Source organism: Myxocyprinus asiaticus, chromosome 32, assembly GCF_019703515.2.
Source record: "Myxocyprinus asiaticus isolate MX2 ecotype Aquarium Trade chromosome 32, UBuf_Myxa_2, whole genome shotgun sequence".
Classification (NCBI taxonomy): Eukaryota; Metazoa; Chordata; class Actinopteri; order Cypriniformes; family Catostomidae; genus Myxocyprinus; species Myxocyprinus asiaticus.
Genome location: NC_059375.1, coordinates 16043773 through 16187951, shown reverse-complemented (window position 1 = coordinate 16187951; position 144179 = coordinate 16043773). Strand labels below are relative to the sequence as shown.

Genomic DNA, 144179 nt, shown 5'->3' with positions numbered 1-144179 from the left:
CTGAGAGTAAAAATACTGAATTTTAAATATTGTAATATGAGCGCTACACTCATCACAGCATATTATGTTCCTGTCCTCAACCACTCTCAAACTTACTGACCCTGAGGTGAGGCTGGGGAATGGGAGAAAGTGTAAACTGAGGATCACTGACCAGGTGGTGCTGAGGGGAAACGCACAGACCACTGCCTAACATAATCACCTGTTGCTATGTGTTTACTGTGTGTGCGGTAGGGAGACTTGAAAAGGGAGGAGACTGTTTGGTGATTCCAGGAACATCTAAGCCAGCTCATCTCCATTAGGAGGCACTGAGAGAACATTTGAGCTAGAAACAGCAGTCTAGATAAACAAAGGAAAAAGTACCAGTGATGGGCAGTTTCGTTCATGACACCCAAATCACACAGCTGACAACTTTACACTGTGTTAAAGACAGACTGTTGTGCAGAGGTAGTGATTAAGCTAACCACTGGTTCACAATGTTCCTGACAATGAAAAGCTGTTATTACCTTTGCATAAAGCTCCAGTGGCACAGTGGTCAGTACATGTGAAACCATGTCGCAGTTCTAAAACTCTCACATAATGTCTACAAATAGCTTTAAAAACAATCAGTTTGCTAACTGATTCCCCAAATCAACATCCCAGTGAATTTTGGTGTCAGTAAGTCCTAAGTTCTTCAGCTAAACTCAGCCTGTGCATCCTGAAATTTGAACTTCTGCCCCCAGTGGCCGAAGCAGGAAGTGTTTTTGATTGTATGGGCGCATGTGATCTCCAATTTCCAGGTGAAATGTCTATGGGGGGGTGCCAAAAGAGAGTAGCTTTTAGTTTTAAATTATGTAATATAGTGAAGTGGAATACATATTTTATTAAAGCTAATTCCAAACCCCAACCCTACCATTAGTGGAGAAAAAAATGCCATCTTAGAGGTAAAATTAAACCTCTGAATCGCACTCATTATTGATTATGTAAACAGGGTTACTTCCTGGTTTCAACATAGGACATGAGCACAGGTCTGTCACTGATGAAACAGTGTGCATCAGTTGTACCACTGGAGAAAGTAAACATGATTGATTGAACTGATTAAAAAATGCTGTCCTGATTGTTCAGCAGTTATTTTGCTGATTAATATTAGAAGAAGAATAATGCTTTTGTTTTTTTAATGAATTTCCCCTATGCCTATCATAATGCATTTTTGGGTGGGGAGGTCTAATTGTGAAGATCTAGCCCAAAAAGTGTTGCAGGTAATAGTGAACAACAGCAGTCCGTCTTTCTTTTTCACCACTGCACAAACAGCAAGTGTGTGCGCAATTAAGATGCAATAGGCAGTACTATTGTTGCAATTGTCTCACAACAAATACCTCTGAATAAATAGAATAATCTGTAAACTGTTTCAATTACAGTTGAGATAATTTTTCCATTAGCAGTTTAGGCTTACAAAATAGTTGTGTTTGTTACATAATATGCAAAATTATAAAAAATATTAATAATAATAATAATTAAAAAACAAAAGATGTTACTGGGTTTCAACATGCTATTGTGTATTGGATGCTGGGTGAATGCCCATGTTGCATAATCATCTTCATTAACAGTAATCAAAACCTCTCAATATCAATATGTCCTCAATGTTGACATTGTAATGAGTAAGTTCTAATACAGATTATGTTTTGGTTCAAAAGTTCAGAGACTTAAGAATAAGGGGATGATACTGTATGTGTCACAGACTTTTGGCCAACCTGCTTGTTTACAAATCACAATGTTGTGGCTATTGTATTATAATATACAGTATAACTAATAAATTGCAATATATGCGGGTTTGTCTGTCTTAGTTCCTCTTTATTATAAAACAAAACCACATGAAGGTGTAGTTCATTAGTAACCCGGGACCACCTCTTCTTTTTTTTTCTGATTAACAATTTTTTATTGATTCACATATTAAACACAGAAAAACAAAACATATATACACAGAATCAACAATTAACCCCCACTATTACCCCTCCCAATCCCCAACCTCATCCTGGCCCCCAATAACATCCCAGTGGTCCTACATGATTATAGACACACACACACACACACACACACACACACACACACACACACACACACACACACAATATATATATATATAATCACACATATTGACAATTACACCTCTCTCTTCACTGCTCCTCCCCGAGAGCCCTCCAGAAACGGCAGATATCTGCCCCAACTCCCCACAAACAAGTCCAATTTTCCCAGTCTTCTAAATGACTCTTCTTCAAAGGCCGCCACCCTCCCCATCTCCGAGCACCACTCCTGAAATGAGGGCGCTCCAGCTGACCTCCATCCCTTTGTCACGGATCCTTCTGACCCACCTGTCACTTTCACTCAACCCTTTCACTCCCCTGAGTACTGATCACCCACACCTGCCTCCAATCATCACGTACCTGCTGTCTCTGTTTGTGTTTTTGTCTTGTGTGTCAATAACCACCAATAAACACATCATCATTGAGTCTGAGTATATGTTACACCCCTTAAGACTATCTGTCTGGCGATCATGACACTGGTTAGGACCCAACTTTTTATGTGTCTATTCTCTACATTGATGACTGCCCCATCGCCCCAAAATACAGGGTCTGGGGCAAAATGAAACCCCAGTGCCCAATATGTCACACAGAAAACTCTGAACCTTCAACCAAAATTCTTGGATCTCAACACACCACCAAAAGACATGGGTTGTGTCTCCAGCCTCTGATTGCCATTGCCAGCAGGTGGGTGTGTCTTTAAGACCAAGCCTATACAATCTAGAGGGGGTCCAATAGAATAAAATCTTGAATTGCATAAGGCGCAGCCTTGCGTCTCTAGATGCAGATTTGATGTTTTTTTTTTTTTAATCCTAGCCCACACTCCCTCCTCCAATACCAAGTTAAAATCTTTCTCCCATAGTCTCTTGATAGAAGTTAAAGCTCCATCCCCCAGACTCTGAATTAGCAGGGAGTAATACACTGATGCCTCACGACCTTTTCCAAAAGCAGTAATCACCGCCATCACCCCTGGAAAATCCTCCTCCTTTCTTATAATGGCTGCTAACGGTTCCAGGGCAAGACAGAACAATAATGGGGAAAGAGGGCAACCTTGCCGGGTGCCCCATCCAAAGTAATTACCCATCCAAGTAATCTGAAATTATTCCATTTGTTTGTACCACCGCTACCGAGTGTCTATAAAGTAACTTAATCCATCCAATAAACGTATTCCCAAACCCGTACATTTCCAAAGTCTTAAAAAGATAATCCCATTCTACCATATCAAATGCTTTTTTGATGTCAAGTGAGATGGCAGCGACCAGAGTCTGATTATTTGCCACTGACCACATGATATTAATGAAATGCCTAATGTTATCAGAACAGCTATGGCCCCGAATAAACCCTACCTGATCTATATGTATAAAAGATTTCATCATTTTACTTAATCGGTTAGCCAAGATTTTTGACAATATTTTAACATCCAGCTGGATCAGGGAATTTGGACGGTAACACTTACACTCACTTGGATCTTTGTCCTTTTTAAGAATCAGATTGATCTGGGCTTGCGTCATGGTTTGTGGAAGCTTTCCATTCTTTAATGATTCTGTATAAACTTCTAGCAAAAGTGGAGCCAATTCTGTAGCATAAGATCTAAAAAACAAAGCCATCTGGCTTCGGAGCATTGCCGGTATGCAAGGCCTTAATTACCTCGCCAAGCTCCTCCAAGGTTATCTCAGAATCATGAGAATTTTTTTGCTCATATGTCATTTTAGGGAGTTCTAATGGTTCCACAAAGTTTCTAATATCTTCATTAGTAGACAAAGACGTAGAACTATAGAGATCAAGATAGAATTCTTTAAAAGCATTATTAATATCAATGGCCGAGGTAAAAATTTCACCACCAGCAGATTTCACTGAGGTAATGGTCCTGTTCTCTTTCCTAACCTCTGCTCTCACCGTGTCTTTTCCATTTCTATCCCCCTTACAGTTGATGCTGTCATCCTCAGAGACCCTGTGCTGACCATCTTCAGTCTACAGAGCTGCTAGTGTTGTGCCGTGATTGACAAAGTCTCATTGGCAGGCACACATGAGTGCAGCGCATCACTGTGTTATCAATAAAGCTGGTCATACATAGACCATATATGTAGACACAGTGGAGCCAGATGGGACCTGATGATGGGTAATTCAGTCCATGGATCAAGGTGAGAAGTGTGGAAACCTATAACAGAGCTTCAATGAGTGCTGCACACCCACAGCCAACTAAGCAGACAAGGCTTTGTCATAATTATATTATTGTGTGATATTATTTGGAAAAGAGAATAAGTTTAGCTAAATAAATAATAATAATAATAACTTTTATTTATACAGCACCTTTCATTACCCAAGGACGCTTTACAGAGCATAAAGGATCAAAAGACAATAAGACAAGGGGGCCTGTGTAGCTCAGCAAGTATTGACATTGACTACCACCCCTGGAGTCGCGTGTTCGAATCTAGGGCGTGCTGAGTGATCCCAGCCAGGTCTCCTAAGCAACCAAATTGGCCCGGTTGCTAGGGAGGGTAGAGTCACATGGGGTAACCTCCTCAATGAGGTGTGTGGTAAGTTGTGTGTGGATTGCAGAGAATAGCATGAGCCTCCAAATGTGGAGTCTCCGCAATGTCATGCACAACGAGCCACGTTGTAAGATGCGTGGATTGACGTCTCAGAAGCGGAGGCAACTGAGACTTGTCCTCCGCCACCCGGATTGAGGTGAGTAACCACGCCACCATGAGGACCTACTAATTAGTGGGAACTGGGCATTCCAAATTGGGGGAAAAAAAGACAATAAGACTGAAAAGCAACAAAATAAATAAATACATAAATAAAAACAGAGAAAAACAGTACAACAGGGAAAAATGTACAGGACAACGGTCATGAATCAGAAAGGGGAGAAAGTAGTTACACACACACACACACACACACACACACACAAAAGGAACTTAAAAGAACTTATGAACAACAGAGTGTAATATGTTTTTATTCAGTTTTAAACTGTTGGGGGAGGGAGTTCCAGAGTTTAGGGGCAGTGACACTGAAAGACCTGCCACCCATTGAGGACAATCTGAATTTTGGTACAGCTAGTAAGTAAGCATTGGAGGACATAAGAGAGCACACAGGAGTGTAAGGGTGAATCAGTTCTGACAAATAGATTGATGTCAAGCCGTAGAGAGTTTTGAAAACAGTAACAATGATTTCAAACTGTATACGATAGAAAACAGGTAGCCAGTGCAGTTGGTGTAAAATAGGAGTGATGTGGGCTGACTGGTGTGTGTGGATTCGAGCTGCATAGTTTTGGAAAAGTTTTGGATGTCGGAGTGTTTTAGAGAGAAGACCAGCAAGAATGGAATTACAGTAGTCTAAGCGGGAGGTGATGAAGTTTCTTTAAAGCTGAGTTTTTAAAGCTGAGTGACGGAAGAAGTCGGGCAATATTGCCCAAAATAGTTCACCCAAAAATTCTTCTCTGAACACAAACAAAGATTTTTAGAAGAATACCTCAACTCTGGTGGTCCTTACAATGCAAGAAAATGGTGACCAGACATTTGAAGCTCAGAAAAAAAAATCACATAAAGGCCACATAAACGTTATCCATACAGCTCCAGTGGTTTAATATATGTCTACTGTAGCGATATGATAGGTGTGCGTGAGAAACAGATAAGTCCTTTTTACCATAAATCTCCACTTTCACTTTCAAAATGTGAAAAATGTGAAAGTGGAGATTTATGGTAAAAAAAGACTTAAATATTGATCTGTTTCTCACCCACACCTATCATGTATCTTGTAAAGACATGGATTTAACTACTGGAGTCTTATGGATTACTTTAATGTGGCCTTTAAGTGATTATTAGAGCTTCAAATGGCTGGTCACAATTCACTTGCATTGTATGGACCTACAGAGCTGAGATATTCTTCTAAAAACCTTTGTTTGTGTTCATTAGAAGAAAGAAAGTCATACACATCTGGGATGGCGTGAGGGTGAGTAAATGATGAAAGAATTTTTATTTTTGGGTGAACTATCCCTTTAAGGAGGGTGTTTATATGTGGCAAAACATAGAAAGAAGTCAAATAACACACAGAGGTTTCGTACAGTATGTGATGGCCTAACCAGAACACCAATGATGTCAAGACAAAAATCAGAGTGTGATGACACAAGAGCTTTGGGGCCAATTAGCAGGATTTCAGTTTTATCAGTGTTTAATTTTAGGAAGTTTGAAGCAATCCACACTTTTAGGTCATGGATGCATGAAGGTGGAAAACCTACCCTGGGACTAAGAACAAATGTATATTTGCATATCGTCAACATAACAATGATAATTAAGACCATATCGTCATATTATGTGGCCAAGGGGGAGCATATAGATAAGGAAAAGTAAAGGACTAAGAACTGAGCCCTGCGGTACACCTCGAGAGATTGGGCAGTCTGTGACTTGTGATTATTGATACAAACAAATTGGTGCCTATCACTGAGGTAAGATGTCAGAGTAAATGATAAGAGAATAAATGATGAAATTAATAAGAGCGTGAGTGAATAATAAAAAAAGTTAATTAATATATACATTGATTTTATAATTATATAATAAAATATTTATTATATTATTAATTTAATACATAGCTAAATATATCGAAATAAATCTAAATAAATTAAATAATGAATATGTCATGATCACTCTTGACATGTCCTGTCATGATCTTCCTCTTTGCAGCTACAGTATATATATATATATATATATATATATATATATATATATATATATATATATATATATACTGCTTTATACAATACTAGACTGAATGTTTGGATTTACGTTTGTGTGTGTGTCTGTGTGTGTGTTTATTTGTTCATAGTCATTGTCAACATCACAGTCTCTCTGCATTGTGAAGGTCACACTGGCTTTGCACTGTGATTTAAGTCATGAACAAGCTTGATAACACGTTCATCAAATGACAACTGTCAGGCTGGTCGGGATCCTCAAACAAACAGAGCAATGTTTTGATAGTGTGACAGAGCCACAGTCTTGACATCAACCTATGAATGGGGTACATATTGTTGTCTCTGTATATTAAACTGGGATCAGAGAAAGTATTTAAACATTGCAGAAATGACTGGGGCATATCTGGGGCATTAGTGTCACTTTTTGTTCCATTTTTGCCAGAGACCTGTTTAATTTCTGATTTTGATTTATATAGGTTAAGTTATAACTACATGATCTTTAAACTCTGTCGCAGTTTCTTCTGTTGAGTCTTTATAACAAAATTTCATGGATGAGGAGTCAGATGTAGAACTGACAGTCGAAATGGTGTGCAAGATCCAGTCGGCCAGCTTTCATCTGATTCAACAAACTCCATGCCCTCAACTTATCCCTTCTGCCAGAGGGAACTTCAGAACTCCTGTGGTATTGTAAGATCCTGGTACGTGTTGTTAAAGATGTTATAGGTGTTCAGGATGGAGGAATTTGAATTATCTTCATGTCTGAAACACAAAAGAGCAGTTGTGTTGCTTAAAAGTGCGTCAACTTGTGCACGAGGACAAACAGTATAACAAACTGTAAAATGTCAATGTTCTGACACAGATTGGCAGAAAAATATGACTAGTTTACAAGTCTGCTTTTATCCTAGCAGAGAGAGAAAATTGGTGTTTATAAAATTCCCTTACACAATGAACTACAAAATACAGAAAGTGAACAAAATGACAAAAACACCTGATGAAAACACCTCAAAGTTCAGTCATGAAACTCTACATAGAGCAAGCTGATATGTCCTTTGACATTTAAGCAGTTAGCCAGTTGTAATGAAGATCCTAAGGTTCAGGGAATGAGGAAGCAGGAGACAGCGATTCCAACACAAGAATGTCTTTTTATTTGACACAAAAAACATGTTCGCTTCAAGCACAATGGTATAGCTTCCATATAAATATAAACAGCAGCGGCCAACACATGTAGCTTCTCAGCTGGTCTCTCTCTCTCGACTGCCACTGTCTCCTCTCCTTAAAACCCCCAATCACTCCTCACTGAAACACAAGACAGGTGTTAAGCACAGGTGGAAATCATTCACCACTCATCTCCCCTGCTTCACTCTCCACAGCACAGCAATTGGCCACGCCCCTGCGACTCAGGCTGGGACTGTCCGGCCTGCCACATCGGGAATCATCAGAAATCAGCCACAGCCATCTGTGCCTCTGGCCTGTGGACCACCTCGAATTTAAAGGGCTGAAGTGCCAGAGACCAACGAGTGATCCGTGCATTAGTATCCTTTATGCGATGGAGCCATTGGAGTGGGCTTGGTCCGAACAGAGGGTGAAGACCCTCCCAAGCAGGTAGTACTGGAGAATGAGGACCGCCACTCCTTTTCTATTGTGCTGTACCTAGTCTCTCTTACCGAGAGCTTTTGGCTAATGTTCAGCATGGGGCACTCCTCCTCCACTACCTGGGACAACACAGCCCCCAACCCCCTGTCCGATGCATCCATCTGTAAGACAAAAGGGAATGCAACAGTGGACCATCACAGAGTGAAACTTTTACTTGTAAGAAAGCCTGTTGGCACGGCTCCGTCCACTGGACCGGGTCTGGCGCTCCCTTTTTAGTGAGAACAGTCAGCGGGCTGGTGACGTCCGAATAATTGGGCACAAATCTCCGATAATAGCCAGCCAACCCCAGGAACTGTCTCACCTCCTTTTTGGACTTGGGCATCAGACAAGCCCCAATGGCAAGTGTCTTTTCAATTTGGGGATGCACTTGTCCGTGACCCAAGTGGAAGCCCAGATACCATACTTCCACCCACCTAGTTGCACGCTTCTTGGGATTTGCGGGACCTCTTGCACTGCGAATAACAGGGGTTCAAGCTACTTACCCCAATTCCGAGCATCTTCGTGCATTATCTTACGAATCTTGTTTTTCAGGGTTTGATTAAACCGTTCGACCAAGCCCTCTGTTTGCGGGTGGAACATGCTTGTCTGAATCAATTTAATACCCAGTCATTCGTACAGTTTGTGTAGTGTATGTGACATGAAAGTAGTACCTTGATCAGTGAGGATTTCCTTCAGAATCCCCACTCGGGAGATGATTCTGAAGAGTGCCTCCGCAACACTACGTGCTGTAATGTTGTGTAGAGGCACTCCTTCCAGATATTGCGTTGCGTAGTCCACCGGAACCAACACAAAGCGATGTCCGCATGCTGTCCTTTCTAATGGCCCGACGAGGTCCATACCAATTCTTTCGAAGGGGACCTCAATCAACAGAAGGGGGTGCACTGGCGCTCTTGGGGTGGCCGGCAGATTCACCTGCTGATATTCACGGTATGCCGCACACCACCTGCAATCATCTCCACGAATGCCCGGCCAATAGAAACGGGCCATTAGATGGATCATTGTTTTTTCCTGCCCTAAGTGACCCGCCATTGGATTATAATGAGCCATCTGGAATAACATTTCCCGATGGCTCTTTGGTATTAACAGTTGGGTTGTATCCTCCTTTGTCTGAGTGTCCTGCGTCACTCGATACAACCGATCCTTGATAATCAAAAAATATGAGTATGAGAGTGCAATGTCTGGCCGGAGGCATTGACCACCAATCACTTTCACTTGGTCAAAGGCGTGCCTAAGGATTTCGTCTCGCATCTGCTCCAGAAGGAAATCCCCTACAGGGAATCCTCTAAGGGCTGGGGAAGCCGAGACTTCCCCCTCCCTTGCGTCCTCCTCATGCGGAGCTGACATAGACAGCCCTGGCACCAACTCCCCAGCCAGCAAATCGCAAACCACACACCGATTCGCTTGGTTGCAGGACACATCCACACATTTTGCCCTCAATAAAGTTGTAAATGCCGGCCAATTCATACCCAAAATTAGTGGATGGGAATGGCAAACCGCAGCCTTGACACTATGCTTTTGTCCCCGAAATTGAATGATGACACGGGGTAATTTTGAATATCCCCGTGCACACACCTTACATTTACCCACCGGCCTGTATCCAGAGCCTCGGACTGAACCAAGCCTTGGTGAATGGAGGTTTGGTTACAACCTGAATCCACCAAGTCTTGGTATGTACCCCCCTTAATACTCACAGGTATCCAGTATGCTCCTGCTCGATCAGGCCAGCCTGTGGGTTGTCGGGGATCCAGACCAATGTCTCCACCTCCATGGGCTCTCTCTCACTATATGGCGGATATGCCGCCATATAGTCCTCAGCCAGCTGGACCGCCTCATCCAGCGATGATACCTTGGTCTATTTGCCTGCTTGCTAAGTTATAATAGTTTCAACCGTTTTTATCTCATGTGATTAGCAATCGTTATGTCTAATGTCATTGTTGCCTAACTTTTGTAATGCTATTTAGTTTAAAACAACTGTTTTCAATTAGTCAAAAGAACAGCAGAAGATATGCTACTTGCCTGCATATTTTCGGATATCCATCTTTTTCTTTCCTTCTTCTTTCGTTATGTATTTAATTATTTTTTGAGGGAGGGGTGAGTTATGTTGTCATTAGTGACATTCGCTCTGATAAAATGATTACTTGTAACCATGGTTACACCGGTACACTTCAAACCATCAGATTCATCTGCGCAGAAGTGCTGAGTTGAAGTCCAGCTCACGTAATTACCAAAACAATGTTCCTCTGCAAGTAACCTGCAGTTTATGCTTCAACCGCTAGAGGGCCAAAAGTTACATAGTGCAGCTTTAATCCCCAAGGGGGCAATTCATGTCCGACATGTCTATGGTAAACCTGTGGCAACAATAATATGTTTACCTTAAAGCTCATTTGCATGTACAATAAGGAGTGGAATATCTGTGGCAGGTTTGCCAAAACTCTCGATACTTATAAGGGTGGCGGGACTTCCTCTTCTACATCCGCCTTATTGAGTGTTCCAATTTCTCCCATTAATCTTAATACAAGTGCTCCATCTTGGTCTAAATAGTCTCTGGTAAGCTGTGCTTTATCATGAATAAAGCAATGCTATTGACCAATTAGCATCCAGGACCAGAACGTTCCTTTTTTTTAATCACCTTTTTGTCATCACCAGTTCATTTAAAATGGTCCTGTGGTGTGACAAATACATTTTAAAAGTACAAATATTCCATATTTAAAGGTGCACTCAGTAACTTTTGTCTGGCATCTTGGACTTACACTGACACCTAGCGGCTTGGATGCAGCATAATTTAAAATCAATAGTTTACATTTTCAGATGCCATTGTAGAAATGTAGTATTCACAGTCAGCCATGATTACGTAATCAATGGATGAAAGTGTCAAATAACAGGACAGTTACTGAGATTAAGCAAGTAGTATTCGGCTGGTCATGTAGTTCTAACATGGCAGCCCCCATGTGCGGACCCCCTACATTTAGAATAAAACAGCTTGTAAAAGGTTACAATGATATGACTAAAGTCTTCATTTTAATGTGAGTGGTCATGATTTCCTACATATATTGCAAAATTATAATTCATGTCTTTAGGAGTTAAACTTTTTTAATGAGGAAAAAATTACTGAGTGCACCTTTAATAAGAGGTCATATATACTGCATGCATACTAATTATTAAAGAATTGCTTTAATGTTTAAAGTTGTGAAAAATGGAGTAAAGCACGTCACACCGCAGAACGTCAATTTCTCAAAAGTATTACATACACTACCCATATACAGTTAGTGCATTATAGAATAAAATAAACATTTGTATAAATCGGTGTATCAGATCAGATCCTAAATATTATATTATAAAGTATAACAGCAAGGCATTACAATACCGTTTAAATGATATTGAAAAATATAGTGATCAGAACACCCTGTACAGTTGTTTGTCTTTATTCTTGGCTCAATCAGTGCCCTATGAGGTTTACTGGTTAATTAAACAGAGACATGGCACTACAGTTGGGTAATATGATTTATAGCATTAGCCCCTCTTTTTTTCTACACTTTTCAATCTGGCACATGCTTTCGAGATATTTGTTGTCTATGCCTACCACACTCTCTCCCTTACAATAAGATTTGATCACGCTCATCAGGGGCTTTTGTTGTGATGAAAAAGGCCAATCAAAATCAATCATTAATTCACCCCTGTCCCTTTGCTCCCTCAAAAATGTCTGTTTTATAGCAGGGTGCCTCTGCATTCCCACAAGCATACTGTACAATAACTGTGACAAGTTGGACTTGTAAAGAGAAGTGTTCATTTATAAGAGAGTCATAATTAATCTATTTTGGTTGGCAATTACCAGATTCATCACTGTAATTCTTGGTGACATTTGCTCTTTGCTTACAAGAACACATATTGTTATGACGTACATAGAAACCAGCCATTGCTTTGAAAAAAAAATGACATGCTTAGTACTTAGCAAGAGTGATTAAGTCGAGGAACAAGAATGTCAAAGCTTACAATGCGCAGAAGGAGATATTATGCAATGAAATCTGCAAGTAAGCCCATCTGCTCTATGCTTTTCAGCATCTGTCTGTGAAATTTTTTTTCTTCCAAAATAGTCTACATCTCTTTATGAAAAAGAACTTAACATAAGAAGCAGTGGTAACACTTTACAAGAAGGTTCCATTTGTTAACAGTAAATGCATTAGGAATCATGAACAAACAATTTACAATATATTTTTTTACAGCATTTAGTAATCTTTGTTAATGTTAGTTAATAAAAATACAATTGTTAGTTCATGTTAGTTCATAGTGCATTAACTACAGTACTGTTAACAAATGGAACCTTATTGTAAAGTGTTAGTGAAGCAGTTACTGTATATTGAGTTCAGGCTTGAGCAGACTATCAGTTTGTCTGAATCTTCTGAATTTATATTATTTCATTACCTCTCATTTGTATTGGTCAGGAATTTGTATTCACTCCTGAGCAAGTAATTACAATTATATTTTGATTTAATGACAGATTGAATATCTATTAAATATCAAGCTAATGCCAGTAAAGATATTACATTGATCAGAATGCTTATTTTGCACGTCACCTCTTTCAAACCTCATGTTTAAATTAGCAGTGCCGTCCTTGTTGATCTTTTTTCTTTATGCCAAAAAAGAAAAGAAAAAAGAAAGCATGACAACACGTGATGTCAGACTCAGACCTGCAAGATACAGTAGCTGTCAAGTTTAAACAATGCTTTTTATAGTTCCTAAGAATTTGTGATTTTTTTATTTATTCCTTTAACCCTTAAAAGCATACTTTGAGTCTTTAGAGACCCATGACCTCATTCCACACCCTGTACCTCATCCATTTTTTGGAGTTGTACACACACCTCTTTAGTATTCCTCAATCTTTCTTTTACAAATAGTGTAACACACACACACACACACACACACACACACAAATAAAAAAATTGCTATTTTTTTTTAAATAATGGTAATAAAAGTACAAAACGTGTGTATGTGTATGTGTATGTAAGAGTGTCTGCTTTTTTTTCCACACTTCCATAAATTATATTTTTTATGATTATTTCATATCTAAGTTTATTCTCACAGGATTTATTTTTCTTTGTTTATTACAAGAGAAGTTAGTACTATATTCATACAAATAAACGCTATATAATGTTGATTTTCTGTGCAACAATGAACTATCTACAGTGGTGAATTATCAGTATTTTGTATGCGTGTACACACACACACAGGGTTGGGAGGGTTACTAACGTATTTCATTAGATTACTCAAGGTCAGTAACGTATTCTAAATACTTTGGATTACTTCTTCAGCACTGGTAGATTTTTCGCTTGTTTTGACTATAAACAATCTGCCAGTACAGTAAGACAAAATACACATGTTAAAAATACATTCTCTGAAAAACCTAAATATCTTATGCAGTGTTGTTTCTAAAACAAGATCAATCAAATTGATCTTGTTTTAAGGATTTTTAGATATTTTTACAGGAAAACAATACAAAAATTATTATCAAGAATGTGATTTTTGTCCTAATTTCAAAGGTCTTACTAGAAAAAAAGAAATTAATATCCAACGTGAATTTCCTTGATAAATGTGCATGTAAAATGGCAGAAATAGCATTTTAGCTTAGCGTAAAGCTGACAATTTACACAAGGTTTATTTCTATTTCTTCTGCTCCAAACTTACTTCAAACGTACTTCTCTGTCTGCTTGTATGAAAGTAACACATCATAAGAAAGTGTTTCACCGCTGTTCAAATGCACTTTGGATCGCATCATTTATATGTATAAATGTTTTCCATCTGAAAGGACTAAATATTAAATGAAACAAATGACAATAAAATGCAAAGTAATCTCTTCAGTAATCAAAATACTTTTTGAATGTAACTGTCTAATTACCAATGATTTAAATTGTAACTGTAGTGGAATACAGCTACTTATATTTTGTATTTTAAATACGTAATCCCGTCACATGTATTCCGTTACTCCCCAACCCTGCACATACATATTATACTTATTATTTCTTACTCAAGGTGGCACTGTTGTTTCAGTGATTGACAAGATTTACATTTGACATTGCTATTTGACAAAGAAGCAACGTGGAAGTAAACTATAGCAAGTGTAATACATGAACAGTATGATATCACTACTGTCATTCAGTGTACTACTGAAATAAAGTTGTTTATCTATATAGACTCAATAACTGCTTGAGAAAATACATATGTGTAATGCATATGTAACTTAGGTGTAGCTGATGTGTATTTTGTAGATCCATTTTTGATAGATATATGTGCCAGGACTTTAAAGACCCGAATATGTGAGAATGTTTGGGGAAATTACCATGCATTTAAGGGTTAATTATGACATGACACAAAATTCCTTCCATAGACTGAATTATCCTGTGTTTCTAGACAAGAATATATATATATATATATATAGAGAGAGAGAGAGAGAGAGAGAGAGAGAGAGAGAGAGAGAGAGAGAGAGAAAGAAAGAGGCAAATACATACAAATCAAAGAAAAAATTACGATTACTGTATAATGCCTAAACATGAACTCTGCACTATATGAACTGGACAAAGGCTTAAGCAGACGGTACGGCACATACTGAACAAATACTTATGCACACACACAGCTTTATGAGCAAGAAGAGACTAAACCCTTTACTGGCTCCGTATTTTCATAAACCGTGTTTTACAAGATACAAATTCTAATACACCTTTTCTTCAAACGTGCTGTATATAAAAAGAATAGTCCACACAAAAATCCAAATTCTCTCATCATTTACTCACGCTCATGCCATACCAGATGTGTATGACTTTCTATATTCTGCTGAACACAAAATAAGATTTTTAAAAGAATATCTCAGCTCTGGTCCATACAATTCAAGTGAATGGTGGCTAGAACTTTGAAGCTCCAAAAAGCACATAAAGGCAGCATAAGAGTAATCCATTAGACTCAAGTGGTTAAATCCATATCTTCAGAAGTGATATGATAGGTGTGGGTGAGAAACAGATCAATATTTAAGTCAGTTTTTACTATCAGTCTCCACTTTCACTTTCATTCTTTCACATTTTGAAAATGAAAGTGGAAATGACTTAAATATTGATCTGTTTCTAACCCACACCTATCACTTGCCAAGTCAAATAGGCTGTTTGCACTTCTGAAGACATCACTGCGAAGCACCACACTGATCTCGGCCTGCATCACCTTGGTCTATTGATGTACTACACTCTTAAAATGGAATACATAGACTATTAATTGCCAACAAAAGCCTTTATCAGCCAACTAACAAAGGAAAATGCATCTATATGAACTTCTGCAGTTAATCCAGGATGAACTTCAAAGACATTAGTCATTAATCTTACAGTTCTTACAAAATCTTTGTTTAAACACTCACCCTTAACACTTACTTATTTTAATAATTTTAAACCATGACTTGCACTATAAATAAGTAATATTGGCATTATATTCGTGATGTTAGCCAGAGGGGAACTGGCCCCCACAGTGAGCCTGGTTTCATCCCAAGGTTATTTTTCTCTATTAACCAACATTAACGTTTTGTGTTCCTTGCCACAGTCACCTTCGTCTTGCTCACTGGGGTTATAAATACAATTATTATTTAAGTACTTATTTTGAAACACAATTCACAATCGTATTTCATCAAACTACACAATGATGACTCTAAGACATTATAGATAATACAGTTTTATCTTCTGTAAAGCTGCTTTGAAACAATGTGTGTTGTGAAAGGCGCTATACAAATAAAAATGACTTGACTTGAAAATGACATGGATTTTACCAGTTTTTTACGGATTACTTTTATGTGGCCTTTGTGTAATTTTGGAGCTTCAAAGGTCTGGTCACCATTCACTTACATTGTATGGACAAACAGAGCTGAGATATTCTTCTAAAAATCTTTGTTTGTGTTATGCAAAAGAAAAAAGGTCATATACATCTGGAATGGCATGAGGGTGAGTAAGTAATGAGAGATTTTTTATTTTTGGGTGATTAATCCCTTTAAGTAATTTGTCTTGTTAACAGAGAACAATAAACACCCTCGGCACAGAGTCATTCTCATGGTGTGGTTTTTCACAGTCAGGGAGCACAGGTATCACACTCAGTTCTTGAGTAACACCCCTAATCTCACTGCAGTCTAAATCCAGATGTCTACTTAATGCCCTGTTAAATAATACAGAACCGTACAGTACAATACCATATTAAATTCCCACCCAAAATATTGATTTAGCTCTGATGCAATTTGAGAAAATCAATGGTAATCATATTACTCTGAAATTACAGTCAGTCTTCTCTTTGGGCAATGACATTTTGTTATTGTTGAAGTTAAAATTGGGCCAAAATGAAGTCACCTCTGCCAAAAAAAGACAGAACAGAGACACGCCTGCAGATCCATACATTTTCCATATCCATACATATCACAGACATCACATAATGGCTTTCGAAATGAAAGTATGGGAGGAGCTTGACAATTTTGACCATTTTTTGGTGAACTAATAATTTAAGCCCTGATCATATGACAAATAATCAGTTGCAATCAGAGATGGATAAGATACAATTTAACTTCATTTTTAAATTTTCCTGTGCAGTGCTTCTTGTGCAGACACAGATGAATCTGAATACTTAACAGTTCAAACATTCTGTGATTATTAATGGAAAGCATTTTCCAAAGCCACGACAAGCCATCTTATTTTCGTCTTGCTTTTCTCCTTACACATTGGCCAGCCAGGTGGTGGCACTGCCAGTTCTTTGATACAGGAGGTGGAGCAACTGCTTCTGTTGCCTGATTGCTGACATTGGAAGCATGACTATACGCCTTCAGAACCGTGAGTCACAATGGGATGCATCTAACACAAAAGCACCATATGGATCCCCTTTTGTGTGACTTATTCAAGGGTTTTCAAGAGTTCCTTTGTGACTTCTAGGGGTCCTTTGACCAAGAATAATTTTGTTAAATTACATTTTGGTGTGCTGTTGTAGATTTATAGGCATGAATTATTATTATTATGTGTTATTTGTTTTCTTAATTATATCTATTTCAGTCCAATATTCTCATTGTCAGGAAATGGTTATTCAGACACTCATAATGGTTGAGGTGTGGCTGCTCTGTGCATCCTTGAACACTGTGTGAACTAATTTATAGTATTGTAAACTATCAGTAGATATGTTCGGAATATGATACTATGCAACTCATCATATTTCTGAAGAATGCAGTAAAGTGCACAGAATGCAAATTGTCTGTATGCATGGAACAACAATATTACATATGTCTGTTTGAAAGGTTTATCATTACATAATGTGTACAGTACTCTTTTGTATACTAGTTTTTATAAATATTAGGTAGTACACAGTGCATACAGTTTCCATCATACTAGTCATATTCTATTCAGAACATTGCTAGTGTTTATTTCTTTTGATTTAGGCCTATTATTTGAATTGATTAATGTTGATTTAATGATGTGTGTGAAGAGTCCCGTTTAGCCACTTTCTGAACCTGAAAAATGTGCATATATTTATAAAGAGCAGTTTAATTTGTGCTTTTTATATCTTGTAAAACTTTGCTTTGGCCCACTGTTCATTTATGGGAAGTGGTCATAAACCATTTTATGCCAAGTTATATGCCACAAAGAGGCAGCGATGCTACAACAATTCTGACGTTAGTGATGCCCAAAGAAAGCAGCTTGCGTTATTCCCTGTAACCATGGCAGAGCTGGTCATCATTTCCACAGCAACCTTGAATCAGAGACCTCAGATAAACAAGAGAAAACTTAGCACTTATCTCATCTATGAAAATACTAGGAAAGGAGTGGATGAAAAGAGTGCATCTTCATCATTTCATGTCTTCATTTACTGGCCTACATTATATCTTCCATTATTGGAGCAGTGGGTATGGTGAAGTTTTTAAAGTGCATAAGCAAGTACTTGAGCAAGGGCCTTATTTTACATTTGCAGGACCAAGGAATAATCCCTTTTCTGTCACTTCTCACATCATGTCTTTTATACTTGTCTCTTTAATTGCCGTCTGCAGAATTACAGCAATTGTCAGAAGCAACATAACCTAGATACAGACAGTGGTGTCGCTGAACATAAATGACATCTGTCGCTTAGCCCATTTGTGTCATGCCATATCACAGTGCAAAGCTGAATCACTAAATAATCCAAAGCTTTTTTCAGGGTTTTTAATTGGGCTATTAATGCTGTCATCAAGTTTGGCTAGATAAGATAATAAAATATAAATTATCAACTAAATATTAAGAATCAAATATACAGAGAAAATACTGTATTTTTAAATTACAGTGTAGGTTAAGTACAGTGTACAGTGACAGTGGTATTACAGATTTGTAATGTAATGGGTCATTGACAAACAAAGTGGCCAGAAGAGATACAAATTTCATAGAAATGTAATCTCTGTGTCCATGCTGATTTCATTTAAAAAAACATTTAAAGCATTTTATACAAAACAAACACACACAATAAATAAATAAATAAATAAATAATAAAAATAATTATGTTCAAGTAAAAGGTATTAAAATACTTTCCTTGCACCTTAAATATACATGAGTGTACACAACTTATTTTTTAAGGATTAAATATTTTTTATAAATAGCATGATTTTTTGAGTCACAAAGTTTTCTTTCTTTTGCAGTGCAAAACTGTTGCACTGCATATTTGTTTTTTAACCTGTATTTTGTGTGCGTTTGTGCTAACACCTTTTGTGTTCCCGGTCACAAATGACCGTCTCACTAAGATTGTTAATAATCTCTCATATTGCATATATTATCCCAAGATATTACATAAAATCTTTTCGTCAACTTCTTTTTTAGTAATTATGACAGGTATTGTACTTCTATTTTGAACATATTTAAAAAATATATATTTTTATTTATAGAAGGATTCAATGAACTGAGCTTATACCGGGCTAGTGGGGAAAAAAGAAAAATAATAATAATTATATAATAAATGAATAACCAATTGCTTGATCTGAACAAAATAGTTGACATTTTATAGCTTAGAATCTGTACTTTACAATAACTATACCTGATCCTACCAATTCTTAAATAATGCTTTTTAATTTGCTGACAAAGTGCATATTTGCAAATCTGGTATCACAACATTTATATTCAGAGTTGGTAAAAGCATAAAAAATATGAGATAGCCATGTGTTATATATCGTTGGAAAGGTCTCAATTGGTAAAATGCAATGAGCAAATTTGTTTCACTCAGAGAACAAACTGCAGTGAGTATTAGTGTATGAAGTTCCCACTGACACACATAAATATAATAAACAGGAGTGAATTTTGTCATGTTTTCCTTATTACTTCCTGAAACATACATATAACATAGACAATGACAAATTGTAACTTACAGCATGCTATCCCAATTCAAACCAGCCCAAACACAACATAATATGAAAAGTAGATCTTAATATATTCCTCAAAGAGTGTAAATGGAAAGACGATGCACAAAATGCCGCTCAACACATGTTGTGTGTGTGTGTGTGTGTGCATACTTGTTCGAGGATGTTGTGTGTGCAAACACATATGTGCTCATCTAAAGGATTTGGATGCTCCTGAACACTTAATATTTCTGTATTTTGTAGTCTAAGCCATTCATTTCCAATTGCCAGTCACTTTAGACACAGGTGTAACAAAGTGACAATAAAACCAATAAAAGTTTATGAAAATGATCTAAAAAATCTTTTGTGTGTCCAGATACCCTGTGTGAACAAAATCATGGAATGCTTTTCCAACTGGATGAAATAAACTACAGTTTTCAGAAAAAAAAAGTTAATTGTTCAGTTTTGACTGGAACAAAATATATGAGTTAAATAAGTAATAAAAGATTATTCCAAATTATGTATGCCAACATTTCTTTTTTCAAGAATTTCAGCTTTTCATGAGACTTTTATTTTCATTTATTTATATATTTTTTAATGTTACACCACTAAGATATTTTTTATTTAAAGCTCAAAATGACTTTGAACTCAGAAATTCAAAACATATTCATCATAGCAGAGGTGGACTTGTTTTGTGTGAATTGCATTTTTTATGTGTTTTTGAAATACAATACATCTGGACAAAAAATTAATAAATAAATGACTGTCGCATTGATCACCTATATACAAATATAGATTTGTATTGTAACTTGTCTATTAATGACCCAGAAAGTCAAATTTATGTTTCTGTACCCTGTGTTTAAAAAAAAAAAAAAAAAAAAAAAAATTCATGGCTATTCAGAAAAGATTCAGGGCTACAGCCCGCCAGCTCAGAATTCGCCAGAAAATAACTGTTTGGGATCAGCCCAAATTTGTATGTAAGCATTGCCACCCGTGGCTGATGATTCACACACAGGTTAGACACACTCTGATGGCTTGTGACACAGCTCATCTTCCTATGCATATTCAGCTGTTTTCTGCAGCTCATCAAATTGAGCGACACACACTGTGCCAATTGCATAACAATATTAACAGCAGCGTGCTACAGAGCCGGATCCCTATGACTGATCAGTAAGAAGTAATTGGATCCATACAGAGAAATATTCCAGTCAAGGTTTTTGAACTTAATGATCCTTCTCTGACATTCGTGGGTGTGACGCACACACACATATACACACACACACAAAAAAAAAAGGAAAGAAAGAAAAAAAAGTTTGTTTCCTGGAGAGTCCTGAACATACTGTATAATTTTTGGCAGTGTGCATTTTTGGTAACATACTGTCCTGGAGGTGTTGTCCAAGGCACACATTTATTTGGCCTGCTGAAAAGAGATGGTTTGCTGGTGTTAACTGGTTTAAGATGGCCTCCTAGCCTTTCATTTTGTGTCTAAATGATATTACAGGCAATTTTTCAGTTGTGTTTCAGTGTGTGATATTTTGTGCATTATAGTGTCCTTTCATTGGTTTACTGTTTACATAACACAAGAGCACAGTACTCCACTTATTGGTTGTTGGGTTTTTTCTTCTTCTTCTTCTTTTTTTTTTTTTTTTTACTAAAGGCAATGAGCAAAAAAAGTAGGCCAGCTAGTAAATGTTTGTGTAAAAGAAATTTTAAAAAAGTGACTCCACAAGCCAAAGGAGATATTATGCACGAAAACTTCATTTCTATAGGACAAAACAACAAACCTTTGTTACTGGAAACTAGTCAACCCACAGATGTAGCCATAGCAACCTCTATTTATATGCATCACATGAAGATACTAAGAACCTGAATCTCTCTTATAAATACACAGTTAATAATACGTTGGGTTATGGCCTGGAATTAATTAATTTGTTCCTGTTTGGTGAGATATAACACTCGCAGCCCGCCGGTCGGATGATATAACATATCTCATTGCAAAATGGAGTGCACAATTATATCTGTCTGTTCATTATTCATGGTCCATAACGTGGCATGTTCGATCTTACTCTCATGTTTCATCTTTTGTCACACTTTGTGGATCAATGCTCCAGAGGGATGCAAATGACAGGGGTCATTATCTGGTATTTAACTTTGATTTAAAAAATTGGAAAGTATTGTGATGAATGGCATGCTGGCTCATTGCATAAACCAAGAAGGTTATCTGTTATCCCCATTCACCTCAAAGGAAGTTGCTTGGCTTGTGCATGCAGTCCCTGAAGTGCACAACCTGCATGTTTGCTCATGAGTACTCAGTTCTGAAAAAGTTTTTTGAGCCAATCACCTGAGCCATAAATGCTATATGACTAATCACTCAGGAGCCACTGGAAATATAGTCCCAAGCCTCTCACTAGTTGCTATCCTGAGCTGTGATTAGCAGACTGGGGAAATATAAGGCCATTTCACACTTTTAAGTAGGGATGTCCCGATACCGATACTGCTATCGGAATAGGGTCCGATAACGAGCTCATATACTTGCGCTCATAAAAATACTCCGATACCAAAAAACTATACCATCTGAATGAATGTCATCACGTAAACATTCAGCACACAAATTAAAATCACTTCATGTTGTTGTGAGATTATTTAACAGCAAAAGCTGCAATTTAATGACATAAATATCTAGTTTGGATGTGCAGTGCTTTAAATGTGAGTGCTTGTGATTGTGTGGAGCTGGTGTTGTGTTGACATAAAGACACAATGTGCTCATACAGAGCTCTTTACTCATACACGGAAAACACCATCATCGCGTGAAGACATGGATTTAACCACTGGAGTCGTATGGATTACTTTTATGCTGCCTTTATGTGCTTTTTGAAGATTACAATTTTTGGTACCCATTCACTTGCATTGTATGGACCTACAGAGCCGAAATATTCTTCTAAAAATCTTAATTTGTGTTCAGCAGAAGTAAGAAAGTCATACACATCTGGGATGGCATGAGGGTGAGTAAATGATGAGAGAAGATGAACTATCCCTTTAATGGGCTTCAAACTCCCTTTTATTAGAAAAATAGCAAACTATGTGTTAAAACAATTAGTTCACATGATGAAAGACTCCTTAATAATAATAATAATCTGCCATAAAACAAATGACACCAAAAACACACAACATGATTTTGTTGCGCGCTATGACCTGTAGAAACTACATTTCCCATAGCTCCTTGCGACTCAAGTAGGTCAAAGGTAAACTGTCATGTCCGCAGTGTTATTAACTTTTGGATGCAGAAAATTCCCAAACTACACCGCAGTAAATGCGTTTGCCGTTTACAGATAATAACAGTCACATATTCTTGAAAGAGAAGAGACTCTTGCTTATACATTATCGTCTCATGAGCGGAGAATCCCTGTTCAACAGAAATTCCGTTCTGGATTGCTGTGGAGGCTTGAATAACGTGGATTACAGTCAGGTATCATGTGTGCAGATCCTACATCACATCCACACAGACACACTGCTTGACCTTACCTTTCTTCGTATATGACTGTATATATGTACAAGTCCTACAGAAATAAGGAACTGCAAGGCAGTACTTATTTTAATCGTGGTCATTATAAAGTAGTGGCTTTACATGTAAGTATCGCTAATACATAATAATAATAATCGTTAGTTAATTAAATAATCGCTTAGTAATAACCTATATATAAACTTTGATTAATTTTGCACGTGTTGTCATTTATCTGCCAAGTCAAGTAGGCTGTTATTATACAATCTGGTGATTTTCGGTGTAGACGTTTTGAGGAAATTAATTGATGCGAACTGGCCATTTGCACAGAATATATGTGCAATGCATTCTGATTAAATATTAATAGAGAATGCACGAGGATTCCAAAACAGGTGCATGAGATTAAAGGGGGATGACAGGCAAAGGTGACAACTGGATCAGTGACGTCACGCTCATTATTTTGTGTTCGGAGCTATTAGCTATAAAAACATACAAATGCAGTTCATACATACAAAGAATTCCATGCATCTAATCTGTGAATAACATGTTTTAAATTTCTAAATAAAAATTAATTTTTATGTTTTTGTGGGGCATAATGTAAAAAATATCTAGGTGGTGTAACAGTCCTGAGCGATAAAGGGGAAAAAAGTCCTATTGCTGAAATTCTTAAAAACAAACCATTTTAAGTAGTTTGACATAATTCTTTACTTGCTATTTTTTTAAACAAAATAGCAGTTGCAGTTTTTTTTTTTTTTTTTTTTTTTTTTAAATATCAGGAATATTAAAAGTATAGTTCACCCAAAATTGTAATTCTCTCAACATTTACTCACACACATGCCATCGCAGATGTGTATGACTTTCTTTCTTCTGCTGGACACAAATTAAGATTTTTAGAAGAATATTTCAGCTCTGTAGGTCCATACAATGCAAGTGAATGGGTAGCACAATTTTGAAGCTCCAAAAGGACATTAAGGCAGCATAAAATTAATCCTTACAACTCCAGTGGTTAAATCCATGTCTTCAGAAGCAATATGATAGGTGTGGGTGAGAAACAGATAAATATTTAAGTCCTTTTTTACTATCAATCTCCACTTTCACTTTCACATTCTTCTTCTTTTGTTTTGCCAATTCACATTATTCGTGATTATCGCCACCTACTGGGCAGGGAGTAGAATTTATAGTGAAAAATTACTTAAAGCTGCACTATGTAACTTTGTGCTCTCAAGCAACATCTGTGGTTGAAACTTAAAATTGCAAGCAATTTGTGGAAGAATACATTACATCAGTCATGTTCTGGCACTGCTCTTCTGGTGGATGAATCTCCCAGTTTGAGCTTACCTGGACATTGCCTGTGTGTGATCATGTCTGGAGCCGGAGTCATAATGTGCTATTTTCATGTTGACATCTTGATATTATGTTATACGATTAAACTTTTGAAACAGAAATATTACTTGTTTTGATGAAGATAAACAATACTCTTATTTACATATCTGAATGACTGAATTAATTTTACACTTAAATCGCTTTTCTGACACTACACTCAAAGCACTTTTAAAAAGAGAACGGGACTCTCCTCAGCCACCACCAGTACATCTTAATGTGATTATTTAAGTGTTTTATCTATCAATATTTTAATTGTACTTCAATTTTCAATTTAAGAGGTATGATATGATATGGCTGATACTAGTTCAATAGAAGACTTTATTATTTTTATACTATATTGTCCAGCCTCAGTTACTACAATAGCATGTCTATGCAATGCACACAAGTCCAACCACGTTGGGCTGTTTGTGCAATTCCTCCATCGCGGGTGAGACCGGCACACTGAGTTTATCCATTAAAGAACCAGCGACCACGGCGGAGGAATTACTAGTCGTTCATTGCGTCTCTGAGTGATAAAATACGGTTGCCTTCTCTCCCACGATCGGCTTCGGTGCTGTCACTCTGTTCTCTCTCTCTCGTACTAACTGCACACACACACACACGACCCCTCACAAACATACCCGCCCACACATTTGGCGAGCAGATAACTTGGCGTTAGAGCTCAGCTTTGTCTTTAAGTTACTGTACCAGCAGAGACACATGTTAAATGGGCAGACGCCATTAACCAGTCTCTCTGCCCATATTTGTGGCCACATTCTCTGGCCGGAAACCTCGCGTGATGTAATCTCCACGAGAACCACGTCCGCCATTTTGCGCCCTCCTTCTCTCCACACACACATACACCCATTCACACACACACACACACACACACACACACACACACACACACCTACACCTTCCTCTCATATAATATAGGCTTGTCTGTTACCATATCTAATCATGTTACTGTTTAGTTTGTAGTTGGAAGCCGGAAGTTTATCGACTGCATTGTATTGATTATTAATTGATATTACTGCATCAAAAAACTTTGTTATACTTTAAAGAGAAGTGTTTTGGTATTGTTCTACATGCACCTGTGTCAAGTGCTGGCAGAGGATGTCAGTGCTCATATTCAAGCCTTCATTGTTTTCCTTTTGAATGTCGATGTTCTCCGCACATCAACTTTCCTAAGAGGATAATCCTATATTGAGACTGCTGTACTAGGATGGTGCCCCAGCAATATTAATCCTAATTAATATTCTATTGATTTTAATAATAGATAGTTATCTTTGATAATTGTTGATTTGAAGGATTAAAAAGCTCATGTTGATTCTAATCAATGTTCTATTTATTTTAATAATTAATAATTATCTTTGAAAATGATTCATTATTGCTAATAACCAAACCCGCTCCTGAACGAAGTGCCCAACAGAGGAGACAGACTGGAAGGTAACCACAATCCCAGTGCGCACAGTGCAGACTGGCAACCTATACACAGAACACGATACAGGATATACTAGGGCAGAGGGAGAGAGTGGTAAGTAACAGGACTCAAACAACAATCGAGCGATGAACACAAAACAGAGCGAGGTATATATAGCCAGGGAACTAATGGTGATCAGGTGCCGCTCGCTCGCAGCAAGCTGGAATGATCAGCGTAACCATGGAAACAATCAAGGTTCCCATGGCAATGCTGATTATGCGAGCCAGCAACACCTGAATAAATAGAGAGAACATGTAACCAGCTTACGAGAGGGGAGTCGGAGAGGAATGTCTTTAGTAGACAACCAGACCTTCTGCCTGCAGACTTAAGCTGGAGGTTTAGACCGGTACCGATCTGCCAACTTCTTAATACGAGCACCAGTCCAGAGGAGGGCTTCTCTGGCTATCAGCCAGGTGCGACAGCACCATTGAATAAAGGCGTGTGCGGAAGGAACCTGAGCTTTGGGTTCTTGGGCAGGGAACAGAGGGGGCTGGTAACCTAGGCAATATTGGAAAGGCGATAGCCCCATAGATGTCGAAGAAGAGGAATTGTGGGCATACTCGACCCAGGCCAAATAAGAGCTCAGAGAAGATGGATTATGGGAAGAGAAGCTTTTCATGCTCTTGATTAACGGCGAATGTCCTGCATTAGCGACGGCCACCAGAATCGCTGTCTCATGAGCACCTGAGTAAGAGCAGTCCCTGGATGACAGGCGACGTTGGATGAGTGGCGCCACCAGAGAACGTGCGTCCGGACTGACCGAGGATCGAATAACAGACCCGTTGGGCATCCACCGGGCAAAGTGGTGTTACGCAGCATGGAACGGACTTTAGTCTCCACGTCCCAGGACACCATGCCCACCACCCGGGAGGCGGGGAGGATGGTATCCGGAGGGGTGGTGGAGGTCCCAACTTCAAAACATCAGGATAGGGCATTGGGCTTGGTGTTTTTGGAGCCCGGATGGTAAGATGAAGTAAAATCAAAACAGGTGAAATAAAGCGCCCAACGAGCCTGTCTGGAGTTAAGACGCTTAGCTCTGTGGATATACTCCAAATTCTTTTGGTCAGTCCAGACCACGAAAGGTACCCCCGAACTGTTTAACCGGTGATGCCAACCTGACAGCCAACAACTCCCTATTACCGACGTTGTAATTCTGTTCGGCTGGGGACAGGCGGTACAAAAAAAAAGACACACGGATGCATTGTGTCCTCATTGACCTATGACGCATCAACTTCCACCACGAACTGAATATATGAGAGGAAGGTGTGTTAGCTAACTCAGCTAACCACTCTGTAAAATTGTGGTGAGAAGAATAGCATCTCAGACAATATTAGGCAGGAGGTTTTAATGTTGTGGCTGATCGGTGTGTGTGTGTGTGTGTGTGTGTGTGTGTGTGTGTGTGTATATATATATATATATATATATATATATATATATATATATTTTTTTTTTTTTTTTTTTTTTTTTTTGCTTCTATAAACTAGTTTAGTCAGAGTAAGAAAAAAAATGTTCTGAACTGAAATATATTAATATAGCCTATATGAAATAGACATTCCATGTATGGTTTACAATGACTGAGGGCTGTGATGTTGGCCTATCTAATATGTGTTACTGAGGTTATGCAGAGCAGCATGCTCAGGGCAATATCAGTCCCTCTCCCATAAACAAGTCTTAAGAACAGTAAGTGCTTAAAAGGCAGCTTTGTTCTTTTCTAACGCCCTTTAATGTTTAGTTGCGTCAATAAATCACAGTTTGTTGCAATCCCCAGGGGATATATGCTTTTGGTATGGTTATTTATAATATGATATGGTTTCAGCAAAATTGTTGCTGAAAGTTTTGTCAGTGGGGTCCAAAAGTCTAGGTCCACTAGTAAAAATGCTTCTGTTTTGCATTCTTTTCTTATTTAATACAAAACATTTAATTGCAAATTATATTATAAGCTGTACAAATTTAAGTGAATAGTTTAATTGTAGATTTACATTAATTTCTTCGTATTTTGTACAGAATGTCCCCATTTTGGTTTATCACTGGCATGCACTCAAGTTTGTGCAAAACCTGAAGGTCCATGTAATCCCTGCATTATTTGAGAAAGATCCAAAGAGCATCACGTGTGCTTTGATGAAAGCAAGGAAATATGACCTTTTCTACAAATTTAATATGGTCTTTTTGGACCCTTTTTGTGATTATTTGTGCATTGACGTTTGTGCTCCTTTATTTTTGTTCGTCTTGGAGAATTGTGGTGGTGGTGGTGTATTAATAGTTCATGTATCTCACTCACTGAGCACTTTATTACACCTACTTAATCATGCAATTATCTAATCAGCTAATTGTGTGGCAGCAGTGCAATGCATAAAATCATGCAGATACATGTCAGGAGCTTCAGTTAATGTTCACATCAACCATCAGAATGGGGAAAAATGTGATCTCAGTGATTTTGACTGTTGCGTGATTGTTGGTGCCAGATGGGCTGGTTTGAGTATTTCTGTAACTGCTGGTCTCCTGGGATTTTCACGCACAACAGTCTCTAGAGTTTACTCAAAATGGGTAATTATATTAGGACCATAGTTTTCTTAATAAAGTGAGTGTATGTGTGTAAGGATCTATGTTTGTAACACAAAGATTGAGAGTTTAATCCTAGGTAAATGGACCCGCCCACTGGGGTGTTACTGAGACCAGTAATGAGTTACTGAGATCCCTGCTGTGTCCTTTTTCAAAGCTCTTAATCCCAGTTCCTCAGGGGAACTGCCCCTGCAATTAATGCATTTTTAATCTCTCTGGATAAAAGTCTGTAATTATATGATAAAATAACAGCTCAAATGACCACATCGATCAACAGTAATGACCAGAGAGAGAATGCCTGCAGAAAGGAACTGCCAAGCTTTCAGTGAGTTGTTCAGATCTGATTGTTAGTGTTGGCCAGTCAGCTTGTTATGAATTGACATTAAAAAAAGTAGAAGTGTATAATTTTTTTGATGAAAAAATACTTTCTCATACACCAGTTTAGAGAGAGAGATAAGTATGCTGTTCGTAGGTTGACTTACTGAGGTGCTTTTAAAACAAGCTGTTTGTTTGAACAGTCCGACATGTGAACTGCTGGTTCAACCAGTGGTGTGAATTTGGGGCGGGACTACCAGTTCTTAGGTGTCTAGCAGGAAATTGAGTAGTTTGACTAAACAATAGAAAACAGAGGGTGCGTTCCATTCAGAAGTGATCATCCCAATGCCTTATTCCCTTCAAAGACTTTACTGTCCCCTGTGAGAGCATTGTAGGGCTGAAAAGTGTAGGGCTCAATAACAATTAATTCGGAACTCACCTTTTAATAGAAATTCAGTTTGAAGCAATCTCACAGCATGACTTTCAAGATTTTTCTCTCTTCAAAGTGCCCTTCCCAAGCTGATTTGTCCAATTTGGCATGCAGCGTGAGGGTGGGGATGCAAAGAGTATTTGGAAGACCTGTTTGGAAACAATGATTATTTTTGCAATTCTGTTTAGTGCCACTAGTGGCGCAGCAATTTTATATATATATATATATATACATACACACACACACACACACACACACACACACACAGTATCCCCTTTTAAGGTGATGTGTATAATTTTAAAATACTTACTCCACCCAACATCCCAGTCTTATATGCAGAGACAGCTATAAGATCATCATGATGGCGCCACGGATGGCTGCCTTGTTGTGGAGCTCCTCAGTTCTTTTGTTGTTTTTGTTTGTTTGTCCTGTGTTTAGTAATCTTTTTCCAGTCAGTTTTAACAAAGACGAACTGCTGAACATTCCACAGCATATACCAGACAATCTGCTGTACAAGAGACGCAGGTGAGGGAGACTAGCCGGTGCGCTGGTCAAACTCCGTCGGCACGGATTTCGAACAGCACTGCCGAGTATTCACTTAACAAATCTCTGCTCTCTTTCTAACAAAACAGACGAACTATATCTCCTCACCTGCACAAACAAGGACTTTTCAACCTCTGCTGCCTTGTGCTTCACAGAAACCTGGCTGAGTGAAGCCATTCCGGACAGCGCGTTACATCTGCCGGGCTTCCAGCTGTTCAGAGCGGATTGCATCGTGGAGTTAACGGGGAAAACGAGAGGCAGTGGAACATGCTTTTATATCAATGAAAGTTGGTGTACAGATGTAACAACGTTAAAGAGGATGTGCTGTCCTAATTTGGAAGTGCTCTTTATTAACTGTAAGCCTTCTACTCACCGCGGGAGTTTTCCTCATTTGTTCTGGTGAGTGTGTATATCGCACCAAACGCGTGTTTGAACACATCGCTGTAATGTCTGGCTGATCAAATCAGACACAGACCAACAATACCCGGACTCAGTTTTTATTATTCTTGGGGACTTTAACAAAGCAAATCTCACACGTGAACTGCCCAAATACAAACAGCACATCACATGCCCCACCAGAGACAGGAACATACTGGATCATTGTTACACAACAATAAAGGATGCATATTGCTCTGTCCCTAAAGCAGCTTTGGGACTCTCAGATCACTGTCTGGTTCATCTTCTTCCAACCTACAGGCAGAAATTAAAATCAACCAAGCCAGTAGTAAGGACTATAAAGAGATGGACCAATGAAGCAGAGCAGGAACTACAAGCCTGCTTCGATTGCACGGATTGGAGTGTTTTTGAGGCTGCAGCCACAGACCTGGACGAGCTCACAGATACTGTTACATCATATATCAGTGTCTGTGAGGATATGTGCATTCCTACTAGGACTTATTTAAAGTTCAACAATGACAAACCGTGGTTTACAGCAGAGCTCAGACAGCTTTGTCAGGCCAAAGAGGATGCTTACAGGGGTGGGAATAAAGTCTTGTATAATCAGGCCAGGAACACACTGAACAAGGAAATCAGAGTGGCTAAAAGAAGACACTCTGAGAAGCTGAAAAACAAGCTTTCAGCTACTGACCCTGCATCAGTGTGGAGTGGCATGAAACAACTCACAAATTACTGGACTCCTACCCCCAACCCTGTAGGGAACCAACAACTGGCTGACGACCTGAATGTGTTCTACTGCAGATTTGAAAGGCCCAATCTCAGACCCCATACCCACTCTGACCTTCACTTCACACAAACACCAACAACTCCTGCAACCCCCCTCCTCCCCCCTCCTGCTACTCAACTTGCACTTAAGATCTGTGAAGATGATGTGAGCCGCGTCTTTCGGAAACAAAAGATGAGGAAAGCTCCAGGCCCAGATGGCGTCTTACCAGCGTGTCTTTGATCCTGTGCTAACCAGCTGGCCCCCATCTTCACACAGATCTTCAATAGATCATTGGAGCAATGTGAAGTCCCATGCTGTTTCAAACGCTCAATCATTATTCCTGTTCCAAAGAAACCAAAAATCACAGGACTTAATGACTACAGACCTGTCGCCCTGACGTCTGCGGTCATGAAATCATTTGAGAGACTGGTGTTGGCCCACCTGAAGAACATCACTGGACCCATTCTAGATCCCCTTCAATTTGCTTATCGAGCAAACAGGTCTGTGGATGATGCAGTCAACATAGGACTGCATCATATGTAGGGCTTTACTGGTTGTTTAAATCAGTGTTACTATCAGAAATAATTGGTAATTATTTCTTTATTTATTAATTAATACTTTAATTAATTGAATCTAACTCATTAAAACCTCATATGGGGCTCCAATAAATGTAGTGCGCTATGTTTAGGAGCAAGTTTGGTTATTAGCAATAATTAATAATTAATCAAAGATAATTATTAATTATTAAAATCAATAGAACATTGATGAGAATCAATGTTAGCTTTTCTAATCCTTTAAATCAACAATTATCAAAAGATAATCGTTAATTTTTAACATCGATGAAACATTAATTAAAATTAACACTAGCTTATTGAGCATTCAAATTCAACAATCATCAAAGATAATTATCAATTATCAAAAATCAACAGAATATTAATTAGGATTAACATTGGCAGGGCACCACCTTGGAATCAGGGACTAATAACCAGATAGTATAACAGTCTCAATATTAGATTGTCTTCTTAGGAAAATCGACATCCGAAGAATATCGATTTTCGGGAAAAAAACAATGAATGAAGGCTTGAATCTGAGCACTGACATCCCATCAGCATGACACAGGCGTATGCAAAACAAACCAAAACACTTCTCTTTGTAATATAAACAAAGTTTATTTATGCAGTAATATCAATTAATAATCAATACAATGCAGTCAATAAACTTCCGACTTACAACTACAAACTAAACAGTGATATGATTAGATATGGAAATCAAAATAATCCTATAACACATGAGGGTGTGTGTGTGTTTGTGAGGGGTCGCGTGTGGGTATGTGTGTGTGTGTGTGTGTGTGTGTGTGTGTGTGGTTAGTACGAGAGAGAGTGAGAATAAAGTGACAGCCCTAAAGCCGATTTCGCAATCGTGGGAGAGAAAGCAGCTGTTAGTTTATCGCTCAGAGACGTGGTGGACGGCTCGTAAACAGTCCCGCGCTCTTTGAGCCTTTAATGGATAAACTCAGTTGCCGGTCTCACCCGCGATGGTGAAAATGCACAACAGTCCAATTTGGTTGGACCGCAATACAGCAAATCTCTTTCATGATAATTAATACCCTGAGTATTAATAATGAGCGGACATGGCGGTCCGTAAACTGTACAAGCAAAAAAAACCTTGAAACACAAGAATAGCACACTATAATATTCTGTCTCTGCCCAGACGTAAACCTCTTACTTGAATTGCATGAGGATGCAGAATGTGTGTTCATCCGTCCATTAATTCCGACCCGGTTCCTTGAGGCTCGGGTGATGACGGGAGGCCGTTTCCTCGCTCTGTCGGCGGGTGTACGGCTGACTGTTCTCGGCGGGCTGGCGGAGAAATCAGAAATGTCGACTTGATTGAAGATGGAAGAGAAATCTTTAATCTCTTCACTTCTACAGGCAAATGGATGAAGATGCGGATTGCTCAGCGGTCTCCTTCGGATCCGTTAGAGTGTTCGGTTGAACACAGAGTAATCTCAACTTGTCCAGTGAGATGGAGATTGTATGGCCACAGTTTCAAGTCGGATGTTACTTCCTTGTGCCACGAGGTTGCACCTGAGAGCAGCGATGAGCTACATCTATACCCGGTGAACAAAGTTGCTGGAAGCAAATCCCGGAAGCATTTCAGAGGTATTTCTACTCCTGATGATGTCATGGTTTGAGGGGTGTTCTGTTGTGTGCCTCATCCAATAGGAGTTGAGAGTTCGATCCTTTAGTGAGCAAGGCTTCATGGGATTTGTAGTCTGTTGTGGACTCCCTTTGTTTGATTTTGGCGCTTTTTATCAGTATAATTTATAACCTGGTATGTGGGGGCCTGAGTTAGGATTTTACGACTGTGTTAGGCCTGCCTTTGTCTTCTATCTGAATACATGAGGCCCAACAATATCCTGCAACATCTGGAGATACCAGAGACATATGCAAGGATCCTTTTTGTGGACTTCAGTTCAGCTTTCAACACCATCATCCCAGCTATACTCCAGAATAAATTACACCAACACTCTGCTGAACTCAAGATGGCGCCGAGTATGGCTGCTGCGTTGCGAGCTCCGACACAACATAGCAATGTTTTGTTTGTTTTGTTTACAATTCTTATGTTTTTTGTCTTGGATGTTGTCTGCCTTATTGTCTATGACAGACAAACACTTTTGGACATTGGTTCAGCGATCTCACACCGAAAACCGGACTTCACATTCCTCAATGCCGACCCGCTGTTTACAAACACGCAAGCGGAGCCCTTTGTCTGGGCAGCACGGCCGCGGAAACGCAGGAGGAAAAGGGGAAACAGAGCCGGCGTTCTCATCAGAGTAAGACGCCGCGCAAATCGACCCCCGCTACCCACTATTCTACTGGCAAATGTTCAGTCTCTGGATAACAAGCTCTGCGAGCTGAAAGCGCGGATCTCTTTCCAACGAGAGACGAGGGACTGCTGCATTATCTGCCTTACGGAAACTTGGATGTCTGCGGAGATTCCAGACTCAGCCATTGAACCCGCGGGGTTCTCCATGCACCGAGCGGACAGAGCGAAAAACCTCTCAGGTAAAACTAGAGGAGGTGGTGTATGTTTTATGATCAACAAATCCTGGTGTGATCAGAGGAACGTACATTCCATCAAGTCTTTCTGTTCTCCTGATCTGGAATTTCTTATGCTTCTGTGTCGACCATTCTGGCTACCGAGGGAATTCACAGCGGTCATTATCACAGCTGTGTACATTCCCCCACAAGCCGACACAGACCGGGCACTCAAGGAACTGTATGGGAGTATAAGTGAGCAAGAAACCGCGCACCCTGAGGCCGCGTTCATTGTGACCGGGGACTTTAATAAAGCCAGTTTAAAATCAGTCGCACCAAAATATCACCAGCACATTAGTTTCAACACACGAGGGGACCGGGTTTTGGATCATTGCTACTCTCCGTTCCGGGATGGCTACAAATCCCTCCCCCGCCCACCATTTGGCAAATCGGACCACTCTTCCATTCTGCTTCTGCCCGCTTACAGGCAGAAATTGAAACAGGAAGCACCCGCCCTCAGAACGATCCAGTGCTGGTCGGACCAATCAGACTCTATGCTACAAGACTGTTTTGATCACACGGACTGGGAGATGTTCCGGTCCGCTTCTGATGACGACATCGAGCTTTACGCTGATAGCGTAATGTGTTTCATCAGAACGTGCGTAGAGGAAGTGATTCCGACCAGAACTGTACGAATCTATCCGAATCAGAAGCCGTGGATCAGTAGTGATGTTTGCGCGGCACTTAATGTGCGGACCTCCGCTTTTAATTCCGGGAACGCGGAGGAGCATAAACAAGCCAGTTATGCCCTCCGAAAAACTATCAAAACAGCAAAATGCCAGTACAGGGACAAGATTGAAGGACAGTTTAACACCACCAACTCTAGAAGCATGTGGCAGGGAATTAACATCATCACAGACTTTAAAGGGAATAAAAACTCCGCCATGAACACCGCTGCCTCTCTACCGGATGAGCTAAATACTTTTTATGCTCGTTTCGAGGGAAATAACACCACCCTCGCGGAGAGAGCTCTCACGGCCGAAGCTACAGAGGTTAGTTCACTCTCCGTCTCTGTAGCGAATGTAACCCGATCCTTCCGACGGGTGAATATCCGCAAAGCCGCGGGTCCAGACTGCATTCCGGGCCTCGTCATCAGAGCGTGCGCGATCCAGCTGGCTGGTGTTTTTACGGACATTTTCAACCTTTCCCTCTCTTTGTCTGTAGTCCCCACATGCTTTAAAACATCCACCATTGTGCCTGTTCCAAAACAATCAAAAATAACTTGTTTAAATGACTGGCGTCCTGTTGCTCTGACCCCCATCATCAGCAAATGCTTTGAGAGACTAATCAGAGATTACATCTGCTCTGTCTTGCCACTCAATCTTGACCCGCTGCAGTTTGCTTACCGCAACAACCGCTCCACTGATGATGCCATTGCATCTACAATACACACTGCTCTCTCCCACCTGGAAAAAAAGAACACTTATGTGAGAATGTTGTTTGTAGACTACAGCTCAGCATTCAACACCATAGTGCCCTCCAAGCTAGATGAGAAACTCCGGGCTCTGGGCTTAAACAGCTCGCTGTGCAGCTGGATCCTGGACTTCCTGTCAAGCAGACGCCAGGTGGTTAGAATAGGCAGCAACATCTCCTCATCACTAACCCTCAACACTGGAGCCCCGCAGGGCTGTGTTCTCAGCCCACTACTGTATTCCTTGTACACACATGACTGTGTGGCAACACATAGCTCCAATGCCATCATTAAGTTTGCTGATGACACGACGGTGGTTGGTCTGATCACTGACAATGATGAAACAGCCTACAGAGAGGAGGTGCACACTCTGACACACTGGTGTCAGGAGCACAACCTCTCCCTCAACGTCAGTAAGACAAAGGAGCTTGTGGTGGACTTCAGAAGAAAAGACAGAGAACACAGTCCCATCACCATCAATGGAGCACCAGTGGAGAGAGTCAGCAGCTTCAAGTTCCTGGGTGTCCACATCACTGAGGAACTCACATGGTCCGTCCACACTGAAGTCGTTGTGAAGAAGGCTCATCAGCGCCTCTTCTTCCTGAGACGGCTGAGGAAGTTTGGAATGAACCGCCACATCCTCACACGGTTCTACACCTGCACTGTGGAGAGCATCCTGACTGGCTGTATCTCCGCCTGGTACGGCAATAGCACCGCCCACAACCGCAAAGCACTGCAAAGGGTGGTGCGAACTGCCAGACACATCATCGGATGTGAGCTTCCCTCCCTCAAGGAAATATATACAAGGCGGTGTGTGAAAAAAGCACGGAGGATCATCAGAGACTCCAGCCACCCGAGCCATGGGCTGTTCTCACTGCTACCATCAGGTAGGCGGTATCGCAGCATCAGGACCCGCACCAGCCGACTCCATGATAGCTTCTTCCCCCAAGCAATCAGACTTCTGAACTCTTGATCTCCCACGATCAAATACATCAGCACTGCACTTTATTACTCTTACTCTTATATCTCACACCGGACTGTCATAAATTATATTATTATTATATTATATTCTCTCTTAACAACTGACTATCAACCGACAGCCTGAATGTCAATACAGTACAATACTGTACATTCTATATATATATATATATATATATATATATATATATATATATATATATATATACTTTTGTTTTTTTATATATATTTTAATTTTTAATTTTTATTGAATAATGTGTATCTATATAGTAAAAAAACAAAAACAGCATATTGTATACTGTACAGTGTATGTTATTATTTGTATATTGTTGAGTGTAATTATGTGTATAACAGATGCTTAAATTGTGTTGTGTTAATTTGATGTTTTAAGTTGAGTGTAATTATGTGTATAACAGATGTTTAAATTGTGTTGTGTTAATTTGATGTTTTAAGTTGAGTGTAATTATGTATAACAGATGTTTAAATTGTGTTATGTTAATTTGATGTTATTGTAAATTGGTATATGTCTCATCACTGTCACGACTGCTATGTTGATCGGAACTGCACCCAAGAATTTCACACACCATTGCACTTGTGTATATGGCTGTGTGACAATAAAGTGATTTGATTTGATTTGATTTTGATTTGTTCCCATGTCTATCTGTCAGTGGATTACCAGCTTTCTGACGGACAGGCAGCAGCTTGTGAGACGGGAAACTCACTTCTAGCACATGTACAATCAGCACTGGTGCCCCCAGGGATGTGTGCTCTCCCCACTACTCTTCTCCCTCTACACCAATGACTGCATCGCCAAGGACTGTCTGGCTGTCTGGTGCAGTCAAAACAACATTGAGCTGAACACGTTCAAAACGGTGGAGATCATTGTGGACTTTAGGAGGAACACCCCAACACTGACCCCCCTCACCATTCTAAACAGCACTGTGGCAGCAGTGGAGTCATTCGGGTTCCTGGGCACTACCATCTCACAGGACCTGAAGTGGGAGACCCACATTGACTCCATTGTGAAAAAGGCCCAGCAGAGGTTGTACTTCCTTCGCCAGCTGAGGAAATTCAACCTGCCACAGGCGCTGCTGATACAGTTCTACTCAGTCATTGAGTCTGTCCTTTGCACTTCAGTAACTGTCTGGTTTGGTTCAGCTACAAAATCAGACATCAGAATACTACAAAGGACAGTTCGGACTGCTGAGAGGATTATTGGTTGCCATCCCCCCCCCCCCCCCCTTCAAGAACTGTACACTTCCAGAGTGAGGAAAAAGGCTGGAAAAATCACTCTGGACCCCACTCACCCTGTCCACTACCTTTTTGAACTGTTACCTTCTGGCTGACGCTTCAGAGTTCTGAGCACCAGAACCGTCAGGCACAGGAACAGTTTTTTCCCTCAGGCTATCCATCTCATGAACAGTTAAATTGCCCCATTGAGCAATAACTATGTGCAATACACAGTTTAGTCTTTCTTATATTTATCCAACACATCCAACCTCTTCTGCCATTTCAATCCTCTAAAAAAAAAAAAAAATTTGCACTGTACATAACAGATTTGTATTTACACTGTACATAACAGATTGTATTAGATTCGCACTACCCATGTGTATGTGTGTATGTATGTATGTGTGTGTCTGTACGTATGTGTATAATTATTTTTTATTTTTTATTATTATGTCATGCTGCTGTTTTTGTATTGTTTTTGTATTGTTGTACACTGGAAGCTCCTGTCACCAAGACAAATTCCTTGTACTTGTAAGCATACTTGGCAATAAAGCTGATTCTGATTCTGATTCTGATAAGCAAGCCATTTGCAGGTTGACTTCTGCAAAGAGTGTTAAGCCCCATTCACATTGTCAGCAACTCACAGCCACAACACGACAGGAGACCATTAATTTTCGATGAGAGCTGGTGACTTCCGGCAACGCGAGCGACAGGATGTGTGTGTGTCAAGACATGCAACAATGTTGACAAAAGTTTTAACTATGCATATGCAGCGACATCGCACAGTGACAACCAATAGCAGTGAAGACGATGAAGCTCACATCATCCGTCTCGTGTGAGAGACTGTTGAGTGTATGCAAGATAGAGAAGTGAATGTTGTCATCGATTTCACTGTTATATATCATTTGTCTGTAACCACATTCATGGATATAATAAAAATATGATGTGTGTCAGAAATTGTCTGCATTCTGAGTAAGTTTGATTAATAAATTCATAGACTGTTCATCTTGTTATTGACGTGATGCATTGAGCACTGCTGCAGTTTATATAAAAACACTGTCCCCAGGGGGCATGGGTAGCTCAGCAGTATTGACGCTGACTACCACCCTTGGTGTCACGAGTTTGAATCCAGGGTGTGCTGAGTAACACCAGCCAGGTCTCCTAAGCAACTAAATTGGCCCAGTTGCTAGGGAGGGTAGAGTCACATGGGGTAACCTCCTCGTGGTCACTATAATGTGGTTCTCGCTCTTGGTGGGGCACGTGGTGAGTTGGGCGTGGATGCCGCGGAGAATAGCGTGGGCCTCCACATGCGCTACGTCTCCGCGGTAACACACTCAACAAGCCACGTGATAAGATGCGCGGATTGACAGTCTCAGATGCAGAGGCAACTGAGATTCGTCCTCCGCCACCCAGATTGAGGCGAGTCACTACGCCACCACAAGGACCTAGATCGCATTGGGATTTGGGTATTCCAAACTGGGGAGAAAAGGGGAGAAAAAACACTGTCCCCTGCAGAATGTTGATTCCTTTTCAAATAAAAATAATATCTTAGTTTTTTACCAGCAACGTATCTCATTTTTCTGTTGTTTTTTTTTTTCTCTCTCCTCAGATGGACATGTCTATGTTGGCAGACCTGTCGAGGTTTATAGACCTGACAGAATCCAGATTCTGCGTAGCTGTCATTGCTATCATTTTCAACCCTTTCTTCTGGAATGTGGTGAGTCACTATTGCAGTGTCTCTTCGAGTGCTGTATGACTCTGGTTGTCTCTTTTTGGAAACTGTAACGCTGTTACGTGAGCAGGTCATTCTTACATAACATTCATAAACATTACACTGACTTTGATTGTGCTCCTACAATCTTAATTTTAAAAACCTTTGCAAACCATTCACAATAAACTCCCCAGCTGCAAGTATGACCACCCACATCAATGATGCCTATTTGATGTTTTTCAACCTGTTTTGCCTAGTAACGGTCACAAAACTTGACTAACATTAGAAGTGGACCTAAGGGAAGACAATTATGCAAAATGTATCGTATCTACAATATTATACAATACTTTTATTCACAGGTCAGGTACATTTATGCATTTGGCAGATGCTTTCATGTGACTTGAAACTAACAGAATCAGTATATGCATTCCCTGAGAACTGAATCCATGACCTGGACTTTGCTAGCGTACTCTACCAGTTGAGCTATAGGAACGTTTTTGCTAAAACAAAATTAGGTGGAAAAAATAGATACCCTCAGTGCAATATTTTTGTGTTTATTATATATTGGCATTATTGTTCTATTTTTTTATAGTACTATGCAGTGTTGGGTGTAATCCAATTACAAAGTAATTAGTTACTGTAATTTGTACTGTAATACTGTAGTTATAAATGTAGGGCAATGCATTACATTTTACATTTTTTAATCAGATTACAGTTACTGACTTTTAATTTAATTACTTTTAAGTACATTTATGGGGTTATGCTTATTTCTAATATATTATTTATAAAGAATATATATATTATAGGCCAGAAATGAGTCATTGTAAAGGAGAAATGTGAGGTGCTGAGTGTAAGACTTCTGTATATCAATGAACAAGAAAGAATTTGTTAAAAGGAAAAGTGTTTTAGAAAGTAACTTAAAAGTAAAGTAGTTAGTAATTTGACTACTTTTTCAATTAAGTAATTATTAAAGTCATCTGAGTACAATTTTAGAGAAATAATTAGCAATTTGTAGTAGATTACTGTTATTAAGTGCCTCACCTAACACTGGTGCTATGTCAGGCTTTTCATAATTCTGATGACTATGGGCTGTAATTTTGTGAGTGTGCAAAGCGCAGTGCTACGTTCAGCAACTGTGCACTATGTCTTATTCAGTAATTCTAAGTGCAATTTTTGTGCCAGTACAGAGTGCAAGTGGGCAGGGGTAGTAGTGTTTGTGCCATCTGTGGGTGTATGTGTGAAAACTGTGGGTGTATTGTTTGCTAATGATGTGACGCAAAGCACAATTTTCTATTTTCCTGAGAAATAGGTCATTAGAAATAGCCTAAAGTGTACATTCCTAAATTCTAAAACTCTGAAAATATAGTGGAAATCGAATTATGTCCCTGACAATAGCTGTTTTTTTTTAAACAAAAAATTATTAGGTATGTGTTAAACTATCTATATGTCATTTTATTTAAATTATTATTATGTTTATATTTGCAATTGTATTTAGGATTTAATTTGTATTGGTAGTTTTCCACCTGTTTTCGTAGAGTGATTTTTAAGTCACTGCAAAAGGGGCTGGTGGAAGAAGTTGGAGAGAGTAAAATGTTTGGATTTGGTATGATTTTTTTGACCATTGATGTGTTCTGATATAACCACTGTTAATACCATGATTTGTGTGTCAGTAGATAAAAATGATTAATAATACTTACAGTCTCTGTAAGTATTATACAGTTTGAAAAGCCCTGGACAACAATTTTTTAAGGCTCCTATTTTTTATTGGTCAGTTCTCAATTACAGATGTCAAAAATGTACTGTAATTAAATGCTTTTTAGACACTTTTGAAATGTTTTTAACCCAGTGCAGTCTATCTTCTCTATCTTTTTTCAAAATGATCTCTACACATTTCCATTTCATTCACACCTTAATCACCTTATGTTAGCCATATCTGGATAAAATTAGGGCGTGTCCCATTATAATAATGCATCAGATTTGAGAGATTTCCTTTTTCTAACTTATTCCTCCACTTCACTGTATATGTGTGATGACTTCATTATCAGTGAATATGAGTCATATTTCATGTCGCGCAGGGCTGTCATTAGGCATAATACAAATCTGTTTGGCATTGTCTGCTTGGCAACATGATGGGACTTGAATAATCTTTAAGCTCCTTATTATAAGAATTACTCTCTCTGGGTGGCATCTTTGTCCCTCTCCCGGGTGGCTCAGGTTTATAGGCAGGTTAGCTTCCTGGGCCAGTATTCACAAAGATTTTTATCTTACCACTAGGAGATCTCCAAAGAGTTCCTACCTAGGAGTTTTTGCTTAAAGCCTATTCACAAAACTGCTAAGAGCAAGTTTTAGTAAGGAAATCTTAAGATAAGAGTAAGGCTGAGTTGTCCTCGCTGCTATGGATGACATCACGTTTTATGAGTGTGCTTTTTTAAGTCGCCCACAATGATTGGTAGACAGGGAACCGTTATATGTCAGCTAAGACATACAGCGATATACACTATATTGCCAAAAGTATTCGCTCATCTGCCTTTAGACGCATATGAACTTAAGTGACATCCCATTCCTAATCCATAGGATTTAATATGATGTCGGCCCACCCTTTGCAGCTATAACAGCTTCAACTCTTCTGGGAAGGCTTTCCACAAGGTTTAGGAGTGTGTTTATGGGAATTTTTGACCATTCTTCCAGAAGCGCATTTGTGAGGTCAGACACTGATGTTGGACGAGAAGGCCTGGCTCGCAGTCTTCGCTCCAATTCATCCCAAAGGTGCTCTATCGGGTTGAGGTCAGGACTCTGTGCAGGCCAGTCAAGTTCTTCCACACCAAACTCGCTCATCCATGTCTTTATGGACCTTGCTTTGTGCACTGGTGCGCAGTCATGTTGGAACAGGAAGGGGCCATCCCCAAACTGTTCCCACAAAGTTGGGAGAATGGAATTGTCCAAAATCTCTTGGTATGCTGAAGCATTCAGAGTTCCTTTCACTGGAACTAAGGGGCCAAGCCCAGCTCCTGAAAAACAACCCCACACCATAATCCCCCCTCCACCAAACTTCACAGTTGGCACAATGCAGTCAGACAAGTACCATTCTCCTGACAACCGCCAAACCCAGACTCGTCCATCAGATTGCCAGATGGAGAAGCGTGATTCGTCACTCCAGAGAACGCGTCTCCACTGCTCTAGAGTCCAGTGGCGGCGTGCTTTACACCACTGCATCCGACGCTTTGCATTGCACTTGGTGATGTATGGCTTGGATGCAGCTGCTCGGCCATGGAAACCCATTCCATGAAGCTCTCTACGCACTGTTCTTGAGCTAATCTGAAGGCCACATGAACTTTGGAGGTCTGTAGCGATTGACTCTGCAGAAAGTTGGCGACCTCTGCGCACTATGCGCCTCAGCATCCGCTGACCCCGCTCTGTCATTTTACGTGGCCTACCACTTCGTGGCTGAGTTGCTGTCATTCCCAATCGCTTCCACTTTGTTATAATACCACTGACAGTTGAATGTGGAATATTTAGTAGCGAGGAAATTTCACGACTGGACTTGTTGCACAGGTGGCATCCTATTACAGTACCACGCTGGAATTCACTGAGCTCCTGAGAGCGGCCCATTCTTTCACAAATGTTTGTAGAAGCAGTCTGCATGCCTAGGTGCTTCATTTTATACACCTGTGGCCATGGAAGTGATTGGAACACCTGAATTCAATTATTTGGATGGGTGAGCAAATACTTTTGGCAATATAGTGTATATAGGAGGTCTTCTAAACTGTCTGGGTTTAGGAGCTACTTTAAGTGTTAAAATGCTTCATGAATTACTCTTAGATTAAAATTTTACAAGTCCTGAATTTAGGAGTGGCACGGCGCTAATTTTTAAGAGTTGCTCCTAAATTTCCACGTTAGAAGCTACTTTTAGCCTTAAAACTTTATATGAATACGGGCTCTGTTGTTTTGTTGCCGGCACAAATAGGGGTTGTACTGCTGTGGTAATAACTCATTTTCAAATTGGATCTATGTTCTGGTGCATGGCATCTGGTTGGCATAGTGTAGTAGAATATACACTCTTGAAGAAATAGCTCACCAAAAAATGACAATGCTGTCATCATTTACTCACCCTTATGGCATTCCAAATCATGTGCTATATTCCAAGATATATAATATCCTTGTGTGAAACCATAATAAGTTGACTCTACTTAATTGAACTGAGTAAACTCGTTCCTCAATTTCAAAACTTGTGTAATTAAGTTTACTTAACTTGGTGTTCATATAGTATTAACTTAAAGGGATCATAAAATGCTAATTTTTAAAGTTTCATTACCTTCCCTGAGGTCCACTGATAATTTTTTATTTTATTTGACCAAAACAGTCATAATTTTGTAATATCAGATTAGGTTCCACCCTGTCTCTGACCATCTTTCTGAAAAGCTCGATTTTTGCCTCAGCTCCTCCTTTAAACTTAAGTGTAAACATCCAATGTTATAATTGGCAAACAGCATGCAGCCCCTCAAATTCAGCCATTTTTGAAACTCATTTGGAAGAGATTAAACAAGCACCAAACATTAGAAATGTAAATTTCACGGGTTACACAAAGCACACATCCAACACATTGCATCTGAATATATTACACTATTCATCTTAAGCACAACTGTTAACACTCACACCCTTCTACACAAGGGCTGCAACTAACAATTATTTTGATAATCAACTAATCTGATGATTATTAGAATGATTATTATTTGGGCGATTATTGCAACGATTAATCATTAGCTCTTAACTGACTATTCAGCTTGTGCCCCAACTTTTATGTTTTGTTTTTATTGAGATATAAAAAGTTTAGAGCCATCCAAGATTTTAAATCCTCCAAACAAGCTAGCAGGGGTCCTATAGTATTCTTTTTTTTTTTTTCAAAGGCAGATAGATTTGAGGATCGTCTGCATAGCATTGAAAAGAAACACCATGCTTGTTAAAAATAGACCCAATGGGAAGCTTATACAATGAAAACAGGATGGGGCCAAGAATAAAGCCTTGGGGGATCCCACAGGTAAGAGGAGCAATGCTAGACGAAAGATCACCAATATTAACTGAAAAACTTATTTTGCTCAAATATGACTTAAACCACTCGAGAACAGTTCTTCGGAAACCCACAGACTGTTCAAGCCAGGCTATAAGGATATTGTGATTAATGTTATGGAATACTGCACTGAGGTCTAACAGCACCAGTATTGTGGAGTCTCCAGCGTCTACAGCTAGCAAAACATCATTCCAAACTTTTAAAAGTGCAGATTCTGTGCTGTGGTGTGCTCTAAATCCAGATTGAAAGACCTCAAACAGAGCATTCTTGTCCAAAAAAGAGAACAACTTTCTACAAGACTTTTGATAAAAAAGGCAATTTAGAAATTGGTCTAAAATTTGCATAAATTGACGGATCCAGATTTGGGTTTTTTTAGAAGAGGCTTCACTATAGTATGTTTTAAATAGGCTGGCACAGACCCTGTTGCAAGGCAGCTATTTATTATGTACAGGATACAAGGCCCAACAATATTAAATACCTGTTTAAGTAAGCGAGATGGAAGTACATCTTGTGAACAGTCTGTAGATTTTAGGTGTTGTACAATATTTATCAGAATGAGTAGAGAGACTGGCTCAAATTAGCCAAACGCAGCAGGACAGACAGGAGGGGCAGATGGGTCATTAGCAGCTGATGGAATATGAGATTTAATGTCCTCAATCTTATTAACAAAAATTTTTATAAAACCTTCGCAGGTTGCAGATGACACATCAAAGCAGGGGTTGATAACAGATGTATAGTGCTAAACAAAACTCTGGGTCTATGACAGTTTTTTACAATAATATCAGAAAAATGCTTTGTCTTGACTGCTTTAACTGTTTTCTGATAAGCAGATAAGAAATCCCTTAAAATGTCATATGACACCTGAAGCTTGTCTTTCTTCCATTTGCGCTTAGCTCTCCTGCAAGCCTGTCTAAGAGCACAAGTGACATCATTTAGCCAAGGCTCTGATTTAGGTTTAGCATGCTTAATTTCATGGGAGCAATAGTGTCTAAACTTGTGGAACAGGTGGATTTAAACAGGGTAAGCATAGCTTCAGAGCTCAAGTGAGGCGGGGGACTTTCAAGTGTGGAAAGATGTGAAGCATTTGTATATGCTATTGAATAACTGTCAATAGTAGAAGAGTTAATAATGCGCGACAAGCGAGCAGGAGAGCGAGGTTTGTCGTTCTGATGCTAGAGTGAAGCACCAAAAATAACAGGCTTATGATCAGAGAATACTGCATCACATAATTCAGTATAACTGTTAGAAAACCCATAAGATAAAACAAGATCTAGTGTATGTCCATGTTCATGCGTAGGACCCCTCACAGATTGAACAAGATTAAAAGAGTCAATAAGATTTAAAAAGTCTTTTGTCAGAGGATTTGATGGACAACAAACATGAATATTAAAATCTCCCAGAATTAGAAATCTATCGTATTTTGGCAGAATTTCCCCCCAAAAGTCAGAAAATTCTGAACTAAAATCTATCCCTTTGAAGTGGCAATTGAAAGAACTGATCTTGGATCTTTTGGGTTGGTGGATGCTGTTACAGCTGTGATGAGAAAGGACAGCAGATTTGTGTCTTTCATGGATGTGTGTTTGCAAATGGTGCTCTTTGTTTGACGCTAACCAGGTTCCTCTATACACCATATGCTGCGCGCACACACCTACACATAAAACACTCTCACATACTCTCTCAGACACTCTTGCATACATACACTTAATCACGGCCCATTGAGCGAGCTTTCAATGAAAGCTGAGTTTACCAGACTGAGACCTCTTTCCCAAAGCACTACCAACATACGTCTGCACTGTTTGTTTTTTTACTCTGCCTGCTTTAATGCTGTTTTATATGTGCTCACCATTTAGAGTATGTAGACCTTTTAAAAGTCGTTTTTGGCTATTTTTGTTGTTGTGGCCTTCATATGCTCTCAGGCAAACATTAGGGTTCCTTTTAAAGAAATGAATGTGGATAAAACTAATTCAATGCTATTTTGGAGGTAATGGGCATGAGAGGCCTGACATCAAAAAATTGTTATGGCAAAGCAGAACCAGAACCTTCTTTTCACTGGCTGTGGTAATAACACATAAAAGAAAAGAAAAAAAGGGTTTTAAACCATTGCCTATGTGTGCATTTAGAATAATAACAGTTATTTGGTGTTATTCAAGCAAAAAATGTAACATTTTCGTAATACTTGACCTTGCAAAACTCGCACAATGCTATGTTGTTTAGGGTGGTTAGCATGTCTATGGGGTTGATATGGTGTTCTGGGTGGTTGCTAGTCAAAATAGCCCATGTCCAAGTCTCTATGATATTCTGGTCACTAGATATGGCATGTGTCCCTCATTCAATGTAAGTCTAAGGGATTTTATTACTTATTTTATTGTCCACCACGTGAAAATTGTCAAGGCCACAGTATACTTCGTTTGTCTGCGTTGCTGATCGGAACGCCCACAGTATGCGTGACACACATTTTGTCAATATGGGAATCACAAAGTTACATTGGCGCAACGTAACTTAGTACGTTGCTGTGACCAATATGGATGATTACGTCTTCACAACGTAACTGTGTTAGCTGGGTTATTGCACAGTCATTGATAAATATGGAATGGAATATGGTATGTCTATTAGGGGAAGCTGTAACATTGTGCCTTGTAATATAATTTGGACTTAACTTGCAAGGTTTACTTGTTTTAATTTTATTTTTCTCAGGAATGGCATGTTATTATAGCTTGTGTGGAAAAACATGGAGGTGCAGGTTCATGTTGCCTATACCACAATAAGGGAACATATTGTATCTCCGTGTTCTCTGCTGCAGCAGAAAGAGTATGTTGGGAGGATCGAGATGTCCTCTCCTTCAACATGACCTTTTCAATTAACACAGATCCTGCCTGAGCTTAGCAGTAGCCCACAGAAGCCACTCTGTTCTGCATGTTGGCCTATACGGTACACCAACTATAAATACAGGAGAAGTAGGCCTGTCACGATTGTTCCATAATTACATAATTATTTGATCTAATCATGATTATTTGAGATTACCACAATTATTGTGCACTTTAAATTCCAATTACACATTGCCACCCAAATAGGAACTATGGCATGAAATCAGAATTGGAGCTTTGTGGCTATTAGACCATGTCTATTAGCTTTGAGGTCATCTATATGCTAGTATACTCTCAACATTGACAAAATGACCCTTTAGCAGATATACACATTTAAAATAGTCGAGCCCATTAGTCGAGTCGAATTTGACTAGTCGTGACGTCATTCCACCCCAAACCACTGCAGAAATGGCACTCCACTACATGTACAATCCTACAGTACACAATAGCTTGTCTTATACAATAGTGTCTTTACACGTTCACTACAATGTAATAGTTTTAACTAATTATATGTATTTACAAAAATATCAGCATACCTGTAGCTATATGTTGTTAGGCATTAGATAGCCAACTAGACTGTGTCTGGGGTCCTAGAGGTTGCCATGGAAATGTGCATAGTAGTTGACACCTGAGGGAAGAATTATGACCAATGCTCTGAGTGGATAAAATAAATAATGTTATCTCCTTGTTATCACCTTTTTATTGTAGTGTGCCTCAATAGGCATTTCGGACTCCAACTTGAAGCGCTTTTCTAACGGTCGCCAAATCGTGTTCTTGAAGGAGTGAACAGCATCCAGGTCAGATATCTCTTATATCACCACTTAAAGATAACTCGCAACACAATTTACAGCATACGGTCAACTTTAAAGGCATAGTTCATCCAAAAATGAAACTTCACCCTCATGTCGTTCCAAACTTGTATTGTTTTGCAGAAAACAAAATAATTTAATGAATATCCTGGTCTGTCTTTTCAATACAATGGCAGTTGATAATGTCTCACTTTATACAGTAGCTTAAAAAGGTGAAAATGTTATATTTTTCACATTATATTTATATTCATATTTAGTGAAAATATTGACACCTCTTGCACGTTCAGGAGTGCACAAGACAAGCTTTTTCATGTTGGCTAGCCTGCTCTCGAGAACTTCAGTTGTTTTTAGGTCTAAACAGCACAAATTCCCATGTAAACACTAGGGATGTGCGGAACGACTAATTTCACGGAAGTTTCAATGTACATTTTGGAGTCGACTAGTCTAAAAAGTAAGAAACCCTCAGAAAACAGTAAAAAAAAACAAAAAACATTGTGTGTTTATGCGACCCTTTTAAAATACTTAATACTTCCGCTGAAAATGGACGTGCTTGTTTTGCAATATGATCATCTTACATTAAATACAGAACATGACAGAATCATCATTAGCGAAAACAGGCATATTTATTGAAAACACTTGAATGCATAGTGCAGGACCAATAGACCCTTATAGCCTGTTCTAAAAGGAATTCACCTAGTAAATGTTACTTAAAATATTAAAACAGTCGGGGCATTGTTGAAAATAATTAACAGGTAAGCCAAATCTAAGAGAAAAAAAGAATGCACTGAAAAGTCAAGCGTATTTCACAACGTGCATGAATTAGCCTATGATCTAATATGGCAGCTGTTCGGTTCAGAACATTACTCAAAAATAGGCATTACAATATGGTTATTTAATATATAAACCAATTTTTATTGATTTTCCAGAAAACTTTTACTATATAGTGATATATACAGTACTGTGCAAAAGTCTTTTGGCACATAAGATGTTTCACAAAAACATTTATCTTAAAGAGCACCTATTATGGTTTTTAAACGTGGCTAATTTTGTTTTAAAGGTCTCATACAATAGATTTACATGCATCCAAGGTCAAAAAACACTTTAATTTGCTCATAATTTAAATTGCAGCATTACCTTTTTTTCCCCAGTGTCAAAAACGACTCGTTTAACTCATCCTTTCAGAGAGTCTGCACTGCTCTGATTGGCCAGATGGCCCAGTCTGTTGTGATTGGTCTACCGCTTAGTGTAGTGTTTGAGGGCGGGTCAAAGCTGTTCGCGAGCAGCCAAGGAAGACCAGAGGCGGGTTTTTTGTTACCAAATTACATAGGTTAGTACAGGAAGTAAGTCTGGAACTACTAACGACTCGTTTCAGGTGTTCAGAATCGGTTCTTTCTTTTGGGAGTCAATAACTCCATTTGTCGTGCACTTTGATTTTTGAAACTTTGCAGACTTTTTTACATTCACAAACAGCTATATAACATACTACATGAAAGGTAATATTTGAAAACCCACAATAGGTGCTGTATAGTTATGTATATCTTCAGCTTTAGTGTGTCAATAGGAAATATAAATGTTAGACTTCCAAACATTACTTTTGTAAATAGAATAGATTAGAACAGAAGAACAGGGAGCCCTACAACAGATAGCATGGCCCCCACAAAACCCCCTACTGAACATTAAGTCAATCTGGGATTAAATGAAGAGACCAAAGCAATTGAGACAGCCTAAACAGTTCAAAGAACTGTGGCAAATTCTCCAAGAAGCTTGGAACATTCAACAACCACCAAAAACTGTATCCAGGAGTGCCTAGGAGAATTGGTGCTGTTTTGAAGGCAAAGGTGGTCACATCAAATATTGATTTAGACATCCTTATTATGCAACATTTTTCACCAGTGCCTAAAACTTTTGCACAGTACTGTATATTTCGTTATCGTGATATAAAATGATTCATATTGTGATATAAGATTTTGGTCATATCGCCCACCCCTAGTATAGGTTTAGTTTTATTATTTTTATTCTATTTTTCATGATGGAAAGTATCATGAAAGTAATGCCAACCATGTTCTAAATAGTGCTGTTCTCCACCTCTCAGTCTGTTGAGGTATTTGACTGATAGGAACTCAGACAAGGTATTTTTCATTGATTTCAGGCTTCTTAGCCAACATTTCATCAGCAGCAATCTCAGTAGATTTGGAGAGGTTGCCATTTTTAGTTTTTACCTACAGTAACTGACACAGCCTTATTTTGACAGTGGGCTGCTGCCTGCACTGGATTTTGAAGGAGACAACACTTTATATGTACAACGGTTAGACAGAGGCATTGCTGTTTAATTAAAGACATCGCTGTTTAATGTAGCTTTAGGATTTAAAAGGATCGTTGTGCTGCTGGAAGCCTTTTTTACAGCTCTTTAAGTTCTTTTAAACTTTTAATGCAAATATAGGTGTTAATACTGTGGTACAATAATCATTCTTTACAAGAATTAAGTATAAAAGTATAGCATAGTGTCAACCCACCCCAGGGGCGTAGCAGTCATTTTAAAAGGGGGGGGGGGGGGGGGCTGCACAGCATTCAGTAGGTTGCTCGTACAGACCCAACACTTACAGTGCACTTACATTTAAAGAATCAAATATTGCAAAATAACTGCAAAATTTTTCTAAATTAGCTGCAAAAATAAAGGGCATCTTGTGAAGCACTTGCTTCTGTTTCACACATGACAATAAAAGACTGAGCACAAGCTGGTCCTGAATAAATTATTTAATCAATTACAATAATGACAATTGTGCATGTGCACAATTTTATTTTTTACTCTGCTTGTGCATTGTGGGATTTAAATGTATCCAAGTGGCTCGAGTGTTTTGACTACGTTCACAAAGAATTTGTTCAGATACATTTAATGGTTCAATTATCATTTTTGGTGATGCCAGAAGGTGGTGACAAATGAGTGTCTTATGTGAAATGTGTTCGTCACTGAATCAATGATCAAAAGAAAATTTTAACCCTTTAAAATTTGTATGTCTACAGACCTACCAAGAGACTGTTTTAAGCATTATAAGAACAAAGCAAATCTATCATTTCCCTACAGTTTGTGAGCTGCTGAGCATGAATTTTATCAAAAGACAACAATAATAGTCTTATAATAATTATAATGAGTTTCAAAAACGTCCGTACATTTTCATGTATAAAAAAGCGTGTCTACATATCTATTCACTTCAGTAAAATGCCTAAGTGCTCTAAGAACACAGCAGATCTATCTTTTTTCCTACAGTTTGTCAACTGCACACCAGCATAGAGGTAAAAAACAGGAGCTGATATTAAAAACAGCTTTACATATTTAACACAGATCTAGTAATCTGCTTAAATTGGCAAAAGGAACCGATCAAACTATTACCTCCAAACATAATGTAAGAAGCATAACTTAATGAAGACTCATGCGCTGATATAAACTCCACTTGTGTGCTTAAAAGTCCTTTGTCCTTTGTTTTGTTTTTCTGCAGTGTATTTCATGTAATGCTGCCAATCAAGAACGATATGCCGATAAATAACTCTCATTTGTGTGTTCCTCATCTCTAGATTATTCATTTAGATCAACATCATTGCCGGATAAATGGATAAATGATCATTGTTGAAAGCAACTTTGTAGAAATCAATGGAGCCTTGTTGATTAGACTGTCTGACTGACGACCTGTTACATAAGGGTTGTTTCGGCTCATGAAACTCACATGTGATTGGCTGGATGGTCACTCAATCAGCCCAAAGTAACAAAATGCAGAGAATACTGTATCCACTATTTGGACTTGGTATGGGTTTAGCTTGGAAAAGTGCGGGGGACAAAAATCACCTTTTTTTAAAGAGTGCGGGGGACGTGTCGGCTATGCCCTTGATCCACCCCTATAAATATGTTTGTCCTGGGTCCCATGAATTGAAGTGATGGCCCTGTTGATATCAGTGTGTACTGAAATGACTGAAGATCCGTCTGAGTTTTAGAAGCGTTTCTAGCATGAAACTTTGAATAATTGAAGCATTTCTGGCTTATATTGATTCCAGGAGCAGCTGACTGATGACTAACTGTGATATCAATGGCCTTTTAATTTAATTGTAATATAGGCTGTATTGCTGAACAGTTAACAAGAGGTGACGTGATTAGAGAGATAACTAGATTTGTCAAGGTGCGAGAGAGACAGGACCCAAAAGCAGAGGGAACAGTTCAATTGGTTTTATTGATCAAACACAAAAGGTCTTTCTTGAAACATCACAAAGTCAAGCCCGAGATGCGGGCAGAGAACCGAGGAATCCTCCACAGGGTTAGAAGGCGAAGGCGAAGGCCAACGAGAGGGTAACCACACCATACAGGCAGGCACACAAGCAAGCTCCAACTATACAAAAAGAGCACAGTTAACAAGACAGCAAACACTACCTTCATGCTTGACAGTACCAATACAACAGGAGCAGTAACAATGATCCGACCTCGGACATGACACACGAGGGGATTTAAATAAGCAGAGAACAAACACAGGGCAGGTGATGCTAGCAGCTGAAGGTTGTAATGATCAGCATTCCCATGGAAACAATCAGGGTTCCCATGGAAATACTGATTCAGCATGCCAGCGACACCTGAAACACATAAGGGCAAAACGTAAACACGCTTTGACAAAACAGACAATGGACGATGATGCCACAGTCCTCATCAGGCGAGACACACAACCTGGCAAAGTGCCAGGACTGTGACATCACCGGAGGGTGCACGACGGAAAATCACGCACCGCGATAACCCACTGCTGGACCCGTGTGTTCACACACAGCATGAACATGAAACACAAGACAGACAGGGGACGATGATATCATGGTCCTCGTCAGACAAAACCCAACCTGACTGGTTGACAGGACCATGACATTACTGGAGAGCGCACAGTGATAACACGCACACGGTGGTCCCAAACAACCGGACCCATGCGCTCAAACAAAGGGGGAGCACAAAACACAAAGGCAGGCTGATACTGCCACGGTCCCGTCAGGCAGAACCCTAACCTGCACAATAAACTGCATCTGGAATTTCATTCAAGTTGCACTCTTGTAGTCTCTGTGTCTGGGCCATCTGGTAAGAGTAAATGATTAAGGTAATATTGTAAAACAATTTATATACTATATAAATACAGTACTGTGCAAAAGTTTTAGGCACTTGTGAAAAATGTTGCATAGTGAGGATGTCTTTAAAAATAATGCCATCAGTATTTTTCATTTATCAATTAATGTCATACAAAGTCCAGTAAACATAAAAAAAGCTACATCAATATTTGGTGTGACAACCTTTGCATTCAAAACAGCACCAATTATCCTAAGTACACCTGGACACAGCTTTTCTTGGTTGTTGGCAGATAGGATGTTCCAAGCTTCTTGGAGAATTTGCCACAGTTCTTCTATCTATTTAGGCAGTCTCAAATGCTTCTGTCTCTTCAGACTGACTCGATGTTCATTGGGGGGCTCTATGGGGGCCATGCCATCTGTTGCAGAGCTCCCTGTTCTTCTATTCTATTCTATTTACAAAAGGAATGTTTGGGAGTGTAAAATGTATTTTTCTTATTGAGACACTAAAGCTGAAGATATAAATAACAATCTTAAGACAGATGCTTTGGTAAAACATATTTTGCACAGTACTGTATATATATATATGAGATCAAGCTTTTGACACTTAACTTTTGGACAATTGAGGGACTTGTTCACAACTATTAGACAAGGTGCACACATTCACTGACGCTCAAGAAGACTATATGCATACTTTACTTTATGTAATTATCTGTAATGTAGATTGTGAAAAGCAGTATTAAATAAAAAAAATATTTTATCTCTTATATTTGTATAAATTATTAGTGGGGTGTGAACATTTGTGAGACAAAAGGGAATGCAAACTTATCTTCTCAACTATATACTGTATACTGTTTATTAAACCTCCGATTAATGGGTTATCAGCTGTCTTCCATTTCTTCTACTTTCTATCTTGTTTCTGAACAGCAATCTAAATCGAGCAATTCTGTGATTCGGTGACTAAAACAGCCATTTGGCTTCTTAATGTTTCAGTTTAGGAGCCAATGGCTCCTTAGTAATTTTTTTAGTCTGGAGCCCTGTTTCTTCTTTTACAGTGTTACTTAATTTCTACAGAATGCAGCCCTTCATCTTTATAGCAAAATGTGTTATTGCTTTCCTAACTGATAACTAGCTAACAAGATTTCAAATAGACACTCTGGAGTCTTCCTGTTGGTTTTCTCATCACAAAGGTCTCATAAGAGACAAACATCATTGACTTTAATCTCTCTCATGCACCCAGTGTTGAGTGTATTAACCCTGTCACATGTTAAGTGTGTGACATCGTCAGCTGTTCATCCACATGAACAATATGAAAACACTAGAAAAAGCCTAGAGGACAAAAAAACAAGAGAGATGAAGAGACTTGGAGGGTCAAGGAGATGGTCTTGTAATAAATCTACAGTTGCAGAAGGTCAAACTGAGGGCATTTCAATTAATCCACTGATTCAGGTGATTATGTTAATGCATATGTTTGTGTGTGTGTGTGTGTGTGTGTGTGTGTGCTGTAATATGTAGTATTGAACAAAAAATCGATGCATGTTTACACAGAGTGGGTTAGCAGCTTCTCAATGCCACCAGAACATTTTAGACTATTTCTAGTTTCATGTTGCACCTTCACATTGGGATTTTAGATGCAACAGAACTTTGCATCTAATTCTATGTAGTTTCAGTGATGTTTTAATAGGTTATTTAATAATTTAATTATTACACTTAAAAAATATCACTTTAAAATATTTTCTTATCAAAATCCAATAACTAGCTCTATCTATCAAACTATTTTCTTTTTCATCTGACATTAAAAATCCCTCTTAATTTGTTAATCTGTGCACGTTCTTGTGGTGCCATCAGCCAATCAGAGTCAGGACGCCATTTTCTTGCAGCTCCAAAGTGATTAGTCACATGGCATTTACAGCTCATTTGATTGAATGAGGAACTGAATATCCATGAGCAAACATTGCAGATTTCAAATTGAATGTGAATGCCAATGCATTGCTCTCTCCGGGTATTATATAGTGCGTTCAAGTTATGTCGGAATTATCGTATTTACAAGATGATGAACGCACATGAACACTACCACAAAGTCGTAATTACGAGTGGGAAACTCTGGACTTTCCGAGTTGGGGGCGTGTCGATTTAAGAATCATGGCGGAAGCAAATTGTTTCTATCAGGAAGACTCGCAGACTTGAGTGAAATTTTAAATGACATTTATTTAATGAATATAAAACAGAAATGTAATGTCTCTCTTAGGCGTAAGCCCCATCTGACGGTCCGAAGAACTTGTACTCAGAACCGTCATATCCTGCCGGAGAGAGGAGGCAGGGGTGAGGAGCCTACCCCTGTGCAGGACGGGACTCAACTGGTGGTGGTGGGGTGGTGGAGGTTGCCGTGTTAGCACACTGAAACAGCAATGTGATAGATTGTGAGCAGACTTATAAAGCAATGGCCTACATGTGATTGGCTAGGAGTTACCTAGCTAATGGTGTGATGATGTACAGCTGCTAGTCTTCCCACTAGAACTACACTGCGCTTACATTACTTGTAAAAATTCAATTTTATTTGAGGATTTTGACTGCAGTTTAGTTTGTATGCGTTTTTTTGTACTGTTAATGAAGAATAATGATCAAACTTACCAGAAAATAGGATTCATTTAGCTAGGTAATGCAGCATAAGCATTTTCAACAAAACTACATTTCCCATCATACACCGATCAGCCACAACATTGAAACCACATGCCTAATATTGTGTAGGTCCTCCTCGTGCCACCAAAATAGCGGCAACTTGCATCTCAGAATAGCATTCTAAGATGTTATTCTTCTTACCAAAATTGTACAGAGCGGTTATCCGAGTTACCGTAGACTTTTCAAACCAGTCTGGCCATTCTCCGTTGACCTCTCTCATTAACAAGGCATTTCCATCCACAGAACTGCCGCTCACTGGATGTTTTTTGTTTTTGGCACCATTCGGAGTAAACTCTAGAGACTGTTGTGTGTGAAAATCCCAGAAGATCAGCAGTTACAGAAATACTCAAACCAGCCCATCTGTGGCCACACAAGAATGATAAAAAAGGTAGATAAAAACTTAATTACACACCTGATGCCTGTTTTTGCTCTTTTTTGTTGCATTGGTGCTAAAAAAAAAAGCTTTCTGCCTTCGCTAGTAAGTAAAAAAGAGAGAAATATGAAATTTCAAAACGGTCTGTTCTTTCTGACTAAATCACTTGAATGCACATGAAATCATATTTACAATTTCTGACCTCGTATGTAAAAACTTCCCAGGAGGACTTGAACGCACCATTAGACTCCCTTGGTGGTCTTATATATGAGAATTGTAGACCAAAGGAGATGTTGCATCCAGAGTTCTTGCTCTCAGCCCTGCTCATGTGTTCTCTATCAAACAATGCTACTCCACATGATGAAAATGCAGCATTTTCTGCTGTTAGATATGTCAAATTTACAGGAATAATGTTGAATCAATACTGCAGGCTTCATAGGGTTTTGATTGTAATAGCAACAGGGCAGATGGATTGAGATGCTGTGCATCCAATTAGACAGCAGGATAATGTTACATAAGGGATTTTATCGACCTATGGGGATGGGGAGACGACCGCCGGATGGGTCTGAACCAGGCCAAATCTACCCCAGATGGGCTCAGTGAATGGCCTCCTGCCTCACACTGCAAAATCCAATCAAGAACCAAAAAAAGTGAATGAAAGTAACATGGAGGAAAAATGTATAAATGGGTGAATTTGGTGGGATTATTTTCTCTTAAAAAAAGAGAGACAAAGAGAGCGCAGATAGTTGTAGATCAAGGCTACTCAACAGCCCCACTCTTAATTTTTTATAGTAATCTTTTATTTTAAAGGGATACTGTAGTTCACCCAAAAATAAAAATTATATCATAATTTACTCACCCTCATGCCATCCAAGATGTGTATGATTTTCTTTCTTCTGTTGAACACAAATGAAGATTTTTAAAAGTATATTTTAGCTCTGTAGGTCCATACAATGCAAGTGAATGGTGACCAGAACTTTCAAGCTCCAAAAATCACATAACGGCAGCATAAAAGTAATCCATAAGACTCATTGGTTTGATATATGTCTTCTGAAGCGATGCAGTCACCTTGGGTGAGAAACAGATCAATATTTCAATCCTTTTTTACTATAAATCAGAATGTGAAAGTGAAAATAGGGATTTATAGTAAAAAAAGGACTTAAACATTGACCTGTTTCTCACCCACACCTATCATATCACTTCAGAAGACAAAGATTTAACCACTGGAGTCTTGTGGATTAATTTTTTGATGCCTTTATGTGATTTTTGGAGCTTGAAAGCTCTGGTCACCATTTACTTGCATTGTATAGATGAAATACATTTTACATTTTTGGGTGAACTATCCCTTTAATGAGGAAAGTAGGCTGTGGTATGTGGCATGACCAAATCTTATTTCACATTATGAGTAATTTTATTCCACCCCAAAATGTTTTATATACTGTATATATTACATAACCATGTAATAAATACTCTACAAATGAAAGGTACTTTATCTAATTTATTTTCAATGTATTTGAAACTTGATGGCCCCAAACCAAAAGATACAACTATTCATAACAACAGAATGATAAGTCTGGCATCAGTGCAAAAACAGCTTCACATTATGTAATACTTAAAAACAAGTTAAAAACTAAAGATTCCAAACAGTAATACTGCACATATTAAATATGATTGGATTAGCTATGTTTGAAGCCGTTGTAAAATATCTGATATATGCACACTTATTAGTGTACATCAGATGTTTTCTTTATTAATGTGGCAAGTTGGACCACCCAAAAATGGCTTATGGGCCGCATGTGGCCCATGTGTTGAGTAATGCTGTTGTTTAGCATTAAATGGCACATTTATTGTACCGTCAAGCTTTCCTGCGTGTGCTCGATCTGCACAAACATGGAGAAAGAAGGGTTCACACTGAGTAAATATTAAAGAACCCCTTTATCACATTTATGTTTAGGATAAATAAATTGCTAAGAAGGTTTCCAGTATCCATTGGAAGGCTAAATCCGAAACATATGTATGATGGAGAGATTTGCTTCAGAATCAAAGCATCATGTTTTACTAAAAAGATAGAAGCTTAATTTTTTTCTTAGATTAAAAAACAACGCAGAGCTGTTACAATAGATACATTTGAGTATTTTAATAACAAGTTTGTTACTGAAAAAGTTGTAATGCAGTGTATATGACTGAATAAAAAATAAAAGTTCAATAAGACATTACATACAGATTTTTCAATATTTCTTCCTTCCCTGATTTACACTTACAGACTCTTTTATATTCCTCCAATAGAGAAAGATGGGCAGAACATGGAACGGAGAGAGACATGATGTGTTTTAGAAATGTTCTTTATATGCAAGTATCAAGTGGTGATCTGTTATTCTGAGTATCCTGAGGTCATTTGCAGTAAACATATTAGAATTCCATTGACATTTGATGCAATCATAAAGGTAATGCATTTACAGGCGGAGTCAAATACATGCTTTACCTTGATGGGGAATGTCTGATTGCTACAGAAGCACAGCACTGAAAAGGCTAATTATACTTTAATCAGATGCAATGCACACTGAAACCCTTCACAGACATGCTTTACAAGCTTCACAACTTTTAAAAATAGTTTTAATATTACCAGGTTTTCCCCCGATATTCGTAAAGCCATTTCATATCAGTCCTGTGAATGATGAGTGAGTGTTTGACAGTGTTTGAATTTTTTAAAACTTTGCATCTAATAAACAACAAACACCCCCACTAATGGAATGTAGTTTTGAATTACATTTCTTTTTTATTTTCAGTATATCCTAATTGGATCCTAAGTGGCTTAGTTCATACATACTTTATTTTGCCTAGGAGCTTGTCATCCTCCAAAGACATAAAACAATTTAATTAACAAAAACTTGTGAATCTTTGTTGGTTTGAGAGTGGAAAATGTAGCTATGACTCTTCATAAGCAATGTGTTTGAGGCTGTCTTGTAATGAGACTTTAATTAAGCATATTTTTAGCGTAATTACAGACCTCAAGCTGGATATAGCTTGTCACATTAGAATTGAGTTCAAGAGAGGTGTCAAAACTCCACTGTATATGACATTTTACCTTTGAGAGGAAGGGGGGAGGTATGTGCCACATTTGTGTATGTTCCTTTGTTATTGTTGCTGAAGATTGTTACCCATCTTTGCATGTTCATCTCAGCCGTGTATAGATGCATGTAAACTTGACATGCATTTTTAACCAGAGCACAGAAAACAAAGGCATGAGTGACTATACGGCCCAGTGATGCATGAACGATTTTAACATTTCCTTTAACCTTTCTGCAGTCAGACGTCACATGTGAGGGTAAGTCAGTCTGTGACGTAAGTCTCAGCGGTGTCAGTCACACATTTTTCAAATCTGTCACTTTTAAATTAACCCTGGCAAATAAAACATTTTAATTATGAAGAAACCCGAGCGTGACTGCTGTGTGCATTTTCCATTTCTGTTTGATTTGTAACTAGTACCACCTTAAAAAATTAAAATAATAGAACAAATAGTTTTAATTTTAATTAAAACTATTTTAATCAAATTGTTTAATGTTTCTAGGAGTGTTGGTTATTCATGTTTTTGAGATGTTACAGACTTTACATCAGAAATTAGCATTATTCTGATTCAAAATAATGGCCAGCATCATCCAATCACAAAAAACACTATATACACTATAATTTCTGAATCTATGTACTGATTAACATTGTCACATATCTGCAAACCATGTTGAGTGGTCCAAACATCAAACATCTGCAGCCTGAAACTGAACTTTTGGTCAGATTTTAGGAGTGAATGCACTTAGCTGCATAGAGAGCTATAGGATGCTCCCTTGCTCCCTATTTAGTGAATAACTTAACTTCCAGTGTGCTGTCTGTCTGCACTGGTCTCAGTTTGAAATGGAACTTATTTTCATCCTAACTCCATATAAAGCCTCTGAAAGCAAATTGTTTCCATGATTATCATTGTGATAATGCACAGTAAATATACACCAATCAGCCACAACATTAAAGCCACCTGCCTAATATTGTGTAGGTCCCTTTCATGCTGCCAAAACTGCACCAACCTGCATCTCAGAATAGCATTCTGAGATGCTATTCTTCTCACCACAGTTGTATAGAGCGGTTATCTGAGTTACCGTAGATGTTGTTAGTTCGAACCAGTCTGGCCATTCTCTGTTGACCTCTCTCATCATCAAGGCATTTCTGTCCACAGAACTGCTGCTCACTGGATGGTTTTTGTTTTTGGCACCATCCTGAGTAATTTCGAGAGACTGTTGTGCGATAAAATCCCAGGAGATCAGCAGTTACAGAAATACTCAAACCAGCCCATCTGGCACCAACAATCATGCCAGAGTCCAAATCTTTGAGATAAAATTTTTTCCCCATTCTGATGGTTGATGTGAACATTAACTGAAGCTCCTGACCCGTATCGGCATGATTTTATACATTACACTGCTGCCACACGATTGGTTGATTAGATAATCAAATAGATGAATGTTGGTGCCAGATGGGCTGGTTTGAGTATTTCTGTAACTGCTGATCTCCTGGGATTTTCACACACAGTCTCTAGAATTTACTCAGAATGGTGCCAAAAACAAAAAATATCCAGTGAGGGGCAGTTCTGTGGACGGAAATGCCTTGTTGATGAGAGAGGTCAACAGAGAATGGCCAGAATGGTTCGAACTGACAAAGTCTAGATTAACTCAGATAACTGCTCTGTACAATTGTGAAGAATAGCATCTCCGAATGCTATTCTGAGAAGCAGGTTGGCGCTGTTTTGGTGGCACGAGGGGGACCTACACAATATTAGGCAGGTGGTTTAATGGCTGATCGATGTAGGATTTCTAAGGAAAAAATTTGCTTAAGTACACATAAGTGTACATTGTGTTCAGCAGCTAGGCATTTCAAGATATTTCACTCAAATGTTAAAAATGGCATATCGGAGGAATCTAGAGACTCTAATCTTTTGACTCAAAGAGGTTTCAGTGTTAAAACTTTATTAGGTTTCTTACCAGATGTAGTTATGTTGGTGTTTCTTCCAAAGACAAACTTTGCTGTGATCGGCGGCATATTGTTTTGTCACATGACTCTGTGCATCGAAAGTTTAACCCTTTACTGACAGCCCAGAGTCTTCTGAACTGAGATCAGTCGGTTTAAATAAATTTAAATTATATGTTGCTTATAGCGAAGCCAAAATACAACATCCATGCATGTTAATGCATGGTCGCATAGGGTAAAGGATCCACCAACTGTAGTAATCTGTATGAAAAAATATATATATATATATTTTTTAGTATTTTGTAAAATAAAGCAATAAGTCACAAAAGGCTGTGCATTACAGAAACTTTATTGTTTTAAGACACAAAGCGGAGCTTTATCGGTGGTACGATAAATGACAACCATGTTAAATGATTCCATTCATTAATAGGAATGATCACAGTAAACAATTCTTCTGCCAAGTAGTATAGTTAATTAGTCTAACTGTAGGTTTTTTATGGTTGCCAAGCCATAGAAATTAGTTTTAATATCTTTCTTTGTGGGACTTATTATTCTATTTGGATTTAGGCATTTTGTGCAGTAACAAATAGATAATGCCACTGGCATGTTTTTATTTTTATTTTTTTGGATTTTTTTCCCCTTTTTCTCCCAATTTGGAATGCCCAATTCCCAATGTGCTTTTTAAGTCCTCGTGGTTGCGTAGTGATTCGCCTCAGTCTGGGTGGCGGAGGGCGAATCCCAGTTGCCTCCGCGTCTGAGACCGTCAACCCGCGCATCTTATCGTGTGGCTTGTTGAGTGCGTTGCCACGGAGACATAGCGTGTGTGGAGGCTTCACGCCATCCACTGCGGCAACCACGCTCAACTCACCACACACCCCACCGAGAACGAACCACATTATAGCGACCACAAGGAGTTTACCCCATGTGAATCTACCCTCCCTAGCAACCGGGCCAATTTGGTTGCTTAAGAGACCTGGCTGGAGTCACTCAGCATGCCCTGGGATTCGAACTAGCGAGCTCCAGGGGTGGTAGCCTGCGTATTTTACCACTGAGCTACCCATTCATGAATATAATCATGTTTTATAGTTATAAAATGAATTGTTTGCCAAATTGTGTCTTTAGAGACAAACTTTTTTTTTAGTTAATATGTACTGGATATGATGAGCCAAAATGTTATGACCACCTGCCTAATATGCTGTTGGTCCTTTGCATCCTGCCAAAACCCACTGAGGCATGGACTCTACAAGACCACTGAAGGTGTCCTGTGGTATCTGGCACTAAGACATTAGCAGCAGATCCTTTAAGTCCTATAAGTTGCGAGGTGGATCCACCGTGGATCGGACTTATTGGTCCAGCACATCCCATAGATTCTCAATAAGATTAAGATCTGAGGAATTTGGAGGCCAGGGCAAGACCTTGAACTCTTCATCATGCTCTTCAAGCCATTCTCGAACTATGTGTGCAATGTGGCAGGGCGCATTATCCTGTTGAAAGAGGCCACTGCCATAAGGGAATACAATTGCCATGAAGGGGTGTACCTGGTCTGCAATGATGTTTAGGTAGGTGGCACTTGTCAAATTGACGTCCACATGAATGGCTTGACCCAGGGTTTCCTAGCAGGACATTGCCCAGAGCATCACACTCCCTCCACCGGCTTGGCGTCTTCCCACAGTGCATCCTGATGCCATCACTTCCCCAGGTAAACAGCACACGGGACTCATTGGACCAGGCGACCTTCTTCCACTACTCCAAGGTCCTGTTCCAACGCTCGCGTGCCCATTGTAGGCACTTTCGACGGTGGACGGGTCATCATGGGCACTCTAACTGGTCTGCGGCTATGCAGCCCCATACGCAGCAGGGTGCGATGCACTGTGTGTTGTGACACATTCCTCCTGTAACCATCAATAAAATTGTCTGTGACTTGTGCCACAGTAGACCTTCTGTCTATTCGGACCAGACGGGATAGCCTTCATTGCCCTCGCGCATCGCTGAGCCTTGGAAACCTAACACCCTGTTGTCGGTTTGTGGTTTGTCCCTCCATGGACCACTGTTGGTAGGTACTCACCACTGCTGACAGGGAGCACCCCACAAGCCTTGCCGTTTCAGAGATGCTCTGACCCAGTCATCTGGCCATAAAAATTTAGCCCTTGTCAAAGTCGATCAGGTCTTTACTCCTACCCATTTTGTCTTGCATTCGACATGTTGACTACATGAACTGATTGTTCACTTACCATCTAATCTATCCAGACCTTGACATGTGGCCTTGTTAGGAGATGATCAACATTATTCACTTCACCTGTGAGTGCTCATAAGTGTATCTTCAGAATTAATAGCTTAAGGTGTCTTTACACTGCAAAGGCAGCACAGAAGTCATATCTGAAGTGGCACATATACTGGACCATAAAAAAAAAACATGTTTACACAAACTGTTTAGCACAAATGTATTTACAGAGGAATCACAATCATTGGAAATAATGCATCACATGCTGTGAAGTTAATTATTGATTTTCATGCACAGCTGACTAGAAATAAGACACACACTGTTAGACAAAGTGCGATTTCATTTACACAGAACCAAAGCCTCATCAGAGCTGTCTCTGATACTTGGGGGTGAGTATGGGGTGAATACAGTTGCATTTGTAATTGACCGTTCACAAATTGTGGCTATTTTTTAATTGTTGTTTGTATACACATGCATCAGATCGACATCTTTGGCCATTGCGTTACGTCTTGCTGTTTTATCTTGTGCCACACACACTGCATTAAGGTGCTGTGCCAGGGTAAACACTTCACATTTTCAAACAGAAATGTGCCTTGAGACCCCTGCATTTTATTCCATTCCGTTGCACACCATCTAGCAGTTTTTGAACAAAAGGACGCGTTCTGTATGAACAGCCCCTAAAGAGGCCTTTAGTCACAGAGACTCACTTAGAATGTTTTGCCAAGACATTTATCCAAAATAGAATGTTTTGGAGATATTTCAGTAACAGAATTAAGAAACAGGTCGACAATTCATGTTTATTTGGTCAAAAGTGTACCTCTACAGACCAAATTAACAAGTTGACTAGATTTAGTGGCACTGTTACATCACTCGCACAATCGCTGCATGTTCTGTTCTGTTTGAGCACCAGTGTGCATACTTCTAAAATTTCTAATGAGGGCTAGACTCACACACTGCTGGATAGATGTCTGTCCAACTGCTTAAAGTTCAATTCTAATAGTTTTTTTTTTTCTCTTCTAATTAATCTTTTTTTCATTGTGTGCTATTGGCTGTGATCTCCATATACAGGATGTTCAGTCCATTAAACATGCATATTAACCTATAAATAGTTTAGAAATGGTAATCAAATAATTTAGACCACTAGCACACTTGGTAATCCTGCAAACCCTTGAATGAGATAACGAAACTAATATGTTACACAACTGTTTCTCAATAGTCCATGGGTATACCAGTTTTGGCACATCATTTTGGAGCAGTATGACTGTCTGTGATCAGTCTCACTTAAGACGTGCTGTTTTGCAATATTTGCATATTTACAGGCATTGGCTAGTTGTTGTTTGTGTCTCACACTTGATATTCACAGTTTAAATATGTATTTCAGCAGTATTACAGTGAAGCACTGTTATAACATAATAGATTTGGGGGATCAAATTGACCAATATTTCAAAGTATCGCATTATTTTACTTCATAAAACTGTATAAATATTCTAACATCAAGAATTTATATTTTTAGTTGCAATTTTTTCATATTAATATTTTTGAGACAAATAGATCAAGTCTTTGAGAAGATGAAACGGACTGCAACATTACGTGTATTGTTCGATTTGAAATTCTTTTTGTTGATTGGTTGGTCTCTATGGGAAAAAAGTTGTACCTTTACATTCAAGCAAGTTTTACGATATTTTACAACCTCGCCATCTTGTATGAATTTATATGATTTGTTATGATGTTGTTCCCACCCCATAAAACAGTAGCCTACTACATAAAATGTATCTTTACAAATTCTTTTCTTTCTGTTTTTTCTCTTTTACTCACAGTTGGACCATAGTGTTTCTAATTAAGTACTCAGTGAGTAAAGCTTTTCGAAGACGCTGGCAAAGTTAACTGAGTTGTCCCGTAATTATATCAGGGCTTGATAAATTCACAGTATGCCCACCTCTTCAGGCCCATCCCTAGTTCTGTTTCATTTGGTCACATCTTATGAAATATGAGGCGCAGCATTAGCACAACTATTTGAGAACAGACTAAACTAAAGATAAATTTATCTTTCCCAATTAGCATACTCTTCCACCCAGACTGGCCTACATGATGTCCACATTTGCAAAGAAAAACGAGAACATTCTACTATCTGGCATTACTGCAGAATAGTTTCAGCACATAACCACCATCTGCCTTCTCATTGGCCTTTTAAAAGTTCTTAATTAGATACTGCTCACTACTGTCTTAATCACTTTAGCTGCTGTAAACAAGGGTGCTGTTGTCCTTGGCTGAACTGGGAACAGCTGAAGACCGACTCTGTGCTCATTAATTATGTGGTTCAGGAGGATTTAGAGTGGGCTGGTGTGTTCTAATTCAGCTAAGTGCTTCTTCTGCTACAGGTCATTGTTGGCCCACAATAGAGGCACGGACTATGAATATCCATACAGTAGAGGATAAACTATTTTTTATCTAGTTTAATTATAAACTACACCTCACTGTGTTTTTTTTCCAGGCCTCTAATAGTAAGGTGTGAGAATTCTCTGATGAAAGAGAAGGTTTTGTAGAGAAAATTAATCATTGATTTTAAAAGCAGAATCGAGCCTATTTTTATTCTGATATATGCAAAAGAGAAGAATATTCTGAAGCTACTTTGACCTGTGCTTCTTATTTGTTAGTGTGTATGTGTGTGTGTGTGTGTGTGTGTGTAACACAAAGGTTAGTGTCAGCTTCAGATAACATGTCCACAGACCGTCTGATGCATATTGCACACAAAAATGGCAAGAACTGACTAAAATCGCCATTTCCAATCAGATGGGTTGCCTTCTGTGTGATTGCCGTGTGTGCACAGCTTTTTATCAGTCCGCTGGGAAACAAAGTTGTGTTTGCCAGTTTCCAGAAAACTACAATAAGGGCCTCTGATCACTGGATTTGCAGAAGTTTGTGAGGTTCACGGCACTGAATTTTTTAAACGTATTGAAGAGTTTTGTTTGAGACATTTAGTAGCAAGTAAGCAAAATATCTTCGACCACACAAGTACACCAATGAGCCAAAACATTATGACCACTCACAGGTGAAGAGAATAACATTGATCATTTCTTTACAAGGCCACATGTCAAGTTTTGGGTAGATTAGATAGTAAGCGAACAATCATTTCTCGTAGTCAATGTGGCGAATGCAGGAGAAATGGGCAGGAATTAAGACCTGAGTGATTTTGACAAGGGCTAAATTGTTATGGCCAGACTTCTGGGTCAGAGCATCTCTAAAATGGCAAGGCTTGTGAGGTGCTCCCGGTCAGCAGTGATGAGTAGCTACTGACAAGGGTCCGAGGAGGGACAAACCAAAATCCGGCGACAGGGTGTTGGGCGACCAAGGCTCATCGATGCACGAGGGCAACGAAGGCTATCCCGTCTGATCTGAATTGACAGAAAGTCTACTGTGGTACAAGTCACAGAAAATTTTATTGATGGTTACAGGAGGAATGTGTCACAACACAGTGCATCGCACCCTGCTGCGTATGGGGCTGCATAGCCGCAGACCAGTCAGAGTGCCCATGATGACACCTGTCCACTGTCGAAAGTGCCTACAATGGGTACGCAAGTGTCGGACATGGACAGTGGAGCAGTGGAAGAAGGTCGCCTGGTCCGATGAATCCCATTTTCTTTTACATCACATGGGCGGTTGCGTACATGTGCGCCGTTTACCTGGGGAAGTTATGGCACCAGAATGCGCTGAGGGAAGACGACAAGCTGGTGGAGGGAGTGTGATGCTCTGGGCAATGTTCTGCTGGGAAACCTTGGGTCCGGCCATTTATGTGGATGCCAATTTGACACGTGCTACCTACCTAAACATCGTTGCAGACCAGGTACACCCCTTCATGGCAATGGTATTCCCTGATGGCAGTGACCTCTTTCAACAGGATAATGCATCCTGCCACACTGCACACATTGTTCGGGAATGGTTTGAGGAACATGATGAAGAGTTCAAGATGTTGCCCTGGCCTCCAAATTTCCCAGATCTCAGTCTGATTGAGCATCTGTGGGATGTACTGGACCAACAAGTCCGATCCACGGCAGCTCCACCTCGCAGTTTACAGGACTCGAAGGATCTGCTGCTAATGTCTTGGTGCCAGATTCCACAGGACACCTTCAGGGGTCTTGTAGAGTCTTCTACGTGCTGTTTTGGTGGCACACAGAGGACCAACAGCATATTAGGCAGGTGGTCATAAAGTTTTTGCTTGTCAGTGAATTTCTACTTTGTTGTTATCCAATTTCATGTTTACCTGCCCCTTGGGTGCTAATTAAAGGGGGCTTTGGAGGGGGTCTCACTACGCTAATTAAAGGTTGAACCCTTTGCAGTGTTTTCCCACTTGAGGTGCACTAAAAAGAACATGCATGAGATGAAAGTATTTTATTTAGTAGCTTTTGATACCAATGCTGGCCAAAACATACCTCTCTTACTAAAAATGTCACAAAAAGAACTGTGATTGGTCAGTTTACATGTCGGTCAGGACCCAGTTGCAAGAAACTCCTTAGGTCCAAAGTATATGATATCTTTTTCCAAGTGATTGGCAGCTTGCAAATTCAAAAAAATAATCTCATACTCTAAATGGGGTTGCGGTTAGGATTTGAGTTGACATAATCATTGAAAATGTGTTTTTCTATTGTGACTACTTTCTATTTTCTATATGTGACTACTGTATAACTACCTGTATTTGTTCCTGTTTCAGGTTGCCAGATGGGAGCACAGGACAAGGGGCCTGACACAAATTTTCGGTGGTCCTTACATGGCCTGTTATTCCCTCGGCGTGCTCATCCTCCTCCTCAATGTTTACCGTAGTCACAGGTAACACATAACATCTACTGTTACCTTCATACATTTACCCATTGTATCCTTTTTTGCATAAGATGAAGCCACACGGTTTACTCTTCAGCTTTCACTCAGAGATTTCATCAATAATAACACTGTGACATCTGTGTCTGACGTGATCAGCTGACCACCACTTCTTTGCTGCACATTTACCCCACTTATTTCATTTAGTTTATTCTCATGAGTATGTCGGTGTTTCCATGGCAGCCTTACTCTCTGCTGCAGTTGCAGGTGTCATCGCCATTGCTTGTGACAACCACCAGCACTGTGTGTGTGTTAGACAGGCTGGTGCTATTTTCTACCCTGTTTTGAGAGAGCGAAAATTTTCTCAGTACAACTGCAGCACACACAGATGTCACTGAGCTCAGTTGCTACCAGTTTCTCATAGGGCTGGGCAATATGGCGATATACACTTACTGAGCACTTTATTAGGAACACCTGTACACCTGCTTATTTATGTGATTATCTAATCTGCCAATTGTGTGGCAGCAAAGCAATGCTTAAAATCATGCAGATACAGGCAGGAGCTTCAGTTAATGTTCACATCAACCATCAGAATGGGGGAAAATGTGATCTCAGTGATTTGGACCGTGGCATGATTGTTGGTGCCAGACGGGCTGGTTTGAGTATTTATGTAACTGCCTATCTCCTGGGATTTTCACGCACAACATTCATCTTGCGTTTGGCGATTCATAAGCGATTAATATGCTTCTCATCTGACACTCTCATGCGTGTTGTGCGCTATCTCTGGTGCATGCAAAGTCGTGCAAGTCCAGCAGACTTCCCGGCATTTACAGGAGAGCGCAGAATGCGCTACTCAATCATTTTTGACCCAGGAAAAACCCTGAAAAATCTCCACAGAACACTTGTTATTAAAACAGGTGCGACATCTGTGGTGTGGGTTTACAAAAGCCAACACAGAGCAGAAAAATGTAATCTGCAGTCTGTGTTGCACGAAGATAACTCGTAATATAAGCTATTTGTTTTACCTCCTCAAATGAAGCACGCAAAAACTATTATGAAAGCCAAAAGATGTGCTCTGCCTTAATATGTTCATAATTGTTTTTGCATGACGTGTTTACATAATTTTGGATACAGTATATTCTGCGTGTTTTAAAAAAAATTTTTTTTACTTATGCATTATTTTCTTTGTTGCATTGCTTTGGGAAGATCTTGACTTTCTACAGGAAAGCTTATAATAATAAAAATATTGGTTAACAACATATCGGACTGAAATGTGGCATAATGTGAAATTTAGCATTATGCTAAGAATGATTTTAAACCAAGTTTAGTGGGGGGTTTTTAAACTTGGACTATTGTCTAAGTATTTGAAAGTATTTAATTCACTTACTGGATTGCCTAAAATAATCGGTACAATATGGTTATTTATTAACCAAGTTTTATTGATTTAAAAAAAAATACATATTGTGTTCACATTTAACATAATCTGCCCATCTCTGTTCAAACACTAATGCATGCCATTATCTTGCCACAAGCCAGGGTTATGGGCCAAATGGAAATAAAGATAAGATAGACAGGAAGGAAGGAAGGAAAAGAAAAGAGAGAGAAAGAAAGAAAGAAAGAAAGAAAAAAGCAAGACAGGAAGGAATGAAGGAAGAAAAGGAAAAGAGAGAAAGATAGAAAGAAAAAAGACAGACAGGAAGGAAAGGAAAAGAGAGATAGAGAAAGAAAGAAAAAAGATAGATAGAAAGGAAAAAGACAGACAGACAGACAGACAGAAAGAAAGAGACAGACAGACAGGAAGGAAGAAACGGAAAAGAAAGAACGACAGACAGACAGACAGACAGACAAACAGGAGTCGCGAGTTCGAATCCGGAGCGTGCTGAATGACTCCAGCCTGGTCTCCTAAGCAACCAAATTGGCCCGGTTGCTGGGGAGGGTAGAGTCACATGGGGTAACCTCCTCGTGGTCGCTATGATGTGGTTCTCACTCTCGGTGGGGCGCGTAGTGAGTTGTGCGTGGATGCCGCGGAGAATAGTGTGAAGCCTCCACATGCGCTTTGTCTCCGCGGTGTCTCCAAGCCACGTGATAAGATGCGCGGATTGACTGTCTCAGATGTGGAGGCAACTGAGATTCGTCCTCCGCCATCCGGATTGAGGCGAGTCACTACGCCACCATGAGGATGTAGAGCACATTGGGAATTGGGCATTCCAAATTGAGGAGAAAAGGGGAGAGAAAAAAAAAGTAAAAGATCTAATCATCACGAAAGGAGAGGAGAGGAGAGGAAAGGAAAGTGATAACTTAAGTCTGAGCAGCCATTATTTAAATCCCAGCCACCAGTAGTACTGCTTTCATCCTGGAAACAAATAGGTGTAAACCTGTTAAAAACTGGTGAACAATATGATTTGTGCTGCCACAGAGCCAATCTGCCTGAACATGAGTGCTATATATCTTTTCACATACAGCTCAGAAATCTCTAATTTAATAACTAGAATATGTGACATTTGAAATCACTTATGTGTCTATTTGGGTTGTGCGACATTCAGAATTGAATTGAGAATGCCTTTTAAATTCTAATGCCATTTCTAAATTTGAATTGAGTTGAGGTAGCAAACAGAATGTAGAATTGTAATTCAAATTTGGATTTAAGGGAGAATAATTCAAATAGAATTAAATTCAAAGAGATCCATGTAACTGCTTTACATTCCATTCCATTTTTTTTTTTTTAATTTATCAATTCACTTCATTCAAAGTATAGTAAACATAAAAAATAGGGGTGTATCTATCCATTGATCTGGATTGATGCATCGATCCAATGACCAACGATCCAATGTTATCGATACAACGCGTAAATATCTATATAGACATTTTTTTAAGATGTACCTTTATTTTAATACTCTCATGTCAGCCACGTCCGTACGCATTTTCCGTCAGGCGATGAAGCAACCTTATTACATTAATTTCACTTTATGAGCACTATATATGCTTTTCATGTGGGACATGGATGTGCACAGGGTCTTTGAAGTCAAATTGTGCTCTGCTATCTGTGCGCACGCCTCAACCGGGCTTCCCGCGAAATGCGAGCTCCAGTGACAGGATCTGTGCCAGCGCATCAACCGGGCACTCCTTAAAATGTGAGCTCTCATGACAAACGCAGAGCGGCTCACTTGCGCGATTAATTCGGGCTTCCATCGATATCGTTGCGCATGTGACCCATTTGAATTTTACATGAGAATTTGCTATTTTAAAGTACTTGGGAGAAGTTCAACCATGTGAAACATCTTGACAACGCCGACATTCTGAACAGCACTAATGAGGGAAAGAGAAACACCTGCTCAGCTCCAGTATCAGTTATAAGACTTTACACATCTACATGTCAACACCCTTACTAACATTTATCCCAGTTAACTGCAACAGAATTTTTAATTACAACTGTGGAAGTTGTAGCCAAGAAAACCACAGATAGCACAGATAGTTAGAAACAAGTCATGGGTATGTATTGGTAAGTATTTTGGATTGGACTAATCTGAAAAATTAGCTGTCATCAAATGAGTGATGATCACTTGTGTGTGACTATTTTTTATATTATTAATCTGTAAAAACAAATTCAACATCTGAAGTACCTTATTTTGTTGTGGATGTCCCAATGTGGATACAGAAAGCTGAATAAAATAATCCAATTATATTTTGGTTGCATTTGAGGGCAAAACATTTTTTATCGATTGTGTAAAATAGCCACATAATATCGGAATATCGATCACAGGTCCCTTAATCGAATCGTATCATGGCAGACTTTGAAGTATCGTCAAATATCGTATCGCAGGCCAAAAGATTGTATTATGATGAAATGTCCAATTTACACCCCTAATAAAAAAACAAAGCAATGTTTGTTGTGATCACCCCTTGCCTTTAAAACAGCACCGATTCTCCTAGGTACACTTGTGCACAAGGCTGTTGGCAGATAGGTTGTTCTTAGAATCTTGGAAAACTTGCCTCAGTTCCATGTATTTACAGTAGGCGGATTCAGTTACTTCTGTCTCTTCATGTAATCCCAGACTGACTCAATGATGTTAAGATTTGGACTCTGTGGGGGCCATACTATCTGTTGCAGGACTCCTTGTTCTACTTCTATTCTATTCTGTTTGCAAAAGGAATGTTTTGGAAACTAAAATTGATATTTCCTATTGACACACTAAAGCAGAAGATACAAAATAACTATGTATCTTAAGACAAATTTTTTTCTAGAACATCTAAAGTACCTAAAAATTGACCTGTATGTAAATTCCGTAATAAGCAATTCAAGCTGAATACACTGCCTGGCCAAAAAAAACTTGCACACTCTAATATTTTGTTGGACCGCCTTTAGCTTTGATTACGGCGCGCATTTGTCTTGGCATTGTTTCGACAACCTTATGCAACGTCACAACATTTATTTCCGTCCAGAGTTGCATAAATTTTTGGCAGAGATCTTGGGATAGTCAATGGGAGAGTCAAACCAGTCTGTAAAGTCTTCTCCAGCACATCCCAAAAACTTTTAATGCGGTTAAGGTCAGGACTCTGTGGTGGCCAATTCATGTGTGAAAATGATTCCTCATGCTCCCTGAACCACTCTTTCACTATTTGAGCCTGAAGAATCTTGGCATTGTCGTCCTGGAATATGCCAGTGCTGTCAGAGAAGAAAAAAATTCCATTGATGGGATAACCTGGTCATTCAGTACATTTAGGGAGTCAGTTGACTTTCCACACAGCTGTTTAATTCCAATCTTGTAAGTTCTCCTCGCATTGTACATGTGGAAATGCTCTTACTTTCACTATTAAAAATAGCTGTGAGTTCTACTGTCGATGTGACTTCACCAAGCATTTTAGTGATCTCTGACCCCAATTATTCAAGATTGTTTTCCGACCACATTTCTTCCGCAAGCTGACGGTTCACCACTATCCTTCCAGGTTTTAATAATGCGCAGGACAGCTCTTAACACAATTCCAGTGATTTCAGCAATCTCATTAGTTGTTTTCTTTGCTTGATGCAGGCCAATAATTTGCCCCTTCTGAAACACGGCAACATCTTTTGCACTACCACGGGATACATCTTCCGACATGGTTGTTTAAGAAATGAGAAGCTACACACTGCATCAGTTAGGGTTAAAAGAATTGTTTCCAGCTGAAACATATTAATCACTATAATAATGATTCAATCATAGACTCTTAAGTATCTACTTATTTAAATCCAAACTTTTTTTGGCCAGGCAGTGTAAATAGGCATAATTAGTTAAAATGAATGAAGTAATTATGTTTGCTTTGTTGCAAAGTTTGTGTTGATCTAATGACGTGGTTCTGTTTTCGTGACTGTGTTGAATTTCTTTGAATTGCAATTCAGTAAATGATTCTACTCATTCCAATTCAACATCCTGTGGGGCTTGGCCAACTTAAATACATTTCCAACTCATTAATAGAAATGGAGCCAATTCTTAAATTCTGAATTTTGCCTGGTATATTTTCCACCCTTTACAGTCACCTTTAAATGGGGACTTATGCATTAGTAACATCAGACAACTTATTTGGGGCAGTTTCTGTCCTGACAAACCACTCATCTCAACAGACCCATCTAAAGCATACAGATTAACATCTCTTATAGTTAGCCACATTCCATTTATAAATACATTTACATTAGTAATTAATCGAAGCATTCAGTATATTGTCTTTATTATTTTATGTGACTCATTTCACTGGGATTGCTAGCAAGTCTTCCCAGAATTTAAGTACTTTAAGGCAACAGATGAAAGCTATTTATAGTGGAGTCTCGGAGGACCTGCAGGTTTCACACTCAACAATTAAACAAAGCTGTCTGCTTTGTTTTAGCAGAATTGTACATTGAAAGCATTGAAACTTTCCCTTTGAGCATCACAGTAATGGTTATTATTGGATAATCTCATGATGAAGTTAATAATAGTGTTTAATGTGGAGTGTGCTAAAATCTGTTTCCACCAAGACAAAATTAATACAACACAGTCTGAAATTGTTTTACTTTTACTGAATTAAATAGAAGAACATGAATTACTTTTTTCTCAAACTTTATTCTGATTTATAAAAATTATTCCTGATTTAACCTGTAAAAAAAAAAAAAAGCAATGAGCCATGAGACAGCATGTGTTCTATGACAGGGGTGTTGTTAGGCATGGTACAAAAGGTCGTCTTTATGAAAATGGCTGGTTGTTTTTATAAAACAGCTGCAATTATGGTGAAAATGTAAAAACTATAAAACATTGTAGGAAGAGTAGTGAAGAAATGGTATGCAAATCTATTTAAAATGACAGATTTTAGGCCATTTTTATTAGGTTTAGACCAGTGGGTGGCAAATGGTTTTGAATTTGAGACATTTGAGAACAAAGCCATAAAATAAGTGGTTTGAGCACATGAGGTCAGGATGCACTGATGTAAGAAGTCTGCTTTGGGCCAATCATAAAGTTATGATGGAGATGAAAGTTCTTACTCTGCGCCCATTTAAAGGGGTCATGACACATTTTTTTGCACAAAAACAGTAATATATTTGTAAAACATGCTGATTTTCCACCCTCATTCTGACCCTCTGTTAGAAACACTTTGTTTTAGTGCTATTTCTCCTTTAAGACTTGACAGTAAATGCCCACTGTTATAATTAGCTCTCTGCTCTTGACCGGCCTGCTCTCTTCTTGCCATCTCACTTCTCGCAACCTCACTTCTCACCACTACTGGGCAGGCTACGGAAGTTACTTGGTAAAGTAGGCATTGATGTGTTGTTGTGGAGGCGGTCAGATGCCAATGTCTACCACGGTGTGACATCACAATGTGGAGGAAGTAGAGAACGAGTCGTTTTGGCAGCTTGGTTTCAACAAATGCTCTCTTTGCAGTGAAGAAAAGTTTTGAGTTCTGAAACTTACAGTATGTTTTTATAGTACAATGATATAAAGATTAAGGAAAATGTTATTGTCATCATCCCTTTAATGCCTGTGACTCAGGAGCCATCACAAAGGACAGATTTGTCAACAGCTTATAGGAACAGTTAGTGATTCCATTATTTACAATGAAATAACTTACCTCCTTCTGGAACAAGGTATACATAGGATCAAAAGCCTCTCCAGCAAACGACAGAAAAGAGTTTAATGGCATTTTGGTGTTGATGTGTGAATTAGTGCCCGACCGATATACCGATAGATCTCTTCTCTTTAAATTGCTAACTAGTTTGTGAAATACATACTGGAAAATTAATTAAAAATTACCTCATCATTTTATATAACTAATATAATGTTAACCCTGTCCCTGACAACCATGTCACTCATGTTTATCACATCTGTTTGTAAGTGCAGTCAGTAATGTAGTAGATTGAAAGGTAAACATCAGAGCATCTTTTTGCAGCTCAGCAGACAACGGTGCGGTGGTGGATTGTGTGTGGTGAGTGTTGATTTCACGCTTCGCTGTTACCTAGTTGGTGAGACACAATGCTGGAAAGTAAATAAAGTCCATCTTTTACTCTCCGTGACAACGAGCTTAAAGCTAACTAGCTAATCACGTAGCTACTTTCATTGTTGTTAGCTGAGTGGAAGCTAATGAGTAAACATTTATTCACCATTACTGGTAACTGTTATATACTGTCATATAACTGGTAACTATAACTGTTTTGTTCAGAATTCACAGTTTGGTACATCCTTCAACCGAACAATTCCTGTCGTTGCATTTATAAAATATAATATTTAAAAGTCTGGTTTTCCAGACATTAAAATAGGATACGTAATAAAAGTTGATTTAATAAGGGGTGATACATACTAATACAACAGTCTGGAAAAATAGACATTTATTCATTTTAATATCCTATATATATATATATATATATATATATATATATATATATATATATATATATATTTTGAATGTGTTGAAACTTGACACTGGGTGATGCACCCTAAAAACGGCACCATTAGAACGGTTTAATGCTGAAGAGCCGCTTAAAAGTACGTTTTTTTTTCTCTCTCGTAAATGTAAACGAGTGTACATGCCAACATCATCATACATGTCGAATGGACTGAAGCCTGTCAACCAAAACATGAGCTCGTTGATGTCATTAAATGAGTCTGCTTTTTTATTCCAACCGTTACTCCTGGTCGGAGGCTTCTGTAAATATTTAGTTTATATGTAGGATTACATCCTACATAAATTTAATGGTGCAATGCTCAAATATTTAGTAGAGCGTAAATTGTGACTTAGTGCCCATTTACGCCACAACTAGGCTAAGTTGTAACGTACGTATAGCTGGTGCAACCGGCCCCAGATGTTTATTTAGCTATTTATTTTATTTGTATTTATTTTTTATTTAAATGGTCAGCAATTGACTGATACTAAACATACAGTAATGATGTTTATTAAGCTATTTATTGTATTTTTATTCTTTATTTAAACGGCCAGCATTTGACTGATACTAAACATACAGTACTGATTTTTATTTTATTTATTCTTTATTTAAATGGTCAGCAATTGACTTATACTAACAGTACTGATGTTTATTTAGCTATTTATTGTATTTTTATTTATTCTTTATTTTCTCAGTGTTCATTTCTAGAATTTGTTGACAATGTATAATAATAATGTCAAATGTTCTTTGATAAAAATATTTTTTTAAGAAAGCAGCCTTCTGAGTTCCTTTGCCTAGTCATATCGGTGCACAATCCACATAGAAAAGGTCTGTTTTCATTCCAGCGCAAAAATTAGTTTTATCGATGAATATTCCCACTCTAAAATTGGTATCGGTATCCGTTTCAAAAATCCCATATCGGTCGGGCTCTAGTGTGAAGGGTGCAAAATGCATAAAGGACAGACAGCTATATCATGTGTGAAGTGGGAGATGTGGTACATTTACCAGAAAGGGCAATACAGCAATTTTACTGCAATTTAATGGGTTTCATATGTGAAAGTAGCTACTGACAGAAAAGTGGGAGAGAGAGGAATGGGATCAGGGCATAACACTGGCCTGATTCGAACCTGGGTCCCTGTGACCCAACAGCTCTTAAATATCAAGAGCAAGGTGCCAAAGTTCCAAGCTGAACAAAATTCAGTCCAAAGTGTGAACAGAACATTCTTTGACTAGAACACAACATATAGTCCCTTCACAAATTATGATGACTTTTTAATAAGTTGTTCTTCAGCATAAAAGAGAATTTCTTGCCGGTAAAACTGTGCTACATGTGACCGTAACTTGAACACGACCTTTTTATTCTGCTTTTTATTCTTACATCCATTTATTTCTATTACATTCTGTGTTTTTTAGAGTTCTCAAAGCAGTGCTGTATGATTTAATATTTCACATCCTCGTCAATGAGACTATTATCTAACCTCAGATTCACGGTCTTCATCTGGTCTCCCAATGCCAACTGCTGCTTTCTCTAGAGGTGACACAGCCTCTGTTCCGTCTGTCCACCTGAATGAAGTCAACATCTTCACCCAGTTTTTATTACAAGCAATGTATGTGTGCCTCTAAAATGTAGCCCATTTATTTAACTGACCTTTTCTTATTTATAAATGCCTTCGTTTTGCCAATTACACAGCTGCAGTACCGAGTCAGAGATGCAGTAACACCTGCATTGCAAGAAAATGTATTTGAAGAATTTCCAAAACCTGAAAAGGACAGAGAATTGTAAAATTGTGACATGCAGACCTGGGAAAGTCAAAGACATTAAAAAAATCTTTTAAAAATCATAGAAAAGTCATGTACATTTTTATCCCTGCTAAAAAAACAGCTTAAACTAGCCTAAGCTTTTAGGGGTGTTTTAGGCACTTTTTAGCTGATTAGGCCAGCAAACCAGCTTAGGCCAGTTTAATATTTTTTTATTTTTTATTTTTTATTTTTTATTTTTTTTAGCAGAAATAGTGAATATAATTGTTTCTAGTTATGCTCAATTCTAAAATATTTACTAAAAATTTATTCTAAAAATGACACTTTGTGCATACAATTAAAAAAAAAAAAAAAAAAAATGTATCCATTAATGATGAACAACTGGAAAAGTCATGGAAATTCAAAGGTCAGATGGTGTGGAAACCCACCCTGATTATTTAAGAAAACAATTATGTAAGTTCTGTTGTCACTATATCTTTAAGTTTACTGATTGTCTAAATAATTTTTATATTCTTGGAAAACAACAGAATCCGACTGGGTGTCATCGGTACAAGCTGCTTTTTTTTTCAAAGTGCTATAATCCACATTGAAATCACTGAGATAAACTTCCTCTCATTACTTTTAAAGGGTCACAACACCCCCCTGTTTCAGCACAGTTGAGCTCTCAACACATTTTTAAATTATGCATTTAAAGTAACAAGGTGACACACACAGGTTTAAATGGCAATTAAAGGTTAATTTTCCACCCCTGTGGCTTTTTAAATTGCAATTAGTGTCTGTGTATAAATAGTCAGTGAGTTTGTTAGCTCTCACGTGGATGCACTGAGCAGGCTAGATACTGAGCCATGGGGAACAGAAAAGAACTGTCAAATATAAATTACAAAGATGGAAAAGGATATAAAAAGATATCCAAAGCCTTGAAAATACCAATCAGTACTGTTCAATCACTTATTAAAAAGTGGAAAATTTGGGGATCTCTTGATACCAAGCCAAGGTCAGGTAGACCAAGAAAGATTTCAGCCACAACTGCCAGAAGAATTGTTCGGGATACAAAGAAAAACCCACAGGTAACCTCAGGAGAAATACAGGCTGCTCTGGAAAAATACGGTGTGGTTGTTTCAAGGAGCACAATATGACGATACTTGAACAAAAATGAGCTGCATGGTCGAGTTGCCAGAAGAAGCCTTCACTGCACCAATGCCACAAAAAAGCCCGGTTACAATATGCCCGACAACACCTTGACACACCTCACAGCTTCTGGCACACTGTAATTTGGAGTGACGAGACCAAAATAGAGCTTTATGGTCACAACCATAAGCGCTGTGTTTGGAGAGGGGTCAACAAGGCCTATAGTGAAAAGAATACCATCCCCACTGTGAAGCATGGTGGTGGCTCACTGATGTTTTGGGGGTGTGTGAGCTCTAAAGGCACGGGGAATCTTGTGAAAATTGATGGCAAGATGAATGCAGCATGTTATCAGAAAATACTGGCAGACAATTTGCATTCTTCTGCATGAAAGCTGTGCATGGGACGCTCTTGGACTTTCCAGCACGACAATGACCCTAAGCACAAGGCCAAGTTGACCCTCCAGTGGTTACAGCAGAAAAAGGTGAAGGTTCTGGAGTGGCCATCACAGTCTCCTGACCTTAATATCATCGAGCCACTCTGGGGAGATCTCAAACGTGCAGTTCATGCAAGACGACCAAAGACTTTGCATGACCTGGAGGCATTTTACAAAGACGAATGGGCAGCTATACCACCTGCAAGAATTTGGAGCCTCATAGACAACTATTACAAAAGACTGCACGCTGTCATTGTTGCTAAAGGGGGCAATACACAGTATTAAGAACTAAGGGTATGCAGACTTTTGAACAGGGGTCATTTCATTTTTTTCTTTGTTGCCATGTTTTGTTTTATGATTGTGCCATTCTGTTATAACCTACAGCTGAATATGAATCCCATAAGAAATAAAAGAAATGTGTTTTGCCTGCTCACTCATGTTTTCTTTAAAAATGGTACATATATTACCAATTCTCCAAGCGTATGCAAACTTTTGAGCACAACTGTACTCAATAATATATATATATATATATTTTATTTTTTTTAATCGGTATTGACCAAATTTTTCATATCGGTGTATCCCTAATACATACTGTAAATTAGAGTTTCTTCAACCTAGGGCACTTTTTCCAAGGGGTTGATTTTTATTAAAAGTTGTGAAAATTAAAGTGTTTTATTAAAGTGTGAAAATTTTATTTAATTGTGTGTTTGTATTTAGGATAAATCAAATGTCTTAGCCTTAGCAAAAGAGTTGGCCATTTTATTCCAAAAATGCTTAATGTCACTTTCACCATCATTATAAAAAAAAAAAAAAAAAAAAAAAAAAGAAATATCAAAGAATTGTCTTGCATTGTTGGACATTGTGAGTAGACAAATTCAAATAGAACAGTTTAGTGTGTTTTAAGAGAGATTATTTTCTACAGGGCAAAACGTGCCCATAGCTGAAGAAACACACAAATATCAAAATACAAGAATCTTGCATTAAAAAAACAATTCTCACTAAGAAGCCCTTACTGTTGATATGGGGATTTTGACTGTGTTTCTTTCTTATCTCTGAAGACTGTCAATGAAATTTCTCAATAATAAAGGAAAGGGAAAGAATTAAGGTGTGACGCACATACTCCAAATGATCAATAAAAGCGCTCCTTGATAATAATAGCTTTTTACTTGTCTTATTTCTGAGTGTGGAGATAAAAAAACTATTATAAGATCTGCCATCTGTGTGCACAAGAACAACAAAGCGACATGTGACAGAAATCTGTTTTGTCAATTTTCACTTATCTTCACAGTAGTGTTATTGTATATCGGTTACTTTTATAAGCTTTAGTGCTGTGGGTTTGAAATAGAAGTTCAATTGTGGTTGTTGACCTACTTAGGGTTTTTCCTTTTCATTTTGGATTTTCCAGCTAAGAAGCTTGGAATGAAACATTATTTTCCTTGTATCTTTTCATTTTACCCTATTAAATTCTCAGTCTACACACATTGTTAATATTCGTTTATTTTGCATATTACCCTCTAATGCATGATGTCCACTTCAGAATGCACATATTTAACCATTCAGGGTGTGATGTTACATTGATTCTTTAATACTTTTTTCTTTAAAAAAATTAATTGTACTTTTCAGGAATGTTTAAAATCATGTAAGTCAGTCATATCAGTAGCCTAACATGTTTTATTTTACACAACCTCCCTATTGCACTTTCACTCAGAATCACTGAATCTAAGTCAAAGATGACTTCCTTGAGCAGCTTTGAGTTTTTTTACCTTTGTAATTTAATAATTAATGCATCAGTAGGTTAAATATAACAATAATAATCCCAGAGTAGTAAAATGGGGTACACTGAAGCTACTGCACTGAGTTACAATCAATGTTGTATCTGCTATGAATTCTGTTAGGGAGAAAGGTTTGAAATAACGTCTTAAATTCATTCACTGTGCTGTAGGCATTATGGACAGTGCTCTTGTTCCACTACAATGATTGAAAATGGCACACACACAAAAACATTTTTCAAGTGGTAACTGCTGAAAGCTGCATTCACCTGAAGTCTTCTGAGCTTCAGAACAGGTACAGCATGTTATGACCTCTGAGAGCATCGTTGCTGCTCTCTTTATGAGTGGGTGACCTACAAAGATCAGTGTAACAGCATGGTGTAGAATACTCAGTGAAAAAATCCTTTGCATGACTCAGGATCTGTTGGTATCTTTTTCACTTGTGTGTTCACAAGATGCTAAAAGCTTAACTTAGTGGTTTGGAGAAAACACTGTATATCTACACCGATATGACAATATCAATAACAATGATACGATATTGATCATTCAAGTTAAATGCCATATTCAGCTGTTCAGTGTGAACAACCCATAAGTTTGGCAGAAGTTCCAGAATGGCTTACAAAATTCTCACACCTCACCTTTAAATTTTGTAGCAGGCCATGATGCAGCCATTACATAAGACATGGCCTAGAGACCTAGAAAATAAACATAATGGTCCTCTTCATTTCACTGACCTTTCTCTCTGTTCCTCTTCTTTTTTCCAAAAACCTCTCTTTTTCTCTTTGTCCCTAGTAGATTGCACGACCAGGTGGCTTTCAAATAGGGAAGTGGCGAATGAAGTCCTAATTACTTGTTTTCATCTCTGGTGTGAAGTTCTAAAAAATGGGGTGATAAAAGAGAGGTGCAGGGGATAATTACACCAAAGTGACTGAAAAAACTTCCCTGCTGATGGTAAAAATTACCCCACACTAATGGACAGGTCAGCTGGAAGGGTGTAAGTGGGTGTAGAGTCCTCTCTTTCTATGCGGGGGGCTTAAAAGTAAATAGAGCACCAGAACCCTTTTTTTTTTTTTTTTTTTTTTTTCCTGTTTCAGCTGTTTTGCTGTTCACAATCTCTCCACTCTGTCTCAGTCTAGAATTAGGTTTTTCCATATAGTGGTCAATATATGGACAAAAACACATCTCAACGTATTTGGCGTGCACATTGTAAATATGAATGTGTATGAAAAATACCCATTTCCATGAGTGATAGAATGATAAATTAGCCAGTATTTGGCCATTTTGAGGTCAGAATTCACCTATATTTGGCCAATTAATAGAAATGTCTATTTTAAAATTTGAGTAGGGCTGTCAGTTGATTAAAATATTTAATCAAATTATTTACTTGATATACTGATTAATTAATTGAATTAAGCACATAAACCGATCAGCCACAACATTAAAACCACCTGCCTAATATTGTGTAGGTCCCCCTCATGCCACTAAAACAGTGCTAACCCGCATCTCATAACAGCATTCTGAGATTATATTTTTCTCACCACAATTGTGCAGAGTGGTTATCTGAGTTACCGTAGACTTTGTCCGTTCAAACCAGTCTGGCCATTCTCTGTTGACCTCTCTCATCAAGGAGACATTTCCATCCGCAGAACTGCTGCTCACTGGATGTTTTTTGTTTTTGGCAACATTCTGAGTAAACTTTAGAGACTGTTGTGCGTGAAAATCCCAGGAGATCAGCAGTTACAGAAATACTCAAACCAGCCCATCTGGCACCAACAATCATGCCACGGTCCAAATCACTGAGATAAATTTTTTTCCCCATTCTGATGGTTGATGTGAACATTAACTGAAGCTCCTGACCTGTATCTGCTTGATTTTATGCACTGTACTGCTGCCACAGGATTGGCTGATTAGATAATCACATGGATGATTGTTGGTGCCAGACGGGCTGGTTTGAGTATTTCTGTTTCTGCTGGTTTCTAGAATTTACTCAGAATGGTGCCAATAACAAAACACATCCAGTGAGCAACAGTTCTGTGGACTTTGGAATAAGTGTGTAAATGTAGGTGGACCGGTAATATAAGCGTTAAAATGTATCATTGTCAATATCATAATATAGCAGGGTCTGAGTAATAGAGAGAAATAGAAGTGTTTATAAAGTCATTATCAGCCATTGAAGTCATGATTTGAGTGAAAGTGAATAAAACACACAGTTGTTTTAGCACCTCTAGTGCTCATTTCACCTGGAAACTGCAGGGAGTTGTACCTGGAAACACGTATAACAAGTTTTGCAAAAATGTATATAGAGTCATGTTTTCAATAAGTGACCAGGTTGCATCTGGGATGGCATGAAGGTGAGTAAATGATGAGAGAATTTTCATTTTTGGGTGAGCTATTCCTTTAAAATATGAATTCATATGTACATCTGTTAGCATTTCTGTGACAGCTGAAGGGTGTGCAACAATGAATGTGGAGGAAATATTGACATTTTGAATTTGAATGTAAAACCAAAAACTTTTCTAGGACAAGTGATTTAGAAAGTAACTTAAAAGTAAAATAATTGGTAATGTGAATACTTTTTAGATGAAGTAGTCAGTAAAGTAATCTAATAAAATTTTTAGAGAAGTAATTTGTAGTGGATTGCTTATTTTTGAGTAATTTACCCAACACTGTTGACTACAGTTACCTAGAAATAATGCAGAACCTAAATATCTCTTATTTATATTACATAAAAATGTTTTACATTATTTAAAATCATAAAACTTTAGTTTTTTCTTTCATGATTAAATTAGATTTTGAATTCCATATTTTTAATGTGGACTTTCGAACCCCACTGTTTATCAGCATTTTGTCAGTTATCGGCCACAATGTTCTCTTTGTATCAGCCATCGAACCAATCCATATTGGTCAATCACTAAATTCCAATTTTTTGCCTTGTTTTTTGTTGTTTCAAAAATGATCTGCCACTGAAAAACCTTTCAAAATGTCTTAAAGTAACAGTGTTACATGATTTTTGAATATTTTGTCTTATTGATTGAGCTAGAAATTAGGTGAGACAAGTTTCGTCCCCTTTATTGGTGACTGAGACATCATATCCCATGTTCCTATTGGTTTCTTTCGATGTGCTTTCATCCCTCACTTTTAATCAGTCTGTTTGGCAAACAACCCAGTGACTAAACCATTCAAGCAGCCTGTATCCCATCTGTATCTCCACACAAGCAAAGAAAAGGCCTCAAATCACAGTCTCATCAGCTGCTTCTTGTGACCTGTCAAGAGCTGTAAAAAATCCATAGTAACATTAACACTTTTGCTTCGCCCTGAATGTCTGCCCCAATCAATTGATGTCATTCGGACAATTGCCTGTAAAAGACAGTCTCATTTGGTTGCTTTGGTTCCATTATTTCATTTGTACCTGTGGCTGTATGCAAGATAACTGTTGTGTATTATGTGACAAGACAAACGCAGACAGGAAGATAATCATATGTTTTAAGTGATTTGCATTCAGTCTGTTCATGTTTCTCTTTCTGTCTGTGTTCTCAGTATTACAGTTGCTATGAAGGGACAGCCTCGATGGGAGCTGCTGGATAATGTACAGGTGTACTATGCAGGAGCATCTCTCATGGCACTGGGTTCACTGTTTGTTATCAGCAGTTTCCTGGCCCTGGGCTTTACCGGCACCTTTCTGGGTAAATCCATCCATTCCTTCATTAATTTATACTTCTGTATCAGATCCATCTTTACTGCTCTTTCTCCATTCATCCCTCTCTCAGTCTCTGCCCCATCATCCATCCACCCTTGTCTTGCTTAGCCAGACCTTTGACTAAATGGCATGAGGTCTGGTCTACATTGTACATTGTTCCGTTTAAGAACCGTCCACTTAGACAGGAAGAGACTGTATGACTGACATGTTAAGCAACAAATCACAGTTTGTATTGTTTTTACGTGCCGTTTACGTTTATAAATGTGATACCACATTAATAGACTGGCATGAAAGAAAGTAATTTACTGTAAATAATAATGTTCACCCAAAAATGAAAATCTTGTTATTATTTACTAAAGCCAAGCACACACTACTTGACATGCACAGTCTTTTGTTTTCTGTTAGTGTGCTCACTACATGACTGATCGCAGACTGGGTATATCACCTACACGACCATTCGTCCCCAACTGAAACTACAATGACTCCGACTGAAACTATGATCCTGATATTCATTCATAAACTCACTCACATAGCAACGGGAGAGTTTATTCATGATAACATGTCAAAAACATGAATAAGGGCTGGCGCCCTGGCGCACTGCTTTGCAAATGGGGGGGGGGTTGGGGGTTTGGGGGGTGAAGAGCTAGAAATAAAAATGAGACAGCGGTTCGGGAGACGTGGGTGAAGTTTTTTGTCTCCTGCTTCCCAATGCCTTGCTCTCCTCTTGCGCTTTCTCTATATTTCTTTGGCTATTGCTCATTACCCATCTCTCACTCATCAGGACAGTGTGTACAGCTGATGACTCGGTGGCCAATCTGTTATGTGTGCACACTACACGAATGTTGGTCATCCAATCTGAGACTTCTAGTCGCCGACTTAAAACATCAAAGCTAGTGTATGGCTTCAGAAGAATTTGAACAAAGTGCATGGGTCACACTGAGTACTTCACTTTAATGGTATTTCTTTGTCCTTTTTGGAGCTTGACAGACATGGTCGTCATGAACTGTCATTGTATTGAAAAGAGCTGAGTGAAGATTTTTAAGAAGTTCAGGTTTGGAACGAAATGAGGGTAAATATAGTCATTTTTGGGTCAACTATATTTCAACAGAGCTCATCTATCCAACACACATCTTAAAGGTGTATTCCGGGTTCAATACAAGTTAAGCTCAATCAACAGCATGTGTGGTATTATGTTGATTACCACAAAAATGTATTTCGACTTGCTCCTCCTTTTCTTTAAAAATGACATTTTTATGGCTCAAATTATACACAAGTTTTTGCCTTTTTTTTTTCTTTTTTTTAAGAAATGGAGGGACCAAATAATTTTTTGTGGTAATCAACATAATGCCACAGATGCTGTAGATTGAGCTTAACCTGAATTGAACCCGAAATATTCCTTGAAAGGAACTTTATGTTCTATGAAGCTCTAAACCTGATCTGTACTCATCCAGTCCATGAGAAGCGTTTCCTACGGTGGCGACAAACCAATATCTCACACCTGTGCCTGACCAACCAAGCACTACTCACACTTGATAACTCAGAAAAGAGATATTAGAGTAGTAGGTCAGTCTCGCACCACGTCAACCTTTTCTTGAGATTGAGCGATAGCTGACCTCATTTGCATACTGAAACACTTTGAGTGTAGCAGGCTTTTTGGTAAACATTTGTTGGGCCGTTCTGCAAAGGAAATTCTATGTTTTTATGTTTTTGTTTGTTTTTTTTATTTTCAAAAGGTCTAAAAATTACATGGTACTTTTGAACTGCCTTCGAGTTTAGTCCTGTATCTGTCTTGAAGGTGATTAGTTAACGTTACAGCATCAGTATGCTGTAAACAGTATAGGTGAAGTCTCCATTCTCCATACGGTAAATCTGATCCCGTGTTTATTATGCCCGGGACATGCGTTGTGCGTAATGAATAAGTGTGCACTGCTCCAGACAATCAGTTTCTGTGGTAGGATGTGCAGTCGAGTAAAGCCTGTACCTCCTGGAAATTTAAATTTCACAGGAAGTGGGGAAAAACATTAGCGAAGTTTCAGGAATAAAAAAAAAAAAAAATTACTGCATTAATTGCATTATTTTTTTAAAGTCAACTATCAATAACAGAAATGAATGCGTTCCATTATCCAGCCCTTATTTATAATGTTATATTTTTGTTTTTGAGTCTTTTATTTTTAACTCGTGTTACATAGTGTGAAGCTATTTTTCCACTTATGCCAGACTTATTATTCATTTGTTATGAATACTTTTATCTTTTAGTTTGCATCTGTGAAGTTCTAATAAAACAAAAACATCAAATTAGAAAGGTCCCTTTCATTTTAAAAGTAGGAAGTCACTAAAATGATCAAAAAATAGACATTATTACATGGTATTATTATGGTATTTGGCACTATTACAACCCCTAAATGTTTTGTACATTACATAACCATGTACTAATGTCTATTTGTCGATAATCTTAGTAATGTTTTACCTAATAAAAAGTAATATGCAGTTTAGGCATGTCTCGACACCATAAATGTATGTATTCTAGGTGTCCCTCATCATCATTTTATAGTTTAGCAGTAATGGCCAGTAAAGCAGTAAAAAAAAATATTGCTTATTTACTCTCTTTCTTAACCTTGTCCATTACTACCTTGTATAAGGAACATATTTACTACCAGGGCAGTTTACAACTAGGCTTATAACACATATTCCTGTAGAATAATGTGGTGAGAGCTTACTCTTACCCACTTTACAACTCACTCTCATAAACATAGGCAATAAAGTAGTATTTACTACACAAACATCATTCCAAACATGGCTAACCAGTCAATGCCAAAAAGTAAAATACATTCATAAACCTGTCAGGACAGTCTTTATTTTCAGCCAGCACAGACTTTAACAAGATAGGTGGACAGGTAGAATTAAAGAAATGGAAAAAAAGAAGAAAAAATAAAAACTAAAAACAATAGTGTATATGGTTCATTAGACTTTCTATCCTCATGATTGCATTCAGTATAAAATCATTAAGCACTTTACTAGGAACACTATGGTCTTAACAAAGTGCCCAACGTGGTCTTCTGCTGTTGTAGCCCATCCGCCTCAAGGTTCGACGTGTTGTGCATTCTGAGATGCTATTCTGCTCACTATAATTGTACAGAGCAGTTATCTGAGTTACCACAGCCTTTCTGTCAGCTCGAACCAGTCTGACCATTCTCCGTTGACCTCTCTCATCAACAAAACATTTCTATCCTCAGAACTGCCGTTCAGTGGATGCTTTTTGTTTTTGGCACAATTCTGAGTAAATTCTAGAGACTGTTGTGTGTGAAAATCCCAGGAGATCAGCAGTTACAGAAATACTCAATCCAGCCTGTCTGGCACCAACAGTCATGCCACGGTCAAAATCACTGAGATCACATTTTTTTCCCATTCTGATGTTAATGTGAAAATGAACTGAAGCTCCTGACCCGTATCTGTATGATTTTATGCAATGCACTGCTGCCACACGATTGAAATATGTAGGTATACAGGTGTTCCTAATAAAATGCTCAGTGAGTTTATTGTGCATAGTACAGTATGTGGATTTTCTGTATGCATAGAATACTCAAATGATCTACTACATTATTTTGTAGATGCTTTTTACACTAATTCAACTCTAATTACATGAACAGTATTCATTCTTTAATGTTCTGTTGATGCCACCAGTGGCCCTCAAAGTCCCATTTTCACCTGTTGACCTGTTACATTATTTTCTATCTGGGTAATGGGGTTAGGATTGCTTTGGAGTTGTGAATGAAGCACCTTTTCCATTCAGAACAGGTGAACAGTGTATAGTGTATATATAAGTACTCATTTCCACCCTGAGAAACTGGAGGGCTCCCCAGTGTCGGAGCTTATATAAATTTCTGCCTCGAAAAATTAAACCTAAACCTAAATAAAAGAATCACTAGGAGCTCGGACAACCAGGTACATGTTACTGTCAGACCTTTGTCTTAAACTGGGTCAGAGAGAAAGCGAGATGGAGGGGTTAAAACCCAGATGTGGTAGAGGCTGGTTATGTAGCCCCCATGACAAAGAGTGTTCTACTTCTGTTAAGGGCAGGTGTTGGGCATTTGGAACTAGATCACAAAATCAAACAGGCTTTTTGTTTAGGATGACCTGTAAGTTCAGAGCAGGTTCTGGAAGGGAGTGAGGAAAGCGTTAACATTACGTTCTGAGTCAGGTACTTTTATGAGTGTTTTGTGAATGGGTGATTCTTTATATGAGAACTTTCATGTCCCAGATGTTGATTTTTATTAAAACTAACACATTTAATCTTTTGTTTTATGAAGGTCACAGTACAACTGACTTGGAAACTTTTTTGCATTCCTTCATCATTTATTTTTGGAACTTTTCAAATGCATAGGTTTTATTGTTTTATTCTAGTCCCAAACAAACTTTCAATATTGAGTTATTAATTTTTTTTTTTATATAAATAGGAATTATGATGTGTTTAGAGCTATGATGGTCTAAATAAAGAGTAAAATAAACATAAACCATTTCAATATTAATTGTATTACACAGTTGTGGCGTCATTTCCACCACACCAAACACTTTTTCCCCAATAATGTTTGATTTGTTTTTGTTCAAAAGTTAGTGTACTTTTCAGCCAAGTAGACAAAATTGCAAGTGAAGAGAATGCTTGAGATTAAATCTGTGACCTGCAATGTATGAAGAAAACGAAGAAAAATGTAGGTAAATAGTCAACCCAATCTCATAAGAAGTCGAATTTGTACGAGTTGGCGAAATCGTATGAAATCTAACGTATGAAGGCAGAAAGCAGTTGTCGAGTTTTAGAAGGAAACGAGGGAGAGCCACCTGATTGGATGTTGCAAAAGTTGTACTTTCATACCAAACTTTTTACCATGTAGCCAACACGTACGAATCTGTACGATTTCTCGGTGTTTTGTAAATATCACTTGCGAGCAGAATATATTTATTTGCCATCATTTCCGATCAAGTTGTAATTTTGTCAAATTATGCAAAGAGTGTGAATATTATTTACAGTAATTTAGGATACTTAAAATGTTGAGTCTGCCATTTTATTTCAAAAAATTCAAAAATGTCATTTCCGTGACTGTCATGGAATGTGTAGTGAAAATGACACAGAAAAAATACAACAATGATAGAATTCTCCTGTGAGGCATGTACTGTATATGAACTGTTGGACATTGTTCGTAGACAAATTAAATAAACTAGTGAAAAGTGTTTTAAGAGAGGTTACTTTTTAGATGGGGGTAAAAAAGATATTCATGCTGAAAAGACTATTTAAATATGCATGGTCATCGCTAAACAAGCACAGATACAGTAGTGACTGGTTAAACTGGATTGCTGGTGTTTAGTATATAAGATGCAGGTTTTTGCACTGAAATACTGTGCACACAAATGGCCCAATTGTTAAGTGGGTGCTTTATCTTTTCTTCATACATTCTGATCATTTTCAGGACCAGTGCTATACCACACAAATCAGGCATTCCAGGAAAAACCTGATCATTATCACTGACGCAGTATAAGCGGAATCATAACTCTACATTAAGCAGTTAAAGTTTTATTTGACTGATTTGATTGAAGCAGTTATGATCAGTCCTGTTCTTGGAAATCCAGCCTGTTCCAAATGCTCCGACTCTGTTTTGCAAACCTGGTAATGATTTTTAAGCTGTGTCTGAAACCTTAAAAATACAGCTTATGTTGGCAGTATACAGAGGTAGAAAGGCATCAAATCACATCTGAATTTATTGTTTCCTAACTATGTCTACTACTGCTATGTTGATAACATCGAACTTCATTGGTTCTTATTGCGTCTCGTGACCAAACTTCATGACGCCATGTGACAAGAACCGCATCTCGATTTACCGATCGGCGAGATTTGCTGGTTGCAGTTGGGGGAGGAGTTGAAAAGAGAGCCTTCAAGCCGGACACTTTGCTCTTCCCGTCTTGTGCTGAACATGCACTGCTTCAAGTCCAGCACCGATTGGCGCAGCGCTGCATGGAGTCGAACACACCTATCGAGATTTGATGTTGTCAACCTAGCCACCATATTTGATTTACAGTGTTTATTGATGATTTGATTTCTTGCATCGTCAAGGAAGCGCATCCGATGTAAAACTTTTGCCAAGTCAAATATGCCTATCAGGGATGGTCCGCTGTGGCGACCCCTAACGGGAGCAGCCGGAAGAAGAAGAAGAAGAAGATTTCTTGCGTTGTCAGCTGATTTTTGTTATAGTTATCAGTGTTGTTGTTCATGTTAACATTCTCATTGATATAGGTAGGCGATATACCATTAGACATGATAAACCGGTAGAAATTTGACAACCTGTATACATTTTAGATTATCTTCTCTATCGCAGTTACACAAAATCACAACAACGTGGCGAGAAATGTGCACCTCATTCTATACGTTACTCATATGCGATACACATTCTGTCTGAGAAATAGAGGAGGAAGGCGGAGCGGTTTTGCGTGAGAAACAGGGTTTTTCAGGCACTGACAATTTTCCGGCGGCTGCCCAAGCAAAGTTTCGGGCTGCAGAAGCAAATTCAGTGACATTCATCACGCGTTCCAAATATGCTTCTTATCTGAAACAGCTGTGTCTCTTGGAGCACGCAAGTGCGCGCGAGTCCAGCAGGCTTCCCGTTGGTGCTCCAGAGAGGAAAGTGCAAAGCGGGATCACTCATGCTGCTCAATTCGGTTTCTATCTATAACTACGTTTCCATCCACTTTTTGCGCTGTTCTGTTATTGGCAAAGTGGAAATGCATTAATTTTTTTTATTTACTGTCTCCTGCTCTTTTCCATTCAAATGGCCTTTTACCAATAAAATGGTGTGCGTGATGACATCATTCTTAAAAAGACACTTTGTCACATAAGTTTTGGTATAGTGCAAAATAAATCTGCTCTTGAGGTGTTTCTATACAGAATTTTATGTAAATCGTAAACTGTTTACCTTTCGCGTCCCAGATGTCCCCACATTTATGTAAAATGGAGAGTGTATTGAGGTAATTTATTGAAATTGTCCAGCTTACTCTCATTTTAATTTCACATAATTGCAATCGTAAGAAACATCATAAGATGCCGTTGAAATGGAGATACAGGCTAGCTTGTCTGTATCTGGTATTATTAGAAGAAATTGATTGGAATATCTGGCAAAATACAATGGAACAGGTGGCATTATAACGAACATGTAATGCTATATTACACTTTTGAATAAAAAATATGGACAGTCCCTTCACATTATGTAATTTTATTTGTCCCTCCGGGAAAAATGTTGCAAAACACGGGGCTGCGGTGTCCGAACAACAACACTCCTCTTCACTTTGCTCAAATCACAAAATGTTGTACTTGTGTAGGCTACTTTTCAAATTTGTCTAACCAAAAGAAATCGCTCGCTTCTTTCTCATTTACATGGGTAAATAAACACTAGATAGCGCGAAATGATTGAGAAACACTGCATTAGTCCATACACAACACCCAATGTTATCTGAAGTTTTTTTTTTTTTTTTGAATATACATTAAAACTCTGTCCAACAACAAAACCATCAAAACTTGGAATGTGTGAACGAATTTCGGTGTCTTCATAGACTATAACTTTTGGTATAATATGACCCCATAGCTCTGTTATTTATGACTTTATCTGTTACTGTACACTTGTTATGATTTCGTTTTCCTTATTTAAGTTAATTACTCCCTTTATATCCCTTTTCTCTTATGTCTATTGTTATATGCATATTAATTATTTTGGCACTTTTGTTTAATCACCTTGGCGCTGAATTTTATTTCTCTTTTTGTTTTTCTGTTCTGAAAACTTATTGCAATAAAATAAAATAAAAAAGAGGTTAGTTTTTTCTGGGTCTTTTTGATGGCCAAGATCCACTGCAGACACTTTGAAAACTTAAACAACCATAAATAACGGGCTTACAGGCTGGACAGTGCAGATTCACTTTTTTTTTACCAGCATGTTGATCGCACGGGATTAATATAAGCTGGGATTCTTTTTACTGGCCGTTTTGGTAAAAGACGCGGTAATATTTTGCGGCTCGGGAATGCGCAGTCCATAAAAAGTCTGGGAAAACTTCCATAAACAATAAAGGTAATGTCGTTTTCTTTAAATAAATTGAGGAAATCTCGAGTCTCCTCATCAGTCCAAGTGTAGGCTACCTTTCCACTATGCTGTTTGTTGTAAGGACAAATGTGATGTAAATTCTCTCATGCAACACTAAATTTTTTGTTAATGCCGTTTTTGTTGACAAAAACTGTTTCCAAATTCATTTTTCACAATATTTGACGTGTCGATATAGAATTTATGCGCTAAAGAAAAATCATATGTCGACACTTGTGAAATGTATCGCTAAATTGTGTTTCCATCGGCTTTATTTTGACAAAACAAAACGGATGGAAACATAATTTATGGCGGCACAAACTACAAAACGCACCCGGCCCATTTAAATCCTACTTAATTTTTTCCCTTAAATCGCTATGGAGGAAGTCAAACATCTCAAACGCCCAAAACAGCTTAAACAATGTGTTTTTATAATTATGTGTTCATGTGGGTTTTTTTAAACTACACATCAACACCCTTAATAAAATACTGTTCGAATGATGTTAGATATTAGAAATGGATGTGTTTGCCTTCAGATATTCATTTATTCTCTGTACAGATGACTTCAGTCAAGAGCCTGATATAGCGTTTATTTTCATTGGATATTGTTTTTAGTTTTGTAATATTTTCTTTGTTGTATTGCTTTGAGAAGATGACGAGTTTCTTGAGGAAACTTTATAATAATTATAATAATACAAGTCAACCAGAGCAGTCCAAATTTTGGCATAATGTGAAATTTAGCATTATGGTAAGGTTGATTTAAAACCAAATGTAGTTTTATTTATTTATTTATTTATTTATGGCTACCACCCTGGAGTTCACTAGTTCGAATCCAAGGCATGCTGAGTGACTCCAGTCAGGTCTCCTAAGCAACCAAATTGGCCCGGTTGCTAGGGAGGGTAGAGTCACATGGGGAAACCTCCTCGTGGTCGCTATAATGTGGTTCATTCTCAGTGGGGCGCGTGGTGAGTTGAGTGTGGATGGCGTGAAGCCTCCACACACGCTATGTCTCCGTGGCAATGCGCTCAACAAGCCACGTGATAAGATGCGCGGGTTGACGTTCTCAGATGCAGACCCGGACTGAGGAGAATCACTACGCGACCACGAGGACTTAAAAAGCACATTGGGAATTGGGCATTCCAAACTGGGAGAAAAAAAAAAAAAGAGAGAGATAATTATATAAGAGGAAGTAGTTTTCATTTATACAGTTTTTAATTCACTAACTGGATTATTCACAAATAGGCATTACAAAATGGTTATTTAATATATAAACCAATTTCAATTGATTTTGTTGAACAATGTTACTTGTGATATATATCGTTATCATGTTATTAAATTATTTATGTTGTGATTTACATTTTGGTCATAAATGCCTCAATATCAACTCATTGACCGAGTGGGTATTGAGGCAGCAAGTCAACTGCCTTCGGTTTTGGACTCATTAAGTTCAACACCTTAATTTACTAATTTAGATGTGTTTGGTTTGTTAAAACTATATAGGAAGGGTCATACTTAGGAACAGATCGGAACACCCCTGGCTTAACATAAATGGGTTCACTGGATTTGCACTGTGTGAATGACATAGGTGGAATGATTATGCTTTTTTGTTTTTGTTTTATTCTAACAGGTGATTATTTTGGCATCCTCATGGATAAGAAGGTGACTGGTTTCCCTTTTAATGTGATAGACAACCCCATGTACTGGGGCAGCACTGCTAACTACCTGGGCCTTGCCTTAATGTGAGTCTGATTTCACATATCACTTCAGTTTGCATTATTCTTGACAATACTATTCAGTAGTTAATTATTTAAGGAGTAATTGACTTCAAACCATTGAATCATTGAAAATGAATGCATACCAGCAGAGGTAATGTGGCCGCAAAACTAAACGGAATGGTCGTTGCACCTCAGTTGTGCGTTAATCTTCAAAAATTCAAATATCCTACGCTGGCTACCACCCCTGGAGTTTGCTAGTTCGCTAGTTTGAATCCCAGGGTGTGCTGAGTGACTCCAGCCAGGTCTCCTAAGCAACCAAATTGGCCCGGTTGCTAGGGAGGGTAGAGTCACATGGGGTAACCTCCTCGTGGTCGCTATAATGTGGTTTGTTCTCGGTGGGGCACATGGTGAATTGAGCGTGGTTGCCGCGGTGGATGGCGTGAAGCCTCCACACGCGCTATGTCTCCGTGGCAGCGCGCACAACAAGCCACGTGATAAGATGCGCGGGTTGACTGTCTCAGACGCGGAGGCAACTGGGATTCGTCCTTCGCCACCTGGACTGAGTCGAATCACTATGCGACCACGAGGACTTAGAGCGCATTGGGAATTGGGCATTCCAAATTGGGAGAAAAAGGGGAAAAATCAAAAAAAAAAAAAAAAAATTCAAATATCCAGAATCAATTATTTTGTTAAAATAACAGTTACCACACATACATTTGTTTACCTCAAGACATTTTTTACGTTTTTGTCCCTTAAGCACTCTTGTGTGTATAACTACTTGGCACCAAGTAAGCATTCTTAGAAACAGCCCAAGCTACCCCTCCTAGACTTCGATAGCATCACCCAAACAAATGTTATTAGTTTGAAAGTGTCACTTTTTATTAAGTCTTGGATAAGATCTTGGATTGTTTAGTAGCAATCATTGGAGAAACAAGGTTGCCTTTCTGTCTGAATGTGTGTGTGTGTGTGTGTGAGTGAGTGAGTGAGAAAGAGAGAGATAGAAAGCTTTAGTGAGCCCTGCCCACGTTGAACGCTCATTGGTTCAAAATCCATTCTCATAACAGTACATTAAAAATCAAATATGTTCAGTTTGGCTGTCACTGTGTCGTGTCACGCAGTTTCACATTCAGTGTGGACTGTACTCTAATTACGAGAAGGCAACTTGGAGATTCTACTCTGAGCTGTTTATGTCCTCGGACCTCGGAAATTATTTGTTTCCATGACAGTTGTCGTGTATTCTGTTGGTTCATATTTTTCATGTCTTTTATTTTGAAAACCTAGTTCCTGTTTCATGTCATGTGGTTCCCTTGTCATGTGATTTCATGTTTCCCTCCATGTTCATGTGTCTTGTTTTCATTGGTTCATTGTCTTATCTTGTTTAGAGTTCTTAGTGTTTATTGGTTTTCTTTGTCATGTGTTCTCCCATGCTCATGTATTTTACCCTCATGTTTTCCATTGTCCATTGTCAGGTATTGTTGAATGTAACTTTGGTTGTGATTTTCTAGTTTATGTCAAGCCAAGTCTATGTCAAGCCAAGTTCATGTTTATTTTTGCTTCATGTTTGTAGTTAGGGTTTTTGGATACACGTTGGAATAAATTTGCACTTGGGTTCTTTACACTATCGTCATCATCCTTGTCATTGTCAGTGCCAGCCTTACAGCAGTACTCATAATGCCAAAACTGCTTTGTTGTTGATAACAGCAACTACAGTATATTTCACTATATTAATTCTTACTGTACAGTATGTGTTCACTACCTTTACCTGTTGAGGCTGCTGCCATATTGGTTCTTTTTACATGACGACTGTCAATTCGGGGCTTTCGTAGAGTTCCGACAACCTTTTACGAAGATGCAGGGGCGGTTCAAGGGTTAGTGTTAGTAGTGGTGGGTTAGTATTTGAGGCTTAGCCTAGACCTCTTTGGTTACGTATGTGGCCATCCTTTAATGAAATCTCTGAATATTTGGCATTTATTTAATAAATCTTTAAAATATTACTGAAACTAAAACTAAAAGTCCCCACTAACTTTTGTCTCAACCTCAGATACATTCAAAGATAAGAAGTTGCGTGCCTTTAACATGTACTTTAAAACATTTTTTTTTTTTTTAAAGACTTTTTTTTAAGGTCTGTCTTTCCATAGTTCAATACACATTATTAGCCTATTACTGATTTGTCAGGTTTTTCAAGTTAGTTTAGAAGTTAGCAGGCTGTAAATGGGCTTAAATAGGAGCTTATGAAAAAAAAAAGGTTGCTAGGTTTGCCAAAGTTTGCATGGTTTTTGGCATCATGTCTTAATAAAAGAGTTTTGCAAAAAATGCAAATGTCCTGGTTAGTGACTTTTGAATTCATCAAGCACATCTGTATATATTACTCTTTGTTTTCAGGATTATATATATAACTATTTGGTACTTACTGCATCTGGATGGACCAACACAGCACAGTTTCCAATATTTTAACAAGACATTTTGACAGTTTACACACAGCCGTGAGTCACGAGTGTGCTTCTTGCACATGCGCAAGAGTGCTGGGAAGCAGCCGCCAAAAAGACAGTGTGTGGGTACTGAATTGAGTCATTATTTGGTATTATCAATACTGTAGAAAGATTGTTATCATTATATATATATATATATTACAATACAATATATTATATTATAATATATTATGTACAATACATAGTAATCAACATTTAAAACACAAATCCTAGTACAATATTTTAGGAAGTGAGTATAGTCTCTCTGATATATATATACACTATATACAGGGGTCGCCAAAAGTTTGGAATAATGTACAGATTTTGCTCTTATGGAAAGAAATTGGTACTTTTATTCACCAAAGTGGCATTCAGCTGATCACAATGTATAGTCAGGACATTAATAATGTGAAAAATTACTATTACAATTTGAAAAAAAAAAAAAAACATTGTACTTAAACTACTTCAAAGAGTTCTCATCAAAAAATCCTCCACGTGCAGCAATGACAGCTTTGCAGATCCTTGACATTTTAGCTGTCAGTTTGTCCAGACACTCAGGTGACATTTCACCCCACACTTCCTGTAGCACTTGCCATAGATGTGGCTGTCTTGTCGGGCACTTCTCACGCACCTTACAGTCTAGCTGATCCCACAAAAGCTCAATGGGGTTAAGATCCATAACACTCTTTTCCAATTATCTGTTGTCCAATGTCTGTGTTTCTTTGCCCACTCTAATCTTTTCTTTTTGTTTTTCTGTTACAAAAGTGGCTTTTTCTTTGCAATTCTTCCCATAAGGCCTGCACCCCTGAGTCTTCTCTTTACTGTTGTACATGAAACTGGTGTTGAGCAGGTAGAATTCAATGAAGCTGTCAGCTGAGGACATGTGAGGTGTCTATTTCTCAAACTAGAGACTCTGATGTACTTATCCTCTTGTTTAGTTGTACATCTGGCCTTCCACATCTCTTTCTGTCCTTGTTAGAGCCAGTTGTCCTTTGTCTTTGAAGACTGTAGTGTAAACCTTTGCATGAAATCTTCAGTTTTTTGGCAATTTCAAGCATTGTATAGCCTTCATTCCTCAAAACAATGATTGACTGACGAGTTTCTAGAGAAAGCTGTTTCTTTTTTGCCATTTTTTACCTAATATTGACCTTAAGACATGCCAGTCTACTGCATGCTGTGGCAACTCAAAAACAAACACAAAGACAATGTAAAGCTTCATTTAACTAACCAAATAGTTTTCAACTGTGTTTGATATAATGGCAAGTGATTTTCTAGTACCAAATTAGCAATTTAGCATGATTACTCAAGGATAAGGTGTTGGAGTGATGGCTGCTGGAAATGGGGGCTGTCTAGATTTGATCAAAAATTACTTTTTTCAAATAGTGATGGTGCTGTTTTTTACATCAGTAATGTCCTGACTATACTTTGTGATCAGTTGAATGCCACTTTGGTGAATTAAAGTACCAATTTCCTTCCGAAACAGCAAAATCTGTACATTATTCCAAACTTTTGGCCGAAGTGTGTATATATATATATATAAAGCTAATCCACTTGTATTTGTTCATGGTGATGACATATGCACTGGCATCATGCTGCACTCTCCAGGTATTTCCACATGTCTAAATTATGAGCTCATTAATAAACCTCGCTCTGTTCCCAAAATCTCCAGAATGCCCATCTACATCCCTCCATGGTCCCATCAGCCCCGTCGTAACTGTGTTATAGTGAGAGAGAGAGAGAGCAGACTCTGAGTTTAAGCAAAGCAGATGTTATTTGCACTAATGGATTTCACAACAGCCTTGCACAGCTATTTCTGGATACTCTCCCTCCCAAATAACACGTACGATTGTAAGTGATGTCTCATAGGTTGATAAACCTCTTTATGAGCAGTCTAGTTTCCTACTGAGAAAGAAATGTGTGTAATTTGACAATGACTTTTAAATGCAAAAATCTGGTCTTTTTTACACTGAATTTACGCAACTGCGACAACGTAGAGACAAATGCTGGTGCTTGAGACCTAAATAATAAACTGTATATTTATTCATATGTTTGTTGTAGGCTTAGTTCACAAAAATGGAAAACCTATATGATGTTATGACATACAAAAACTAACAGACAAATGGATAATGCGGGTGCAAACACTCTCAGACATCTGTCACAGGTGTTAGAGAGTCAATGGGCTACATGTGTCCAAATTTCACTCTTTACGCATGGTTGGCAGCCAGCCTCTTTCATCCCTGGGGAGTCTGACGCACAAGCACACAGGCAGAGACCACGCTGGACTGTTTGATTTATTTTAGAACTGAATAGCAATCCGAGAGAGAGACAGAGAGTGATGGAGGAAAAGAGAGAGAGACTGAGCGGGAAACAGTTTAGTAAAGAGGTTTATAGTTTAGGACACTGTAGGCCACTTGCTCCATCAGTGGCTGCCTAGCAACCAAGCAAGCAGTCATCAGTTGAATGGTCACTGTTGTCAAGGTGACCACTTGCAGACCCACTTCAAGTTTTTTAAAGTCTGTTAAGGAAGGCTGTTTGAAAACTCTCCACAACAAAATACATAAATTTAAAGGACAGATTAAAAAAATAAAAAAGATCTGTCATCATTTACTCAACCTGCATGACTTTCTTCTGTAGAGCACAAAGGAAATGTTGTTAGGCACAATATTAGCCTCAGTTACCATTCAATTTATTGCATCTTTTTTCCAAACAATATAATTAAATAGTGATTGAGGCTGTCAGTCCCTAACATTCATCGTATCATGGATCATCGACCTTGCTGAAAAGACCAGCATGCTCGGTAAACCAGCATATGTTGTGTTTTGAATGCTGGTCCCTTGCATGTGATGCTGGTTTATGCTTAAAGATGAAGAATGTATTTTTATTTTATTTTTTTCGATGTTAAAATACTGTTTCAAAACAATTGTTATTTTTTGCAATTCTGTTTGGTGACATTAGTGGTGCAGAAAATACACACTAAAGCTACAATATGTACAGACTGTTATAAGTGAGTAATTAGTAGGTTGATTCTCAAGAAAAGTGTAAACACTGTGGCTCTGTGTCGCTATCAAAACATTGTTTGTTTGGGAACCTCAACCAGCCCGACAAAGCAACATTGGCTCAACTAGTGGCGTGAGTTTGGGGTAGGACCGTCATTTTGACCAACCTATGGAAGACGAGGGAGTGTTCTAGAAATATGTGTAACAACATTAAAAGAGCGCATGCAGCAGTGCCCACACATTTTTTTTAGCCGTCTTGGTTTCGGAAGTATTTCCCCCATCATTTCTTCCATAGGGATTTAATAAATTCCTTCATAAAAGAGTTGTAAGCCATGAACCAAACCAATCAGCACAGAGGTGAATCACAACATTACAAATTTTGATTTAAAGCAAAAAAAGTTTGACAAAAAATTTGTTACAATACTGTGTACTTAAAGGAATAGTTCAACCAAAAATGAAAATTCTCTCATCATTTACTCACCCTCATGGTCCATACAATGCAAGTGAATAGTGACCAAAACTTTGATGCTCCAAAAACACATAAATCAGCATACAAGTAATACATAAGACTCCAGTGGTTTAATCCATGTCTTCTGAAGTGATATGATAGGTTTGGGTGAGAAACAAATCAATATTTAAGTCCTTTTTTACCATAAATCTCCACTTTCACTTTCTTCTTCTTTTGTTTTTGGTGAGTCACATTCTTTGTGCATATCGCCACCTACTGGGCAGGGAGGAAGTTTTGGTATAAAAAAAAAAAAAAAAGACTTGCATATTGATCTGTTTGTCACCCTATCATATCACTTCTGAAAATATGGATTTAACCACTGGTGTCTCATGGATTACTTTTATGCTGCCTTTATATGCTTTTTGGAACTTCAAAGGTTTGGTACCCATTCACTTGCATTGTATGAACCTACAGAGCTGAAATATTCTTCTAAAAATCTACATTTGTGTTCAGCAGAAGAAAGAAAGTCATACACATCTGGGATGGCTTGAAGGTGAGTAAATGATGAGAGAATTTTCATTTCTGGATGAACTATCCCTTTAACATCCTTATTGAGGGAATGAAATACAATCAAATGGAGCATTGCAAATAACGCAGTCTAATTAAAAAATGATGGAAAAAATAGTTTTCCTACTAGGGAAGTGTAGAAATTCTGATATTAAACAAGATTTTTATAAAATGAAGTTAAAACAACAGAGACTGATGGCTGCAACAAAAGCATATGCTATCGATTAACAACCACGAAGCTCACGGTAGGTCTGTCTTTAAAGGTTTATAAGTTAATAATCAATTACCCTGTGGAAAAAATGAATGGGATTTTTATTTCTGAAACCAAACTGTTGCGCTCTTATTTTTGCAATTTCTTTTGGTGTTGCTAGTGGTTCAGAAATAACATACTTCATCAATTACCACCAAAGCCATCTAGGCCAACCAAGTGTTCCTGGTGATCAGCATAGCTATATTGGTGCACCAGTCCCAAACCAGCTTTGACCAGCAAAACCAGTCTATATGCAGATTTTTCTTGATTTACAAGATACCAGAAGCATTTATCAAAATGCTTATTTGCTTGTTCACCACACATAAAGCTAATTGGTTAGATTGTGAGAGTGTATATTTCTTGTCTATCGATCAAAGGTCAGAGATGCTACATTTCTGATATCAACATTTCTATCATATGTATCTGTAAAATATATTTATGTATTAAGTATTATTGAATTTAGTTAAATTTAATCACCAGCATTTTTTTTTTTTTTTTTTTTTTACAAAAGCCCCTTCCTTTCAAAACATCCCAGTGACTAATAGGGCAAGAGCTATTAATGCTTCTCCGGCTAATACACGTCAACACACATGCGCAGGGCATACTCTCGCCGTTAATGTCTTTCCAAGCCCCCTCACATGACGACTAACCTCTTTTGCTCAGGAAAAACTACGTATGCATTATTCCAACACATGGCACACTCTTCAAAGCTTTCTCATGATGTCTTTCCTTTACACAGTGCTTCGTCCTCTCTACCTTTACATCCACTTATCACTCAAAGATTGTCCAGTGTCCCTCTCCTGTTGCTCTTTGGACTTCATCTTCTTATTAGTTTTAATAAACCACTGGATGGTGACTCCAGTCAGGTTTCCTAAGCAACCAAATTGGTCCGGTTGCTAGGGAGGGCAGAGTCACATGGGGTAACCACCTCGTGGTCGTGATTAGTGGTTTTCACTCTCAATGGGGTGCGTGGTAATTTGTGCGTGGATTGCGGAGAGTAGCATGAGCCTCCAGCACTGTGAGTCTCCGTGGTGTCATGCACAGCGAGCCACATGATACATATTGTCTCAGAAGCGGGGGCAATTGAGACTTGTCCTCCGCCGCCCGGATTGAGGTGAGCAACTGCGCCACCACGAGGACCTACTAAGTAGTGTGAATTGGGCATTTCAAATTGGGAGAAAATGGGATTAAAATTAAAATAAAATAAAATAAACTACTGGATGCAAAGATGCACAAGCAGTGTCAGAAAGTAATAGTTTTAGGGGGCTATATTTGCCCCCTGGAATTGATTTTCAGGACAATTGTTACATTGATGATGCCATTTCTTTTTTTTTTTTTTTTTTTCACATCAGTTAAATCACTTTATTTAAATAAATGTTCATTATGAACAACGGTGGCTGTTACCTATAAAATCAAGTAAATATCACATACAAAAGCTGTAAATAATGCACAAGATATTATAATACAATAAATTCTCTGCTAGAATACATTTTAAATAATTGGCCATTCCCTAGGATAGATTATACAGCTCTCTGCTGTCACAATAAATTTTGATGTAATCAGTGTTTAAAAAGTTAGCAGTGTTTTCTTTATATTAAGTGGGGTTTTTTTTTTTTTGTTTGTTTTTTATGAAAACCATTCATGAAAATTAGGAACACATTCAAAAACACTCGCCTCTTAGACAATGAATACAGATTTCTGACAGCTACGATATGACTAGAATAGAATATCATGAAACATGAATGTATGAATGAATGAATACAATATATGGGATAAAAAGCAGAGGTATTGGTCAAATGCTTTTCTCAATACTGAGTACCCTTTTTGCAAACACTTCAGACAGCTGTCTTTTGCAACAAGCATCTTGACACATTAGTTAGTTTCTCAAAATTCACTAAAACCACCAAAACAGTTAATTCATGTCTCAAAATCAGCTCATTCTACCATAACATAGCAAACATTCTCACCAAGCAAACACAGTTTGACATTCATAAACCAGTGACTTTAAGAACACTGGTAAAAATACTGGTAACATATAATGTACAATTTATTTATTTATTGCCAAGCATCTTGAATTTTTGCATACATGTACAGGACATGCAGGATGCACCGCAGTGCAAGTTAAATGAACAAAACACAAATATGATGCTTCAATATGTCTTTATTTGGTCTTTTCTGGATAGAGAAGGCCAATAACGTCTACACACTATGTTAATACTCAATTCAAAATTATAACGACTATTAGTGCTAGTCAATGCAGTCCTCTACATTTGGCCACAAGTTCTCATCTATATCACATCGAATGTGTTCTCTGATGATACACCTTGGGGAGACTTCTAACCTTGGATCTTCCTCTCAATTGTCTTGCACCTTGTATATGCATTCCTCTTTCTCTTCCTCGTCCTAACAGTGTACCCGCTCTGTCAGCCTTGTTTGCTTAACACAATCATTACAAAGTTGGCCCCTTTTACAGTATGTATAAGATGGTCAACATTGATAAAGCAAAACAGCTGAGTTGGTCATGAGCTAAAAGAGAAATCTGGTTTTATCAGGTTTTACTAATTGTTTTACTTTGTCTTGGTCAATGTCTGGTTATATTCACATTTATCAAACACTTCTTTATAACAAGCTGCTACCTGCTTTCCTTGATGAGAAAAAAACAAGTATGTTAATTTTCTTATGGTTAATTAATTGCAGTAATATGTTTTATTAAATCATTCTGATCTGCAAAATAGTAAAATTGTGGTGTCATATGTTAAAGGATTAAATTAGTATATTCCTTCATTACAATATGTTCTAGATATTTGTGAGGAGTTCTCGATGATGAAAATAACAGATTAGGTAATTTCTCAGATTCCACTCATATGAGACACAATTCAGAAACAAGATGCTTTCAAACGTCTTGTGTTCAGGCCAGATAAATGCAGGAAATTGACAATCAAATAGTCAGTGTTTAAAATGTCTCCCTTCAGGTGTATTTCTTAAAGGGATATTTCACCAAAACATTTAAGTTCTGTCATCATTTACTCAGCCTCATGTTGTTCCAAACCCATTTGACATTATTTCTTTTGTTGAACACAAAGAATGTCTCGTTCGCTGATTTCAATACAATGGCAGTTGATGGTGACTCACTTAAAGCTTATAAAAGGACCCTAAAGAAGTCCATCATTTTCCAAGTCTTCTGAAGGCATACGATCATATAATGTGATGAACATGAGAGATGACGCGAGAACTTCTTCTGTTTTTGCTTTCGGAAGGTCTAAAAGTGAGCCATTGTGAACAAGTTTCTCTCATGTCCTTATGAATGTTCAAAAGAGAGTTATGGCGAAAGTCGAGATTTTATACAGCAATTAAACAAGAAGACAATACAGATTATATAACAGTTAGTTCCGGTCCTCAAATCTGATTGGATGAGAGGCGTTCCAAGAGTAACTCACACTAGAGATGGGCACTTTCGAAACACGCTTCATAAAGCTTCGAAACCTTTACGAATCAGTTGTTTCAAACCAATACTTCGGAGTGTGTATCAAACTGGCCATGTCAAGTGATTTCAGCAGACGAGGCATTGTTCCGTCACACTGTTTCGAAATAGTTCACGGTTATGCTAGGGGGCATTGATCCTACAGTGAAAGCCTGAATCACTGTTAAATGCAGGCTGTAACTGATCTCGTGTCAGTGCAACAATAAATTAGATCTATAAAATAAGACTGATTCAAACAAGAGTTGCTGATTTGAATTTAGTCACTTTAATTTCTGTCGATCAGCTTGAGTTGTGTTCCAACAGAAAATAACAACCAAAACTTTTTGTGTTTATGAGACAGAAACATGAAAGAGACATATATTTTGGAAAAAATATATTGTTTGGTATTTAAAATAATTTTAAAACCGTAATACAAAGGTCAATTATATATGTAGACAAACATGAAAAATATATGACAAATACAGGGCAGTCAGTAAATAATTTCCAATGCATTGTGTCATTGTAGCTGCTTTGACTTGAGTCTTCTCATTTCATTTACATGCCTGTGACAAGCAGATGTCCTCCACGTGCAGTGTTTCGAGCGCTTCGAAACAGTACATAATTTACGAATCAATCGGTTCAATTGACTCAAAGATTTGGAAATCTTTGTTTCTGCCATCACTACCTCACACCATCAACACTGAGATACTTTAGTCTTTGTATCATTCCGCTTGTGTTCGTGGCATTCCAAACGTGTAAGAGCATTGCAGAAATTTTCATTCATACTTGTGACATTAAAGATTTGAGCCAGCAGGTGGCAAAAAAAAGACCATCTTGTGTGTGCTATGAGCGAGTTAAGCTGATGTTGAGACACTGCGTGTCATCAGTCATTCCACAAATTTCTTGAAGTCATCCGGAATTGTCTCTCACTTCATGATTGCTCAGATTACTACCACACTACAGCTGAGGAATAGAGTTAAACTAACAGATGCAGTCACTTATTCTCTCTCCCATGCACACACACACACAAGTCCTTGTTCCTCCAATAGCTTGTTAGAAACAGCCCAAGCTAACATTACTAGTTCTAAAGTGTGGTATTCAAATTAGTAACAGAGGCTTGGGCCCATCTTTTGAACTATCAGCGGCAGATCCTGTGGCATAAGAAAGTAGTTCCACATACAAGAGTGTTTTTTTTGGGACAGTCATTAGTTTTTCCCTACTTTAGTTATTTACTTGTTAGTTGAACTGCTGTATAAAAGCAATATCACACCCGCAATCATGCTGTATTGTCCATCTATCAGCACTGCTGTGATTACCTGTGGCACTCAGCTGCAGTACCGAATCACAGGCATGCTGATAGCTGGACAATATCTATAGCTGGTATTTTGTCTATTTTTGCTCTGCTAATGAAAATAGTTCCAAAAAAACACAAAGCAGGATCAACAGAGCAATGCACAGACTGACAGCCTGTTTGGAACACGGACACACAAGTGGAGTGATAAAAAAAAAAATCAGCACTCTTGGAACAATGCTTGTCCAATCAGGTTAGAGGACGTAACTGTTTTATAACTACAAATTTACACCGCGAACATTTAGCAAAACATGCACACACACACACATATTTCTACACTTTTTATTCCACCAATCTCATTGTCTGATTGTTTCTGATTCATGCTGATTTAAGACTTACAGACATGACAGCTGTTTTAACATAAGATAAATGACTTCTAAATGCTACACTTCACCTTTCAGCAATTATTTCTGGAATTCTTTAACAGTGCTACAGCATTCTTCTCTCTCTTGAGTCTGAATAGCAAAAAACACATGGAATCCAGTTTTTACAAATCCAATCTAAACCATATTTGTGTGCCCTTTGAAGTCCTGTTAAATCAGATTTCTGGACATGTTTCGGGCCAAATTGTTAGGTTAGATCTGGTGGTTCATTTAATAATTTAGTCTCATCCATGATTGCTCGGTGTCATGTGGATTGCGTGGCTCCCAAACTTCCACATACTGATGTAATTCCGTTTGGCAGGAACAAAGTTTACAAATGTGGCCTGAACAGCAAGATGCATTTTCACTTTCACAAGATGCATCTCAAACCACCTTCAATTGCGTTTTGGAGGGCATTTACACTTGGTCTTTTTTATTTATCAAATAGCTATCCTATAATTAAATGTATGAAGTGACCACATGTAAATACCCCTTCAGCTACATTAGGTAACCAAAATGACCATACTATCGTGTAGACCACCACGCTGGTAAAAACACACAAGCCACATGTGAAACTCAATCATAAAACCGGCGCCAGGCTTTTTTTTTTTTTTTTTTTTTGCACCTTTGTTAAGTCTGAACGACAGGCTAGAATAGTGTAATGTCATCAGATGTTCAGCGTCATGGAGAGACGCCTTGATGTACAGAAGCACAGAACTAATTTCCAGCTTTCCGTCATCTCTCCCCATAATCCCAGGTTGGAATAATGCCAGAGACTGTGTCATTACTATAGCAACCATAGTCGACGTGCCTGAAAAAGACTACACTGCCTCACTTGCATATAATGATGCAGACAGTCAGTCCTAAATATTAGAATTTTAAAACAAGTCAGAGTGTGTGTATTGCTGCATTCAAATGCATTAGTTTAACGAAACTTGTTATTTTGCAGGAAATGTTAAATAGAAGTGCCTCTTTCAGCCCACATTTAATGAAGGCTCATTCAGACACTTGTGTTTGTCCTAATGCTAATCAGGCAATCATTATGGTGTATAAACTGTGTATGTCGTCCTAACAGACTGACTGTCAGATGTTGCAGACAAAATACTAAAAAAGTATATTGCCACAAATGTTTAAATGTCATTGCATTATATAACAATATCAAACCTAGTGGAATCTGCAAACAAATGATGCTTGAACTTTTCTCAAAACTAACTTCACTTTTCTTAGCCATTTTTGCAATTATTTTTAACCAAATGGTCTCAAGGTCCTTTTCAGTGGATGCATGAAGACAGTTGCCCTCAAGTTTACACAGGTGTCCTAATAGAGTAACCACTATATAGTACTATAGACATTTTCCTCTGAGTTTGACAACCAGAAAGTGTCCATTGTTTTTGTCCAAGTGTCTGTTGTTTTTATTATTTAAACTCGAACAACCAAACGTATTTTTGTGAAATGTTAAGAATGAAATGACACTTGGTTTGATTTTTTTAATTTTTTTTTATCTAATGCAATAACATTCAAACATTTTTAACTCTGGCTTTACTGTCCAAATATGTTTGGGGCCACCATATTGTATAGGACATAGGTGGATAATTTACCACCCCTGAACATTGCAAGTAAAGTAGTAGTAGCTACAACAACACACATCCTTTGAATCTTCATACTGGAGTGTTTACAAATGGGCTACTAACTAGAGACTATTTTTGCCAGATGGTGTGAGGGTCTCTCAGTTAACTGTATCTGGTACTTAGGGGCGATTATAAAATTTGTAGTCTTAGGACAGAAATTCTGGAATATGTAAGGCCGCATCCACACTAATATGTTTTCGGTTGAAAACACATTGATTTTGCTGCATTTACCCCCTGAACTGCTGGGCTTCAAATGTGTGTGCTTCTCATCTTTGTCACTGCAGTTTGATATCAGTCACACTGAAGAAGAACCGTGAAATTCTCATGCTAGTATATGTATTTGCTTTTTCACATTTTCCCGATATTTCCTTTTAAAGCCGCTCGTAACCAGCAAAGTTTAAACTCACATTTTAGTGCAGCGGTTGATTAACAGATGAGGGGTAGTGTTTTGCTGCTGTCCGAGACTCAAATACGATCTGGTCATATGCGTATTTGACTACCTCCAAATGTGTTTTATTATCCGATCACAAAATATTTTGCACCCCGTTTAGACCTGTATTTAGCGCTGACAACTTGTGATCGCATTACCCAAAACGCATCTTAATACCAGGTGTAAATGGGGTCTGAGAGCGTTTTATGGTGGTAGTGTTCCGTGTCGAACATTGCTGCGCTTTGTTACCTAAGACAGGGTCTGCAACTGATCAGAGTGAAGAATGATATTTAATGTAATGAAATATAACATTTTTAATGACTGGTGAGGGGAGGATTCAGAGTGAAATAAGGTATGATAGCTTACTGTTCTGTTTTTGTAATTCATAACAACTTTGTGTTAGGGTCAAAAAAGACCTCCATTTTGATTGTAAAAATGAACATTGATATTGGCTTGTTTTTCACACTATATAGTATATAGTACTATATAGTAGCATTTTATCTGGAAAGAGTGCCACCTATGTGTGGTGGTACTATTTTTGTACAGTAAATATACAGTAAACCCTTCATTTTGAGTGAAAAAGCTGATAAATGGAATACTTGCAGAATACAGAATCATGTTTTCTTTTTTCTTTTCTTCAAAAACTTTTATTTCAGAATTGAATTATCCACTCTTAACTTCCATTGAAAAAGTCCCTACACATATCTAGGGATCAGGATGTCATAGGGACTTGCCAGTAAGCAACCACCTTGTAGCAACAATTTAGTAATACCCTAGCAACCACCAAGCAACACTCTAACAATGCACTAGTAACAACACAAAATACCCTGATACTGCAAAAAAAAACAACAAAAAAAAACATTCTTCTTAATGTATTCATTGTTGTTTACAATCGAAAGGCATTTTGACCACATACAAGATTTAGATTAGTTTTTCACTGTTCACTTTTTAGTGAACATCACAGAAGGCAAGTAAAAGTAAAGAGAGATCACTTAATCACACATTTTTAGAGTGGCTGTTATGAAAGATAGAATAGTGTATAGAATCACCTACAGTATGCCGATACCCATAGGTATGGCTATACAAAGTTAAGAATTCACTAAGTATGAATTGTGCCTGGTGAAAGTGTCGTATATTTGTATGTGCTGTCTGCACAGGTGTTTGTGCTTGAATTATGCAAATCAGGCAATGGTGCAAACGTGCCTTAAAAATCTGTGTTGAATGCAATTTGCTCTCCGCAGTTCCAAACTTGTGGGTCAGTTCTGAGCAGTAATATAATGGAGGATGCCATGATCTGGCTCGCTCTGCTGGTACTGTACATCATCACTTCACTACTGTGATGAAGACACGTGAATCAACTCTTTAACATGCTGACAATGCACTTGACTACACCGCGCTTCAGGATATGTGACATATTATAACACTCTTCAACATCATTTGATCATCATTTGATGAATTACTGATGCCATGATTAATATACATTTACAAAAACATGACTTTTAAAGAGGTCATGTCATGAGAAATCCAATTTACCTTGATATTGTGACATATAAGAGGTTATTGCTCTATAAAAACATATTGTAAGTTTCAGAACTCAAAACTTCCTCTAAGTCCAAAAAGAGCCTTTATTGTTTCCAATTTTTGGAAACTACATGTTTTGAAATCGGCCACATCTTGACGTCAGCATGTGGTGTTCATCTGAATAGCCCCACCTCCACAACATACGTCATTGTCATGGTAAAAGAGAGAGCAGCTGAGGAACTCCAACTTTTAAGAGGTACTATTGTTACTGTAGTTTACATTCAACCAACGAAAAGATTAAGATGTCGATTAATGTACCCAGATGTTGTTGTGTTCCTGGTTGTGAAAAAACTGCATCTCTGCATTCTGAAGGATCCCAACGTCAGGATTGAGTGGCCATTCAAACGAAGTTCCTGGACGCATCAATGTGGGATTTTACTACATTTGTTCACCACATTTGTCTAAAGATTCTTTTGAAAACCAAGATTGCTTTGCAGACAAACTTCTATTAAAAGATGGAGCAGAGCCAACTATATTGAGTTGCAAATTGAATTCTAATGTTTTATCTGTGTTAATTTGATTTGTAAGTAATTGTATATTCAGGACGTCCCATATTTTGGCCAAAATGAATGCATTGGGATACCCATTGGCCCTTATTTAAGTAGCGAAATAGTCAAGGATTTTTTTAAACACTGGACCTTAACACTTTCTTAGTTACTAATCTTAAACCATGACCTGCACTGCACATAAATAACTAATATTGGTATTATATTCATGCTGGTTAGCCAGAGGGGAACTGGCCCCCACAGGGAGCCTGGTTTCTCCCAAGGTTATTTTTCTCCATTAACCAACATCTTATGGAGTTTTGTGTTCCTTGCCAGAGTCATCTTCAGCTTGCTCACAGGGGTTCTAAATACAATTATGAGAAAAAACCGAGATGTTGCTTCAATATATCCACATAATTTTCCTTCCTCATGATGCCATCTGTTTTGTGAAGTGCACCAGTCCCTTCTGCAGCAAAGCACCCCCACAACATGATGCTGCCACCCCCATGTTTCATGGTTGGGATGGTGTTCTTCTGCTTGCAAGCCTCACCCTTTTTTCTCCAAACATAATGAAGGTCATTATGGCCAAAAAGTTAAATTTTTGTTTCATCAGACCAGAGGAAATTTCTCCAAAAAGTAAGATCTTTGTCCCCATGTGCACTTGCAAACTGTAGTCTGGCTTTTTTATGGCAGTTTTGGAGCAGTGGCTTCTTCCTTGCAGAGCAGCCTTTCAGATCATGTCGATATAGGACTTGTTTTACTGTGGATATAGATACTTGTCTACCTGTTTCCTCCAGCATCTTTACAAGGTCCTTTGCTGTTGTTCTGGGATTGATTTGCACTTTTCACAGCAAACTACGTTCATCTCTAGGAGACAGAATTCATCTCCTTCCTGAGCAGTATGATGGCTGTGTGGACCCATGGTGTTTATACTTGCATTCTATTGTTTGTACAGATGAATGTGGTACCTTCAGGCATTTTGAAATTGCTCCCAAGGATGAACCAAACTTGTGGAGGTCCACAATTCTTTTTCTGAGGTCTTGGCTGATTTCTTTTGATTTTCCCATGATGTCAAGCAAAGAGGCACTGAGTTTGAATGTAGGCCTTAAAATACATCCACAGGTGCACCTCCAATTCAGCACACCTCCTATCAGAAGCTAACTGGCTAATTGTCTAAAGGCTTGATATCGTTTTGTGGAATTTTCCAAGCATCTTAAATGCACAGATAACTTAGTGTATGTAAACTTCTGACCCACTGGAATTGTGATATAGTCAATTAAAAGTGAAACAATCTGTCTGTAAACAATTGTTGGAAAAATTACTCATGTCATGCACAAAGTAGATGTCCTAAACAACTTGCCAACACTATAGTTTGCTTATATTAAATCTGTGGAGTGGTTAAAAAATGAGTTTTAATGACTTCAACCTAAGTGTATGTAAACTTCTGACTTCAAATGTATTACAATTTAATTTTTTGTTAATGCATGATTTTCTGTAAAGCTGCTTTGAAACGTTGTGTGTTGTGAAAAGTGCTATACAAATAAAAAAGACTTGACTTCTTAATCCCAAGGAAGTGTAACATATCCCCCACCCAGGAGCAGCTCCCATTTGGCAGCTAGACATCTATCCAGCATCACTGAATGGCCCATGGAAAAATCCTGTCCGCACCGTACAGCATCGTTATCCAGGCCCCTTCCAACCTCAAACATGACCAGCCATTCCTGAAAACTCAGGACTCCTATCTTCATTCATCCGCCACCAATCCTTCTCTTTCACGGGCTGCTGCAAATGGAAGCCTCAGCCAAGAGGAAGCACATCTCCAGCAAACACTGCTTCTCTGCCTCCAAGCTGCAACATTCCATGCAACCTCGGCACTTCACGAGGACATTGCTCACGACCTAACTTTAATACTTCATGCTTGCAGCATTACAGGAATAGTCACCAAAGTTTGCATGCTCCCGACACGCATGCTTCATGAGAAGTATAATCTTTGTCAGTCAACATTCAAGACCTCTCCATAGCTCTTAGAAGCACAAGTGCTGTTTTGTGTCTTATTTGTTAATGGGTCTCCTCATGGCTGACAAATTACGATACTAGCAAAGAAGTCGATAAAGATACATTCCCTTGGAGCCATTCTCTCTTCTACGCGACCATCGATAATGCAATCAATTAATCAGTCAGCGGCAGAGGCCCATGGTGAAGCAATCAAAACTGGTGTACAATTGTGCTCTTTACCTAATATTACACTATAAAGTGCAATTTTCCGCCGTGCATGGCTCTAGCTTGTGCATGCATGAGTTGATTGACAGGCGATGACCGTATCTTAAAGGTGATTGTTTATCTGTAAGGAGGGACTTCTTTCTACATCCCTGGACCGTCGGACGCTAGAGTTCCTTGGTTGGGTGTTCCAATTCTCACATTTATTTTAAAGAAGTGGCCCGTCTTAGCTAAATTGTTTCTGGTAAGTCTACCTTCAGATGCAAGCAGCCACGTATTTTTGATACCTATACCAAGCTGCTGTTTTCTCTTGAACAATTGCAGTTGCCCTCGTTCTTACCTGCTCGACTCTTTCGGCCATTGATTACCCCAACAGAGCCCTTCCATTAGAGGAGTCTAAAAGCATAGCCTAAAATAGCGTAAAGCAGCGGTCATTGATATCTATGGGTAGTACACTGGTGAGGAGACAAGAGGCCATTCTGTCGAATGGATGACAATGAGGAGATGCCCCAGCATGCTAAAATATCTGCTTCGTGAGATAATAGCTCACCATTTAATTAATCAGCCGCCCGTGCAATTATCTTCAACATGATTTACAATAAACAATTCTTTTGGAATGAACTATGTGTGGAGTTTACTACGATAAATTGCTGTTTTAGAAGAGAAGACATGGACGATTTGCGACAGGTAAGCGTCAACTTACAGCTCCCCATTCATCCGTATTGTATGCGCATCGGTGATTACTGTTGTAACACGCTAATTTATACCTACTGAGTGAACAGGTTTCGCTTGGTTCACCTACAGATGATAACAAAGTGCAGTGACATTATCTGCCAGGTGTTCGTTTGGTGAGATTTCTCCTGTTCAACCCAAGAGAACTTGGCTGGTTGAAGAGCGCTGATGATTGGTTAAAACTTGTGGGTGTTGTTTGGACGTGACGTTTTTTTATTTACAATTGCGCGTACCAGTTGAAGAGCTGTTACCTAGGTTACTAAAATGGATAACCTTGAAGCCCTTCTCTTAGAGATCATGCAGAAATATACTTTTATATGATTCACAGCACAAACTCCACAAGACAGCATGGCCACGACAAATGCGTGGAGAGCGATTGGAGGTTTAATGAACTCCGATTAAATAATGTCCGCAGAAATGACAGCTTTCATTGACGTCTCCCTCAACGACCTAATTTTAAAACGACACCGCGTTTCATTACTTAATGAATTTAACGCCTTTCAGTTCATCTCCAACAGGCTTTACACTAAACAATGCTTCGAAATGACTGTGTGGAGTTTACTACAATGTTTTATAGAGAAGTCAAGGACGATTTACGGCTCTCCCCATTCATTTAGTTGGAATTCACAAGCGGTGACTCACTGTGGTAACATGCTAGCTGACTGTTATGCTATCTCCCATAATGGAGCTGTGGAGGTTTTATCTCCATAAATAAAGAATTGGGTAAAGATTTCTGCCCCTATTCTTATCCATTCTACGGCACCATTACCCTTAAAGTCCGGCTCATGCCATTTTTAAAATAATCAATAAGCGCAGTCCCCACACGCAGACACACACACACATTCCACAGCTGCCCAACTTAGCCTCCCTCTATTTCATTTATCATATTTCATAATAATGGAACCATACCGCCAAAGTATAATTGTTGTATCCAACATCCAATAAATTGCTTGAGTGAAATCAAGCATAGCGATAGTTCAGGCAGGCCACGATAGGCATCTCAGCATCAGGTGACACCCAGCTGACCTACTTTCTCCAACCCCAGTTGTCTCTCTATCAAGGGCGGCATATATATATTCATCACAGCTATTCCTTCCAGCCTAGCCATGCACTTGACAACAAACCCACATCCTCCACATCTCTACCTTCCATATGCATTAGTTTCCATTGTCCATCTGTTTTATAGCTTTAGCCGGCCTTGTTGTTCTCGTGTACTCTTCTGTCCTGTTGCTTTATGTTTCAGGTGACAGCCATCATGACCAGATCTTCTAACCCCCCCCCCTTTACTAAAGTGGTCCTAACTGAAAAAGCTATTAATAATCGCCAGGATTGAGTGCTATCAAGGGATTGTGATATGGCCGGGGGCATTTGCTCGGGTGGTAATAGCACAGCAGAATTAGTGTTTTGTGAATGAAGTGTAATCTATAATGAGCCAAATTTACATAGAAAGGAGGTGTGTTTGCACGGAAAGGAATGACAATAACTTAATTTAAATGTATTCTTCGCTCGCAAAATTCTACATATACCCACCCCCTGTAAGTTCATTTTGGATAATTTGATTCTAAGAGTACTCTCAGCTCCATTTAACAAATTTTACCATGTTTAAATCCATTGCTAAATTCCATAGATTATACCCCAGAATCACCACAGAAAGAGTAAATAAGTCTGCAGATTCCATCTGGGCCTGTCCCATGTGCACTATAAAATGGCATTGGCAGAAGGAGCGACTGGCATGCTACTATTCTTTTCGCCCACTTGCCTGCATCAAATTAACCTACTTTTGCTGTCTCTTCCCTCTTGTGATGTGTCCATTTGTTTGGTAACACTTACAATGCACATGTGTATGTGTTGGATGGGATGAGAGGGAGTCATTTAGAGCAATTTTGTAAGTTGTTTAGACCCATAAGTGTGTCTGTACGACACACTCTTTGAATGTAACAAAGTGAGAACTAAAATGGTTTAGATGTAGATGGTCTTGATATCATTCTTTTTCTAGAGAAGTCAAATGTATCATTGGCATCTTTGCATTAAATTAATGAAGTGATATAATGCCTTTGGGTGGTCGTACATCAGTACCTGTTGCACGCAGTAATTATTCAGCTTGCATTGCGAATGAGTTAAAGGAAAAGGTCAAATAATGTGAACATAATATGTCTGTCTTTATGAATAAGTTAACTCTGAGTTGGGGGAATGGGAGGGCTATACTGAAAAGAAAATTAGTTTAGTTTAGTTTAGACCACTAGCAACACCAGCAGCCAGTTGTGAACAAACATTTACAGTTTTTTTCTTTGCATATAACTATGTAGGAATTGTATATATAGGGTTTATTGGTTAAATTAGGTGCAAATACTCCATTGCGAGGCACTGGATGAACATTAAAACAGATGCCCTAATTACAGTGGGGAGAACCTCTTTGTATCCAGGTCAGTATGCCAGTACCGCACCTGGTGTAGCCAATAATTAACTAGCAGCAGTGCAGATATGAAGTATCACCTCTCCAGTGGAAAGTACAGTATCTGTCTGGAAGAGACAGTTAAAAATGAAGGAAGTCAAAAAAAAAATTTTTACAAAAAGGTATATGAGCCAGACTGACCCAACGAAAATCAGACAATTACAGTTCCTGGGCAAATCTCATAAAAACTAAGTCACTCCATTCACCCAAAATAAAAAAATAAATAAAAAATATATATTTTTCAATAAAAAAATTTGCATACAGAAAATTAAGCTTATTTAAGATTTTTTTGTAGTAATTCCTATTATTCTCCGAAGAAATTTTCATTCGATTATCTTTATTACTGTTGATTTACTGTATGTCATGAATCCTGCCTTTGTTGTTCCTCCTGCTCTCCACCAGAGGGCTCCATCACCTGGGGATTGACTTTAATTCTCTGGACTCCATTTCCCATAATCCCCGTCCCTGTCACTGATTACCTGCTCAGCTGTTTCTCATTTACTCAGCTATTTAAATCTCACTCTCACACACTATCATTGCAAAGTCTTGTTTTGCCCAGGCTGACATTTCTGAGTGTTTTCTTAGTTTGTTTTATTACCTGTGTATTATCCTGGACTGTTTACCCTGTCTTTGATCCGTTGCTGCCTGCCTTCTATTACTGCCTTGTTTTACCTGGATATAACTTGTGATTGTCTGCCGCCTGCCCCGATCTCTTGCCTGTTTATTGAATACCCCTCTGGACCATGCCTCAGCCTGCTCCATGCCATGTCATAGCCATGTCTGAGTCTGCTCCACATCATGTCACAGCCACGTCTGAGTCTGTTCCATGCCGTCACAGTCAAAATTTGAGTCAGCTCCACGCCATGCCACAGTCCAGCCTTCCGCGACTCATTGCTCGAAGGCCTTCACGGCCCTTGTCTCAAAGTGGAATTATCCGCCACTGATATCGGTGCGTAGGACCACGAAGACCCTTTCCCACAAATTGTCAGTGCCCTTGTCTGCCACGGCCACCAAGCCCACTCCCACACCTGCCACGGCCAACGAGCCGACGCCCATGCCTGCCACGGCCAACGAGCCGACGCCCATGCCTGCCACGGCCAATGAGCCAATGCCCACACCTGCCACGGCTAATGAGCAACACCCCCGCCGGCTACGGCCAACGCCCACGCCTGACACGAGCCAATGCCCACGCCTGCCACGGCCAACGAGCCAACGCCCATGCCTGCCACGGCCAACGAGCCAACGGCCACGCCTGCCACAGCCAACGAGCCAATGCCCACACCTGCCACGGCTAATGAGCAACACCCCCTGCCGGCTACGGCCAACGCCCACGCCTGACACGAGCCAACGCCCACGCCTGCCATGGCCAACGAGTTAACGCCCATGCCTGCCAGGGCCAATGAGCCAACACCCACGCCTGCCACGGCCAACGAGTCAATGCCCATGCCCACCACGGCCAACGAGCTGGAAGCTTCGTCTATCCCAGAGCCTGCGTTGCCAGCCTCGTCCGTCCCAGAGCATGCACCGTCAACTTTGGCCTTCCGGAGGAGGAGGAGGAGAAAAGCTTTTGTTTCCAAGTCCCTGCCAGTGTTCACGACCACAGAGATTGTCTCCGAGTCTCAGCCTATGTTCACAGCCACAGAGGTAGTTTCCAAGTCTCTGCCAGTGTTCTCGACCACAGAGGTCGTTTCCAAGTCTCTGCCATTGTTCACGACCACAGATGTCGTTTCCAAGTCTCTGCTCATGTCCACGACCACAGAGGTCGTTTCCAAGTCTTTACCAGTGTTCACGACCACAGAGGTCATTCCTGAGTCTGTCTACGCACACGACCACAGAGGTCGTTCCCAAGTGTCAGTTCATGCCCACAACCACAGAGGTCATTCCCGAGTCTCAGTCCATGCCCACGACCACAGAGGTCGTTCCCAAGTCTCAGTCCATGCCCACGACCACAGAGGTCGTTCCCGAGTCCCAGTCCATGCCCACGACCACAGATGTCATACCCGAGTCTCTGTCTACGCCCACAACCTCAGAGGTCATTCCCGAGTCTCAGTCCAAGCCCACTACCACAGAGGACGCTTCCGAGACTCTGTCCATGCCCACGATCACAGAGGTCATTCCCGAGTCTCTGTTCATGCCCACGACCACAGAGGTTGTCCACGAGTCTCTGTCTATGCCCACAACCATAGAGGTCAATCCCGATTCTCAGTCCATGCCACGACCACAGAGGTTGTTCCCGAGTCTCAGTCCATGCCCACGACCACAGAGGTTGTTCCCGAGTCTCTGTCTATGCCCACAACCACAGAGGTCGATCCCGATTCTCAGTCCATGCCCACGACCACAGAGATCACTCCTGAGACTCAGTCCATGCCCACGACCACTGGTCATTTCCCAGTCATCCTGGACTCTTAGCCTCGAGCCTGCCATGGCTCTGCCTTCTACAACTTTGCCCCTCGAGCTTGCCATGGCTCCGCCTTCTACGGCTCCGCTCCTCGAGCCTCCCACGGCTCCGTCTTCCACAGCTTCACCCTTCGAGTCTGCCTCGGCTCCGCCTTCTACAACTTTGCCCCTCGAGCCTGCCACGGCTCAGCCTCCCATTGCTGCGCCTGTCAAGCCTCCTACAGCTCCGCCTACCACGGTTCCACCCTCAGAGTCCTCCATGGCTCCAGTCTCCAATCTGGGGTCACCACCCAGGCCTCCTTACCCTGTTTCAGCTCTGTGGTCTTCAACCAGGTCTTTTGATCCAGTCCCTACCCTGAGATGGCCTCTGGTCTTCTGGGTCTCCTGGTCATCCACCTAATCTGCTCTGGTCTTCTGGATCTCCTGGCCGTTTGCCTGATCTGCTCTGGTCCCCTTGGTCTCATGGCCGTCCGCCTGATCTGCTCTGGTCCCCTTGGTCTCATGGCCATCCGCCTGATCTGCTCTGGTCCCCTTGGTCTCATGGCCATCCGCTTGATCCACTCTGGTCTTCTGGGTCTCCTGGCCGTCTGCCTGATCTGCTCTGGTCCCCTTGGTCTCATGGCCATCCGCCTGATCCGCTCTGGTCTTCTGGGTCTCCTGACCCTCTGCCTGAACTGCTCTGGTCTCCTGGGACTCCTGGCCATCTGCCTGACCTGCTCTGGTATCCCTGGTCTCATGGTAATCCTCCTGGTCTGCTCTGGCTCCCTTGTTCTCCTGGCCATCCACCTGACCTGCTCTGGTATCCCTGGTCTCATGGCCGTCCGCCTGGTCTGCTCTGGCTCTCTTGGTCTCCTGGCCGTCCACCTGACCTACTCTGGTATCCCTGGTCTCATGGCTGTCCGCCTGGTCTGCTCTGGCTCCCTTGGTCTCCTGGCTGTCTGCTTGATCTGCTCTGGTTTCCTTGGTTCCCTGGTCATCTACCTGATCTGCCCTGGTTTCTTTGGACCCCGGCGTCACCTGCCTCCTCGGGGTGGGGGGGGGGGTGCTCTGTCATGAATCCCGCCTTTGTTGTTCCTCCTGCTCACCACCAGAGGGTTCCATCACCTGGGGATTGACTTTAACTCTCTGGACTCCATTTCCCATAATCCCCGTACCCCTGTTGACTTATCATTACACTGTAACAGTAAATTTAAGATAGTACAACAAATACTACCATTATGTATAAATACTGTAGAATTGATAATATATCAGTAATACATTAGTATTTTTTTCATATTGTAATGAAAATGATATAGGCCTGAATGATTAATCGAAATATGACGTAGTGAAGATTATCAAACTTGAAGGGTTGCGATTTAATGAAATAAATAAATGGTCTGCACGCGCTGCTTGCTGCGCTTACTGTAAGTGTGCAGCTCTGTTCTCTGTGATGTATTACACATACTTAAAGCATGTGTGAGGCTAATCAGCTGAGCACGTTATAAATACAGCGCTCTAGATTCACTAATTGCACATTTGTGTAATTCCAGTAATGCTTGGCCTGTAAAAGTTATTTTCCAAATCTAAAGTAACCAAAAAACAGTTTTTTTTTGTGGACAGAATAGCGGATTTCTCTGCAGTAAAAGGCCATTGTCAAATCAACTATAAACAAACGTGTGGAAATAATACTTGCAAAGAAATGTTTTTTTTTTTTTTTTTCTTTTATGTTTTTATTAATAATAATTTTGCTGTTAAAATCGCAATAGCAATATTTCTCAAATAATCAAAATTAGATTTTTTTTGTCCAAATCGTTCAGCCCTGCAGTGGATTTTGACTTGTAGTTGTTTGTAATTATGCATAATTGACTGTTATTACTATAGTAAATACATGTAATATGTGTAACAAGGACACGGTAAAATAAAGTGTTACCCAGTTTTATTATATTGTTTTGTAATCTTTTATTTTTAATTTTTTTTAAAAACAATTGTGTTTTATTATTTAGCCTTTGAAGCCTTCATATAGAAGCAATAAGCCATGAGAGGTTGTGCATTACTCTGATTTTACAGTGGTAAAGGGGGTTTTAAGAACACCCCTTTCCCCGTGGTTAAATCACGGTTACGCACGTCCTCTCATGGCTAACTGCTTTATTTAACCTTTTGTTTTGTTGATGAAATTGAGCACATCTGGAATAAAATGAGCATACGGTAGAAAGTGTGTACAGGTGAACATACTGCACTCTTGTATGCCTGTATTTGTAGCATTGTCTTTCTGTGTTTAATGATCAAGAATAAACATTATTTGCCAAGAACAAAATGTGTTTCTTTGTGCTTGGTGCATAAATCCTGTAAAATGTTAAAGTAATAGAAAATAACAACATGAATTCAGTCTTACAATGAAGATACAGGTCATATAACAATGAGGTAACACCTTGTCCCATTACATTCTGACTTACTGAATGACGGCAACACTTGCACTACTTCAGACTAACAGTCAGTGTGAATGGAAATTCCCTCAATCATCAGTTTTCATGCATTGTTTGTTAAATATGATTTGTTGTTGCGTGTCAGCGCTCAAGATATAATGCAAATTAAATGAGTAATGCTTAGTCTGTCTCAAGTGTTCTAATTGAGGATGCTGTGTAATAATGTAGAACTCAGCTGGACTCATGCTGAGCTAATCAATAGGCTCAGATCTGCATCTCTGTCAGCATCTCTGTCAATGTCAAAATCAGACTCGCAATCAACTCAAGTAATGAGCTGCTCAGTGCTGTAACTTTATTAAGGTCACTTTTAGGGAATGATAAATGGGAAACCTCTGATGAGAAGAGATTACTTTAGAGTGCACTTTGATAGTATAAGAGGAGTTGACATTGCTGTGAGAGATGTGAGTTATGCATTTTCTGCAGGCAGTGGTGTAGCATAGGGTTAAAGGTCTGAGTTGGTAACCAATAGCAATCAGTTAATTATTACAATTGTGCCTTCGAGCTAGACAATTAACTATAAGTTCAGAGTTCCCATAATGATGGAAAATCTGGAAATGCCAGAACATTTTAAAACTGTGTTTTGATTGTGTTAGAAAATCATGCATATTTCTATAATAAATATAAACTTTTCTGGTCATCTCTAAAATATTTCTTTGACTAAAAATTGCTCCTGTGTAGAGTAAAACCTGCTTGCAAGTCATAGTGATGTCTGATTTGTGAACAAATTTATTTTTAAGTCGAACTGATTCACTGATCCGTCTGAATGATTCATTAGCAAATTTGTCTGTATCAAAATGATTTTAAAAATCCTTATCCTGTTATGACAACCGTCTGAAAAGGTCATGGAAATTTACTGATCAAAAAGTGTGTAACAGCAGCGTAAATATCCTATTAAGTTCAGTTAGGAAACTCTACATGACGCAGGCTGTTAGGTTCAGTTCCTGACACGCCTTTACTTAAAACAATCAGAATATTACACCTTTCTGTCAAAAGATATAAAAATACGGTACTCACGGTTCAGCAGCACAGCTTGCATAGCATTCACCCTCCTCCTCACCAGCTTCACATCTCTAAATATGCTTTATGTAGGGAGGGTTAAGTGATTTTGATTAGTTGCACCAGCATGTCTCTCGTTTAAGATGCAGCACGTTCAACAGCAGCAGCATATTGACTTATGTCAAGCAGCAGCAGCATCTCTCTCTCGTGTAACAGCAGCAGCATATTGACTAATCTCAAGCAGCAGCGTGCATAAGATCTAGTCTGCCAAGACCAAACCTACATATATGTAATTTGCATTAATAAAATCTTTTATAAACTACTCCGAGAGTTGTCCTAACTGAACTGTAATACTTCACTCCATTATTTTATGCTGCTTCATAAAAGCCTATAAAGGACAACATTTTCACCATATTTTGTGCTTAGTTCAGCACGAAACACTCAGTAAGAAGTGGCAAAACTGTACTTGCAGGGCTGCTGCTGCTACGCAGCACCACACTGCTTACGTGTACGGTGTGAACACTGCAACCTGTTTATATGGCTGCCAAAATGGATATGTGTCGCTTATGTGCTGCAGACGAGAGATGTTTAAAACAGTCGCTTTGGCTAAAAGCTGCTAAATGACAAATTAGTAATGTGAGTCATTCTTTCTGCCAATAATTATGTGCTACTATTACATTTAATTTACTCATGGCCTTAAGGTGCAAATAATTCAGTCTAAAATGACTCAATGACCCACTCTATTTGGGAAATCTTGAAGTCCATGAACTGCTTTTCTCAGTATTTCCTTTACATCTATTACCAGCAGCCATATCACACTGTAGCTCAAGACTGGTTGCATACTGAAGCTAATCAGGGCTGAGCCTGGTCAGTACCTGGATGGGAGACCTCTTGTGAAAACTAAGGTTGCTGCTGGGAGAGGTATTAGGGAGTCCATCAGGGGGTGCTCACACTGCTGACTGTGTAGGTCCTAATGCCCCAGTATAGTGATGGGGACACTGTACTGTAAAAAGGCACTGTCCTTCAGATGAGATGTTAAACTGTGGTCCTGACACTCTGTGGTCATTAAAAATCCCAGGACACTTCTCGAAAAGAGTATGGGTGTTACACTGGTGTCCTAAAAATCCCCATCCATTAATTGGCTCTGTCACTCCAGTCTCTCCTCTCCACCAATAGCTGGTGTGTGGTGAGCATACTGGCGCACTATGGCTGCCGTCACATCATCCAGGTGGATGCTGCACACTGGTGGTGGTTGAGGAGAGTCCCCTGTTCACTGTGTAAAGTGCTTTGTGTGTAGTGTCAGAAAAGTGCTATATAAATGTAACGTTCATTCATTCATCTTTTCAGGTTCTTCCTATACACAATTGTACCTTGTTGGTCAAAATGTGTCCAGGACATTGTAGCCTTTCTGTCAAGTGTTTGCATGGTTACATTACGTTATTGCTGCAGTTATCACACTGACGTACAAATGGTTTTCAATTACTCTGTTTAACAAAAGGTGTTTTCATAAGTGGAAGAGAGGAGAATAAAGCAATATGAACATTAACTGACTATTTGAGACTGAACAATAAATCAGGTTAAGGGTGAGACACATACATGCACGCGCTTATTTTATAATCTACATATTCAGATACAGACTGCTTCTTTTAAAATACTGATTTCAATTCATGCTTGAAAGGAGAGATGTGTGCTATTATAGATTGTCTCATTCAAGGCAGAATTTAAGTTCTATTTAATTTACATAATCTGTAATGCTGTGTCATGCTTTTGAGGTTTAAAAGCTGTGTTTTGATTAGGATATTACCTACCTGTGACTCAGTTGTTCAAATCGTGGCTTTTTAAACTTGAACAGATGTGTCACTCCTCACAACCCTCAACTGGTGTGACAAAGCTAACTCACCACACATTTAAAAGCAAATTACTTCACTAGTTTCCGAGAACATGTCACACCACTATATAAGTTTGACTACTGCTTGGTAAGAGTATTATTTACTGGTTAAAGAACATTTAAGTTGCTGGAAAGTTATAAATGTATTCCTCTGTTTGCATATGCCATAGGAATGCCAGTCCTATAGGGGTGGTCCTGGCCGCAGTGGTGGGTTTGTCCTACAGGATAGCTATTGTATATGAGGGGTAAGTCTATTAATTATCTACCATAATCCATACTGTGCCAAGAGAGAATTATGAAATAGTGGAGTTTACCTTAAGAACTGAGTCTTTAAATGTAAATTAATTTGGTATCTTATATTTGGTGTTTTCTTTTTTTAATTTGTGGTGATGTGTGTACGTTTTTTATGCTAAAAATACTTTTTCCTACCCCAGAATAATATGCAGAAACAATTGTAAGCCATTTGTAGGTTGATTCCCCTGACAATTGTAAACACTGTGGCTTTGTCTGAGTATCCCAACCAGCCCAACACAGCAACATTGATCCAGCTAATGGCATTCGTTTTGGGCGGGACTATAATTTTGTCCAACCAATGATAGATGGGGGAAGTGTTCTGGAAACCTGCTTGAAAAGAGTGGCCCAGAAATTTCACACTTCAGTAACTAGATTATGCTAATTTTAGGGTATTTAAGTAAACAGCTGCTATTATAGAGTTATAAGTTCTAGTATAAACACTAATTGGTGTAAAAAAGACTGTGATATCTAGGCTACATCCACATTAATCCAGATACATTTGAAAACTGCATTTTCTTTTTCAAAATGCCCTCTGTCCACACTGCCATTTTCAAGCGTTTTCCAAAAGTTTCTCATCCACACTGAAACGTATGAAAATGCTTAAATCCCCTTACTGCAAATGCGCAATGCCGTTCCATGTACGGTCTGAAATGCAATTGTCCTCGTGTTCCGAGGCCAGACAGCAATTCTGAGTAAACTTCCCATCGCCTTTGAAGGAATGCAATGTAAAGGTTTTACAAAGTAACATTTATCTTTTGCAACGCTATCAAAGTGAATAGCTGGCACAACAACACTGCTACAACATGGGCCGCCATCTTAAATATTTTGGGTTGAATGTATCACATGATTACAAATACATAATCGTTTGCAGATAACGTCTTGGTTACTTGCGTAACTTCCATTCCCTGATGGAGGTGTCGATGTAGTGACACTAGGGGTCAATCTTGGGAGCCTGAAACACCTCTGGTCTTTGATAAAAGGCCAATGAAAATTGGCGAGTGGTATTTGCATACCACTCCCCCGGACATACGGGTATAAAAGGATACCCACTCATTCAGGTTTTGTGCTGAGGAGCTGAGACAAGGTTCCGGCCATTTCAGCGGGTAGTTCAGCCACAACGTCTCGTTCCCTCCATCAGGTAACCAGGACGTTCCCTATCTGTCACTCACTCGACGTTGTGTCGATGTAGTGACACTAGGGGTCCCTATACGCAATGCCGCAACTGCCTGAACTGTGTTACTTGAACTGGCGGTGTGTGACGGGCAGACCACTGTGTGCCTTGTAGCCAGCGCACCAGGCCGACACGTAACCTCCCCCAACGCTGTTATGAGTGTCGAACGGCCCTTCGGGGACAATTCGACTGCCCAAAAGATAGAGACAGGCTAGCCCAGTCGTGGCCTCTTATCCTTTTTTTTTTCTCTCCCCACAAAAAAAGGAATTAACCAACTGGGGCCACCAGGTCTACATCAGGGGGGTGTCCCTCCCAAGGGGAAGACACTGCAGAGACCACACCCCGCCCAGAAAGAACTTTGTCGAAAGTATGTCATGTGGAGAAGTCCCATGGTAAGTCCTACCCTATGGGGGGAGGAGTTTCTACAAACATGGTGACTGGGGTAGAGGGGCCTCTGCCCAAGGAAGACACAGTTTACCAACAAGGAAACAAATTAGCTGAAGATATACGTTGCATGGGGTTACCTATGGGGAACCACCACATGCAGAGCACCTACCCCAGTACAGGGCTTAGCACAAGTACTGAGCCGGCAGCGAGTTTCTCCGTGAACTCGTCTGCCACAGGGCTCGGAGGAAATCATCCAGGGAACACAGTTTGTGAACACTACTGGGAGTCAACAGCGCACGTCTTCAGCTCAGGGGAGGTGAAAAGTGCTATGCGCAAGCGATACACCAGGCCAGCTGTCCCGGACTTACCTGCTTGTGCGTGCCACTACACGGGATGAAACCGGTTCCACCCGGAGATTGTAAAACCTCGCAAAGGTGTTGGTTGTTGCTCAGCCCGCTGCTCTGCAAATGTCTGTTAGAGAGGTGCCATTGGTCAAGGCCCAGGAGGCCGCTACACCCCTGGTAGAATGGACTCGTAGCCCTGCCGGGGGCGGCATGTCCTGGGCGTAATATGCCATTGTTATGGTGTCAATGAGCCAGTGGGTGATCCTCTGCTTGGAGACAGCACTTCCTTTCCACTGTCCACCAAAGCAGACAAAGAGCTGCTCAGAGACTCTAAAGCTCTGCGTGCGATCCAAATAGATGCGTAAAGCGCGCACCGGACACATCAACGTCAGGGCTGGGTCTGCTTCCTCCTGAGGCAGCGCTTGCAGGTTCACCACCGGGTCCCTAAAAGGGGTCGTGGGAACCTTGGGCACATAGCCTGGTCGGGGTCTCAGGATCACATTAGAGTAGCCCGGACCGAACCCCATGCACGTTTCGCTGACAGAGAATGCTTGCAGGTCTCCTACCCTCTTGATGGAAATGAGCGCAGTCAGGAGGGCAGACTTCAAAGAGAGTGCCTTAAGTTCAGCTGACTGCAAGGGCTCAAAGGGGGCTCTCCGTAGACCCTGAAGAACTACAGAGAGGTCCCATGAGGGAACAAGGCGCGGTCTGAAGGGATTCAACCTCCTGGTGCCTCTCAGGAACCTGATGATCAGGTCGTGCTTCCCTAAGGACTTACCATCCACTGTGTCGTGGTGTGCCGCTATAGCGGCTACATACACCTTCAATGTGGAGAGGGACAGCCGCCCTTCCAACCTCTCCTGCAGGAAGGAAAGCACTGATCTGAATGCGCATCTCTGGGGGTCTTCGCGTCGGGAAGAACACCACTTAGCGAACAGATGCCACTTAAAGGCATACAGGCGCCTCGTAGAGGGGACCCTAGCCTGAGTGATCGTGTCTACCACCGCGGGTAGAAAGAAGGTCCTTCCTCAGGGGAATTCGCTGGGGGGGGCTGTCACGAGGAGCGAGAACCACGTCTGGGTGGGCAAGTAGGGTGCTACCTGGATGACCTGCTCCTCATCCTCCCTGACCTACTTGCACAGGGTCTGTGCAAGTAGGCTCAATGGGGGAAACTAATATTTGCGAAGTCCAGGGGGCCAGTTGAGTGCCAGCGCATCTATACCAAGAGGTACCTCGGTCAGGGCGTACCAGAGTGGGCAGTGGGAGGATTCTTGGGAGGCGAACAGGTCTACCTGTGCCTGCCCGAATTGACTCCAAATCAACTGGACCACCTGAGGGTGGAGACTCCACTCTCTCCTGAGGGTAACCTGCCATGACAGCGCGTCCGCTGCAGTGTTGAGGTCACCAGGGATGTGAGTGGCTCGCATCGGCTTGAGGTGCTGCTGACTCCAGAGGAGGAGACGGCGGGCGAGTTATGACATACAATGGGAGCGCAGACTGCCTTGACAGTTGCGTGCCCGTTGCATACAGCGCCCCAGCCCGTTTTGGAGGCATCTGTTGTAACCACGTCCTGGAGACCTGCTCTAGGGGAACGCCTACCCATAGAAACGTAAGTTCGGTCCAAGGGCTGAAGAGGCGGTGACAGATCGACATGATGGCCACGCGATGTGTCCCGCGGCGCCATGCCCATCTTGGGACTCGAGTCTGCAGCTAGTGCTGAAGCGGTCTCATATGCATCAACCCGAGCAGAGTTGCACCCGCTGAGAATGCCATATGCCCCAGGAGCCTCTGAAACAGTTTCAATGGAACTGCTGTCTTCTGTCTGAATGCCTTCAAACAGGTCAGCACCGACTCGTGAGGTGCGCCGTCAACGAGACTGAGTCAACTCCAAGCCGAGAAAAGAGATGCTCTGAACCGGGAGGAGCTTGCTCTTTTCCCAGTAGACCCGAAGCACTAGTCGGCTGAGGTGCGAGAGCACCAGGTCCCTGTGTGCACACAACACATCCCGAGAGTGAGCTAGCATTAGCCAGTTGTCGAGATAGTTGAGGATGCGAATGCCCACTTCCCTTAGCGGGGCAAGGGCTGCCTCTGCAAACTTCGTGAAGATGCGAGGGGACAAGGACAGGCCGAAAGGGAGGACCTTGTACTGATACGCCCAACCCTCGAATGCAAACCGCAGGAAGGGTCTATGTCGAGGTAGAATCGAGACGTGGAAGTACGCGTCCTTCAGGTCTACCGCCGCGAACCAATCTTAATGCCGGACGCTCGCTAGAATGTGTTTTTGCATCAGCATCTTGAATGGGAGTCTGTGTAAGGCCCAGTTCAGTACTCACAGGTCCAAGATTGGCCGCAATCCACCGCCTTTTTTCGGTACAATGAAGTAGGGGCTGTAAAACCATCTCGCGTTGGGCTCCATGCCAGGGCCGGGCCGCAGGGGCAGGCTGCGGCGGAGCCGGTGCAGTCACCGCAGGGGGACACCCTTGGCGACGAGCAGGCGGGGTGTGGGATCTTGAGCCGCGCCGGGGCAGGATGTGCCGGATAGCCTCCGTCTGCTGCTTCACCGCCGAGAACTGTTGGGCAAAGTCCTCGACGGTGTTACCGAATAGGCCAACCTGGGAAATGGGGGCAGCAAGGAACCGTGCCTTGTCTGCCTCTCCCATCTCGACCAGGTTGAGCCAAAGGTGGCGCTCCCGAGAGACCGTGCCGTGACCTTCGTCACCCGGAGAGCGAGGTCGGTCGCCGAGCGCAACTCCTGCATCAATCCCGGGGCGGAACTACCTCATGCAGTTCCTTTAGTGCCTTGGCTTGGTGGACTTGCCAGAGAGCCATGGTGTGCAGGGCAGAGGCGGCTTGTCCACCGGCACTGTAGGCTTTGGCCATCAGGGACAACGTAAACCTACAGGCCTTGGACGGGCGCCCGCACCAGGTGGCGGCGCTCTGCGGGCATAGGTGCACCGCGAGCGCCTTATCCACCAGGGGAATCGCTGAATAGCCCCTGGCCGCCCCACCATCGAGGGTAGTGAGTGTAGGGAGCTGAAAGATTGGGACCGGGCAGTAAAAGGTGCCTCCCACGACCTTGTCAGCTCCTCGTGCACTTCCGGGAAGAAAGGAACTGGGGCGGGGCGTGGCTGTGAGTGGCGCAGCAAGCCCAGGAACCAATCATCGAGCCGTGAGGGTTCAGGGGAGAGCGAAGAGTTCCACTCTTGCCCGACGCTCACTGCTGCCCGGGAAAGCATGTCCGTCATTTCTGCATCAGCCTGTGACTGGGCGACTGTACCCGAGGGGGGGAGCCCAGCTGAGGATTCCGCGTCCGACTGGACGAGCCCGCTCTCTGATGCTGCGCTCGAGAGCTCATCAGCTTCACGGGCTCCAAACAAGAGGTCGAACTCACCGTAAGACGAGCCGGCGGACTCATCCGGAAGCCAGATCGGGGCAGACAAGCGTGCCGGGGAATGGGAGGTACGTGGGGGGATACCCGGCGGAAGTGGTCCCATTGGGGTCCCCAAATCTCCCCCAGTGCTAGCAGCGCTGGCCTCATACCCCTAGGTAGAAGTATCGAGGCGGGGAGCCTCTGGGGTTGCTTGCTTTCTTACAAAGGCAAGCCGCGACCGCAATGTTGCATGGTCATGTTCTTGCAATGAGTACATGATCCATCCACGAATGCTGTCTCCGTGTGGGTCGCACCCAGACACGAAAGACAGCGATCGTGACCATCAGAAGTTGAGAGATTACGACCACAACCAGGAATAACACACAAACGGAAAGGCATCTTTAAAAAGACATTCCGTGTGTGCCGCTCTTTTAGAGAAATATACACTCTTATTTCTGCCGAAGCACCCAGGGGCGTTCCCTGCAGTGCACCAGTGCAGAGGAGGGAGAAGCCACTGAAATGCACCGTCAGATCCAGCAGAGGTGAATAAACAGTCAGCTCAGTGAACATCGACCGTTCGGCTCCGAAGATAAAATCTGAATGAGTGGTTGCATACCAGCTCCTTTTATACCCGTATGTCCGGGGGAGTGGTATGTAAATACCACTCGCCAATTTTCATTGGCCTTTTATCAAAGACCAGAGGTGTTTAAGGCTCCCAAGAGTGACCCCTATTGTCACTACACGACACAACGTCGAGTGAGTGACAGATAGGGAACCCCGTTTTCCCTGTCCACATTACAGCTCGAAGAGTTCATTTATCCACTTGGGAGAGCATTTTCAAAAAGCTCCATTTTCGCTGTCAAAAACGGCACCTTAGTGCGGACGGAAGGCCAAAATGTAGAGAAAAAGATACATTTTCAGACAAAAACGTATTAGTGTGGACATGGCCTTAAACACACATTTGCTCTTATTTCTTGTTACTTCTGATCAGAGGCCTCATGTTAAGGCGCAGCAGTGATAATAACAAAGAAGCAAAAGAGTTTGAGACATGCTCTTGGCTTAAAGTAAAAGTAAAAATGATGCAAGAAAAGGTCAGCCCACTCAGCTCCTCTACCCCTGCAATAAAAGGTTAAGCAGAAAGCCTGCCAATTTTCCTCCATGGTGACAGGAATAAATGCGGGGTTAAAACTCACACACACACACACACACACACACACACACACACACACACACACACACACACACTGTAAAGTCTCTTTGGTGACAGGATATCGTCAGTGAGCTGAACTTTAATAGCACCAAAACAACAACAGCCTATTAGCAGTCTGGGCTGAGTGTGCAGACTGATAATGATAGAAAACTTGGGAAGAGCTGTCTAATACAGAAAATTAGACAGCACACACTGTCTCCCACACAAACACAGGGTGTTGTTTTAGCCCAAAATGTGAAATAAAATAAAATTAATCACACTCTGTCTGTCTGAAATGTTCTGTTTGTGTAATCACAGTGTGCAGAAAAGATTTCCTCCATGTGGTTTATGAGTGGGTTGCATTGTATTATAATGACAAGTTAGTAGGTTTGGTCTTGGCGGACTAGATCTGCTTACGCTCCTGCAGAGCAAGTACAAAGACTGCCAAGAACATAAACAGACATGCTGCATTGAGCATGTAAGGCATGATATTGCTGTTGTACAATTAGACATACAAAAGACTAGTTGTCAACCGATATATCGCAGAGACCGATAAATCGGCCAATATTCTGACTTTTTTTCATTATCGGCATCAGCCGATTTTTTTCTTGAGGGTGCCGAGAATTGTCTGCTTGCATGTGAAGCGACTGAAACATGTAAACGACCAGTCACGGTTCATTTTGTTGTTACATGCATCATGTTACTACAATAATAGACCAGTGTGCAACACAGTCTCATTTAAACGGTCCGCTTATCAGAGCCGCGGCAGACGCGTTTAAGCTCATAATGTTAAAGTGCTCACCTGTTTCATTCTTCCTCTCTCTCCTCAACAGTTCCCTGTAACTTTTAAATATCTTGTCTAATGATAAAAAGGCAAATATCAATAAAACCGATATCATATACCGTCTGCAAATATGCACATATCTTGTTTAAACAGATGTAATAACCCAACCTCACACAACTTCAGCAGATCCAACATCCTGTGGAGCGCTCATAAGTCTTCCTCTGAAGCACGTATTCTATCAGCCTCTCCTCAACAGTTCTGTCACTTTTAACTTTCTTTTCTAATGATAAAAGGCAAATATCAGTAAAACTTCTATTATATACTGTGTGCAAATATGCAGATATCTAATTCAAACAGATGTCATTCACGAACCTCACGAAAATCCAGCGTTTTCTTCTCGTCGAGCGCTCATTTAATATCTTACTCTGAAGCATGTATTCTATCAGCCAGAATCAAAAACTTCAGGATCAGGATCAAAAGTTCCTCTGATTCACAAATCATGATGGTCATTTTGTGACAATCCAAGCAGGCGATCCAGGCCGTTTAAACTGTCAGGTGATTGAGGCTTGCGCTGGATCTGTACGAGCGCATGAGTGCAACCAAAGACTTTCTAGCAAGTCAGTCGACTGTCGGCCATGTTGTGAACGCTCTCAGGAGGCTATTTCCAGTCATGACAGTGAAAAGAATTGAAAGACTGAAATCTCCAAAACAGTTGGTCAAGATTACAATCAGAACATATTTCAAATCGGCAGTAAAATCTGACAACACTGGTATCATAAATTGTGATTCTTTACCTCAGATTACACTAAAAATTTGTATTCTCCCAGCTTTTATAGCTAATACGCATGCACGTTCTCATGTTGATTAACAGGCGATGTCTGTATCTAAAGGTGATTGGCTTTTTTACCTGTAAGGCGGGACTTCCTATCTACATCCGTTGACCGATGGGCGCAAGAGCTTCTTGGTTGAGTGTTCCAATTTCTCCCATTCATTTTAATAGAAGTGGCCTGCTAAATAGTGTCTGGTGCAACTTCAAGGTAAAAGCGCTATACATGTGCTATCCACCTTATTCCTATGCCCTGTGATGCTTAGCGTGAAATTTGGGAGGTACTTCCCCTAAGAAGTAAATACAGTTGTAGTTGCATCGTACATTCATTTTTATTTTATTTTTTTTGCGGTGTTGATCATTCATTCATACTTCTAGATGTGTGAGCACAGCCTGACGGAGCTTAATAAGGACAATATACGGATAGCCGTTACATCTTTAATAGAGGTTAGGGAGGATGATTTAAAGAAGTGGCCTCAGGATGTATGTAGAGCCACGAACCACACGTTATCCCTGAGCTCTGTAAGGACATCGTAATGTGTTCTAGCCGAAACGATTTGAGCAAAACATAAAACAATACTCACTAAGACCCTGTTTATAGCTGGAATTTTTGTTCAATAATTAAAAATAACATGACTCACTTTTTGACCCGTATCTCAACATGTCTCTGTTTACTGACTGATCGCACATTACATGTTGGTCTTGTACTTCTGTTTGTCAAACCATTTGTAACATTTGCTGTAACACAGTGCCATCTACTGGATTCAAGAAGAACAACAGGTATTGTTATTAATGCACATCATCACAGTATTAAGATGTATCTCGGGTGATCCGATCACATGTGGTCAGACAAGACACATCGCTGTTGGTCGCACAAATGCATCTCCTGTGAGCACTTGTGACATATAACATCACTACATCATAAATTAATAAACTGGAAAAATGTCACAAAAGATAAAGAAGCTTGGAAAAATGATGCACCAGGTACAGCTGAAATATCATCTACTGTAAGTGCACACGAAGACACTGAAGAAGATCCGTAAAGATCTCGTACATGTATATGTAAGCTCTTTTTCAGTTTTTACGATTGGACAGTTATTTCCTTTTAAAGCCATGTGACACCAGAGTCATGAACAGTTTAAACTCTTGATTTAGCGCAGCGGTTGATTGACAGATAAGGAGTGGCACTTTGCTGCATCCCAGATGGCGTTTACAGTGTTTTAAATGCATTTTCGACTACATCTGAATGTGTTTTTTGTGATTCAATCACAAAAGGTTTTGCACCACATTTACACCTGTATATACTGCTGATCACTTGTCATCGGATCATCCAAATCACATCCTAATACCAGCTGTAAACGGGGTCTAAATGACCGCTGTCTACATTAGCGAATGCTACAGAACGACTTCCAGCAGACGTTCATCCCACATCCGTTTCCCCAGTAAAAACCCCTGGAATAAGGTGGATAAGTAAATGTCTTATTCACTATACACTGTATGTACAATTGAGTATTTTTTGAGTAAATGCGATTGCAAATGTAAACATGCAATTCCTGGTTAACAATTTCTTCATGTGCAAATAAATTACTAAAATTTGATGACTAAACAGAAATCAGAAGAATCTGCTCTCTACCATTTAAAATTCAATATTATTTTATTAGATTCTTTTTTACAAAGTTTAGTGTGAAATTGAGTAAATATAGTGCTAAATAAGTGCTTTTTTTTTAGCAATTATATGTTTTTGTTATTTGCTATATTAAATTGTGTAATATATCGGCATTGTATTGGCCTATCGGCCACCCTGCTCTCTGGATATCGGCCTTTAAAAAACCCATATCAGTCGACCACTACAAAAGACATTTAGCATGTAAGACATGCCGCTGTGCAATTAGACATATATACAATCCCCATAAAGCAGATGAAAACGTGGTGCTGAAGAGGAGAAGAGTTTCAGAGCGAAAACTCGTAACATGCTGCAGTGTAGGGTTGCGCAGTATACCGGTACTAACAAAATATCACTATACCAATATTTTTTTAAATGGTATGATATCATCTTGTTGCTAAATTCAGTACTATACTCCAGTATAGTGCTATTAGCAAACTTTTACGGGATGTGACATTTTTAAGATAAAATCAATGTGGCCAAGTGTGATCATTGAACAGCAGATGGATGTAATTTAATCAAATAATATACAGCCTGCATGTGCTGCACACTTCACAATGAACAAGAGGTGCCGCTCTGCTCTCTGTCATAATTCACACACACACACACATGTACACAAATAGATTGTGCGTGAAAAATATGAATAAAAATGTACATAAATATGTAATTCACACACACACATACACAAACAGATCGCGCTTGATAAATATGAATAAAAATATACAAAACAATTCATATTCAAAGTAATAGCAATAACGCTACTAATAACAATCATTTAATAATAAATGGTTTTATTATTTTATTTATTATCATTATTTATAAAATAATATATTTATATTATAATTATATTATTAATATTATTATTATTATTATTATTATATGTAAGCAATATCACAAAAGCAAGTGTACTGAATATCAGCAGCCTGTGATTCTGCCGTAGCTGCCTTGTGCCACGGGTAATCTGTTTTTTTCATTTATGTTTTATTTGACCAAAAATAAAATTGCAATTTTTTCTTTTGATTTACATATTTTCATTAAATTAAAGTTTTATGTATTCATTTTGATGACTTTATTATAAAACATAAAACATGGAATCCAGACAAATTTAAATGGAACACAGGATTTGTAACTGCAAGACCTTTTTAATCAAGTCCTTTTCTGTGTAATTTCATCAGTAATCTAATAATTTGTTGTTGATTTAGTATTGATACTGAGGTACCGGGGCTGGTATCTTACCAAAGCCAATTCTGGCATCGGAGCAACACTACTGCAGTGAAACTGCTTTTCCTGCAAACGACTGAGGCAATTCAAATGCTTGACAAAGAGATATCACGCAAGAAGAATGGCTAATAGATTACATGCCAAAGGACCTATCAGCTGTGGTCAAATAGAGTTTCATGACTGAACTTAAAATCATTAACTGTAAGTTTACACACAGTTCGGTTATAAACAAGAGTAACAACACACTCAAACACTTCACTTAAAATAAACTCCCTTAAATTTTCACAACTGACAAACTCCTTTTGAAACAGCCTTCGTGTTGGGATCGTGCTTATGATACATTGGGTTCAGTTACTTTTTTTTCTAAGTTCAGATCATGGTTCATGATCCAGACAGTAACATTTCCATTGCTATTTGCAAAACAGTTAGATGCTTTGCAGATGTTTGGCTGTTGTTTCCTTCTCTCTGGAAACTCACTCTGTTTAACTATTTCGCATTTTATCCCTTATCAGTATTCACCCACTGTCTGTCTCCTTCCTCCCTTTGAGTGCTGGTGTGGAGGTCTTTAAACAATCAATTTGTCTTTGCAGTGTGGTGGCATGAGGACAAATGGGGTCATTGGACCTTAGTCAGGATACTCGCCTTATTTAATTTAGCAAGAATGAAAAGAGGGTTGTGAGAGAGAGAGACAGTCTGTTCAATAGGTCATGGGGGGAATTGATTTTGTAGTTTATTTGCATCTGCATCGGCTCTCGGCTACACCACATCTGGATATATGCTGTTATAAGACTCTTCTCCATCATTTGATCATCATTTGATGAATTACTGCTGCCATGATAAATAGAAAATGTACACAAATGTTTCTTTTTAATAAAATTCCTTTTACCACCTGCTTTCCGTGGGCAATAATAGCACAACATTCATTTCGCCAGGCAAATAGCGTGTGAAATAAGCTGAATCTATAATGAGCCTAAGTTACATTGAGGCATGTTCACACTGAAAAGACAGTGACTTAATGTAAATATGGTGCAATGCTATTTCAACGAATTTACTGCCTGGTTAAAATGGATTGGTGGTGATTAGCGAAGCAGAATCAGTCAACACCAAGGTACCCGAAAGTACAACCCATTTAACAGACTGTACATCTCTCCCTCACAGCCACAATTTCATTCCCGTTCCAATTAAATAACCTGTCTACCCACAAGTATACGCTGTGAGAGGTTGTGCATTCATTAAGCACTGTGATTTCCAACACTTATAAACACACAGATAAATGTACAATGGGTGTAAAGCACAGGCTGGTATACTATAATGGTCCTTGAGATTTACAATTCATCTGTGTGCTTACCTTGTCCTATTTGCAGACCATTCACAGAGGAGATCTATCGACAGAGGAGCCAGCGCTGCAAGCACAAATAGAAGTGGAGCGTGTTTAAGCATGATACCCAGCTTCCTTACTGCTGACACTGCTAGATCTTGGATAGGCAAATGGAGAATTGTGGATGGAGACCAGAGATACCCATCAATTGTAAATGTAAAAATGTAAACACTGATGCATTTTCAACATCCAAATGATGTCACCCTGAATAGTGAATGATCTCAGCTGGAAATTGCACATGAAAAATAATTTGAAAATTATATGTAAATTATATGTAAATCTGTAGTTTATATATATATATATCATTTATCATAAGCATAAAAAATACAATTGTTGTTGGTTTTTCTTTTCATAATGTACGTCCTGGCTGAAATCAGCTGTTTTAGGGTCCATTTGTTGTAATGTGAAGAGACTGAAAAGTTTTGATCTGTTTTACTTGAATACAGTGGCAAGAAAAGTATCTAAAGCCATTGGAATTACCTGCATTTATGTATAAATTTGTCTTAAAATCGGGTTTGAACTTCATCTAAGTTACAATAATGAACAAACACAATCAGTTTTAACTAATAACACACAAATTATTTTATTGTTCCTGTACATACTGAATATATCATTCAAACATTCACAGTGTTGGTTGGAAAAAGTATGTGAACCCCTAGGCTAATGACATCAACAAAAGATAATTAGAGTCAGGACATGGCAAACCTGGCATGCGATTAATGAAATGAGATTGGAAGTGTGGGTTAGAGCTACTTTGACTTGTAAAAAGCACTCAAACATTTTGAGTTTGCTATTCACAAGAAGGATCTGCTGATGTGGATCATGCCTCACAAAAAACAGATCTCAGAAGACATACAATCAAGATTTGTTGCTTTGCATAAAGCTGGAAAGGGTTACAAAGTTATCTCAAAGACCTTAGGTTTACACATTATTTTACAGTGTCCTTGTTAAAGTGTAATTACGTAAGTACTGACTAATATTAATTAACAACATGTACTTACTATAGGTTTAGGGTTAGGGTTTGGTTTAGGGTTAGTTGCTTGTAATTATGCATAATTTACTGTTATTACTATACTCAATATTTGTAATACTTATAACAAGGACACTGTGAAATAAAGTGTTAAAGAGCTTAGATATTCATCAGTCCACAGTTAGACAAATTGTCTATAAATGGCGACGATTTAGTACTGTGGCTACTCTCCCTAGAAGGATCCGTCCAGCCAAGATGACTCAAAGGGCACACTGCAGAATGCTCAATGAGGTAAAAAAAAGAACCGTAGAGTGACAGTTAAAGACTTGAAGGAATTACTGGAACTGGTTAACATCTCTGTTCATGAGTCTACTATACAGAAAACATTAAACAGGTATGGTGTCCATGGCAAGACATCCCGAAGTGATTGGTGCTGTCCAACAAAAACATTGCTGTGCAGCTCAAGTTTGCCAAAGACCATCTTAACAATCCAACACTACTGGGAAAATGTTTTTTGGACTGATGAAACTAAGGTTGAAATGTTTGGGAAGAACACGCAGCACTATGTATGGCGTGAAAAGGGCACCACATACCAAAATGAAAACATCATCCCAACAGTGAAGTATGGTGGAGGGAGCATCATTAATTGGGGCTGCTTTGCTGCTTCGGGCCTGGACCGCTTGCCTTCATCAAGGGAAAAATTAATTCCCAAGTTTAATAAGATGTCTTGCAATATAATGTCAGGGTGACTGTGTGCCAGCTAAAGCTCAGTAGAAGTTGAGTGATGCAGCAGGACCCTAAACATCGAAGTAATCCACTTCAGAATGGCTTAAAAAAAGAAAATCCACCTTTTGGAGTGTCCCAGTCAGAGCTCAGACCTTAACCCAAAAGAGATGCTGTGGAATGACCTCAAGAGAGTCATTCACACCAGACATCTTAAGAGTATGACTGAGCTGAAGCAGTTCTGTAAGGAAGAATGGTCCAAAATTTCTTCTGAATGTGCAGGTTTAAAACGCAGCTATGGGAAACGCCAAAGGAGGATCGACCAGTTATTAAATCCAAGGGTTCACTTACTCTTTCCACAGCACTGTGAATAGTTAATGGGATCTGTTCAATAAATACATGAAAGATTATAATTGTTTGTGTGTGGATCTCTTAATCAATGCATGGCTAACACAGCCAGATATTAAAATTGGTGCAATAGCTCTTTTCTTATCAGGGATTATATTCACCAGACCCACAGTTACAAAAGAACAGACTCTGTCTCTTACAGGTTTTGGTGCTGCTGCAGCTATAAAGGATCCGAGCTTTGTCGCATGATCCATCTGGTATTTGATGCTGTCAGCATTATAGAGACACACTCCTGCTCCCTTGCAACAGAACCAATCAATCTTGTCAGTGACAGTCTTTAACCGATGTGATATCTTTGGTTGACAATCTCTCTTGAAAGAATAAATTACGCTTGCAGACATTACATAATACAAGCACAGACCAGACTTTGTTTTCAAAACAATCAATATGAGTCAGTCCATTTTTTGTGCACAAAGTCAATAATTTGTTTTCTGAATTTCCTATTAAAAAGAGAAATATCAAACCATAATAAACCTAAATTATTTGCATGCAATAATAATTCTTCTTATAACTATGTATCAGCTTGCCGGCCTATCCCACTCTGTGTTGGCTTACATTTAGTTTTTGGTTCTTTTTCTAAACTTTGTTGCCTTATCAGGGATTGAGTGTGTTCCATTGTACTCCTGAATGGTGAATTAGACCCAGACCATACTGTTAATTTAGTGTCTACAGTTATCATGTCCTTTATCTCAGTCAGTGGTTCTCAACATTTTTTGCTTCAGGACCCAGACTTTACATCATACACATCAAGTGGCTACCCAACACGGTAGAGAAAGTGTTTATCATGCTTAAAATTTAACATTGAAATGTATTGATATACTATAACTATGAGTTGCCTAGGCCTGGCAATATACAAAATAGTTAACATGACATAGTCTAAATAGGAAAATATACAATCCATATATTTTATAAATGGTTTAATTAATTCGCTGAACCAAACACATTGTGATAGGCACAAATCGTTTATTCTTGCTGCACCTGAAACTGTATTTAATGTATGCTGGGTTATATTTTCTTCTACCTTTTGTTTTATTTATGGTTTTCAAGATCGAGTGAATGTCACATAACCATGTTGGCATCTTACTTATTTGGTTAGCTTCTACTAAGTTGCAGACTCTGCACAAAAATGAAGTTTGATTGGACAAACGGCCTTTGACGTCACCAACAAAAGATATTGGAAGCCTTTTCTCCTCCATTTTAAAGGTTGATAAACCTATTGATTTTGCTATCCTAACTGTGCACACAATCATCCGGTTAATTGCATTTTATTATTTGCATTTAGCACATGCAAATAACACTCTCCATGACCATATCAGAATAGGCCTGTGACCCATTTTTCGGTTGTAACCCACCAGTTGAGGACCACTGCTTTATGTCCTGTCCAAGCCTTATATTTGTCTGACCTTGTTTCAGCTGCTATACTCAGTCTCTTATCAAAGTATGTACCATGTTTTTTATAGCAGCTATACAATAAACTCCATCTGCACTTTCTATACACTTAAACAGTTATAATTACAATTAACTCTTTTTCGTGATTTAATTGACTGACTTTCTTTTCTCTGGCACTTTCTTGCCTCAATTATTCTGCCTTGCATTCTTTTCTCGTTTCCCTCATTTTACCATGTATTCTTAATACACTTATAGGTAAAATTACAGAGACATCTGACACACACTGGCTTGGGGAGTAACAAATTACTTGTAACAGTGTTAGGTTATCAGGATAAAAAAATAGGTAACTGTAATCCGTTACAGTTACATAAAAAAAACATCATAATCAGATTACAGTTACATTTTCAAAGAATTGGGATTACTGTCAGGATTACAAATTTTAATTTCTGACAAAAGAAATAGTGAATTTTCCTGACATAAAGTGATACAGACAGCTGTTTGTTTAGAGTGAGAGATGGTTTAGATGCGCGTTCTCTTCGGGTTCTCTCTCATGACTCACTTGAGTCTCGCATCAGCACTCTGCTCTCGAGGCAAACAGCTCCTTCATCAGGATGGCCATGGAAGAACATGCATTATTCGCTCTTTAAAAGAGAAAAGCGAAACAACATTAAAGTTCAGTGGAATTTATGCCTTCCAGTTGTGAAGATGCTCTCATTATCCAAGGACCGGAGAATTTGAAGGTAATAAGAGCCACACATAAATCACATTAGCTAGGTTAGCTAAGATTAGATAATATTAAAATGTGTTAAAATGAGTTAGCATTAGTGCTCAAAGAAATCCGTGGTCCTCATCGTTTGTCGGGAGCAGGAATAGCTGACAATACTGACACGATTTGCACATCAGTAGCTGTGTTTCCATCTATGCTTTTTTATGCGCATTTTAGGACATTGCTGGATGGAAACACCAAGATGCGAATAAAATCTCCAAAATGCGCATGAAAAAGTTATACGCTTGCTTGAGGTGGATACGTTTTTTATTCGACAAGAAGAAATACACATAAACCATGATGGAAACACATTTACCAAATAAACTCCTGAGGAACTTAACAGGAATACAAGATGCATATCAAAAAAATCATGTGACTGAATAATTCATTTATAACTGGATGAACCAGCAGATCAGTCATCACAACTGAATTGTTGCCCTGGTCATTCTGAAATACTGGTGTCCTAAAAATCCAAAGCTTGCATAGAGTTTGCTGAGCTAATAAATTAAACACAAACATGCACTTTTTCCCGAAGAGCAGGTTTATTGATACTTTTAAAGAATATCTTATAGATCCACACAGCAAAGTCATGATGGAGGAACGCACACGCACATAGTGCTCCCAGAACTAATTTCCAGTCATGAAACGAGTTATTAAAGTGTTTTGCCTGCGCGTCCTAAACCGCAAGTATTTTATTAATAAAAGAGACACACAGTCGCTACAATTTCCTGGAAGTGACGATTTTGTTGTTTTGAACACAAGGGATGGAAACGCACATTGTTTTTGCGATATTTTGATTTTTTGCATAAATTAAATTTGCAACTTCGATGGAAACATTCCTATGGTATGACATAGAAATCCATTAGCATGGTTGTAAATGCGAACTGTACTTTATAAGCCAGGACGTCCTGTATGTTGTTCTTTTCTGTATTGAAGCTGAAAAATGACCCTCCCCCAGGTGAACGGTACTTAAACCTTAATCATTTAAGAAAATAAAGTTTTGAATACAACAACAATACAAAAATCAACTGAAACAATCAGGGGCGGACTGGGAAGAGGAATCGGCCCGGGATTTTACATAGAAACTGGCCCAAAGGTTGTTGGGGTCGCTGTTCTTTTCTGCATATCGCTGCCCCCTTCGGCATATCGCGGCGCCGTTTTGTGGCCCGTTCTGCATAACGCGGCGGTCCATTTCAGCTAATCGCGGCCCATTCGGTCCCGTTTCGCGGCCGGCCCATTGGGAACAGTCCCGGTTCTCCCGATGGTTAGTCCGCCCCTGGAAACAATACCCCTGGAAAACCTGCTATGACTTTCCTTTTTCACCTCTCATGATTTTGCATCCCTGATCATTATTAACAAATCCAAATTGCACACATAAATACCAAATTAATTGAAAATGTGTTTTAATTTCTTAGGAAAGAAAGTTCAATGAAGAATTTATCTGATTTTGATCAATTATTGTTGAGAACAGTTCAAATGTCTGGGTGATGGAGACATTCTGGCAAATGTAACATGTTCAACACTGATAGTAATTAGGAAGAAGTCATTGAAAAGACACTCAAAGTTTAAATCGGTTTTGATCTATTCTTTAAAACTAGATTTTGTTTTCTTTTTGGAATCAAAACTTATTTTCCCCTTTAAAATCCTCTTTAATCAGAAACAGAAAAATAGAAATCAGCCATAAACTGTTAGCTGGTGATGTTTGACTTTGGATCATGAGCAAACAGAGGAAAGACACTCTCCAATAATAACGATGATGATGATGATAACGTGTGATCTACCTATTGAATACAGTCTGAAGTTAATGAATAGTGCAAATTACAATTGCATATACACACTTACTGCAATACATGGTAGAATTAAACTTTGCAGTGTTTTTGAATCTGAGGTATATCCTGTCAGATTTAATGTTAACCAAGACATAATTCAGTGCATCTGTTCTGATTATATTTGCTTTATGAGAAATGTTCTGTAGCAGACAGGGAACTCACCAGATTTCTACAGAGTTGTTCTGCATTAACAGTTCATTTTCTGTTTTCTTGGTAGGGTGCAGTGTACATGTTTCTTTTCCTTAGATATAATAACAGCTACAACAGTACTCATAATATTACTCAAACATGTTCTGTTTGCATTCAAGGCATAATTTAAAATTTTAGAGATCATATTGATTTGATCTGTACTTTATTTACATATGTGCCCTTGTGGTAATCCACAAGTAATGAAAAGTAATCTGATTGCATTACTTTCATATTGCTGTAATTGGATTGTTACTGATTACATTTATTGTTAAGTAATCTGTAACGGATTACATAAAAAAAAAAAAAAAAAAAGTAACCCTCCCAACCCTGGACATGCACACACACATACAAACACACACACACAAACAAACCTCTCACTCAGGGACATTAGTAGGGTTTCGGAACTGAGAACTCAATTAAAGTATTTGAAAAATCCCAGAGCCGTAAGATTTTCATGACTTTGTGTTCCGTTAACGGTTCTCACACATGCCATTTTCTACCGATGTGGGCTGAACACTGTACTAAAATGTTCTGACAGTGTTTCCTGCAGCGCATTTCAGCAGCATCGCTGCCCCCTACTAAATCTACAGCGTAAAACATGTAGCACCCAGTGTACTGATTCCCAAACAAATGACTCTTAAGGCCCCGGCATAATTCATACGGAATGGGTGATGTCATTTCAAACAAAATCTTACCAAAGCAAGGTGTTTTTGAGTTTGTTTCGGTTGTTTGTAACAGCTCCTCAGTGCAAAATTTTAGGAAAACTTTGTACCGGCTGCTAAACACCTTCTTACTGCCATTGGTCCACGTCATCGGTTGGTGTGACCTAGAGCTCAGTCAATGTGAACACACTGGCATGGAGAGTTATTATCAAGCTGGTGCAGACTTACCTACATCTATACGATCGTTCGCATAGAGACATGTTCCAAGAACATGTCATGTGATTTTTTTTTTCAATTAGTCTGCAAAAGGAATCAAATCATAAGTACTCATTCACTCTGTTGTTTGATAAGCTGCTTCATTCATGTGTCGTCTGCAGCCGTATTTGCACATAGTAAGCCTCTTATCATTCTTTTATCTATATTCTGCTCATTAACACTTTTATACACCCATCTTTGCAGTAATATCAGTGTCGTCATAAATGACAATAACACAGTGTATCTGGCGAATAGTCAAGTCAAGTCATTTTTATTTGT

The 144179-nt window shown here is 39.3% G+C and overlaps 1 protein-coding gene across 2 annotated transcripts; it reads left to right on the top strand.

Annotated features, from left to right (window-relative positions):
- Positions 1-22974: 22974 nt before the first annotated feature.
- pemt (phosphatidylethanolamine N-methyltransferase) lies at positions 22975-139207 on the top strand. Of its 2 annotated transcripts, XM_051667305.1 has the most exons (7): positions 22975-23204; positions 39418-39525; positions 68322-68437; positions 84930-85075; positions 94825-94936; positions 124253-124327; positions 136696-139206. In XM_051667305.1, the coding sequence occupies exons 1-7, from the start codon at positions 23049-23051 to the stop codon at positions 136748-136750; spliced, it is 768 nt and encodes a 255-aa protein (XP_051523265.1). In that variant the 5' UTR covers positions 22975-23048; the 3' UTR covers positions 136751-139206. The 2 variants fall into 2 exon arrangements, with proteins under 2 accessions (XP_051523265.1, XP_051523266.1); XM_051667306.1 differs by lacking the exon at positions 124253-124327 and having other exon boundaries at positions 136696-139207.
- Positions 139208-144179: the final 4972 nt, after the last annotated feature.

Excerpts from the sequence above, each read along its gene's own strand:
- pemt (XM_051667305.1), top strand. The coding sequence starts at position 23,049 with ATGCGTTTGCCGTTTACAGATAATAACAGTCACATATTCTTGAAAGAG. Across the intron at positions 85,076-94,824 it reads CTTTACCGGCACCTTTCTGG|GTGATTATTTTGGCATCCTC; the intron begins GTAAATCCATCC and ends TTATTCTAACAG. Across the intron at positions 124,328-136,695 it reads ATAGCTATTGTATATGAGGG|ACCATTCACAGAGGAGATCT; the intron begins GTAAGTCTATTA and ends TCCTATTTGCAG.